The 111,984-nt window shown below is 37.8% G+C and overlaps 1 protein-coding gene across 2 annotated transcripts; it reads left to right on the top strand.

Annotated features, from left to right (window-relative positions):
* The first annotated feature begins 10,557 nt into the window (after window positions 1-10,557).
* Window positions 10,558-103,097, top strand: SCML2 (Scm polycomb group protein like 2). 2 transcript variants are annotated; one of them, XM_023633243.2, is made up of 15 exons: window positions 10,558-10,777; window positions 34,931-34,976; window positions 37,456-37,524; window positions 42,434-42,504; window positions 43,342-43,576; window positions 46,699-46,787; window positions 56,378-56,621; window positions 84,384-84,607; window positions 87,687-87,807; window positions 89,607-89,810; window positions 90,537-90,719; window positions 95,730-95,843; window positions 96,511-96,750; window positions 100,081-100,232; window positions 101,344-103,097. In XM_023633243.2, exons 2-15 carry the CDS (start codon window positions 34,955-34,957, stop codon window positions 101,470-101,472), a joined length of 2,097 nt encoding a protein of 698 aa, XP_023489011.1. In that variant the 5' UTR covers window positions 10,558-10,777; window positions 34,931-34,954; the 3' UTR covers window positions 101,473-103,097. The 2 variants fall into 2 exon arrangements, with proteins under 2 accessions (XP_023489011.1, XP_023489012.1); XM_023633244.2 differs by lacking the exon at window positions 10,558-10,777 and adding an exon at window positions 15,135-15,215.
* Window positions 103,098-111,984: the final 8,887 nt, after the last annotated feature.

The raw sequence follows: 111,984 nt of genomic DNA, 5'->3' as shown, positions 1-111,984 counted from the left end.
CTTCACCCTTTGTGCCCACCCCTCAACCCCTCTTTCCCCTGGTAACCACTAATCTGTTCTCTTTGTCCATGTGTTTGTTTATCTTCCACATATGAGTGGAGTCATACAGAGATTGTCTTTCTCTGTCTGGCTTATTTTGTTTAACATAATATCCTCAAGGATATTATCACATCCATGCTGTGAATGGGACGATTTTATCATTTTTTATGGCTGAGTAATATTCCATTGCATATATATACCATATCTTCTTTATCCCTTCATCAGTCGATGGGCAGTTAGGTTGCTTCCACATCTTGCCTATTGTAAATAATGCTGCGATGAACATAGGGGTGCATGGGTCTCTTTGAATTGCTGATTTCAAGTTCTTTGGATAGATACCCAGTAGTGGGATGGTTGGGTCATATGGTATTTCTATTTTTAATTTTTTGAGAAATCTCCATACTGTTTTCCATAGTGGCTGCACCAGTTTGCATTCCCACCAGCAGTGTATGAGGGTTCCTTTTTCTCCACAACCTCTCCAACATTTGTTATTTTTTGTTTTGGTTATTTTAGCCAATCTAACGGGTGTAAGGTGATATCTTAGTGTAGTTTTGATTTGCATTTCCCTGATGATCAGTGATGGTGAGCATCTTTTCATGTGCCTATTGGCCATCCATATACCTTCTTTGGAGAAATGTCTGTTCATATCCCCTGCCCATTTTTTGACTGGGTTTTTCGAGTTTTTGTTGTCGAGTTGTGTGAGTTCTTTATATATTATGGAGATTAACCCTTTGTCAGATATATGATTTGCAAATATTTTTTCCCAGTTGGTGGGTTGTGTTTTTGTTTCAATCCTGTTTTCCCTTGCCGTGTAGAAGCTCTTTAGTCTGATGAAGTCCCATTTGTTTATTCTTTCTGTTGTTCTTCATTTTTTAAATTCTTCCTAAATCTTGATGAGACATTGTGTGGATTCTAAAGCATTCTTAACTTGCCCTGTTATTTCAAAGAAGTAATTTAAAATATTTTAGGGGCTGGCCCCATGGCCGAGTGGTTAAGTTCGCGTGCTCCACTGCAGGCGGCCCAGTGTTTCGTTGGTTCGAATCCTGGGCGCGGACATGGCACTGCTCATCAAACCACGCTGAGGCAGCGTCCCACATACCACAACTAGAGGGACCCACAATGAAGAATATACAACTATGTACTGGGGGCCTTTGGGGAGAAAAAGGAAAAAAATAAAAAAAATCTTTAAAAGAAAATAATCAAGCCAAAAATACACATTAAAAAAAATATTTTAAAAGGGTAAGTCTTTGTCTTGTTTTGTTTTTGGTGACGAAGATTGGCCCTGAGCTAACAGATTGTTGCCAATCTTTCTCTTTTATTTTTCTCTCCAAAGCCCCAGAACATAGCTCTATATCCTAGTTGTAGGTCATTCATAGTTCTTCTATGTGGGATGCTGCCACAGCATGGCTTGACGAGCAGTGCATAGGTCTGTGCCCAGGATCCAAACTGGAGAACCCTGGGCCGCCAAAGTGAAGCACTCGAACCTAACCACTCAGCCTCGGGGCTGGCCCCAGTCTTTATTTTTGAGTTTCTCTAATGTGTGTTTTGTTTTGTTTTGTTTTTTAGAGGGTTTAAACCAGTGTTTCTCAGTCGTCTTTCTCCTTTTTTTAAATTGAGGTATAATTGACATATAACATTATATTAGTTTCAGGTGTACAACATAATGATTCTATATTTGTATGTATTACAAAATGATCAGCACAGTAAGTCCAGTTAACATCCATCACCACACAGCTACAAACTTTTTTCTTGTGATGAGAACTTTTAAGATCTACTCTCTTAGCAACTTTCAAATATACAATATATTATTAACTATAGTCACCATGCTGTACATTACATTCCCAGGACTTCTTTGTTTTATAACTGGAAGTTTGTACTTTTTGACCACCTTCACCCATTCTTTCCCCCCGCCCTGCACCTCTGGCAACAACCAATCTGTTCTCTGTATCTATGAGCTTGGTTTTTCTAATGTGTGCTTTTCAATGAAGCAGTGTTGATTCCATATTTACACCTTTTCAATTCCCCACTTAAAGATACATTTGCTCCTCTAGTTGCCTCTTTTGAGCGTGTTCTTTATTTTGGAGGCCTTTCTTACTTTATTTTGCTTAAATTAATTGAAGTTAATGTCAGTCTTAAATATCAGCACCAGACAATCCTTGATGAATTAATAATGGAGCTTCTTAAACTCTAACCTGCATCAGAATCCCCTAGAGGACTCGTTAAAACTCAGATTGCCAGGCCTCCCCTCAGTGTTTCTGGTTCAATGGGTCTGTGGTGGGCCCAAGACTTTGCATTTCTGACAAGTTCCAAGATGAGGCAAATATTGCTGGTCTGGGGACCACACTTTGAGAACTGCTGACCTAACGAATCTAGGCATTGTACATCAACATTCTACAGCTGCTGACAGCATAAAATGAGAGACAACCAGGCATTATATGCCTCCTGATGGAAGAACACACTATCTACTATCAAGGAAGCAATTTTGCAGGAAAAAAAAAAATAGAACTTGAATCTTGCCAAGCTCTAAATTACCAATTTATAGGAAATATAGGGGACAGAGTAACATATTAAACCATGGGGATGCAATTAGCAAAATCCAGACCATGGGAAACCAGGATTCTTCAACTAACAAATTGCAAGGGGAAAAAAAGAGAGAGCTGGAAGAGGCACCTATAGATCTAAAGAGACTTCAAAAGCTATCATCCAATTGCAATGTATGGACCTTATTTGCATCCTTTTTTTCCTAAAGCTGTAAAAAAAAAAGTATGATTTTTTTATGAGACAGTTGGAAATTTGAATAGCAAATGGATATTTGATGATATTAAGAAATTATTTCTAGTTATTTAGGTGGTGTTATGGTTATGTTATGGTAGACAGGATAATGCCTTTCCCCAAAGATGTCCACATCCTAATCCCCAGAACCTGTGCATATGTGGCAAAAGGGACTTTGCAGATGTGATTAATTTAAGGATCTTATATGGAGAAATTGTTTTGGATTATGTGAGTGTGCCCAATGTAATCACAGGGTCCTTATGAAGGAAAGAGGGGGGCAGGAGAGTGAGAGTCAGAGGAGATGTGATGATGGATGCAAAGGTCGGAGTGAGAGAGAGAGAGATTTGAAGATATTATACTTCTGGCTTTGAAGATGGAGGAAGTGGCCACAAGCCAAAGAATGCAGGTGGTGTCTGGAAGCTGAAAACGGCAAGGAAACTGATTCTCCTCTAGAGCCTTCAAAAGGAACACAGCCCTGCCTACCCATTTTGGACTTCTGACATCCGGAACTGTAAGATAATAAAATTCCGTTGTTTTAAGCTGCTAGGTTTGTGGTAATTTGTTATAGCAGTGATAGAACACTAATACGGTTATGTTATGTTATAAAAAGAGTCATCTTTTAGAGATACATAATGAAATATTTACAAAATAAATGATATGATGTCTAGAATTTGTTTCAAAATAATAGGGGATGGAGAGATTGGAGAGGGGTATGGATGAGGCAACATTGGTCATAATCATTGGGGCTGTCTGATAGGTGCATAGGGTCCATTATGCTATTCAACTTTTGTGTGTTTTAAAAATTAAACATACACACGCACACACAAGAAAAAAATAATTGTCTAAGTGTTATGACCTAAAATACTTCTAAAGACGTAGGTTGGTGAAATCCAAGCTGGACTCACTTAGGGGTGGTAGCACAGCCACTTTCACAGCTTTATCGGGACCGGAAGTGAGACGGGCCATTTGTCAAGCTGGTGCTGGGACTTGACAAGATCTAAGGAGGCCAGCCCAGGAAAGACAGGGGCTGGAAGGGAAATGAATGGTGTGAGACCCCAGGGAAGTGGAAGAGGTAAACCAGCAAAGATATTGATATGCACAAAGGAACAGACAGACAGTGAATTGAACCAATCAAGAAGCAAAGAACATTCATGCTCAACAGGGCAAAAAAATGCTGTGTGCTATCTTAGGCTCCCAGTCACGCTGGCCCTCTAGGGTAAGCAGGTGACCACTTCTATCCACCACTTTCCCAGTTTTATTTATTTTTTCTTTTTCTCCCCAAAGCCCCCTGGTACATAGTTGTGTATATAAGTTGTGTGTGTGTGTGTGTGTGTGTGTGTGTGTGTGTGTGTGTGTGTATATAGTTGTTGTTGTGGGTCCTTCTAGTTGTGGCATGTGGGATGCTGCCTCAGCATGGCCTGACGAGCCGTGCCATGTCCGCGCCCAGGATCCGAACCGGCGAAACCCTGGGCCGCCAAAGCGGAGCACACAAACTTAACCACTCGGCTACGGGCCGGCCCCCTTCCCAGTTTTCTTGAACCCACACTCCCCTAACTATATTCTTTCTTTTGTCAGATACCATTGCCTGCTATTTCCATTTCCATTATTGCCTTTATGAGTTTGCCTTTCTCCCTTTCCAATCAATTTCTTTTGGTTGTTTGCTTTATTTTTTATTTGTTTGTTTTTGGCAAGGCGGAGGCAAACAACAAACAAAACCCAACTGCCCAAATCTATGGAATACGTGTAATGCAGAGGGCCTCTAAATGTTTGTCTTTCCAACTACCTGTTGGTTTAGAAATCTGTATTCAGACAGAGGACCCAACAGGGAAGAAGGGTCAATAGTTTCCCTACACAGTGCCCCGCACAGGTATGAAGAGAAAGGAGAAGGAGAACATAATTGGAAGACAAATTACAATAGCTTTAATCAAAAAGAACAGCTTGTGGGCAAGAGGGGGACAGCGAAGTTGTCTGCAACACTTCCTAAGACTGAGGTGATGAATCTTGGGGATATAATGTTAAGTGAAAGAAGCAGGACACAAAAGGGGACATACTGTAGAAGTCCATTGATAAGATACCCAAGAACAGGCAAAACTAATTTATAGCGATAGAAGTCAGAATAATGGTTAGTTAGGGGGGATTGTTCTTAACTGGGAGGAGTCATAAGATTTTCTGGAGTGCTGGAAATGTCTATACCTTGATATCAGTGTAAGTATATAGATGCATTTGTTGTTAGTGCCGTCGATTCTGACTCCTAGCGACCCTGTGCACAGCAGAGCAGAACCCTTTCCGGTCTTTTTGCGCCATCCTCTCACCTTCCAGTGCTCTATCAGACAATGCTCCACTGCTATACACAGGGTTTTCATGGCCAGTTTTTTCAGAAGTGGTTGGCCAGGTCCTTCTTCCTAGTCTGTCTTAGTCTGGAAGCTCCACTGAAACCTGTCCCCCATGGGTGACCCTGCTGGTATTTGAAATACTGGTGGCATAGCTTTCAGCATCACAGCAACATACAGCTGCCACAAAATGACAACTGACAGACGGGTGGTGTGGTTCCCTGACTGGGAAATGAACCTGGGCTGCGGGAGTGAGAGCACCAAATCTTAACCACTAGAGCACCAGGGCTGGCTACATATGTGCTTACATATGTAAAAAGTAATTGAGCTGTACATTTATGATGTGTGCACTTGATTGCGTGCGGGTGAAAGCTCAATTCAAGAACATTTGTTGAAGTGGCCTTGTGAGGTTGTCAATCCAGCTGGCCCGCTGCCCACTCTGGTCCCCATCTCCCTCCCTGTGACTGTCAAACCTAACAGCTGTGACCGTTCCCAGCCTCTGCCCACTCCAGCCCACGCTTTCCAGGGCTGCTGCTGGACAACCAGTGGCCTCTTGCCAGTGCCCACCTCACCTCAGGCTGCTGTCGCAGAGGTCAGGCTTCTGTCAGCAGAGGTGAGCAGAGCCCTTGGAGCTGTGGCACCAGCTAGAGGGGTTGTGGGGATCTGTGACTCTACTATGTCTGTGCTTAATAACCATCAATGGCTTCCCGTCATCCAGTGAATAAGGTTCAAACACCTTAGCATGACACTCAAAGTCCTCTCCAAATTGACCCCTTCTTATTTTGTTTGGCACAATGAACCTTTCACTGTTCGAAGACCGTGCAGTGACTTTTCACTACTTTTGCACATGCTTTTCCCTGTGAGCTTCCACGTCGTTTGGCAAACTGCATTCTTCCCCTCTCCGTTCAAATGTCACCTCTTTTATCCTCTTAAGAAATAGGCACATGGGGAACTAATAATTGTGCAATGATTATTATCAATAAACAGACAGCATTTAGGTGCTTTTCACACATTATCTTCTTTAAGCTTTACTCTAAGACAATATCTCCAAGTTGATTTTATCACCCTTAGCTCACAGTATCATAGTGACTCATTTACACATAACAAAAACCCTTCAGTGCTATCGGCACAGTGCCTCGGGTCTATAGGGGCTTACAGAAATATTTGAAACCCCTCCCCCACCCTGTCAATTGGTAGGCTTGAAATATGAAAAGAAAACTATTTGAATAATGGTCCCAGCAGGAGCAGAAGGTACAGTCATGTGTGATTTTGAAGAGAACTGAATGAATGATTTACCGAGGTGTGGGTAGGTTCAAGGGAGCTAACAAGGGAGGCTGAAGTTGCACGGGGATTAGGAAAAACGGGAAGCTGGAAGCTGTACCCACTCCTCCCCCTTCCTGAAGACCCAGTGAGAACCAGTCCCTGAAAGGGGAGCCCCTGCCAGAAGCTGTTATTGTGGAGCCACTGCCACTGCCGACTGACGTTCTAGGCAGGAAGGGAATGGGGAAGAAATCTCTTTCTCTCTCCTCCCTCCCCACCCCCCTTACGTGGCTGCAGTCAATCCTGATGGTATCTGCCATTGGCCAAACCAGCTGACAAAGAGCCAGACTGATGCACTACTGAAGGTAAGTCCCTGGGGCACAGAGTAAGGCAAAGAAGGGTGAAAATGCAAGGGGTAGTGGGAATGGCTCAAATGGCGAATAACCAGCACAAAAAGTGTAAAGTCAAAATTAATAAAGGGTTTAGTTAAATGTCCAAAGGTCATTATATCGACTGGTCAGCTACAATTCCATTCATCTGGTTATACAATATTATGTAGGTACATCTAAAAATGTTTCATATGATGAAGGGTGTGATAAGAGATCTTAGTTCTTTTGAATATCTTAAAAACCTTTCTCTCTCTCTCTGTCTGTCGCTGCCTTTCTCCCTCCTCTTTGGACTGGGTGTAAACTCCTGGACTGTTCAATTTGTCTTTTTCATCCTGGTGTCCCCATCTCTAGCACAGCCACATACAACAAGCATTCAATAAATGTTTGGTGTTTGAATGAAGGACTGAGTGAATGTAATAATAGCCAAGTGTAGTGTATAATGTTCATTGAGGTTATGTCAGTTTTCACAGCATATAAAATACTTGACTTGGCCAGAGTCAGCTTAGATCTCATACATTTTGTTGGTAAAAGACTAATTTATGTTTAAAAAGAAGTGTGGGGATCCAGCAAGACCATGTGATTTTCTGATGGATTTGAGTAGCACTTTCTCATCTGTTAAGTAAGTGTGGCAGATTTTATTATCCGCATTTTTAAAATGAAAAAAGCTGAGGCATGGAAAGATTCAAAAGAATTCTAGTTAGTTGATAATGGACTTGGGATTAAAGCAAGAGCTCAGACTCCTGATGCAGCCATGTCCTTTGACAACACATAGTCTTCCCGTTAGACCAGCATCTCTCTTCATATCACAGACGTCACCTCTTGATATTTTTCCAAGGAAGTTACTATTTTGAAGTTGGGAAAAGAGGTTTATTGTAACCAACAATAACAATACTAAGAACGATTTATATCTTACTGATATGGGCTCCTGGTTTAATGGGGGAAAAAGGCGCAATTTGTTAGAAACAAGGATCTGAAGGTGTTTGTAGACTTAGTTACTATTTTAATTAATTTATTAGTTATTTAATACCCACTGTATGGATTTTTTTCTGTAAGGTGAAAATATGAATGGTGAGTTTACCAGGAATACCTTGGATCCGTAGTGTCTGCCAGGCTTAGTTAGGCTTCTGTGTTTTAGGGAGAAAGGAGTGCACGAAGTGGGAAAACTAGAGGGAGTCTTTGCTAATCATCTGAAAACGTTAACTTTACCCATGCAAATATCATTTCAATCTAAGCATGTATGCTGATGGAAATCTAGATTAAACTTGCTTATCTAGGAAAGAAGAGCATCTTTTCATTAGGATGGACTAATATTAAGTTCTAGAGAAAGGTACAAAAGGAAGTCATCAAGCATATTTGAGACACGGAAGTATCTTGCGCTGGATTTGGGCTGGGCGAGGATGACGTATCTTCCTTAAGGTCGTCACAGGTTTTGGGCTGAGACAGAGAACTGTATGAGCAAACTGACAGAAGCAAATCTGAGTCGTGAAAAATAATCATGAAAATTTCGATTTGACCAGCCTTAGTTGTTATTCTTTCAGTTCAATAGTCTCCTTATTTTCATGTTTTCTAGGCAATTTTAATTGAACATCAGAATAGTAGAACATCATCCATTCATTCATTCAATAAACATTTACCAAATTCCTACTTGTGCAAGACACTTCCATATAGTGTAAAAGAAAGTGATGTTCTGACCTACACTTACATTACAAAGTAGTCTCAAGTTTATTTTGGCAAAGGGTGAAAAGCAGGGTATAAGTAATTATTATTGAATGTTTATATACATAGTTTATAATAAAACCATATAATTGATGACAAAGGTGGAAGGGATAGTTAGGAAAGGCCCAGTGTTCGGAAGCTGACTCTGCCACTTATTCACTATGTAATATTCAATTTCCTCATCTGTAAAATGGGAATAAGGGTACCTACCTTATAAGAACTTCGTGAAAGAACATTGTGAATATTGGAAATTATGTATCTGAAGAAGCTAGCATGCTTTTCAGCACAGAGTAGGTGCTCAATAGATAGTAGCTATTGTTATCATTATCAATAAGTCATATTTAATATAACAATCACACTTCCACAAATCCTTTGGTGAACAAAGTCATTGAGAAGATGTCCTAATATAGATGATGCGAATTACATTTTTAGAGTAAGGGCTTCAGTAATCTCATGTTCAAAGCAGAAATATGGGAAGTAGATGAGGTGTCTGTGAGACAGGTAATTTAACAATTAGAGTAGTATTCCTACAATTTAATAAAGGGCCCATAAATGTAAAAGAGGTATAAATGACAACCCAAATCTTCCACATATAGAATGTTGGGATGAATTTCAAATATTTCCATTGCATCAGGATTAGACAGATAGTGGCCACTAATTAAGAATTTAAATCCCCCCGGCCCTGCTGTAGCCCATACTAAGAGTTTGCTTAGATTAAACCTCTTTAATTTCTTTCTGTTAAAGATACTTTTCTGGCTTTTAAAAACACTTTTGAACCTTCATTTTAGACCATTTCAACATTCCCTCCTATGCGATATATGTTATACAATTGATAGACCAAATCTCTCTAATATTTGCATATCGATGGCCTAGTTTTTCTATTTTCGCCTTAAAGTTTTCTTTGTGAATTAATGAATTTTGCATTAACATTTATTTATTCATTTTTAAAGGATCCAAGAAGAATCAGAGCAATTTGATTTTGTGCCATTCGCTAATGTTGATACAATAAAAAGCACTTTAATTTGGCCCTTGTTTAATATTGCAAAAATTGCACATGAAAAATAATTTTATCCTGCACTGTAGAAAATGAATATATTCCCGTTTTTTCTTCTTTTTAAGTTTTAGGTTCCGATCTCCGAATTATGATTTAAAACGTACGTCATGCCCTATATACTAAGTTAACGCCATCATGAATGCAAAACTACATCCAGCTTTTGAAAGAGTTGTAGAGAGAGAGAAGGCCTGCCAATGGTTTACTTTTGGCTAACACAGCACATTGCATTATTTTTCAAACAAAAGTTTTAAATCTGCTTCTACCCAACCTCACAACTAGAGATGGGATGTTTTTCTCCCGTTTTCTGCTTGCTACAGTTTGTGCGGTGACCTTCTTGGGCCATTTCAGGGCTATTTTCACGCCCGCCCCTTCCTCCTGGGTGGGACCTCCACCTGCGTAACCCCCCACCCCCAGCCCGGGGCGAGGGGGATCCAGCAGAAGCGACCCCAAAACGCACTCTCGAGGACCCTCCTGAGCACCCTTAAACCAGTGAGCAAAATTTTTCCCCTCTGGGTTAATCTAGTTCCCATTAGCTCAAGTCTGGGTTTAGAGGAACAACTAAATTCAAAATGTGGAGCTGGAAGGGAATGCGTGGCAAAAACCCATGGAAAAAAAATAAAAAAGCTGTTTCAAGGAGTATGCTGCAACCCGCGAAGGAGTGGCTTCGCTCAGGCTGCTGTAACGAGCTGCTTTTTCCTTGCTCATCGAACTTGCTTGAGTTCCTAGGGAATCGCCTGCCTTTTCGGTGCGTGGCCAGGGTGGGTGGTGGCCGGGAGTCGAAGGCGACGGCCAAGGGGAGCGAGTTCCCGGGATGGAACTTGACGCGGACCCCGGGGTCCCAGTTGGGGGCCCAGCACGGTCTTGGGTGCACGGGCTGCGACTGGCTTTTTTTGGCGGGAGGGCAGATGGAGGGGGGAGGATGAGGGAAAACTGCCAAGGGCTTTCCTGGGCTCGCAGTGTCTCATCTCCCGCCACCTCTCGCGCGAGCTTCCGGCCGGGCCCCGAGCTCGGGCTCCGCACGCGGCGGCGGTCAAAGGGCGTGCTTGCGGCGACCGCAGGGCACGCGGGCTGACGGGGGCGGGGCGGCGGTGGCGGTTGCGGGGCATGCGCGGCTCCGAGCGCGGCTTCTCAAATATGGCGGCGGCGGTGTGAAGACCGGTACCGGCTCGCGGGACCAGAGTGACAGGATTTCGTTCCTTTCGCCGACGAGAGCCGAGGTGCGTGGCGACTCCGGGCCCCGTGAGGACCAGAGAGGCGGAGCCGTGGCGTCCGGGCTCTGGCCGTTGTCCGCGGGCGGGCGGGTGGCCGGGAGCCTTCGGCGGCGCGTCCCGCGCGGGGAACGCCCCCTCACCGCCCCGCGGGTCCGGCCTCGGCTGGGCCCCGCAGCCCCGTCCGCCACCCTCGGTGGCCTCACCCCCGAGGCCAGGGCTTCCCTGCCCCGCAGAGCGCCCTCCGCGAAGCCCCCCAACCACTCTCGCGCCGCCCCTCACACTCCTCCGGGGCCCCGTCGCCAGGCGCGGGCCCTTCCCGCCCGCGGCGTTTGGGCGCCGGGCCGCTCTCCTCCAACCGCCCCCGGCCCGAAGCGCGGACAGCGCCCTCCCGAGCATCCTCCCGCCGGGGTGTGGCCCCGGGGCCGCGCGGATGGGCCGCGGGGCGGACTTGGCGCGGTTTGGGCTGAAACGTGCCCGGGGGCCTGCCGGGGACTTGTGAGGTAACTTTTGGAGTTTGGGAGGGAAACGGCAGCCCGGAAGGATGCGCCTGTGGCGGAGCGCGGGCTCGGGCCCCGGTGCCAGGTGCCCGTCGGGCTCGCGCCCCGGGGCTCCGGGTGGTTGGAGGGGGTGGGGGTGCGCCGGTGGCTGGCCCTCGGGGCAGAAGCGGGGCGGGAGGGCGCGGCCCGCGGCGGGGCGGAGAGCGGGGCTCCAGCTGTCCCGAGGAGCCGCGAGGCGGCCGCCGTGCTCTCGCGGCATGACTGGGTCTAGGGACCGTTGCTGCCTGCGTTTCGAGACAGCGTTCTCGTGTTTTCTACCTGGATAGTGGTTGTGCTACATCCTAGTGTGAATCGCGCGAGGGAGAGCGAGTAGGAGAACGTAATAGATTTGCACCTTGAGGTTGTACATAGCTTTTCATTCGGCTCCCCACCCCGCCCCCCAAATGTTTGGGCGGCGCAGGTATTTACTTAGAAGTTCCAATTTAAGACTATTGATTTTTTTAAAAGGTTGTAAAACATTTGTCATTCGTTGCAAAATGTGATTGCAGTTTGAAATTAGTCTTTACTTTGAAGAATTAGAAGATTGGCATTTGTGACTTACCTGTAGGGTGACTTTAGGACATCTCTAGAAAATGAATAGATCGGTTCGTAGGGGAAACTGAGGCAGGGAAAATGAGTGCTTCCTTATGATCGTATGATTTACAAAATTATTGGAGATAGTTTTCTTTTCCAAAAGAACTGCAGATGCTGCTGCATTTTTAATGTTCCCAGAGTTCTTCATATTTCTGTTTTGGGGAAAGAGTATTTAAGACGTTTAACGTTTATGAAGTACAACTTCTGTGACAAGCAGTTGCGTTGTCACTAACAATAGTTCATAGGTGCATATTTAATTGTTTTCAATAACAGTGCTTAGGAATGTTCTTAGTAATGACAATTTTGCCTTTCTTGCCATTCTTTTTCTTAATTATTTATAAAATAACGTATTTCCAAGGATGAATGGTCTTTCATTCTGTTTGTGGTTTTGCATATTTAATGGGAGGCCTGTGAAAATAAGCTTTTGGAAATGAGTCCAGTTGGGATTTTGAGAAAGGAGTGAGTTTATGGGCGCTCACCTGATGCCTTGTATTTGTTTGGCTGTAGCTTTATCCATAGGCTTCAAAACAGCCTAATAGGATTTTTTCAAAAACTTGGTCAAACACCATTTAAAAAATGGCTTTGAAATTTTTGAGTAAATTTCATGTATATCGCGCATCCTTATAAGTTTCTTAATGGTGTATACCTGTTTCCCCCAGAAAACCTGATTTATTTTGAAATTGATAGTTTGGAAAAAAAGGTTAATGTAACTGAACTACATTATGTATGAGAATGCTTTAAAGCTGATGATGTCATAATATGTACAGAAAACATTGTACGTTCATTAAGAAAACAGTCTTAACGAGGTGCCATCAGTTTTATCATGAGGCAGTTGGTCAGTCCTTTTGATTTATGCTTCAATCAGAACATCTTTATTAAGTGCCTGTGTTGTTTGTATTATGGAGTTCAGTTCAGTGTACATTTATTCAGAGGCTGCTATCTGTGCAGGTTTCTGAGTGTTTAAGGCTTCTCATCAGTAGTTTATTCCTGAAAATTTCAAGGTTATAGGTAAGAAAATCAAAATGAATGTAGAACAAGTAGACCTTTTATTTCAAGGGCAAATTCAGGGAGTTGGTATTTTGGTCATAATTCTCTAAACACAGTTCTGGGTGTAACTGCGAATTGTTTCTGACTTGTGTGATATTACCTTTGTGCCTCTTTTATTATGATTATATAAAGCTGTACATTTTTATGAGAGATTATTTTCTGGGTCAAACAGATAACATTGGTTAGGCTTGAGGGCAAAAAGGAATTACTGGTATCAATTGAAATCAGTGTGTGCTCTGGAGATTGGGTATTTTTAATGCTAAATAACTTCACTTCTATGAGCAAGTAGTTTAGGCTGTAACTAGATATTAACTGACTGGTGATTTAGAGCACTTTCTTTTTTCAAAATGTTTCAGAAATCTGTCTGAGCTCAAAAATAACAAATAAGGGTTATGATGGTCAGCTATAAGCCAGATGTGACTCTCATTTTCTTTTGGGTTTGTTCCTTTTTAGCTGCTTGCCTGTTTCTCCCAGATGCTTCCTATCGCCCCTCTTCCTGCCCCTGTTCCCTTTGCTGTTGGTGTCTGTTTCCGCATCAGTGTAATGGTCAGGGTAATCCTGCTCTGCCTTACTTAGAAATAATTGATAGTAAAGTGCCTTGAAAAGTCTGAGTAAATACCAAGTCTTTTGAATGAAAATGGCATAGCCTCTTGTTCCATTTAAGGAAGGTCCAAATTTGTCCAATTTTATTTTGAGCTTTGGGGGGTGGGGAGAAAGGGGGGGGGACATTTCACTTGAATGTTGTATTGCCCCTCTCTGGGTTAATAGAAATAACTGTTGTAACTTTAGTCACTGGAACACTGGCGGATGCAAGGGATCCTCTACTATTTGAGTTATTAGCCCCTTCTAGTCCTTTTTTTGCCAGGTTACCCTGTCTGCTGCTTTTTTCGCCTTTATGCCAGCTCTATTCTCATTGCAGTTGTGAATGGAAGTCTGAGGTCATCTTCTCTAGTAGCTCCCCTCCCTGGGAGTCTCATTGTCTCCCCATAGTCATATTCCTGGTTTTTAGGATATACAAGATAGGAACAAAGTGAGCTCTGTCAACCATCAACATTAGAGCCATGAGGCTGTGGTTTGAATATTGGTCTGGCATTGCCAGGAGATGTTTTGTAGTTTGGAGTGAGCAAATGACGCAGCCCTAAGAATTTTAGCAACATTATTAATGTCTGAAAATTACTGCATAATATCTTAGAATTTGAAGCAATTGTTGATTTCAGGAACCAAAAACCTGGAAATTTTGAAAATGGCAATTTTGGTGATTTTGAAAGAAAAAGTTTATCCTTCCCTGGCTTGGAGTCTTAATATTTATGATCCTTTTGTCTTGGGGAAATAGATGAAAGAAACCACTGATGTTTATCTTAGGTTAAAATGGGTTTGTATAATTTAGTGGTGAGTAAATTTTCCAGGCTCTAACTGGTTTGGGCTTTGGTTATTCTAAGCGTAGAAGTACCTTTATTGTAGTGAAAACATCTCATTTTTAAAAAGATAGCAGAGGTGTTGGTTCCTAAAGCAGGAGAACTTGAGCACATTTCAGAAACCATTTAAGATTTGAAATGTGTGTATGTTCTTTGGTTTTCTTGAGTAAGGCATTTTTGCTTGCTTTATGTTGTCTAATGTAAGTAAACCTTGGCCACCTTAGAAATAATACTACTATTGATTGTTATGCTAAGTGATTTCTACTAAACATATTCCTAAACCTTTCTCTTTCATTTCTTTGGCGTGTGATGAAAACGTTTTAACATAAGAAATGAGAATATCTTATCGTGTGAAAAGTGAAAGATTTGAGCCTCCTATAAGCATTTATATGATGGTGCTGTTCAACTTAGTTTCGTACTCATCTGACCTAGGTGAGGCTAGATGAATTCTGTATTTAACCAACGAGTGGGGGAAGAAAAAGGAAGAATAAGCTTTGTATCAGTAAAGAGCTGGGAAACATTTGAAGATAGAGAGCATTTAACTACCTACTACTTGTGACCTGTGTTTATGGCTGTGGCTCTGCCCCTTCCTAAGTTTATAGGAGCAAATTGTTGTAAGAGCGGAAAGAGAGTGCCCACCTTTTGTAGTAATGTGCCATTGTAAACTTCAGAAGGGACAGATATATTGCAATCTAGGGCATACCTTGAGGATGCTTTCTTTTCTCAGGGAAAAGTTGATGGAACTCTCTTTGCTTTTTGTCTTTAGACTACATATTTGACTTTTCTTGACCTCTGCTTCTCATAAGGATTAACTGGTGCTGAATTTCAGACATAAACAGCTCCATTTGCTTGGTATGTACCTTGTAGCCTTGACATAGTCTTTTAAGCTCATGTGTTGATGAAGTTTTTTTTTTTTTTTGACATTTGGTCACTTTTCCCACCTTTCCTCATTTTTAGCTGGTTTAAGATTTTGATTATATATTTAGTTTTAAATTAAGCAGTGAGTGAATCAAATGTATTTCTTCAGTTCTCTTGCCTCTTTGAATACAGTTGTAAACATGTGCCCTTTGCTGTGAAACTGTTGTGTCTTTTATTTTCTTTTGAAAGGTTTAAAGTCTTATTTGGAGTATTTTTCAGTATACTGTAAAGTTGTTTGAAAAGTAATGGCCAGTGTTTTTATTTTTTATTAACTTGGTAGAGTTTCATAAATCTGTTTAAGTGAAACACGTTCTTTGATGGTTATTAAAAGAATTAAAATATAGTACTCAATAATGATAAGTACATTTATATATCGCTTGGTTTTAGATTAGAAACTCTGAAATGAAATTTTTGTGTTGAGATTTTAAGAGGTTGTAGAAATATTTAAATGAGTAATTTACTGACACCTGCCTCATGTTTGAAGTATTGTAGGGATGTTTAGCTTTCTGGTCACTTCAGATTGTGGTTTATTGCATGCTTTTCTGTAGTCTGTTGTCTAGCAGGGATTGTTGTTGTCATCATTTCCATTATTTCTTGTAGGGCTGGTGTTAGAAACCATAAATCTAGACTGCCATGATAATAGGAATAGGCTGTAACCTGACCCCGTTCTTTTGTCAAAATGTCGCATAGAGAGCTGCCTGTAGTAAATTGACATGCCCTGCTATTAACTCCAGTCCTCCGCAAATGTCGGTGGGCAGCAGGTCTTTGGACAGTTAGCCTATGGCTGTGCTTCAAAACCTTAGGAATTTACAACTATAAATTGGGATTTTGGCAACACTTTACATGTCTTTGATTTATCAGTTTTCTGACATAACGTGCTTCTTAACTAAATGCATAGCTTTCACATAAATTATTTTAAAATTGCAAGTGATTAGTTATTTTAATGTGTAGGCTATAATTTTTTAGATAATTTGAATTAAAAATTCTTGGAAATAGTTCTTTTCTTCTTGGGTTTGTTTTGACACAAAAAAAGATTAATTTCTAATTTGTTTGGGTAGACTTTACTAAAGCATAATTAAAATTGCTTCTCTAGAAACCTTAATTTCTTCCAGAAGTCTTGATTTGATAAATCCTTGCCTCTAAAAATGGTCATTCATATTGATTATTCACAATTCAGAGATACAATTTTATTTTTAAAGGTAATTACAACATTAGAATTTAGGGGTTTTTTTCTGATTCCTTTTGTAGATAGATCAGAAAATGGGAAATTTGATTATTTACTTGAGTGAATTGAGTAGATACTTGTGAGATCTTAAAGTGATGAATCATGTCCGATTCAACAGTAGCCAATAGCTATATACACTTTTTCTGTCCTGTATTAGGATAATCACCTAAATCACCTACTCAAGCAAAATTTTAGTTAAAAGAGCCAGCTTCTCTCTGTCAAAGGAAAATATATAGCTATAATGTATTCAAATTAAATCAATATATATTTTTGCATTTAGGTATACATATGAAGTACTTCTTGAAACCAAAGTAATAAACTATTTTCAAGTCAAAATGAAAAACTTAAAGGTGTTATTTTATACAGTTAACTCAGACTTCCCTATTATCTGCTCTTGCATATTGACTGGGCAATAAAGAAGAGCTTTTTTGGTTGTTATTCAAGTGTGAAAACAGTGTCTATAACAAGATAGACTAAAAAAGAAAAAAAGTTCTACTTGAGCTATTTCATTCATAATCCCTGGTGAATTGTGCATATGCATAACTTCTATCACTTATTCCACTTTCTTTAAAACTACCAGGAAACATATTTGTGAACCTCTCTTAGCCCTGAAACTTCTTATACTATTGATATATTTAACGGGATATAATGAAATACTTTTGCAATTAGATTATGTTGTGTGTTGGGACTGTGCCTCTTCTCTTTTTTTGTGAATATTAAAGTACATGTTTTGGTTCCAACTGTTATGTAATTGGAATTTATAAACTGAATTCTGGTACAGCATATATTCCTGGTTGTTCTTCCTGAAAAAAAATACCGATAATAGTAATGCATTTATACTGGGGCCTGTCTTTTTGAGACCTCAAACATCCTAGAAATAAAATTCAGAATAAAAAATAAAGGTCTGTCAAATGTTGGGAAAGGAGACATGGGGAGTGGGGGGACTGTCTCAGATCTCACAGAATTTTCTCCTTGGCCCATTGACCTAGACTTGTATGTAAAGTAAGACAGCAGAGTAGACATTAAAGAAAGGAACAAAGAACAATAATGACAGCCACAAGAAAAATCTCACCCCAATATTTTTAAAACCACAGTGTTCTCGGACTGTATGTTTTAGGTATATATAGCCTGTGGTGCAGCAGATTTTGTTTACTCATTTAGCTTTTATTTACTCATTACTATGTGATAGACACTGTGGATAGACACTGCAGAATACAAAGATTAACTAGACATGATACTGCCCCCCAAAACTTACCATTTAGCTGGGGAGATAAGTCGTACACAAACACAACAGAAGCAGTTTTAGAGAAATGGTTGAGCATTCATGGACCTGGGTTTAAATCTATCTGAGTGATCTTGTGCAGGTCTTTGAGCCTCAATATCCTTAACTTTCAAATGGACATTAATAGCAGTATCAACCCAACCGGATTGTAATAAGCCTTAGATAAGAAAAGTGTATATAGAGGCCCTATTAAGGTACCAGACATTTAGCAAGAGATCAGTAAGTGACAGCTGTTAGTATTTATTATTACCACTGCCAGCAACACCGTCATTAGACCCTAGGGACCATAATCTTTATTTTCTCCTGCCCTCATGGATCCATTCTGTGTAGGGTGCATGGTGTGTCTCCTTACTTCTCCCTTTCAAAGCATGTACAGTGTATTGGAGCTGTCTTTTGGTGTCTGACAAACGTAGTTTTGAATCATTTTCCTTTAGCTACCAGCTTTCTGATCTTCAAGAATCAGCAGAACTTGGTAACTGATAAGATATTGGACAAAGGAGGAGGGGAGTCAAAGATGGCTTCTAGTTCAGAATTGGGAGTTTGTAATGTGTATTAAAATAGGAAGCAGAGGAAGATGAGCTCATTTTGGAGGGCAGATGAGTTTGAATTTTGAAATATGTAGTGTTTGAGGTGATTGTGAGACATTCAGATTGATGTTCAATTGGCTAGACTAGAAATTTTGGAGACAGATTGGGACTAGAGATGGTGATATAGGAGTCATTCACATATGGGTATTGCATCAGCCATGGAAGAGAATGAGATTCTAGACTCTAAAATTTCTAGAATCTAGAGGAAGACACTTAGTGATTAGAGAAGATCAATGGCTAGGACAGAGGGAGGAAGTAGACGCAGAGGGATAATAGAGGTAGGACAACCAGGGGATAACATAAGTGCCTGAGGCTCAGAGAGGAAAGGTGTCTAGAATGACGGGTGACCTATCACAGAGGGCTCCTGAAGTGTCAAGGAGAATGAAGACTTAAACACTGAAGTGGGATTTGATGTCTGGGAGGTAATTGGGGCCTTGGAAAGCAGTTATAGAAGAGGGAGGTAGGGGCCAGATTACAGAAAGTGAGGTATCTCAGCAACTCTTTGTATTATTGGTGTTATCATTATGTTTATTACCAAAACCCTGGTCATCAGGAAAAGGTAAGTCTGGTAAATATATAATATAGTTGAGAATCTTTTCTACACGATAAAAATTTGATGCTGTCTCAATTTAAGGTCACTTTACTTTTTCAGAAAATGTGGATTTTAATATCTGTCAAATGGGGAGGTTCAGTGAACAAGTCTAATAATCAATGCTTAAGTTTAGACATTATTCCCACCTGTGGGACTTGTGTCTGGGAAATATGGCAGCAAACCCTGCTGTTGCTTTGGGAACAAATTTATGTTTTTCAGCTTAACATCTGTACTTTGTTTATTTTTATACTCTCAGGTTGATATTCCATAATTCCATGCGTTTTATAACGTCTGACCCATGGCCTAAAGTGGAAAAGGGCCCAGGGAGATTTCTTGCTTGTTAGACTTGTTTAGTTCCTGTCTTTGTCAAAATGTTTACCCTTATTGACTCTTCAGGTAGTGGTCTCTAATTAGAGACCCAAGTTGTATTACCTTATGTTCAAAACAAAACAGAAAAACGGAAGGGCAAAAAAACCAAACCCAAACAAATAATGGAAGGGCCCTATAATCTTAGAATTATAGACCCATTAACTTGCTGAATAGTCCTTTAAAACTGTCTTTCTCAAAAAACTGTAGAATTTTCTCCAGAATCAGATAAGAACAATGGGGGTTTTAGGTTTAGTACTTCCACTATTAATCACTGCTCACATTGTTTAATCATATTGAGAGAATGGTTTAAAACAATGTAAGACTTTTCAAAGCTTTTGTTGATCTCTTATCAGCTCTTAATTCTATAACAAGATACAATCTGCAAAACAAAAAATGGTTTTGTAAAAGATCCTAGACTATCGATGATTTTTCAAAGCCTACTAGAAAAACTGCTAGATTTAGTGTAACTGTGGTCTTTTGGTAAGGGAAATGTTGGTGTCAGACAGTACAAAATAGTACCAATCTAATACCTTTTTTTGGGCTTATTTATACTTGAATTTTTTTTTTTATGCAGTGGAGTTGCTCTTTATATGCATTTAGTGAAGCACCTTCTTTTTATGCTGGCAAAACTAAAACAAAGCTTTTAATTTTTTTTTCTTACCAAAATTTTCTCTCTCATGTAACATGGAGAACTACTTTGGGGGTCCTATTTGAGTCTTTTTTAAAGTGCTGGGGCCAGCCTGGTGGTGCAGCGGTTAAGTTTGCACATTCTGCTTTGGCAGCCTGGGGTTTGCCAGTTTGGATCCCAGGTGCAGACATGGCACTGCTTAGCAAGCCATGCTGTGGCAGGCGTCCCACATATAAAGTAGAGGAAGATGGGCACGGATGTTAGCTCAGGGCCAGCCTTCCTCAGCAAAAAGAGGAGGATTGGCAGCAGATGTTAGCTCAGGGCTAATCTTCCTCAAAAAAAATTTAAAAATATAAAAAAATAAAGTGCTGAAGCAGTTCAAAGTATATTGAGAACAAAGTTAAGCTTCTCTAGTTTCCTCTGCAGACTACCTCTGTGGAAGTGAGGTATGTCTTTATTTCTAAAAGAATGTCAGGCTCCTAGTTTTTTCCAGAAATACAGCAGCTGTGCTGTCTGCATATCTGGTATGTAAGTCATATAGACATGGCTTTTATTTTTGCTCTCTATTTATTTATTTTTGCTATTTTCATCCTTTTTTAAAAAATTATTGAGGCTGTAATGGTTTATAACATTGTGTAATTTCAGGTGTACATTATTATTTGTCAGTTTCTGTATAGACAGCATCGTGCTCACCACCAGTAGTCTTAATTTTTATCTGTCACCATATATATGTGCCCCTTTACCCCTTTTGCCCACCCCCCCAACCCCCTTCCCCTCTGGTAACCCTGTTCTCTTGATCCATGTGTTTATCCACATATGAGTGAAATCATGAGGTGATTGTCTTTCTCTGTCTGACTTATTTCACTTAACATAATACCCTCAAAGTCCATCCATGTTGTTGCAAACGGGATGATTTTGTCTTTTTTATGGCTGAATAATATTCCATTGTATATGTATACCACATCTTCTGTATCCATTCATCAGTTCCTGGGCACTTGGGTTGCTTCCACGTCTTGGCTATTGTGAATAATGCTGCAGTGAACATAGGGATGCATAAATCTCTTTGAATTGTTGATTTCAAGTTCTTTGGATAAATACCCAATAGTGAGGTAGCTGGATTGTATGGTGTTTCTATTTTTAGTTTTTTGAGAAATTTTCATACTGTTTTCCATAGTGGCTGTACCAGTTTGCATTCCCACCAGCAGTGTATGAGGGTTCCCTTTTCTCCACATCCTCTCTGATATTTGTTATTTTTTGTCTTGTTAATTATAGCCTTTCTGACAGGTGTAAGGTGATATCTCATTGTAGTTTTGATTTGTATTTCCCTAATGATTAGTGATGTTGAACATCTTTTCGTGTGCCTGTTAGCTATCTGTATATCTTCTTTGGAAAAATGTCTGTATCCTCTGCCCATTTTTTGATCAAGTTGTTTTATTTTTCTGTTGTTGTATGAATTCTTTATATATTTTGGAAATTAACCCCTTGTCAGATAGATGATTTGCAGATATTTTCTCCCAGTTGGTGGGTTTGTCTTTTTGTTTTGATCCTGGTTTCCTTTGCCTTGCAGAAGCTCTTTAGTCTGATGAAGTCCCACTTGTTTATTTTTTATTTCCCTTGTCCAAGAAGACATGGTATTCAAGAAGATCCTTTTAAGATCGATGTCAGAGAGTGTACTATCTATATTTTCTTCCAGAAGTTTTGTGGTTTCAGGTCTTACCTTCAAGTCTTTGATCTATTCTGAGTCTATTTTTGTGTATGGCGTAAGATAGTGGTCTGCTTTCATTCTTTTGTATGTGGCTGCCCAGTTTTCCCATCACCATTTATTGAAGAGACTGTCTTTTCTCCATCATAAGATCTTAGCACCTTTGTCGAAGATTAGCTGTCTGTAGATATGTGGTTTTATTTCTGGGCTTTCAATTCTTTTCCATTCATCTCTGTGCCTGTTTTTATACCAGTACCATGCTGTTTTGATTACTGTAGTTTTGTAGTATGTAGTCAGGGATTGTGATGTCTCCAGCTTTGTTCTTTTTTCTCAGGATTGCTTTAACTATTCTGAATCTTTTCTTGTCCCATGTGAATTTTAGGATTCTTTGTTCTCTTTCCGTGAAGAATGTTATTAGGATTCTGATTGGGATTGCATTGAATCTGTAGATTGATTTGGGTAGTATGGACATTTTAACTATGTTTATTCTTCTGATCCATGTGCATGGAATATCTTTCCATTTCTTTGTGTCATCATCAATTTCTTTGAGTAATGTCTTATAGTTTTCCTTGTATAGGTCTTTCACCTCCTTGGTTAAATTTATTCCTAGATATTTTATTCTTTTTGTTGCGATTGTAAATGGGATTGTGTTCTTGAGTTCTCTTTCTGTTAGTTCGTTATTAGTGTATAGAAATGCAACTGATTTTTGTAAGTTTATTTTGTACCCTGAAGCTTTACTCTAGTTGTTGATTAATTCTAATAGTTTTCCAATGGATTCTTTAGGGTTTTCGATATATAAGATCGTGTCGTCTGCAAACAGCAAGAGTTTCACTTCCTTCATTTCCTGTTTGGATTCCTTTTATTCCTTTTTCTTGGCCTAATTGCTCTGGCCAAAACCTCCAGTACAATGTTGAATAAGAGTGGTAAGAGTGGGCACCCTTGTCTTGTTCTTGTTCTCAGAGGGATGGCTTTCAGTTTTTCCCTGTTGAGTATGATATTGGCTGTGGGTTTGCCATATATATGGCCTTTATTATGTTGAGGTAGTTTCCTTCTATCCCCATTTTGTTAACCGTTTTTATCATGAATGGCTCTTGGATCTTGTCAGATGCTTTCTCTGCATCTATTGAGATGATCATGTGGTTTTTATTCCTCATTTTGTTAATGTGGTGTATCATATTGATTGATTTGCAGATGTTGAACCATCCCTGTGTCCACGGTATAAATCCTACTTGATCATGGTATATGATCTTTTTAATGTATTGCTGTATTCAAGTTGCCAATATTTTGTTGAGGATTTTTGCATCTATGTTCATCAGTGATATTGGCCCATAGTTTTCCCTTTTTGTGTTGTCCTTGTCAGGCTTTGGTATCAGGGTGATGTTGCCCTTGTAGAATGTGTTGGGAAGTGTTCCATCTTCCCTAATTTTTTGGAATAGTTTGAGAAGGATAGATATTAAAACTTCTTTGAACATTTGGTAGAATTTACCAGGGAAGCCACCTGATCCTGGACTTTTATTTTTGGGGATGTTTTTGATTACTGTTTCAATCTGTTTACTTGTGATTGGTCTGTTCAGATTATCGATTTCTTTTTCATTCAGCTTTGGGAGGTTGTACGAGTCCAAGAATTTACCAATTTCTTCTAGAATGTCCAATTTGTTGGCATATAGATTTTCATAGTATTCTCTTATAATCATTTGTATTTCTCTGGTATCCATTGTAATTTCTTCTCTTTCATTTCTGATTTTATTTATCTGAGCTTTCTCTCTTTTTTCTTTGTAAGTCTGGCTAGGGGTTTGTCAATTTTGTTTATCTTCTCAAAGAACCACCTCTTTGTTTCATTAATCCTTTCTACTGTATTTTTTGTTTCAGTTGCATTTATTTCTGCTCTGATTTATTATTTTCCTCCTTATGCTGACTTTGGACTTTGTTTGTTCTTCTTTTTCTAATTCAGTTAGGTATAGTTTGAGATTGCTTATTTGCGATTTTTTTTTAAAGATTTTATTTTTTTCCTTTTTCTCCCCAAAGCCCCCCGGTACATAGTTGTATATTCTTTGTTGTGGGTCCTTCTAGTTGTGGTATGTGGGATGCTGCCTCAGTGTGGTTTAATGAGCAGTGCCATGTCTGTGCCCAGGATTCGAACCAACGAAACACTGGGCTGCCTGCAGCGGGTGCGTGAACTTAACCACTCGGCCATGGGGCCAGCCCCATATTTGGGATTTTTCTTATTTGTTAAGGTGAGCCTGTATTGTGATGAACTTCCCTATTAGTACCCCTTTTGCTGCATCCCATATGAGTTGGTATGGGATGTTTTCATTCTCATTTGTCTCCAGATGTTTTTTGATTTCTCTTTTAGTTTCTTCAGTAATCCATTTGTTGTTCAGGAGCATGTTGTTTAGTCTCCACATCTTTGTCCCTTTCTCAGCTTTTTTCTTGTAGTTGATTTCTAGTTTCATAGCATTGTGGTCAGAAAAGATGCTTATTCTTTCACTCTTCTTAAATTTATTGAGGCTTGCCTTATTTCCTAACATATGGTCTATCCTTGAGAATGTTCTGTGTGCACTTGAGAAGACTGTGTATTCTGCTGTTTGGGGATGGAGTGTTCTATTTATATCTATTAAGTCCATCTGGTCTAGCTTTTCATTTAATTCCACTGTTTCCTTGTTGATTTTCTGTCTGGATGATCTATCCATTGATGTGAGTGGAGTGTTGAGGTCCCCTACTATTATTGTGTTGTTGTTAATATCTCCTTTTAAGTTTGTTAATAGTTACATTATGTACTTTGGTGCTCCTCTTTGGTGCATAGACATTTATAAGTGTGATGTCTCGTTGGTGGAGTGTCCCTTTGATCATTATATACTCCCCCTCTTTGTCTCTCTTTACCTGTCTTATCTTGAAGTCTACTTTGTCTGATATAAGTATTGCAACCCCTGCTTTCTTTTGTTTGCCGTTAGCTTGGAGTATCATCCTCTATCCCTTCACTCTGAGCCTGTCTGTCATTGGAGCTGAGATGTGTTTCCTAGAGGCAGCATATTGTTAGGTCTTGTTCTTTAATCCATCTTGCCACTCTGTGTGCGTCTTTTTATTGGAGAATTCAATCCATTTACATTTAGAGTGATTATTGCTATATGAAGACTTAATGCTGCAATTTTATCATTTGTTTTCTGGTTCTCCTGCATTTTCTTTGTTTCTTGTCTCATGTATTTCACACTACCAATTTGGTTAGGTAGTTTTTCATGCTGGATTTCTTAGTTTTCTCCTTCTTTGTTATTTGTGACTCTGATCTGCTTTTTTGTTTAGTGGTTACCCTGAGGTTTGTATGCAAAATCTAGTAGATGAGATAGTTCATTTTCTGATGACCTCTTATTTCCTTAGACTAAGCTGATTCAGTCCTTTCCTCTTCCCCTCCTAAGTTGTTTTTGCCACATCTTATTCCATCTTGTGTTCTGAGTGTGTGGTTAAAATGACAGGATTATCTTTGTTTTTGGTATTTTCCTTCCCTTTATCTGTAATGTTTTATCTGTGTATTTACTAACCTGTTCTGCTGGATAGCTCCAATTTTCTGGTTTTGTTTACCTATTCATCTCCTTACTCAGGGCTTTGTAACCCCTTTCTTCTTTTCTTTTTCAGGTATGAGGGCCTCCTTGAGGATCTCTTGTAACTGGGGTCTCATGGCTATGAACTCCCTTAGCTTTTATTTATCTGGGAAAGTTTTTATTTCTCCATCATATCTGAAGAATATTTTTGCTGGATAGAGTATTCTTGGCTGAAAGTTTTTATCTTTCAAAGATTTGAAGATATCATTCCACTCTCTCCTAGCTTGTAAGATTTCTGCTGAGAAATCTGCTGAAAGCCTGATAGTTGTTCCTTTGTAAGTTACTTTCTTCTGCTTTGCTGCCTTTAGTATTTTTTCTTTGTCATTGACTTTTGCCAGCTTCACTACTATATGTCTTTCAGTTGGTCTTTTTTTTTCCTTTCATATGTTTAAAAGAGATTTATTGATGTATAGTTGACAAACAATTAACTCCACATATTGAAAGTATACAAGTTGATGTTTTGACTTATATATACATTGACAAAACCATCACCACAATCAAGATAATGACCGTATCCATCACTCATAGTGTCCTTATGCCCTTTTGTAATTCCTCTCCCCTACCCTTCTCTGTACCTCTACCCACTAGTAACCTTGCAGTCAGTCTTTTTACATTGACATAGTTAGGAGTTCTGGTGACTTCTCTCACGTGGGTTTTCATCTCCTTACCCAGGTTTGGAAAGTTCTCTGCTATTATTTCTTTGAACACACTTTCTGCTCCATCCTCCTTCTCTTCTCCCTCTGGAATACCTATAATTTTCTGACCTTGTCTGTCCGTTTATCTGCTTGCTCAAGGCTTTGTAAACCTTTGCCTTTTTATTTCAGGTGTGAGGGCATTCTTTATTATTTCTTATAAGGGAGGTTTAGTGGCGATGAACTCCCTCAGCTTTTGTGTATCTGGGAAAGCTTTTATTTCTCCATCATATCTGAAGGATAGTCTTGCTAGATAGAGTATTCTTGGATGAAAGTTTTTGTCTTTTGATATTTTGAATATATGATTCCAATCTCTCCTAGCTTGTGAGGTACTGCTGAGAAGTCCATTGAAAGCCTGATAGGGGTTCCTTTGTAGATTGTTCTCTTCTGCCTTGCTCCCCTTAATATTTTTTCTTTGTCATTGACTTTTGCCAGTTTTACTATTATGTGCCTTGGAGAAGATCTTTTTGCATTGATATAATTAGGAGTTATATTGGCTTCGTATACTTGTAAGTCCAGTTTCTTCCCCAGGTTTGGAAAGTTCTCATCTATTATTTCTTTGAGCAAGGTCTCTGTTCCTTTCTCCCTCCCTTCTCGCTCTGGAAGAGCTATAATCCTTATGTTGCATTTCCTAATTGAGTAGGATATTTCTTGAAGAGTTTCTTCATTCTTTTATGTCTTAGTTCTCTCTCCTCCTCCGCCTGAAGCATTTCTATATTTTTGTTTTCTAAATTACTAATTCTGTCCTCCATAATGTCAGCTCTGTTTTTTAAGGTTTCTAGATTGTTTTTTAATCATTCATTGTGTTCTTCATCTCCAGAATTTTCTGGGTTTTCTTTTAGAGTTTCAATCTCTTTAGTGAAGAATTCCTTCTGCTCTTTAATTTTATTCCTGAGTTCATTGAAGTATCTTTCTGAGTTTTCTTGTAACTCACTGAGTTTCTTTATGACAGCTATTTTGAATTCTCTGTCATTTAGGTTGTAAAGTTATGTGGGTTCAGGATGAGTTCTGGGGACTTGTCATTTTCCTTCTGCTCTGGAGTGCTAATATAGTTCTTCGTGATGTTTGATGAAGTGATCCTTTCCTGGCACATAGTGGTAGTATTCCACCTGCCACCTCTGGGGGGAGGCTGGAGCTGTGTTTTCTGAATCTGCCACGCCTACTGAAAGTTGTTCCAATAAGGCTTGTCTATGTTTGCCTGCTGGCTGCAGCCACTTGGCTGGTCACACACACATGTGCAGGTGCTCTGGTGTGGAACCCACTGTCTTGGCCAGGGACTGGCTGAGCTGGTGCCTAGGCAGGGCGAGGGGCACTTTGTTTCGCTTGCATGGGCCCTCTCTGTGCTCACGGGCGGTTTGCCTGGGCTGCTGTGCTTGGTGGGGGTGCTCATGCGGTGCCTGAGCAGTGCCCCTTGGTGTGGACTGGGCCGGGCTGCACTCTTGAGAGTGAAAGCGTTCACGTGCGAGCCTGCCTACTCCTTTGCCTACTCTTACCGTCTAGCCCCAGCTGCTCTGCGAAGACCCACAACCTAGATCACTGCTGCTGGGGAGGGAGTTGGGGATCTACTTACCTCATTCCACTGCTTCCCAGGGATCCAGTACCCCCACCTTCAGATGTATGGTTGTGTGGATCCCTCAGACATCTCTTGTGCTTTGTAGGGAATTCTCTGTTGGTTAATGAATGTCCCTTTGGTTGTAACTTAGGGGAAAGAGACTAAAGGAACAGCTCACTCCACCATGGTGCTGATGTCACTCTAGACATGTTCTTAACTCTACAGGATATCTTTATTTGAGGCATTCTGAGGATTCACCTATGAGTTGATGCTGTCTAGCACTTATCAATAGATCATGGTCTATTCCTTCAGCTTCTGTAATCTCTACCATTATATTGTGACTGAAAGACTTAGGTGAATTACAGTGTAATTCTGGGGCATTTTAAGAGGGACAATAGAACTTTTATTTCTTTTCAAAGTATAGTCAAAGATAGTTTCTATTAAATTAGCCAGTATTCCTTTATATAGGGACCTGCACAAATTCCTCCTAGTATTCAGTCCCAGGAAAATGTTTATTTTTCTCATTGAATTTGTATGTACTTTTATCTCATAGTGAAACTTATATAGACCAGAGAAAAATTAATCGTTCAGGTTGAATACTAAATTTTTTCCAACAAATACATTTTTACTCATTCTTTTTAGTAATAATAGTACTAATTTTAAAAAGCCCCACCCTGTTATGAGTGTATTTTTATATTGTAACTGCTAATCCTTTTTAAAAATAGCATAGTATGAGACAGAACAATTATATAGAAAATGGTGAGAAGTTTTGGTGATCAAAAATTATTAAAAAAATAATGTTTAATAAATATAGTCATCAACTTAAAAATTACCCCCAAATCCTAGAAAATGGATTTTCATCTACCTTGGTGTTTACCACTTTTTAGATTGCAAAATAAGCAATAAATTTTATCCTGTTTTGAGTGTTAATCTTGAGAATAGTGGAGTTTTTCCTTAAGGCACGAACTTTTAAAAGGCATTTGTTATTGTCCAGTTTTCATTTTAGCTAGAAATGTTGGCTTGATGAACTTATAATACGGGCAGAATTTCATTTGAAGATAATTAATATATGGAATTTAGAAAGTGTACATTTAAAAGTGGTTCAAATTTGTATTGTATATGGATTTACTTATGTGATTTTTAAAAATTGAAAGGATATACACCAGATGGTTAACAGCAGGTATTGTTTGATGGTGGGATTGTAGGTGATTTTTTTCCTTTTTACTTACCTGTATTCTAATTTTTGAGGGGATGATGAACGTGTAAAAGAGAAGAAAAAGAATTCTAGTTTCTAGGAGTCCACAAAAACCACATTGGTTCACGAAGGGCCAAAAGCTGTTTTCAAACCAACCCTAAAGGAAGTAATATATTCATGAGTAATTATACCTTAAAGTCACCCGACATGGGGTGACATCAAGTTTCTTTTGGCTTTAGCTGGAATTTATATGTTTTCTGAAAATGCTGGTGGCTGCTGTCTTTGGTAATTTTGTGTTTGGGCCTTAAAAATATATATATATATATATATATATATGTATGTATACGTATATATTTTTTAAATTTATCACTGCCTAATTTGTTTCTGTTTCTTTAAACACCTTTTTGATCTTTACTTTGGAAGAGAATAAGTAATGCTCAGGAATCAAAGTAGGAACATAGTTTCATTTTACAACATAATTAATGTTGTGTTAACTGCTGAAACTCACTCATGTCAGGGAGTTTTAATTAGATAGATGGGGTGGGATAGAAAAAGGTCTTTGAGCTTCTACTTGTTCTTGATACTATACTAGATGCTCTACCTACGCTATCTCATTTTCATTTTCATGACTACACTATGAAGTGTAGATGGTATTAGCCGTAGTTTACACATGGGAAAACAAAGACTTAGGGAGATGAAGTAAATTGTAATGGCTTTAAGCACTTGAAGTAATATTTCTATGTAATTGATATGGCTTCCAGTAACCATCACAGTATAAATTATTCCTTTAAGAATATATTTGTTAAACTTAGGTGATAGATCAGCATTGCCTATATAGAATTTCTTAATAATATAATAACATTTAAGGATTATTAAAAATCAGGGCACATCCTCTCCTGTGAAAATAACTCTTTGATTATTTAATACATACCATTGTAAAGAATTCAAATAATACATAAAAATATAAGGAAGAAAATAGAAGTCACTTGAAATCTTACCACCCTGTGATGCAAAAAAGGAGGATCACCAAAATATTTTTGCGTTACTTTATGCAAACTTACAATTTTATCCAAATAGGATTATATCACACAGGATATATTTATAAAATACAACCCCACTCCCCACCCCCAATCAGCACACACCATCATCTTTACCCTCCCAGCTAAACCTCTTAACAATCTAGTATGTGTCCTATGTTTCTTTTCATGCTTAAATAATCTTTTACTCATATAATCCTATATATATATATATATAGACCTATATATACACTTATAATGAAATTTTAGTCATGATTTAGTCATTGTCAGTGAACATTTTAATACTTTTTTAAGTGCAAGGCTCTGTGCTAGCTGTGGGATAGCTACAAGGAAGAGTAATGTATGGCATGTGTTCACAGTCACTTTACAATCTGTGAGAAGAGGGAAGCAGGTAAACAACTTGTATTATACGAGACTTGCTGTGATATCTGCTAAATGTTGGGTGGAAACACAGCCTGGGAACCCTGCAGGGGTGCTACCAGAGGGCAGAGGCCTTGCCTTGTTGATTCTTGAGGGCATAAACTCCTGACACATGAGATTATGCCCACGTGTCTGTAAATAAATGTCTGTAAATAAAATCATGTGTTCAAGTGGAACAAAAAAGATTATTCTGTTGACTGGTTTAAGTGGATTAGCTCTTGTAGTTTGAGAGCCCAGTGGAGAAACAGTTTGTATGTTTGCTTTGTTTCTTTGGAATGGAATTATCCATTCTCCCATTTAACTTTTTTCTTCCTTTAAGGTTTATGCATTTTTGTAATAAGGAGGAGGCTGTAATATTTTGCTCTACAGTTTTGTCTGTATAGTACATGGCAGTTTGAAGTTTAAGATAGTTTTAAGTAGTTAGTGATACTTTCTGACACAGAAATCATTTGCTCAAAAGTAAGCTTAAACATTCACTTTGATCTTACATCGAGTCCCTAGATTGAATGAGAATTTACAGATTTGCATGTGCCAAATATAAAACTTGGATAGAGGGATATTGCAGATGGGGGGGAAACAGATCCACAACGAAATGTATGAATTTCAGAATATTTGAAAAGAAATAGTGTTTCATTAAAGATTGGTGAATATTCACTCAGGTGTTCAGTTTGAATCTACCTTGTACTTAGCACTGTTCTAGGTGCTGTGGAATATATGTTAAGGAAATAAAACAGAGCTAGGATCATATTCTCTTAAAGGAAAAACTAGGGGCCATCCCCATAGCCAAGTGGTTAAGTTTGCACCCTCTGATTCCGCGGCCCAGGGTTTCGCCAGTTCGAATCCTGGGCGCAGACATGCCACCGCTCATCAAGCCATGCTGAGGCAGCATCCCACATGCCACAGCTAGAAGGACCCACAACTAAAAATACACAACTATGTACTGGGGGGCTTTGGGGAGAGAAAGGAAAAATAAAATCTTTAAAAAAATGAAAAACTATTTCATTTAACATTGAAATGATTGGTGTGGTGAAACATGGAAGCTGCATGCCTCAAGAGGGAAAACAGTAAAGGCTGTCTACTTTATAGTGAAAGAAAAGTGTTTAGGGCAAATAATTTTGATTTTATTGTGACCTTGAAAGAATACTTAAATGACCACAGTGGGCACCTCACTTTTGATGGTGTCTTCAAACCACTCACTGTACTTGAACACGGTGATGACTGAAAAGGAAGGCTTATTGAATCACTGACTCATTTCCTAAACAGTTGGAGTTCTTTTTGTATATCAAAGTCTTTATTTGGTGTGACTTTAGACTTCACAAGAGGATATGTCTGCTCAGTAGTGCTGAATGACTATGATAATTGGATTCCAAAGCATTGGTTTTAAAGTTAAGAATACTTGCTTTGTGTTTAACTCTAAGAAAGTTATGGTTTCATAGAAATACTTGTTTTATATTTCCACCAGCAATATATGAGAGTTCCAGTTGTTCCACATCCTCACCAGCATTTGGTCTTGTCAGTCTTTTAAGTTTTAGCCATTTATGTAGTGGTATCTCATTGTCTGAATTTGTGCTTCCCTGAATAATACTTTTGATGTTGAACATCTTTTCATATGCTTGTTGATCATTTGTATATATTCTTTAGCGAAGTGATTGTCTAAATCTTTTGCCAGTTATGTTTTTATTGGGCTTTTGCCTTTTTAAAATTGAATTATAAGAGTTCTTTATGTATTCTGGATACAAATCTTTTTACCAGATACATGTTTTGCACATATTTTCTTCCATTCTGTGGTTTATCCTTTTATTTTCTTAACAGTGTCATTTGAAGAGCAATTGTTAGTTTTGGTGAAGTCTAATTTATCAATTTTTTCTTTTATGCATTGTGCTTTTTTGTGTCATATTTAAGAAATCATTGCCTAGCTCAAAGTTACAAGGTCTCTGTTCTCCTCTAGAAATTTTATAGTTTTAGGCTTTACATTTAGACTTATGATCTATTAAGGTAATTTTTGTGTATTAACTTGTGAGGTAAGTGTTGTTCATTTTTTTGTACACAGATGTGTTTCAGCACCGTTTGTGGGGGGAAAAACTCAAAGATATCCTTTCTCCATTGAATTACCTTGGCATTTTGGTTGAAAATCTGTTGACTATCCTGTGTGGATCTTTCAGGATTCTCTGTTCCATTGATCTGTATGTCTTTGCTTATGCCAGTACCACTGTGTCTTGATTAAATAGTGCCTTTGGATAAACAGAAAATTTAATCATGATTAAATCCAGTTTATCAATATTTTCTTTTATGGTCAGTGCATTTTTACTCCTGTCCAAGAAATCTTCCAACTTGTGAACATGGTGCATGGATTTATTTATTTAGGTCTGCAAAGATTTTCTTTTAATCATCTCTGTATGTACATGTGTCTTAACCTTCTAGGATTACAATATCACTTACTCACCTAATAGGAGCAGTTGATACCACTTGAGATTAAGAAATTTGAGCAAAGGACGTAGGAACTTGGGTATACTTTCTATGTGTGACTCATCCCTCAGTTTTTTGGACCAAACCCCTTTGTATAGTGGTGGGACTTACTTTAATGTAACTCACAACTTTTTGCCCTCTGATTAGAGTTGGTAAGTGCCTTCGCTCCCTCCCTGGATTACAGCTTGTCTCCCTTTACTATCTGCTTGGATTCAGCACCCTCTATGTATTTCACTTTGTCTTTTTCTTTAACCACTAGGCTATAATCCTTAGTTGACAGAACCCTAGCAGTGATATTGAATATACAATCCTTTTGATTATTCCAATCTGACTTTCAGAGGAGAGATCTGGGAAGGGGAGGTAATGCTTTGTGAGTCTTCTGTGTATGGGTGGCTCCTGAAGCCATGGGCCCTGAGAGACTCTAGAGGAAGATGAGAGCCCAGAAGGAAGCTGAGCAATTCCAGTACTTCATAATCAAGTAAAGGAGGCAGGAGCCTCTTTAGTTTCCACTCATTTTGTCTTCAGTCTGAAATTCCTCCCTCTTGTCTTCTCTGATCATTGAAATGTCCATCTTTAAAGGACTAGTTCAAGTGCCACTTCCTTTGAGAAGTCTTCTTTTATATTTCCAGTTAATTGTGCCTTCTATCTTCCCAGAGAGCACCGCTTTTACCTCTCTTAATAAAGCCTATATTTTATTCTGCTTTGTTCGATAATTGTTTGTTAATATGTCTCTCCCACTAGATTTCCATTTCTTTTGTAGTAGATTGTGTATCTTCTGTCCACACAGCACCAAGCACATAACAAGAATTCTGTAAATATTTTTTAAATAAATGCCTAGATCTCACCTGGAAACAGATGGTGGTGATGTAGAAAGGAACAAGAAAGGCTTCAAGAAGGAGATTGCATTTATGTTAGGCCTTAAAGGATGGATAGAATTTCAAGAAGCAGAAGAGGAGGAAAAGGTATTCCATGCAGATAGAACAACATGATGAGTTTTGGGCTGGTCCACAGGGTAGCTGTAGACAATAGATGTCAGATGGCTCTGAAATTGTGAGGGGCCTTAAATATGCTCCACAGAAGATTTTTTGTTCAATTCAGAGGTCAATGAGATTATTGAAGCAGGAATGTGATTTGGGCAGAAAACAGCTTAGACTATATATCTGACATTATGTATTGGGTAGGTTGGGGTGGAGAAAGACCCTTGTGGCGATATGAGTTAGCAGCTATGGTATTAGATCAAGCAGGAGCTAATAAGGGTGTAAACCAGTTAGTGGCAGAGGAAAAGGAAGTTAGTGCATGTTGGCCACTGATGGAATGTGTGAGTGAAAGAAGAAAATCTCACACATTCAATCATACCTGGGGTTTTAATAAAAGCCAAGTACCTGGAAAAGTAGAGGTGTTAGTAAGAGAAACAAACAAAAATGTCAGAAGGAGCAAGTTTGGGAGAGGCGATGCTTGAGTGTAAGTTTGTTGAGTCAGGTGTAGAAGACCTTCTGGGTGGCTTAATGAATGTATTCTCCATAGGCTTCCTTTAAATAACAGATTACTCTCCGTTATACACATCATTGTGTTCTGATTACAGGGACACAGAGTAATGGGAGGTAGATATCCTTTTACCATATTAAGTATTTCTGTGTACATACCTCTTTTATAGCACTCATGTTGTGTTTTGTTCATATGCCTGTTTCTAACTAGGTGGAGTTGTTGAAGGGCAAGGATGGTGTATTATTTTTCTTTGTTGTGGAGTGCCTGGCATATCGAGAACATGCAGGAAAAGTTTGAATGAATGAATGAATTAGTGGTTCAAAATACAGACACCTTCTAACAAGTAATTATCTTGTTAGAAGACTTGACTTGCAGTTCTTAAAAGTTTCACCAACACAGTCATGATTCTTTACTTCTTGGTAACATGGGCTTAAGTGGGCTTTTGAGATAGGCTTCAGTTTGAATCCCAACTCTGCCACCTTTCCATCTGCTCTTTTTTATTCATTTAACCATAAAATTCACCCTTTTAAAGTGTACGATATAGTGTTTTTTAATGTACTCACAAGGTTGTACAACAGTACTAATTCTGGAACATTTTCATCACCCCCAAAAAGAAACCCCTTACCCATACCCATACCCATTAGCAGTTACTCCCCAGTCCCTCTTCCCCCAAACTCTTGCAACTACTAATCTATTGAATTTACCATTTTTATTCATGGGAAAGAGATTAAAATGATCTAACTCTATAGCTGATTTCTAGTAATACTACCCTTCAGAGATGTATTGTGCTAAAAGGAAGCATTAATTAATTTTTCTCCTTGTAGGAAAGAATACCAGAAAAGGATACCATGGGACAAACAGCAAATGAAGGTAAGATTTGCTTGTCTAAAGATGATAATGTTTTTAGTTATTTATTTGGAATGAGTATCTTCTGGTAGACTGAACTTTTGAAAAAAAGCCTTTTTAAAAATAAAATTATAGGAGATGTTAGGTGCTTAGAATTAGAATTTTAAAACTGAGTAGCTATTGAAAGTAATCTTGGGCCAACCCTGGTGGCCTAGTGGTTAAGTTTGGCATGCTCCACTTTGGCGACCTGGATTTGGTTCCTGGGTGTGGACCTACACTGCTCTGTTAGCAAGTGGTGGTGTGCTGTGCTGTGCTGTGCTGGTGGCCCACATACTAAAAATAGAGGAAGATTGGCACAGATACTCCCTCAGGGTGAATCTTCCTCAGCAAAAAGAAAAGTAATCTTATCTTCCCTTTCTAGTTTTATAAGTGAGAAAACTGACACTCAGGGAGGTTAAGTGAACAGGTCATACAACAATCTATGACAAAGCCAAAATCAGAATCCACATCTTCTAACTCTAATATGAGTGATTAAAAAATGCTTCATTCTGTCTTGTTCTAGTGAAAGTCTGCTCACTGTCCCATGAATATGCCACACTCATTTGCACCCTCTGTTTTGAGTTATATTTTCTTTTCCATAATACATTCTTCACACCTTTGCCATCCTAAATCCTGTTCTTCCTTTGAGACTGGGTTCAAGTCCTGTGGCTCTCATGACTTTTTCTCTGGCTGATTGGGGAATTCTGTCCTCTGCTGTTCCCAGTTTTGTCAAGTGATTAGTTTAGTGTAGTCTCTGTAACTAGATTCTTAGCTTCTCTAGAGCAGGAACCATGCCTTTACAGTTTCTTTCCTATTAGAAAATCTTACTGTAGAACCATTTAGTAAATATAAATGTATACTTTCTTTGTACTAGTCAAATCATTTAAATGGAAAGCAACCTGTATATCCCCCTCAAGTGTTCATATATCTTGAAGACTTGCTCAGTCATAACCAAAAAGTAGATCTATTGCCTTAAATGGTATACCTGGCATCACTCATAGATCCTTCTTTAAGAAGCTCATCACTTGACAATTCAAGCATCAGTAAGGGTAAAACAGCAATAGATGGAAACACATCAAGTATGGTTAAATCCATGAGTTCATAATGCCACTAAAAAACAAAACAAAAGTTATCAGTCATTTGTGGAGAATGCTAGGGATCCAACTCATTAATTTTGAAAACTAGAAAATAAAGGAAAAGAATAAAGTGTTGATTGTGACTTCCCTATGTGATCTGTACCTCAGGTTAACTAAGTGGTTGAAGAGGGGAGGATTTTCTCTATAGAAGTTTTCTGGCTAATAAAGACAAGGTGATAAAATTAGAATACCTTCAATTTGCAACCTCTGATGAACTAATGGAACTAGGCTATAGCTATCCGTGGCTGCTCATCATATCTATCACAAAAAGAGAATTAGATATTAGGAGCCTCCTGTGAGAAGTACACACCACCACCAATGAAGTCGTCTTTTCCTCTTCTCCCCCCCTCCCCAAAAACCAAACCTGAATCTGATTACACTGTTCTGGATGGGAATACCAATACCAATTTAGAGAAAATCTAAGGATCAGAAGAAACTAGCACCACGAGGAGGCAGTCAGCAAAATCCAGACTAGAAAACTCTAAACTGGTATCATCAGCAAAAAAAAATTGCTAGGAGAAGGGAAAAAAAAGAGGAGGAGGTGGGGGAGCCTATAGATCAAAAGAGACTTAAGACGTCTATCGACCATTGATATGTATAGTCTTTATTTGGGTCCTGATTCAGACAGACACACTTAAAATAGTTAAGACAGGTGGAAAAATATGAACACTGACTGCTTATTTGATGATTTGCGGGCATTATGGTTAATTTTTTTCAGCATAATACCAGTATTCATGATTAATTTTTAAAAAATGGGTCCTTTAAGAGATACATACTGTAATATATGTGGGCGAAATAATATCGTATCTTAGATTTGGTGAAGTTACAAGCTCCAGTGCTGTTTGATCTCCTTAGCTTGGGCACAGAGAAAACCTTGCTTAGTCCATTGGTTTACATTGTATTCTGGCTTCCCTGTTATGTTTTAAACTCTCGAAAGCATCCACTTTATTTCTAGGGCTCGTTTTGGTTTGTTCATTCATTCATCTAACGAAAATGCTTGAGGGTGTTCTACATGCCAGGTCTGCTCTAGGCACTGAGGATACAGCGGTGAATAAAACAGACAAAATAAAATAAGTAAATCCCTGCCCTTTTGGAGCTTACATTTGAGTGGAGTGAGACATAACATAAACAAAATAAAGGAGCAAATTATAAAGTACATAGTATATTAAAAAGTGAAGTCCTATGCAGAAAATGAGGATATTAATTATAAAATTAAAACTGATTCCTATTATAAAATAGTTTTAGTTTGTAGTTTTTCTAAGTGCTCTTTCAGACTATCACTATGGCCTTTCAGTATTGCTCACTATTTTCTTTTCTCCTTTTTTTAGATTCAATGGATGTCAAGAAGGAGAATCAAGAGAAGGCTCCTCACTCAGGCACATCTTCTGTGCAAAATGGTAGGTTTTAAAGTAGTTCAATACAGCATATTTCTTTTCCTCACTCAGTGTTAATATGAACTCTTAGTGCTTTTGGTATAGTCTATGTACAGTAAACTCCTGTAAATATAAAATCTAAACAATAGGAAAGGTCAAAAAATAGTATTTTACTTTGAAAAATTTTCTTTGGTTTTACTTAGAGATAAATTGGTATGGGATTAAGTAAAAAAATAAGCATGTATTTCAGTGCCAAGTTTGCCAAATTAAAGATATCTAGTTATTAATTACCATGTATTACCAATTTAAAATAATTTGATTGTTAATGAAAACCCTTCCTCTAACAGAGTCAATGTGAAAGTCCTTTTCTGATAGTCAAAAGACAGTTCAGCAGATAAAAGCTTAAGCATTGAGAGGTTTGACTCACCTGTTCTAGAATCCTGGTCTGATTCTTCACTGGCCTTGTGAACCTACTGGCAAATTACTCAGTGTTCTTGGTCTCTCTTTTGTTCTCTGTAGCTCAGGGATAATACTACTTACCTCATAGGACTGTTTGGAATTAAATAAAATAAAGAAAATGAATGTAAAGCACCTAATATAATACCTAGGCATATAGTAAAGTTTCAGTAAATGTTAACTTTATTTATTAACCCTGAGTTATTAATTCATGGTGTGTTTTTCTTTTAAAGATTTTGTTTTTCCTTTTTCTCCCCAAAGCCCCCCAGTACATAGTTGCATATTTTAGTTGTGGGTCCTTCTAGTTGTGGCATGTGGGATGCCGCCTCACCACGGCTTGATGAGTGGTGCATGTCCATGCCCAGGATCTGAACCAGTGAAACCCTGGGCCACTGAAGTGGAGCTTGTGAACTTAACCACTTGGCCATGGGGCCGGCTCTAATTCATGTTTTAAGTTCCTTATTGTGAACAGCATATGTATAGCGCTGCATCAGAGACTCGGGAGATAGACTCTAACCTATTGCACCTGCTCCTAAGGAAAATGAGAAAATAAGTCATATGCATGCAAAAGGTTGAATAAAAAAATATTATAGCAAACTTACTGTGTTTACTAGAGATTTCCAGACAAACCTCTTGCTCCTTGTCTTTCTCTTGTACCTGCCCTGCCAGCCCCACTCTTGAGGTAGTTCACCCATGACTTTCTGTTCTACAGGGAATTTTCCTACAGAGGTAATCCCCATGGAATCATTCTCTCTCACTTTAGCTAGATCCTCAGTGCTTCCTTTGCTTTCTTTCCCATTGGCCTTATTTGTTCTTCAGCTCTTCCCTCCAACCCCAACAACCCTCCAAGGAAATGGAGGCCACTAGGTTCATTAGGTTAGAACGTTCTGCCTTGTCCCTACAAATTCCTCTCCATATTTTTAATATAACAGTTTTATTAAGATATAATTCACATAGCGTACAATTCATCCATTTAAAGTATACATTTCAGTAGTTCTCACTATATTCACAGAGTTGTGCAACCATCACCACAATCAATTTTAGAACATTTTCATCACCTTAAAAAGAAATCCTGTACCCAGTTAGCAGTCACTCCCCATTTTACCCCCAGTGCCTCTCCCCTCCGCTAGCTCTAAGCAACCACTTACCTACTTTCTGTCTCTATAGATTTACCTATTCTGGAAATTTCATAAAAATAGATTTAAAAAATATGTTCTTAAAGGTTGAAACTAGAGTAACTTTTCAAAATTTTCAAACTTTTGATTGAAAAAATGACATTACTTAATCCAGATTACTTAATCCAGTTGACAGACATCTGAAAATATTTCTCAGGGCCTTGACCCTAACATCTCATCTTAGAAGTCAGTGAGTGACTGCTAGAAGGTAAGCTCCAAGAGAGCCAGAATTTTTGTGTATTTTATTAACTGCTGCATCTGTAGTACCTAGGACAGTGCCTGGCACATATTCATGACCTTCTATAGGAATCCAGTGATGACTAGGACAAACATGATTCCTGCCATCTTTGAGCTTAGGGGCAAGAAAGACGTTAAACAGAGCCATCTCTGATGGCCTTGTGGTTAGTTTGGCGCACTCTACTTCAGTGGCCCAGGTTCGGTTCCTGGGTGTAGGACCACACGACTTGTCTGTCAGTAGCCATCCTGTGGTGGTGGCTCACATAGAACTAGATGGACTTAAACTGGAATATACAGCTATGTACTGGGGCTTTGGGGAAGGGGAAAAAAAGAGAGAGAGAGGAAGATTGGCAACAGATATTAGCTCAGGGTGAATATTTCCCAGCCAAAAAAAAAAAAAGACATTAAATAAATGCTCAATTACAGTTGTGATATATGCTATGAAGTAGTGGATGCTGATCATTCAGCTGAGAACCTTCCACGTCTAGATATTTTGCCCGTCTTCTTTACATAGCCTCTGAACCCAAGCCTAGTACTGGTGGAAGACATTATGATTCTGATTTGCTCTAGAGAAGACCAGAGGGGCTCATATAGGTTATGTTCAGTTTGCCAAAAGGTGTTTGGGGTAATGTATGGACTAGAATAGAGTACAAGTCAAACGAGAAGGACTATGGACATGTGCAAATAACAATCAGATCACAAACCTATCAGTTCCCAGGCCTCTTTTCTGAGAGAGAATACCCCACCCCCCCATCTGTCAATGAGGATAAGATGCAGAGGCAGACTCAGACCTCAGGCTTGGCCAAGACTTTCTGACTATTTTGGCTCCTGGTCAGGAATTCCAGCTGTGGTGGTGGTGTAGACGTGTCAAATCTAAATTAGTAAAGCCTGTTGCTGTGTGTTTCCCCTACGTTATTGATAGGGTCTCAGCACATAGGCAGCCAAGCTGAACAATTTTACAGCCTAAAAATTTTGCCTTATGAATAAAGAAAAAGAATTAAGGCTCCAATGGTTAAATGCTGCATGTGGTCATTAGCCAGCAATGTGATAGAAAATGATATTACAGAGCACCAATATAAAGGATTTGCTAGCTCAAATTATAGCCCATTCAAGCACAAATGATGATAGAATATTAAAAAAATTGTGTTAGAGAGATGGATTAAGTATTTTCCATTGTCATTGAAAATTTTACAAACGTAACTAGTTTATGGAAGAGTCTTAGTTCTTTGAGGTATAATTGTGAAACGGCTTTAGTTTTCCAGTCATTATTTTCAAGTTACACTCCTTTCTCCCTGGAATATTGGCTCCTTCACGACATCCTAGTCAGATTTTTCCCTCCATTCGTGTTTTGTGTTCTTTTTTTTTTTTTTTTTTTTTTAAACGCTCTCCAAGATCACGTGGTGGTAGAGCTTTAGTTAGAACCTTGAGTCTCCTGATTGTCAGGTTAGTGCTTAGGTCACCGAAATATCCTGGTCAGTTTGATTTTAGAGCCATGGATCTCAGTTTTCCTTTTTACAAAGCTATTCAGTATTCATAAATTTAGTCACAACTATGACCTTTAGTTTTATAATAACACATACCATTTATTGAGAAACTTATATGTATGCTACTTCACTTAATTCTCAGAATACCTTTCACTGTATGTATTACTTTCCCCACTCTATAGGTGAAGGAACTGAGGCTGAGAAAGTGAAATGACTTGCTCTCAGGGTTACATTGCTAGTAAGAGGCAGAGCTGGACTGGAAGAAGGCAGGTTCAACTCCAGAGCCCATATTCTTGACATTCTGCTCCATGCCTTTCAGCACTCTGGTAGTTTTTGCTTCACATCCTCCGGAAGTGGAATTAAACCCAGTATTTTTCAGTGGAATGACCTCTTAGGTTTATTAAGTTTGAAAAAAGTAGGGTGTACAGCATTATGTACGACACACTTAATACCATATATAACACGTTTATATATACATATAAATGCATACACACATAATATGGTATGCTGAAGCTGGCTCACACTGGCTTGGGAGAGCCAGTTGTGCATGTGTCTTCCCAGCTTTGTGGTTGGTGACTTCACCTTGGCACCTTGAAATCACCATATTGGTAGTATTTACACCACAGAAGTCTGCAAACACTACCAATCAGGCTTTTTATTTGTTTGTGTTTTCTGGAAAGCTGGTTGTTAAACATTTATCAGCACTCTGTGTTTGTGTGTATGTAAGTGTTATATCCTTTGAAGGATATATAAGAGGGCGGTAAGCGCAGATTCCCCCAGGAAGGGAAACTGTCAAACCCAATATTTTTATAGTGAAGAAATTAACCAAAGTATAGAAAAACCTCATGATTGATGAGAATTAAACTTTGTATGAACCAGTAGTACCTTTAATAACTGCTATCAAATCTTTCTCTCAGTGTCTTGGCAGTCTGATGGGCACAGTGAATTGAAGTGTTTAAGCAAGGCAAAGTACACTGCTTTCTGATCTTTTCCTCTAGCATTATAAAATAACCGTGAAGACTAAGTGAGCGAAAGGACAGCAAGAGTTTGTAGAAAATGTAGATCATTAAAATGATCCATATCAGCGACTGCATCGATGACTGGTTTACTGCTTTGTTCTGCCACCGTATTTTTAACACCCTGGATGGTAAAATTCTGTTAGACCACATGCCTAAACACCTTTAGCTCCCCGTGGAAAACGAAGTACCTTCGCATTAATAGGATGAAATGGTAGAAGCACATGTCTTGAGTAAATTTATATTAGAGACAGATGAGTAGAATTTGCTATACTCTCTAAAAAGTCCTTTAGTTGTTTCTAGAGTTCACATTTTTAGAGTCCCTGTGTTGTAGTCATTACATTGAGAGGATCTGGATTGCAATTTATCTCAGAGCCATTATTATCAGGAAGTTTGTCTTATTTTTGTTTTCCATGCTGGTAATCAAATATAGATCAGGAAGTTTGAATCTGCTCTTTAGGAAGTAATATTTTTAAGAAGTAGGGAACTAAAACCCATTTTATTCCTGGAAGTTAGTATACAAATTATATATACTAAAAACTATGTTGTGCATGTTTTTTTCCAGATGATTTCCACTGGGACAAGTACTTGAAAGAGACTGGATGTTTAAGTGCTCCTTCAGAGTGTTTCAGACAGGTATGCCAAAATTCTGTGGATGTTATATATATTAATGTAAACTATTAACTTGTCAAAGGGTGTCTGTGTGATTGTTAGGTTGTGGTAGTGTGAGGAGATAGTGGGATTGTTGGTAGTGCCACTTAAGAGCCAAAAAGATGGTCTCTTTGCATTCATTCATTAAGACTTTACTCTGTCAGGTAAACTAAGCCCTTATGACTGCCTATCTGGAGGAAGAGACAGGCATGTAAATAATTAGTTATGAGAAGTGTGATAACTCTGTACTGGGAGGGCTCACAGAAGAGGTGCTATCTGAGATGGTTGCAATGAAGGGCGGGATATTCCAGGCAGAGAGACTATCCAAAACAAAGACACATGGGCATACAAGAACCTGAGTGTTGAGGGGTGGCATTGAGTGGTTGGAGCACAAAGTGGGTAGAGGCAATAGTGTGGGAATGATGTTAAAGTTACGTGGGCTTCTAAACTGTACTCAAGACTTGGACTTTATCTGAACAGTGGTGAGCTGCTGGTTGGTTTATTTCAAGGGGGATAGCCTAATCAGATTCTTATTTTAGAAAGCCACTCAGTGCATTTTAGAGGCTGTATTTGGGTTGCCTGGAAGTGGACAGATGAGTAAGACCAGCAATGGGCAGTGGTTTTATGCTGCATGTCAAGCCAAGGAGAGGGTTTGGAGATCTTTGTCTTGACCCTTATATATAGCTCGCTCTTTGCTCATCATCTTCTGTGACTGTTACTTAAAACGTTCCTCAAGTATTTTGGTCACATAACTGACCGTTTGTTTTTCTTGTAGTTGATGCATCTTAACAAAATTTTATTTATATGTATGTATATATATAGTCCAAGATTCCACCGGCTAATGACTTCAAAGTTGGTATGAAATTGGAAGCCCGTGACCCTCGCAATATGACTTCAGTATGTATTGCCACAGTCGTAGGAATTACTGGTGCCAGGCTGCGTTTAAGACTGGATGGTAGTGACAACAGAAATGATTTTTGGAGACTTGTTGATTCTCCAGACATACAGCCCGTTGGGACATGTGAAAAGGAAGGGGACTTACTTCAGCCTCCACTGGGTAAGGATACATAGTTTTAAAAATGACGTATTCTTACTACTGTAATATTCAGTAGAAATAGTTTTAAGTGATCCTTTAAAAACCTCTTCTCTTAGGCATTCTTGCAAATAGATGGTCAGGTGGTTACTGTGGAGAACGTATGAGAGGAACTCAGTACCATATGTTATAGAGTTTCACTTGAGTACACATTTGGCATATGTGTGCTGAAGGTTCCCCACTCTAGGGCAAGACTCATGCTGTCTTCAAACTTGAAATGTCAGAAGCACTTCTACTAGATTACACTTGCAGATTCAGAAACCCTTCTGAGGTGAAGTTCATAGCATTTTGATACAAGTCACTTACTCCATCTATATTGTCCACTGAGCCATTCAGCACTTTTGGTATGGGGGTGAGTGCAGGGGAGGGGTATGATTCCATATCCAAACTCTGGTTTGAAACTTGGGAATTTCATTACACCTATAATGGGAAGAAATCATACAGACAGGTGGGAGTCAGTACCTTTAGGTCTTTGAAAAGAAGGAGATGGATGGAACTTTTCAGCAAAGGTATTTAAGCACAAAGCTCTCAATTTTGACCAAGTTTTTAAAAGGTAAAAAATATTTGACTCTAATTTTGGGCGAAACTTTTCTTTTTAAATAGTTAGGTATAACATGATATTCTGTAGAAAATAAGTGATTTGGTTTATTTTATCACCTCTACATTCTGAGTGAATGGTGGGTATTGGTTTTTGTTTCTTCTTTATAATATTGAAAATGAGAGCTCTCTATTATAAAGCACAATGAGAGAATGGATTTTTTTGTCTCCTACTGGTGAAAAATTCCCTGCGAACCAAAAATTTAAGATAGTAATAATAACCACTCTTTCAGCAATATCTTTTTATACTGTCGTTGCTCTAATTGTTAATTATTCCTGTTTGGCTTAAAATATTTTAAAAAACTAATTGGAGATGTGTTATTCCAAGAAGATGGTTTAGGATGTGTGTGTTTTCTGCTTATTGTTGTCTTTTCTTTCTTCATATCATTCACATTTTTTGTTGTTTATTTTTATAATATTTCCTAAATCATATAGAATTCTATAAGAGATATAAGTGTAAACCTGAAACTTAGTACTTCTCTGTTTGTATTTTATTTCTCTGTTTGCAAGATGATACTATGTTTTTGTATTTTGTTTAAAGGAAATGCAGCTATTGTGGTTGTCGGTATTTCAAACACTAGCCAAATTTATGATCATTGTTTTTTCAGATTACTTTGAATTTACTTTATTAGTTAAAAATATGAGGTACATAGCAATATGTGCTGATTGGTATATATTTTGACAGTACATATAAAAAATACATAATTTTTGCCAATTTGCTTATTAGGTGCTTTTGAATAGTTCTATTTTCCATTTTAGTATAACGCAATTTGTTTAGTTTTCCTTTTTGAAAGGTTTAGTTTATTTAAACCTCAAGGGTTATTATTTTAAAGATTTTTTAAAGTTTTAACATACAAATAGAAAAGTGTACAGCTTATAAATGAAGACACTTGTATAACCACCACCCAAATCAAGACATAGAACATTATCAGCACCCTGGAAGCCCCAGTCCTGTTAATTCCAGTCATAACCTCCCTCTTCTCAAAGGTAACCACTGTCAAGACTTCCTAACATCATAGATTAGTTTTATCTTTTTATTTTTTATATAAACTTTCATCTATTTTTGGCTCTTTAATTTATGTTTGACTTTAGGCAATTATAGAATTAAGAAAAATGTTAAATTAAGAAAAATTATGGTACATGATGTAATAGGATAAAATGGAGGTTAAGAGAAAGACATAAATAAAGACCAGAGAATGATTCTTATGCAATATTCTAACCACAGTGAGGAAAATTCATGCTGTGGATAACTATTTATTAGATATCGCTAATAATATTGATTTACTACAAGAGAGTATATAACAAAACCCCTTCCCCCATTTTTCCTAGCAAAAATTATTTCCCTAGTCAGATTAAGGGGGTTTTGGTATAAGATTATTATAGGATGACTTTCTATCTGAACTTTTTGCATGTTTTGTCCTATTGATGGACCTATTGTCAGTGATTCATATTCCTCCCTATCTTAATGCATGTATTCATCAGGGATACGTGCCAAGTTCTCTCCAATTCTGGCATCAAGGCAAGCAAGTATTGCATGAAACAGATTGCCCCCAGAAAACAGTAAAAAGAGCAGACTGCTGTTCCCTGCTGCATGTGCCAGATGCTGTGATATTCACCATTAATTGATGAGATCTCCAGAAAAGATACCTATTGAGTCTATTTTGATTGCATCTGATACAAGTTCTAGAAGATGATCATGTTTAGTGTGCGTAAAGATTGCTAAAGTGAGAGCTGTCTTTTTTCCTAACATATTGTATGAAAAATTTCAAACATATGGAAAAAGTAAAAGAATTTTACAGTGAACACCCACATACCCACTACCTTATCATTTTACTGTACTTGCTTTATTACTTATTCATCTGTCCTTCTATCGATTTATCAATCTATCTTATCTTTAAATGCATCTCAGAGTAAGTTATTGACATCAGTACATTTTCTCTAAATACTTTATCATGCATATTATTAACTAGAATTCAGTGTTTATTTACAGTTTTTTTCTTTTGAGGTGAAATTTACATATAATGAAATACATCATCGGAATTGTACATTTGCTGAGTTTGAAAACTGTCTTTTTCTGAAAGGAAATAAAGCAGGGACTTTGAGGAAAAAGAGGGGCTGAAAGTCTCTTGCAGTCTTTGCCCTGCTTATGTGTCTGTTGGTGTGGAAAGAAGCTCTTTTGGGCTCTGGCTTGGATCACCTCTAGTATTATGGCCCATTCCCAATATATACATGTGTGCTGGTGAACCTTAGCTAATGGCTTCTCTAAAATGAGAGTTTCTACCCCCCACTGTAGCATTGTTGCCGGAGAGTATAGTGGGTACAGTAGCACTGATTGGAGGGTGCATCTGCTCCTCTTCCCCATTTCCTGAGTTCCTCAATAAGAAAATCATTCTCTGGAGAAGAATGGTAAAGGAAACCTATTTTTATACTAACTTGCTGTAATATTACAGGGAGGCTTTTTCATGATACTGATTTATTTTATAAAATAGGGTACCAGATGAATACGTCATCTTGGCCGATGTTCCTCTTACGAACATTGAATGGATCTGAAATGGCACCTGCGACATTCTTTAAGAAGGTAACAAAGATGTTATAAAAAGCTTCCATCAACTGGGCTGTGGTTTATTGTTTTAATGGGGGTGCTTATTAAATGCTTTGTCTCCTCTGATATGGAAAAGCAAAAATGCTTTTTAAAATTACTGGATTGCAAGTGTATTAGTCTCCTAGAGTTGCCATAACAAAGTATCACAGACTGGGTGGCTTAAACAACAGAAATCTATTTTTCATAGTTCTGGAAGCTGGAAGTCCAAGATCAAGGTGCCATCAAGGTTGGTTTCTGGTGAGGCCTGTCTCCTCAGCTTATAGATGGCTGCCTTTTTGCTGTGTCCTCACATGGCCTCTTCTCTGTGCATGCAGGGAAGGAGAGGGATCTCTGGTGTTTCCCTTCCTCTTATAAGTACACCAGATTAGAGCCCCATCCTTATGACCTCATTTAACCTTAGTTACCTCCTTAAAGGTCCTATCTCTAAATACCATCACTTTGGGAGTTAGGGCTTCAATTTATGAATTTTGGGAGGACACTATTCAGTGTGTAACAGTGGCTGAAACAGCAGAAATTTATTTTCTCACAGCTCTGGAGGCTAGAAGACTGAGACCAAGGTTTTGGCAGGTTTGGTTTGTTTTGAGGCCTCTCTCCTTGGCTTGTAGATGACTGTTTCTCCTCTTTGTATTTTCTCATGTTCTGTGTTCCTGTGTCCTAATTTCCTTCTCTTATGAGGACACCAGTCATATTGGATTAGGGCCTACCCTAATGGCCTCATTTTAACTTAATTACCTCTTTAAAGAAATACAGTCATATTCTGAGGTACTGGGGGGTAGAACTTAAACATATGAATTTTGAGGGTAGGACAATTCAGCTCATAACAGCAAGTCATAAAAAGGGCTCAATTATAATCACCCACTAGTCAAAATGAGTTAGTACCCTCTTTCTTGACATTAGATATAAAAGGGGTGCTCTACTAGAAGCAAATATTCATTACTGTTTTTTATTTACCTTCAGAAGTGAAGCTTCCCTTCACTTTGCTATGTTAGTCATCCTTTTGATATTGGAGAAAATGATGATGGGCCAAAAAAACCGCTTGAAAGTTACTTGGAGAAATTTGGTTTCAGAAGTAAAAGAATGTTAAAAACAGTCATCAGAAAGAATTTGTTATAAGGAAATACTTATTATATAACAAAGAGGGAAAATTCCAAAAATTCTTTATGCTCTTGAGAGAATGTTGAAGAGAGTACACTGTGTTAAGAAACAATGAATAAAAGCCAAGTTTTAGTTAAATTGTGGGTCAAAATAGTCTTACCCTCTTTCCTGATTGTTTTCTCAATCACTTTAAATTTTGTTACAACTATTCATATCAGGAATGGTAAACATTGTAGTTTTAAAAAACTTTTGAAGAAGATTAAAGACAAAAGGATATGAAACATCAACTAATGTGACTTGCATTGCAAAGAAGAATTTGAGTGCAGCTGAAAGTGGGCTTGCCTTACCAGCACAGGGCACACGCAGATCCGAGCCCTTTGGGCAGTGTGTAAAGCACATGTGAGAATAGCTAATAACAAAAGAGATGTTTAGCAGTAGTCTTTATTAAACACCTGTTAGCTTAGGCTGTGACTTTAGAAAAGCCATTGGATCTGTTTTACTTAGCACATTGCTTTATCAGCTAGTTACATGCCACATGTCACACACATTATGTTTTTCATTTTTAAAATTATAAAAGTAATTAATGTTTGTGTTGGGGGGAAAAATCAAACTACACGCTTAGCTAGAGTGAAAAATGAGTGTCCCTTTATCCCATCCATTCCGCTCTTCTCTCTAAATAGAAGTTTTATTTGTGTTCTTCCAGGCATTTTTCTGTGCATTTATAAACACATATGGGCTTTTATTTTTTTAAAGATAGTTTGGAATATTTTGTTCTGTGATTGTTTTTCCTCTAAAATTGCACATTTTGGGAATCTTTCCATTTCATTTCATATATATTACAGGTTATATTGTGCTCTTCTGTGGTATGGATTACCATACTTGATTTAACCTCTCCCCAGGGTTGGATGTTTAGGTTGTCTCCATATTCTTGTTTAAATCATCTCCCGTGAGCATTCTTGTATCCAGTTTTTGTATAAGTGTGAATGGTTACATCCATAGAAGTAGAATTGCTGGTTCAAAGGGAATGTATGTTTTAAGTGTTGATGTATGTTGTTAAATTACATCCCAAAAGGGTGTTCCAAGCTATGCTCCACTATTAGTGTAAGATATGTTTGTGTTCCCACACCTTCCCTAACAGTGAATATTATCAATCTTTTAAAATTTTGTGAATCTTTTTTTGGGAGGTGGGGATGAGGATGGTATCCCCTTGGTGCAATTTGCATTGAACTGATTACCAGTGAAATTAAGCTTTTAAAATGTGTTTAATGGCCTTCTATTTTTCTGTGAATTGCCTGATTATAGCCTTTGCCTGTTTTGTGTTGGATTTCTTTTCTTACGCTTATTGATTTGTAAGTGCCCTTTTCAGCAAATCTTGAAAGTTGGCCAGGAGCCATCTTAAATGCCCACTTCTTGACTCGAGCCTCTGGATAGCCAATTAGTTAGGAAGGTCCACCCACTTAGCTTCCTAATAATTTCTTTGTTGTGTCTCTTCTTTCTAACCTTACCACCACTGCCTCCCGTGCAGGCTTTCCTCTTGCCTGGACTGTTCAACCAGCCTTATAACTGCCTCTCATCTTCTCACCCTTCCGTACAACTGCTAGAAATATCTGACACAAAAGCCTTACCACATCATTGCCTCATTTAAAAGTTTTTTGAAGTTCCCAGTTGCACTCAGGATGAAGTATAAGTTTGTTAATATGACCTTTAAGGTGCTGAATGATCTGGTTTATGGCTGCCACTCCTTGCTTTGGATTTTATGTTCTACATTGCTTGTAATAGCCTGTTGATACCATGTTTGTTTTTAGAGCTGGTTATCTTTGGTTAACTCTTATTTTTCTTTTAAGATTCAAGCCAGGCATTAAATCCTCCAAGATACCTTCCCTAACTTCCCCTTTCCTTTCTTATAATTCTCTAGCGCCTTGTGCATATCTCAGTCTTTGTAGGTATTGGATTATATTCTTATTTTCACGGTCTCTTGCCTCCTAGACTAGAGTTCCTTTTGAGCAGTTAACATGTCTTTGTATTCTCATTGCCTATCATAGGTCCTGGTACATACTTGTTTATTGAATGAATGAAGAAAGGATGAGTAGAGAAAGGTGAATATGTATAGAAGAAGAAGATAGGTTTAGTTTTGGACGTGTCGAGGTGCCTTTGGGAAATTTGAGGAGGGATGACTACCACCAGACTTTTGGAAGTAAAGTGTTTAGCACTTAGAAACGAGGTTTGGCTTGGGTACGTGGATTTGGGAGTTTTTAGCTTAAACGGTAGTGATGGAAGCCTTGAGCATGAATGAGCTAGTCCAGAGAGAATATATGGAAGGAGAAGAGAGGAGTGTCAAGGTTAGAACCTTAAGAAATGCCCCTTCACCTCTAATATGTATAAGTACCCATATCAGGTACTTAATAAAAGTCAGTTAAGAGGAAGGCTGATTCTTGACTATTTCGTGGATAGGAAGTTCATCAGTTACATTAGCAAGAACTAAAAGCCAGGTGAAAAGTGTCCTCAGATTGGGTTAAATATGTAATTGTGGGGGCAGAATATTGATAGAGTTCATTCCTGATGGCCTCGTTTTACCCTGTGAAATAGAAAACTGAAATAGAAAAGGCTGGAGGGGTGGATTCATACATAGATTGAATTTCTGCTATGTTCCAACACTAAGGCAGAGAGCTTACTCTGGTTAGGGAGAAAATCAGCTAACAAATAAAATAATAAACATGTAATGAGAATACATTATTAGTCTTAAGACAAATGGGAAAGGTTTGGACTGCTGTATAGGACTGGAGATGGAATGGCCTTGGGGCACATGACAGTATTTTGGAGGGTTCAGCTAAGGATGAAGATTAAATGTGTGTGTAGCACTACATGTAATAAGCATGTGGGACTTTTCACCAGCAGGGCTCAGCAACTAAGTCTAAATAGGTTAAGCGGATGGTGATTTTGAACTAATGTTTGGAGAAAACAGAACAAAGACAAGGGGGTAAGTTGGTTTGCGGTGCTGGAAAGAAAGTGGTGACATGATACTCTGTAACCTGGGCATGAAAGGGTGTGATAGAATGTTAGAATGTTTGTTTCTCTTCTCTTTTTTATCTATATCAGTGGTTCTCAACCTGGAAGGGGGGTGATTTGCCCCCTAGGGGACATTTGGCAATGTCTAGGGACATTTTTGGTTGTCATAACTGTGTCTTGGGGGGGGCTGCTACTTACATTTAGTGGGTAAAGACCAGAGACACTGCTAAACATCCTACGATGCACAGAACAGCTCCCACAACAGAATATTCTGGCCCCAAATGGCAATAGTGCCAAGGTTGAGAAACTCCAATGTGTATTAATTCCTTGGTGATCTCCTCTAATTCCTGGCTTTAAATACAGTTTATATTCATATGACTTTCAAATTTCTATTTCCTATCCAGACCTTTTTCTCCCAACTCAGACTTGTATATCCAGCCTACCTACTCAGTATCCCCACTTGGATGTCTAATAGACATCTCAAACTGCTCCACCTGCGTGCAGCCTTTCGAACCTCAGGGAGTGGGAACTATCCTTCCAGTTTCTCATTTCTCAGGCCAAAAACCTTGGTGATTATTTCTTTCGCACACTACATCTAGTCCATGAGGAAATCCTGTTGGCTCTACCGTCAGAATATATTCAAAATTCAGCTACTTCTTGCCATCTCAATTGCTATCAGACTAGTACAAGCTGCCTCTATCTCTCACCTGGATTACTGTAGTAGCCTCCTCATTAGTCTCTTTATTTATAAATCTTAACAGTCCATAGTCAGCACAGCAACCAGAGTGTTCCTTTTAAAAAAATAAGTGGGATTATGTCACTCCTCTGCTTAAAACCATCCAGGGGCTCCCCATTTTACTGAGAGTAAAAGCCACAGTCCTTACAGTGGCCTGCACACCTCTACATAGTATGATCCCTCATCATCTCTCTGACCTCGTTTCCTATTGCTCTCCCACTTGTATACTATATTTTAGCCACGCTCGCTTCGTTGTTCTTTGAACATTTCAGACACATCTCCTGCTTTAGAGCCTTGGCCCTGGCTGTTCTCTCTGACTTGAACACTCTTCCTCTAGATAACTGCACGGTTAATAATCACCTCCTTCAGGTTTCTGCTCACATATCACCTTCCATATGAGGCTTGTCCTGATTATGCTGTTTAAAATCGCACAACTCCTCTCCTACATTACTCTCTGGATCTCCCTTACTCTCTCTATTCTCTTTTTTGCATAGCACTTATCATTTCTAACATAGAATATATTTTACTTATTTTATTATGTTTCTCATCTTTACTAGCATGTGAGCACCACAAGGGGGAGATTTTTGTCTGTTTTGCTAGTTAATATATGTCGAAAACCTTCAGTAGTACCTGGCGTGTAGTAGGCACTCAGCAAATATTTGTAAGTGAATAAATGAAGGTTAAAGGACTAGAATTCTTTCTCTCTCCCCCTTTATTTTTTTATGAGATCACATTGGTTTATAACATTATATAAATTTCAGGCATACATCATTATATTTCAACTTCCATGTAGATGGCATTGTGTTTACCACCAAAAGTCCAGTTGCCATCCATCACTGTATACATGTGCCCCTTTGCCCCTTTCACCCTCCCCCTGCCCCCTTCCCCTCTGGTAACCACCAGTCTAGTCTCTGTGTCTATGTGTGTGTGTTTGTGTATCTTAGTGAAACCGTACCATATTTGTCTTTCTCTGTCTGACTTATTTTGCTTAGCATACTACCTTCAAGGTCCATCCATGTTGTCACAAGTGACAAGATTTCATCTTTTTTTATGACTAATATTCCATTGTGTGGAATATACACACACAGTCCCCCCCCCCCCCATATCTTCTTTATCCATTCAGCTGTTGATGGGCACTTAGGTTGCTTCCAAGGCTTAGTTATTGTGAATAATGCTGTAATGAACATAGAGGTGCATATATCTTTTTGGTTAGTGTTTTTGTGTTCTTTGGATAAGTACCCAAAAGTGGAACAGCTGGATCACATGGTAGTTCTGTTTTTAATTTCTTTGAGGACTCTCCATACTGTTTTTCATAGTGGCTGTACCAATTTAGATTCCTCTCGCAGTGTATGAGGGTTCCTTTTTCTCCACATATTCTCCAATACTTGTTATTTCTTTTTAATAATAGCCATTCTTGATGAGGTCAAAGAAGTAGTTGATTAAAAGTAAGGAAGTAGAAGTTAAGGACAAGAGTTTGTGGTCAGAGGTAGACTCTGGGAATATAGCCATACGCAAAGCAGTAAAAACTACCCTTATGGAGCTTACCTTCTACTGGGGAAATGAATAATAAACCACGTTAGGGGCTGGCCCCATGGCGGAGTGGTTAAGTTTGCGTGCTCTGCTTCCGTGGCCCAGAGTTTTCGCTGATTCGGATCCTGGGCACGGACCTACCACCACTCATCAAGCCATGCTGCAGCAGCATCCCACATGCCACAACTAGAAGGACCCACAACTAAAATATGCAACCACGTACTGGGGGGCTTTGGGGAGAAGAAGGAAAAATAAAAAATAAAAAAAATAAAATCTTCAAAAAAACATTTAAAAAAACATGTTAAATGAATAAAATATATATTATGTTTGATAGTTGTACGTGCTAAGGAGAAGGGAGGGTGACATTTTAGATACGTTGGTCAAGAAGGTCTTGCCAAGAAGGTGCCATTTGAGTGAAGATCCTGAAGAAAGGGAGAGAGTGAACCATGAGACCACAAGGGTAATGCAGATAATGCTGTGACTGGCTTTGGAGTTGGTGGGATGTGGGAAGAAATAGCCTTTAAGGAGAACCCATATTGTATGTAAGCAAGGAGGGAGGTTAAAACAGAATTCTTTACTAGCCACCTTCTGGAACAGAATCATTTTTTTTCCCACAATAAAAGAAAAGAGAATGATCCCTTGTTTATTTTAGCTATTGCTTTTGCAAATTATATCTGTGTGTTTAGGAAGTCATTCAAGAACTGATGATGCCAGGGGCCAGCCCCATGGCCAAGTGGTTAAGTGGGCGTGCTCCGCTTCAGCATACTGGGGTTTTGCTGGTCTGGATCCTGGGTGCGGACATGGCACTGCTCATCAAGCCATGCTGAGGCACAAGCAGAAGGACCTACAACTAGAATATACAACTATGTAATGGGGGGCTTTGGGGAGAAGGAGAAGAAAGCAAAAAGAAGATTGGCAACAGGTGTTAGCTCAGGTGCCAATCTTTAAAAAAAAAAGTATTGATGATGACAAATCCTGTTCTTCAAAAACATATTTAAAAGCAACTTTGTATCATCATCTTTCAGGGACAGCAGAGGAAACCATTTTGCCAATTATCTAAATCTGGAGGTAGCTTGTTTTGAGATAAAGCCCTTTCATTTACTATGTTATGGAAAAAGAGCAGTTCCTTTTTTTTTGAGGAAGATTAGCCCTGAGCTAACATCTGCCACCAATCCTCCTCTTTTTGCTACAGAAAGTCTTATTCTTACTCTGTTATGTGACAGTGTAAGGTCCTGGGATCCTTATGTGCACCTTGAATATTTTCTATGTTCTGTGAATGTCCAGCACAAATTTATCAACTGCCAAGGTTATCCTTTGTTAAATCCACCCCTCCCCGCTTTTTTTCTTTCCATATGTAGTAACAATTAACCTTTAGCCCCTTCATGAAGTGGCGGTATGTAACTCTGCTTCTTACTTACCAGCTATTTATTTATCAGATACTTTGATGTTTGATCAAGCTAACTTTTGCCCTGCTGACTTTCAGGGTGGTTTTTAAGAATCAAATTAAGAATATGTAATTAAAAGGACTTTGAAGGCTAATAATTAAGGAACTTTCAGATTTCCAGTGTGTAAAGTATGACAGTGGAAAAGTACGGGATGATGAGATGGGTTTAAAGGGGGCATTAAAAAAGGAACCAACCTACAAGATATGTTTTTTAAATTATATCTTGGTGAAAGAATTAGTTGAGACTTTGTTTACTGTTCTTCAGGTAATTCTTTAGTTCATTCATTTTTTTGAAAAAAATGCTTGCTGTTGGGTACTGTGCTGGAAGTAACAATGTGAATAAGATATGGTACCTGCTTTTGAGAATCCCTTAGTTTCGCAGAGGAGTAAACACATTTCAACAGTAGTTTCACAATTGAAGGAAGGCAAGAGCACCTCTATTTGAAGTGGGCCTAGGGATGGGCAGGAGTTGGTCAGGGAAGCCTTAAAGAGCTGAGCTTTTAGATGGATGAGTTGGAGTTGGCCAGGCAGATGATGGCGTGGGTGTTCCAAGGAGTTGGCTGCCTAGGTTTAAAATCTAGCTCTGATACTTATAATGTATTCTTAGGCAATTATGCATCGATTTCATCATCTGTAAAATGGGGATAATGATTGCACTGACTTCATAGGGTTGTTGTGAGAATTAAATGAATATATATAGAAACATTTAAAACAGTACCTGGCATATACTAAACAATTGAAGGTTAACTTTTAATGTTATTCTAGAGATCTAGGGGGTAGGATTGGTAGGTTGTGGTCTTTGAATGTGAGTGTTAAGGGAAAAGGATGCATCTAGGGCAGTGGTTCTCAGCCTTGGATGCACATTAGAATCACCTGGGGAATTAAAATGTGCTGATGCCTGGGTCCCACCCCAGATCAGTTTAATCAGTATCACTGGCAGTGGCCCCAGGTGATTCTAATATTCAGTCGGGCTGGGAACCACTGGTCTAGGACTATTTCCAGGCTTCTGGCTTGGGTAACTGGATTGCTGATGGTGCCATTTACTAGGATAAAAAGGAAATTGAAAGAAAAGGTGTTGCTTTTAACATAGCACTTGGGCTTTCTAAGAATCTTGTTAGCATTTGCATGCTTTAACTTTTTGTAAGTAAGGAATACTTTTTTAAATATTGGTTTCTGGATTGGATATCATAAATGACCCCAGACTATATGACTTTCATGGTCTTGTGTCTGTATTTTATACTTTGAGTTTCTTTTTGGGTATTATCTGCTGCTCTTCCTTCTCTTTGGACTTAACCACCTTTCACCATACCCTATAATTTACATATTTATTAGGGTTGTTTGACTCCCTCTTTTAAAATTTCTTGTTGATTTTTCCACCCCTTTCCCCCACCCAGCCCCCAACCACCAGTGCCACTACCACTAGAATGTAAGTTCCACCAGAGCAGGGATCTTTGATATTTTGGTTCACCAACGAATCCTAAATTCTTGGTACATAATATATAATGCATATTTCTTGAATGAATGAATGAATACTATCAGGCTGATTTTGTTTTCTTCCAGGTTCTCGGCTCTGCTCCAGAGTGAGATGTTATAGAGCAGGGTTTTAGAGAGATCTGTGAGAACTGTTTTCTTCCTGTATTTAATTGATAAACATGGAGCTTAATTTTTGGTTGCTATAGGTTATAAGAATACACTTGAGCAAATGTTTCTTAATATACCTTAACAATGAAAACTTTTTTTAAAATGTTTTCATAGGAACCGCCAAAGCCACCTCTAAATAATTTTAAAGTGGGAATGAAACTTGAAGCTATAGACAAAAAGAACCCTTATCTGATCTGTCCTGCAACTGTTGGAGATGTTAAAGGAGATGAAGTTTATATCACATTCGATGGCTGGAGTGGAGCTTTTGATTATTGGTGCAAGTACGATTGCCGAGATATTTTCCCAATTGGGTGGTGTCAGCTGACAGGAGATGTTTTACAACCACCAGGAACTCATGGTAAGAATAAGTAATGACACGTTCTTTTGTTTTATTGAAGTTAGATCTAACTGCTATTAGCATTGAGGTTAGGACTAAATGCTCCACTGGAGCATCAGGCAGAACAGCGAGGGCACTATACAGGCCAGAGAACCCAAGTTAAAGAAGGCTATGATTAGAATTCTTGAGGGCCAACCCAGCATCATAGTCTCAATTGACAGTCCACACTGGAGAAGATGGGCAAAGCTACAAGTCGCACTTGGACCATTGAAGGCTTGCTAGTATCAGCATTTTGGGGTGCTCAGCTACCTTTGTAGTTGATATTCAATTTAAAATTACACATGGTATTCCATTGTTTGTATCTCAATGATAGTTTTTAAAAGTTTGGGCATAACAACTGTTACGTACGTGTTTTACATGATTTTGGTAGTATTCTCAAGTTAAATTGATACTTTGATAGTCTTAAGTAAAATCTACACATCAGTGAATATTTTCGACTCTATAGAAGCCATCATAGCTTAGTATGTTATTTTAGTCGTGTGTTTATCAGCTGTAATGCCGTGCTTCCTAAGTTGAATACTATGATCATCTAGATATTTTCTTTCAGAGGAAAGTCATCAATATATTGAAGCTCCTTGGTGACTCTTCCAAGGACTCAGTCATTCCTAACCTGGTCTTCTGTGATGGAATAACTGCTGAGGTTTAAGTGGGGTCTAAGCACGGAACCCAATCATTGGCCTAAGTTAAATATAAACTTATTAGTGGAATCAAATGTTAACATACTTAAAACTTACCCAACTAAATTTATTTATTTATACCAGAATAAAAGAAAGATGGGTATAGAAAATGAGTAGGTAGGATGTGTGGAGGAGGGCAGTAGCTAGGTAAGAGCATATAGCCATATTATTCTTATAACTGCTCTTAGAATCTTCTATAATTTGGGACTTTAACAAATCCCGTTATACTACAATACATACTGTGATGTTCTTTTTATTACATACTACTTTTATTAGTTCCCTGTTGCCATAATTTTAAGAGACAGATATTAATGGTTGACTTTTGTAAAATTTAGTATGATAACAGATCTATGTGCATATGATACTAAGATAAATAAGGCATAGTCTCTGCCCTCAAGAAGTTTACCTGCTAGTAGGAGAGGGATGAATGGAGGGGGTAGACTTTAAAAAAAATACAATGCAAAATTAGCAATGCAAAAATAGGTATGTATGGTAGATATGAAGATGGTCCAAAGACATCCACTCTGTTTAGGCTAGATGGAAAGGTGTTTGGGTAAAGGAAAGCTTCACAGAAAGACACATTATCTGAATCTTAAGAGAGGAGAAGGAGTTTGCCATGCAGAATGGAAATAGAAGTGGGGTGGACACATCACAGAGGTGTAAAATCGCACAGTTTATCCTGAAAACTCATGAATTCAGTTTGGGACATGGTGACTTTGGAGTATGTGACCAGGAATGCTGTTGTCCTCCAGTATTTGGTCTCCCTTTTTTTTTTCTTAGTAGCATAATTTGGCTGCCTAACATAAAGACTATGTTACCAGCCTTCCTAGCAGTTAGATATAGCCATGAGACTAAGCCTGGTCACTGGGATAAAAGTACAGGTAGTGTGTTCTACTTTCAGGGAGTATGTTACAGAGATATGAATGTACTCTTCTCTGTTTCTTCTTTTGCTTCTATCCTGCTGCTTGGAATGTGGTTATTTTGGGTGGCTCTCCATCTTGGACCATGAAATGGGGACCATATTCTAGGCATAGTGGGGTGGAAAGCAGAAAGGAGCCAGAGTCCCTGAGAACTTTGTGGAGCAGCATTTTCATACTAGCCTGTTCCAGACTGTCATTTGAGAGAAATAAACTTCTATGTTATATAAACCACTACTCTTTTGGGCTTTTCTGTTGCTGTTAGTTGAACTTAATTCTAACTGATTCAGGGTAGCTTTAGGACATCCAGGTGGACATGTCCATTGGATAGCTGCACATGCAAGTGTGGAGCCTAAAAGAGATAATTCTTGGTTGACAAAGTAGTTTTGAGGGTCATTATGTTCATTCAAACAAATATTTTTTGTGTCAGGTGGGATTATATGTTCTGGCGGGGGAGGGGTGGGCAGTTTACACATCCTATTGATAGCAGTAAATGGTGGAAGTTCTGGGTGTGGTTTTGATTGTTCTTGTGTAACAAGTAGAGGTAGAAGAGGACCAATGACAGAACCTTGTGGATCAACATTTAAAACGATAATTCTCACACTTGAATTACCTGGGGAGCTTGTTAAAAGGCTGATGCTCTGGAACTCACATCCAGGGGTTCTGAATCAGTAGGTCCAGAGTGGGGCTCAGGTGTTTCCATTGCACGTGATTTGAGGCCCAAACCTTGAGAAACACAAAAATCGGGGATAGGTAGAAGATAGAAGTCAATTTAGGATACTGAGAAAAAGTATATATAAATGTAGGAGAGCCACTAGGTTGTTTGCCCCAACAACAGGAGAGGAAAGATTTTAAGGAGTATTCAGCACTATCAAATGCAGCACAAAAGTCCAGAGGAGAGCTCATTAGTGGTTTTAAGTAAAAGCGTGGTTACTAGATTTCTTTGAAAACCCAGATTTAGAGAGTTGAAGAGTAAACAGGAGATGCAAAGCATTTAAAAAAAAATGTGGCTTCACCAATGCTTTCTGAGATTTGCCTCCTCTGTCCTTTACCCCACTAGACATTTCACCAAAGTGAAGTTTAGAAACCTTACCTTGATGATGTTCCTTTACCCTCCACCATTTACAATATAATTGTCTTAAATATTTCCTCTATACTCATTGAGAATGGCATTAGACAGTGTTAAAATTTTTGCTTCAACCATTAAACATAATTTAGAGAACTCAAGAAGAGAAGGAAAGTCTATTGGATTTACCCACATTTTTGCCCTTTCAATTGTTCTTTCTCCCTTCCTGATTTTCAGAGATTCCTTCTTTTATCATTTTCTTTGTTTAAAGAACTTCTTTTAGTCATTCTTTTAAAGTGGGTCAGCTGGCAACAAGTTGTTAGTTTTCCTTCATCCAAGAATGTCTTTCTTTCTTTTTCATTCTTGAAGGATAATGCTGGATATAGAATTGACAGTTCTTTTCTCTCAGCACTTCAAAAATGTTTTGCAACTTCCTTCTGGCTTCCATGGTTTGTGATGAGAAGTTTGCTGTCACTCGAATTGTCTTTCCCCATAGGTTCCATTATGATTATGAGTCTATTTTTCTTTGTAGTTCTTCCAGTGTTTACTTCATGCTTTATCTGTTTTGTGACTACATTATCAGGCGTGTACAAATTTTGAACTGTTGTAACTTCCTGGCCAGTTGACCTTCTGTAGTAACCTTCTTTATGGTAATTTTTTTTTTTTTACCTTAAAATCTACTTTATCTATTAATGTAGCTATACCAGCTTTTGTTTGGTTGGTGTTCTTGTTCTCTCTCTCTCTGTCTGTCTAATGTTCATCCTTTATCTAATCCTTATCTAAAAGGATGCCTTTCTTGCAAATATTTGGATTTGAACTTTTTGGCCAGTCAGCCAGTCTGTCTTGTAACTGGGGCTTTTAATCTATTTATATTTATTGTAATTACAAATATACTTGGTTTTCAATATGCCACCTTATTTTGTGCTTTTTATTTGTCCTGCCTTTTCTATGTTTTATTTTCCTTCTTTGTCGTTTTTTTGGATTATTTTTTCCCCTTATTTGGAAGTTATATTCTGTATTTTCTGTTCTTTTAATACTCTAGGAATTTTAACATGCTTTCTTTTTGAAGATTGGCACCTCAGTTAACAACTGTTGCCAATCTTTTTTTTTTTCCTGCTTTTTCTCCCCAAATACCCCCAGTACATAGTTGTATATTTTAGTTATGGGTCCTAGTTGTGGCATGTGGGACACCACCTCACTGTGGCCTGATGAGCGGTGCCATGTCTATGCCCACGATCCGAACCAGTGAAACCCTGGGCCGCCAAAGCAGAGCACACAAACTAAACCACTCGGCCACAGGGCCAGCCCCTTAACATGCTTTCTTAACTTAATGGAAATCTGACATTAATCAATATCTTTATTCTGCACTAAGACAATAAAAGGAACTTAGAATACCCATTTACCCCTTTCAAATTCAATAGGGAAATGTTGGAATAAGTTATGGTATGTTTATTCTTTATAGTAATATAGAACAATTTAGAAGAATGAGAGTGTTTCTCTTTACTAAGAAAGAAAGCTCTCCAAGTTGTATTAAATAAAAAAAGCAATCCCTCAAAATACACACAGTATAATACCATTAAGTCCAAACAAAGCAAATATGTATTTCTATACGTAACTATAGATGTATGTATATAAATACATAGAAAGGATCTGAAAGGCTATATATCAAATCTGTAATAGTGATTAGTTTTGGAAAGTGGCGTAGAGTGATAAAGGAAGTAGTAATGGGAACTTTTGCTTTTATCTGTGGCATTCTTTTAGACAAAAATGTATGTTGAATTTGCACTTTAAAATAAATTAACAATATTAGTTTGAAAAGGGATTATCCTGCATGTTCTACCTTCTTGCGTACCTTTTTATAATATACTGTGACTATATTCACATGTAAAATATATCCCTACAAATTCAATTTTATTTCTATGTTGTATTCTATCATATGGCTATATCATAATTTATTTAACCAAACTTCTATTTTGTTTGATATTTAGAATGTCTCAAGATTTATGTTATTAAACTAGATGATCTGATGAATATGTCTTTGCATGCTTCTCTAATTATTTCCATAGGTTGAGTTTGCTGGGTCAGGGGCTATGTTTCTAAGGCTGACAGATTGTCTTTCAGATAGGTATACCCATTTCCACTCCTCCTTCTCTAGTGAGTTTTGGGTGTTATCTTGTAAAAATAACAAGCTAAAAATTACCTTTTCATGCTTTTTTCTTAGAATGTTCCTTTTCTTGTTGATTTGTTTGAGTGCTTCATTTATTACACATATCAACCCTTTGTCGTAAAGGTTAAAACTTCTTTTTTAGTCATTTTCTTTTTAATGTTATTATGGTCTTTTTAAAAATGTACAGAAATATCAAATTTATTGACTTGAATATTAAATAATTTAAGGACCTTAGAGTTAAATAACTTCAAAAGGCACAAATAATATTAAATTAATTGAATTTCGTAAATTTTTAAAAATCTCGTTTTTGTTTATGTTGAATATTTCTTAAATACATTGGAAATGTTTGTTTTTCAATCTTTATATAATTGCTTTTCCAACATATTTTTAAGATATACACATAAAACTTTTTCAAATAGTTAATGACTAAGGACAATTCACTTGCATAGTTTCTTAAAGAAATATAGTGAGGCATCCATGAATGCTACTTGATTTGATTTTAGATTAAAAGACTGTTTAATTAAGCTTTACTGGTTTTCTTTTCAAGAATAAAGTTTAAATTACTCAAGCTTTTTCTAACAAATTTTTTTTCTCCCTTTGTTAACACTTCTATAATCAGAAACAGCCAAGTTCTTACCAGGTCTATCATTGGTAGAAAAATCCACTGAGAAACATACCTGGGATAGAAAACTCAGCAAGCTGTGTGGCTTTTTTTCTCTTGTTTATTTAGGTTTTCCTTTCTTGGCTCTTGTTATGACCCTACAATCTTTCAAAGCCCTTTGCTTTTGGTTGATGCTGTCACAGCTCATCAGATTTGTTCTGGAGACCTGTACAGGGTGTCTGGTGAGAAACAGGAAAGAAATATGTGTGCTGCTGTGTGTCCTTCGCCACTTAAAGAAGGCCAAGGCAAGTAAACTAAAACAAGGCCCATTGTAGATTTTCTTCTTGCAGAATTTATTTGATCTTGATATTTTCTATTTCAAGTTGTTCCCACGGCTCCATTGTATCTTATATCTTAGTTCTCTCTAAAAAAATGATTAAAATTTAGGAATGCCCTGTAAGCTACTGGTTTCCTCTCATATTGCCCTTCCTTGTTCTCTGGCATATACAGTTATAGGAATTTATAGCCAATCATCTCATTAAAGTCCAAATATTTAATACATGAAGGAGCAAGTCTTAGAATCAAGCAACTTAGAATCAGAACTGAGGCTACCGCTGTTTTAAAGGCTATTATTTATTTATTTATTTTTAAATCTTGTTCCTGTCTTTATTTGGGAAAGTTTGTAAATAAATAGGTTACTGTTTTGTTTCTATAATTTTATTTATGAACACAGTCTAGGTTTTTAGTCTTTTGAGAAATTGGAGAAACTCAGAAGCAGAGGGTTCTTTTAAGAAATTTGCCCCAATGAACATTTTTTCCCTAATATTGTGGGATATTCGAAAATTTTTTCTTAATATAAACTGCTACATTGTAAACTAGTCTACCTGGCTTTAAAGGTAGTTAATACTTCTAAAGTTAACTATATAAATTAAATTTTGAATTTAAATAGTTTCTAAAACGTTAGTGAATTACTTTTATGTAGCTTAACTTCATACTTATGCATCATTGATTGTAAATTAATGACCGACACTGGTCTGAAGTGTCATCTTGTAGCCTAATTCTTTAAGCAATTGTAGCTATACAGGAGGGCAGCAAGCTTCCAGATGCTTTGAGTATAAAGTTGCAGGATCCCAAGGGTATAGAGGAATTCCTCTGGTCCAAAGGGAACTGTGGAGGAGGGGAAAACCTAGAATCAGGAAGGTGTAGCCAAGCATTCCTGTCTAGTGGCACCATAGGCTATCAGTGACCATCTTAACTCTTTTCTTGATAAAATCCTTCAGTTTATTGGGTTTCCTCAGACATAAATTATATGAATAGAAACTTTCTTCTTAAAATTAAAGTAAAAATATTTAAATAGATTTTAAATGTAATTATGTTGGACACTGTTAGCTTCTTTGAATGCTGGTTTATTTTATGTTTTGTGTGCCTGGGCGCGCACACACGCTTGAGTAGTTTTTTCTTAATTAGAATTTTAAGAGAGTGGGTTTTACAATCTAAACTTGATCTTCTTAAAATATGTAACTAGTCATTTTTTATAGTCGTCTGATTTTGTAAAGTCCTTCCTATGTAACGTTTTCCTTCTGAACTGTTTCAAAGTTAGTCTTTTGAGAAGTATTTCAAAGCTTCTATTGAGCAAACAAGAAGTAGCTCTACTCCCCACCCCCACCTCATTCTCATTAAAAACAAAACCAGAAATTATGGCTGCTTTTGCTCTTTGTTCAGACGTGTGCAGAGGAGTATGTGGTTTCTGTAATTTGTGCTTCACCTCTCTCTAAATTTTAAAATGAAGATTTTGTAGTTTTTAGGGCATATCTTTACCAACTATTTTCCTCTTTTTATACGACTTTCTGTGTTCGGTAAAAACCACATAAAGTAGCACTTTTCGTTTCTCTTCTATAGCGGATCAGAAGTAACAGAGGGACATGTAATTAAGGTTGTAAAAAGTTAAAGGTGTGTCAGTTCCACCAGAAAGCTTCTGAATAGACACTTGAGTGTTTACATTTTTGCCTTTAATGTAACTTATAATAAAATACGGACTAATATACTTAGAATATTCAGTACGCTTGTTGTTTGGTATAAATGAAATAGTTAGAAATGCTGTCAACCCAAACTATTCACTCAAAAGCCATGAAATTTAAAACAGCTGATATTTTCTTTTTCATACAAACAACTTGGAACAAATGTTTTGCTTGTGCAAATGAGATGGCTATTATGATGTAAAGAAGTATCTTGAAAAAAAGCAAGTGTCCTTTCTCTGTTTTAAGTTTTTCAGCTAAATACTACAATAATTACAAGCAGAGCCTGGAGCTTCTTTTTTGTTTCTCTTCTATGATATATTTTAACAAGTCCTCTTGAGACTATTAAAATGTCTTGGTTTTTAGGACATGTGGTCCAGCGGGGATAACTTTGTCTACAGACGCAATGGGTTGGCAGTTAGGTTTTGCATGTCTTCTCATTTCTTTCTAGCTTCTCTGACCCAGGGTAACCTTTGGTTGTTCTCTAAAGGCAGGAGTGAAGGAAGTTTGAACAGGTGACTGATGATCACTGTCTATACAGCCCACAGACAATATGCGAATTACTTTAGCAGTCTTCTTAGTCTCCTCCTCCCACTATCCCCCCCCCACTCCCCCTTAAACCAACAAATGCAAATAGCTTCATCCTCATTTGCTGGAAATTCAGGCTTGCTCGGGCAACATGGGCTTTGTTGTTGACTCGCTTTCTCCAGAAAGGCATTTTTATTCCTGGTAAAGGAGAAAGGGTATCAAGTGGAACCTAAATCACCTTAATGGTAAATACAGCAACAACTTGTTTCTCTGGAATATTTCTAAAGGTAGGAATTACCCCCAAAGTTTCTTTTTATTGTAGTTGAAGTATGGTTATAAAGAAATTCATTGTCTGCTTTGTTAGCTTTTGTATACTAAATATCCCAGTCATTTCTCTTATCTCAAAAAATCCTCTATTTTGTTCTAAATATAACTTATTGAATTATTGGCACTATTATTTGATTAGTCACTTCTAAAAATTGTTGTATGGTACAAGGGAAAGGTCAATCTTTGGTTATTTCCACCATAAAAATGGTTTAAAATAAAGGAGGAACAGCCCTATTATAAGTCAAATTTGATCATTTAAATCTCCAGTTTGTAATGAAAAGTGTTGCCAGATTTTTTTCTGTAGCTTTGAGGAATATGGCATGATTTTTCACTGATATTACATGGAACTTATTAAAAGTATTTTTATGATATATAAATGTGGATCATATTTTACTAATTAAATATAGTGTCAATACATTTAATGTGTTTTGTGGAAATTATAGCGGTGACTCCTGTGATTTTCTTTTTGAACAGCATAGTAGAAGTCACTCTGTAGAAGTCTTCAATAAGAGAAAAGATGCTATGGTTTAAAAATTGAGTGACTTTTAAAATCTCAGTATTGTTAGATGAATTATGAATTGACCTGAAACAACTAAAGTTGCTTCTTTTCTTGTGAACTCTGTTTTGAAAATATTAAAGGTTTTGGAAATTGTCATCTTTTTGAATAATGTCATTGTGACCAAAATCTTGGTTTCTTTTGAAATGAGCAGATACGAGTAGTGATTGTGAAATAAAATGGTCTTCCTGGAAAGCACTCCCCATGAAGCTGAAGGGAGTAGTTTACAAAGCATCTATGATTGGCAAGTAGAAAACAAATATATTTTTTAAACGACACTCTTAAAGCCCTTTTAAATTGTAATCCTGATTTCTAGCTTGTTCTTGCATTTTTATGATTTCCTTTCTAGGCTGAATATTTAAGAGATATAATTATATAACAGAGTAGGAAAACCATGTAAATTCTACTAAATTAGATTTTCTTATTTTAATTTAGCATGTATGCCAAGAAAAAAGGCCCTGTCATTTAGGTATGGAGATAACTTTAACTGGACTTTTGTATTTTCTTTAAGTTAGAGAGCTGTCCTTTAACCTTTCAATTGTGTTTGGTAAATTTTTCCCAGTCACATTTTTATAAGTTTTCAATAACCTCAAGATAGAATATTCTGTGTTTTATAAGGTGTATGAAGAGTTTCTTCTCCCTTTTTAAATCTGTTTATCTTAGGCCTCCAACCCCTGTTTTGAAATGGGGGAATGAATCAAAACTACAGATCCTTTCACTGTATTTGGTTTTAGTTTAATTGTCCGGACATAATTTTTAAAAGTTGCTGGAAAAGACATAGCACCACTTCCCAAATGAGGATGCTCTGTCAGACCCCAAAAGCAAGCTCTTTTAAATGAGATCTGTACTTTTCTGAGTGCATGATTTATTTCTTTTTGTGGGAGTTACTTTTTATTGTATGTTTAAGGTATTTTTAATACTGCAAAACTGTGATTCTTGGTGTTAAGAGGAAAACCTACATGGGTCATCAAGAAGACTCAGGAAGGCCGATGGAGGAGCTAAGGCAACAGGGCTGGGCTTGTTTATGCTACTGGACTCTGACCATGCCAGCCAAACCATCCCTGCTTGGTAAATGAGCAGGGAACCCGGCCGAGCCCTCAGGTTAGAATAGGTAACTTGGTGCAAGGTCCAACAAAGGGTAAAATATGAAAGGACAGGTTCCATTCCATAAAAACTGAGACAGCTACCACTAAAAATTAAAGACTTCATTTTCCTTTGTAACTTCTCTAGTGTTTGCCATCCGTTTTCATTGTAGTGGTTAGTTGTAAAACGAATAAGCCTTTTAAAATGAAGGGGAAGGAGACTCGACAAGGACTTTTATGCTTGTTTTGGGTACAGTAGGAAAGTGAGAGAGAGAGTGAAAAAACAGTATCGTAGAGAAGTGTTTGATGATACAAGAGTGATAAGCAGAACCCTGTAGGAGGCAGGATTGACGAGACGGGAGGGGGTGGGTTCTGACCAGGACAGAGAGTGCCCCTGCTCCCGTGTGTCTCTGCAGCTCAACTACTAGAGATGCTTTTACCATTATGTTTGGCTGAGACAGCTTCTCTGAAAGATTTCTGTCTGTGCTACTGAGAGAATTTACTCTTTGATTCTGAAATTACTGGAGACTGAGCTATAGATTCTCAAGGTCACTGCCAGTATGCAGTCAGCCTGCATGGGTATTTCTAATGTTTGTCTATGCTAGTCTTAAAAGTTTATGGCTTTTTATCAAAATAGAATATTATAATGCTTATGTTGAATAATTGTTTTCTTTAGAGACATCTAAATGTTCAGAATGGCTGGTTCTGTTGGTCAAAAAGGTGGCTAGGTTGTTTATCTTTGTTGAGGCATTTTATATTTTTTAATGACAAAATTGGTATTTATTGTAGAACGTTTAGGAAACAAAGATAAGTGATAAGAGTAAAATCTAGAAATTGCTTGTATTCCTGCCATCTGGATATAGTCACTGCTAATATTTTGGAATATAAGCCTTAGGATATTTTAATTAAAAAATTGGACATGTTAATAACCAATAGTCATTGAGACCAACTGAGGACTTCTTCAAAAGCCTATGTTGTGTTCTGTTCTGTGTACACAGAATTGTATTGGTTTGGTCCCGTCTATTTAGGTATTCTTACTCTGTTATTATAGTAATTAATAGACATGAAATGTGTTTTGATTGTAAATATTTCAATTAGAGAAAATCCACAAGAAAATTTGGAGAATAAACAAAGACTGTCGGAAGGTACTCCTCCAATATTTATGCAATTTTTTTTCTCTTTCTTTATTTTTTATTTTGGGGAAGATTAGCCCTATAAGTTAACATCTGCTGCTAATCCTCTTTTTTTGCTGAGGAAGATGGGCCCAGAGACTCTGGGCCCATCTTCCTCTACTTTAGATGTGGGACACCTGCCACAGCATAGCTTCATAAGCAGTGCGTAGGTCTACAGCCAGGGTCTGAACTGGTGGACCCTGGGCTGCTGAAGGGGAGCATGCAAACTTAACCGCTGCGCCACTGGGCCCACCCCAATTTTTCTTAAGGGTGTCTTTGGCCAAGAGAGTTGAAAAAACTAAAGTACCTACACACTAGATTATTAAGAGCATGTTGATAATTTGTTTTTTTTTCTTTTTTTTTTTATTAATGTTATGATAGATTACAACCTTGTGAGATTTCAGTTGTACATTTTTGTTAGTCATGTTGTGGGTACACCACTTCCCCCCTTGTGCCCTCCCCCCACCCCCCCTTTTCCCTGGTAACCACCGATCAGATCTCCTTGTCAATATACTAACTTCCACCTATGAGTGGAGTCATATAGAGTTCGTCTTTCTTTGACTGGCTTATTTCGCTTAACATAATACCCTCGAGGTGATAATTTGTTTTTAGTGCTACTTTAAATATTTTTCTTTGTGGTTTATGTGTAAGCTCCCTCAAATTTGAACCTGAAAAAAATGTTTAACCAAACCATTTAATTCTGCATTTTGTTTAAAAGAAAATATTTTAGTTAAAAGATTATGTTTTTTTTCAGTTTTTCCCCTTACTACTTAAAAATAGTATTCAGTTTCAGCAAAGAGGGTGGGGTTGGGGGGTGGTTGGGTGAGAGAGTCCTGAATTTGAATCCCAGTTGTACCACTTCTAGACTAGATGTGTAATCCTGGATTGGATATTACTTATCTCACTGTGCCTCTATTTCTTTATATGAAAAATGGAGATAATAATACTTGCTTTACAAAAGTGTAAAGACAAATTTTAATAATATATGTAAAGTCTCTGGCCCATTGAAGTATACAAATTTCTGTTCCTTTTTTTCCCTCAGTGTTTTTTTCTTAATGAGGTGAAATTCACATACCATAAAATTAACTATTTTAAAATGCACAATTCAGGGGCACTTAGTACATTCACAGTGTTGTGCAGCTACCACTTCTATCTAGTTCTGAAACATTTTCATCACCCTAAAAGGAAATCCCATGCTCATTAAGCGGTTGCTCTCCATTCCCTCCTCCTCCTTTCCCCTGCTAACCACCAATTTGTATTCTGTTTCTGTGGACTTACCTCTTCTAGATAGTTCATGTAAATGGAATCATAAAATATGTGATTTTGCGTCTGGCTTCTTTCACTTAGCATAATGTCCTCAAGGTATACCCATGCCATGGCATATATCAGTATTTCATTCGTTTTTATGGCTGAATAATATTCCATTGCATGTATACGGCATACATTTGTTTATCCATTTATCCATTGATGAACATTTGAGCTGTTTTCACCTTTTGGCTACTGTGAATATTGCTGCTAGGAACATGGCCATACATGTACTTGTTTGAATCCTGTTTTCATTTCTTTTGCGTATATACCTCTGGGTGGAATTGCTGGTCCTTATGTTAATTCTGTGTTTAATTTTTCTGGAACTGCCAAACTGTTTTCCACAGCAGCTATACCACTTTGCATTCCCACCAGCAATGTATGAGGGTTGTAATTTCTCCACATCCTTGCTAAGTACAGATGCTATAAGATCTGTGCTGGTTGAGATAAATGCAGTATGTGCACTATATGAGCATTAAGGTCCTATGGTTTGCCTAGGAGCTTAGTGCTAGAATTTTATACAGCTGGTAATTGAGCAGAGTTTCAAATAATGTATAGTAGTTTAGTCATTGACAAGGGAGGAAAGGCCTTTCTTGAATCACCCTCTGCAAAGGCAGTAAGGGTTAGAGTGTTTGGAGACTTGAAACAGATGATTATGGCTGAATCTATAATGATAGTTGGGGAGCAGAGGAGATGAGGCCGTGAAGATATGTAGAGGGCCTTGGACACTAGGCCAAGGAGTTCAGATTTTAGCATATGGGCAATGTGGCATCGCTGAAGATTTGTAGCTTATGTGAGAAGTCATAAGGTCTTGAACCAAGTTATTGACGGGCATAAAAAAGAACACAACTGGGAAATACTTAGGTAGGCTTGGTTAGACATGTAGAAGGAGGGAGGAAGAGTACAAAGATGACTTTAAGATTTTTGGCTTCTGATAATTGGGTGGGAAAAGGTAATGTCATTCATCAAGTAGAGCATATAGGATAAGCATAATGAATTCCACTTTTGGACATGTTGAATTTGAGATGCTTAGTTTAGATTATCTAGTTGATTATTGAAGACATAGCTCTAGAACTTGAGACAGGTGAATGCTGGGGTGGATGTAGGCACATGAATGCTTGAGTGAGCAAGAGAACGTGAGACAAGCAATTTGGGAATCATTTTATGTAAGCAGTAGCTGAAATCAAAGGAGTAAACTAAAGCACTCAAAACTGAGGTGAGGGTAGGGAAAAGATAGCTAATCCTGGGGAACACTACAGGAAAAGTGACAGAGGTAGGAGAACCAGGAGGAAGTGGCTGTGTGAGACCCAAAAAAGAATTTTAAAAGACAGACATTATCAAAGGTGTTTAGTGCTGGAAGCCAAATAAGATCAGGAAGAAGCATCCTTTGTCAATGGCTGTTAGGAGGTTGTGGGTGATCTTAGCACCCAGAGGTTCCCTAAAAAGACGTTTCTGGAAGTGTAATTGCAAAGAGTTGAAAAATGAGAAACTGGCAATAATAATGAACATGGGCTAGTCTTTCAAGAAGTTTGGTCATAAAAGGAAGGAGTGAAATGAAGGTATTAGCTAGAGAGAATGTAGATAAATAGGAGTTCCTTTTTTGGAGGAAACTTTTTTCTTCCGTTTGTTAGGCATTGGCAACAAGGTTTCCCCAATATCCAGTTCATTGATGGAAGAGGGCAAGGAGTACCCTCAGGGCCTGGGAAGGGAGGGTTAGAGTAGAGACAGGGATGGTGATGGTAGTGATGCTGCTGCTGCTGCTGATAATAACAGCTAACATTTATTGAGTGTATACCACGTGCTACATGGAGAACTTAAATAATTTGCCCAAGATCTCATAGCTATTATGTGGTAAAGCTGAATTTGAACCTAATTACTCTGGAACTAGTGTCCCTGCATTAGATCGTAAGAAGTAGGGGAGAGAATAGGTATAAAGAGCAGTTGGTACCAGAGTCCCATGTCCATATGATCTCTACCCTGTCTCTTCCAAGAAAATTCATAGTCCTCATCTGGCTTCTGGCTTCCAAATGCCTGCTGTGATAAGTGTCAGGAACATGCTTCCTTATTTCCCTTTCCACCAGTAACTACCCTTGTAGTTTCCTTCGAGAATTTTTCTTAGCTTATTTGAAGTTGTTTTAAAAGGATTTTTTTATTGCTGAAAATAAGGAAATAAACATGTGTTTAAAAGACTTTCAGTATGCTTATGGAAAGGTAATGTCACTCATGTGACAGTAACAGTCCTTGGGTATTCAAAAAGTCTTGTTTCAGAGAAAAAGCAGACTCTTGCTGTTATGAACATTTAATTCTTGAAGCAAGGTTGGGCTTCTGGGATGGGATGGGTGGCTCCTCTGATAACAGCTATGAGGAGGAGAGAGAACAAATGGAGCAGTATCTGAAGACACCAGTCAAGGAAGCCAATGCTATGGCATGGGATGGCAGCAGGAGTGAAGGAAGTAAGCTCGGGGGGTTTACACGTGGCTCTACCTCCCTTTGCTTTTGTTGCAGCCCATGACCAATCAGTTTGTGGCAATGTGGGCTCTATGGGACAGGGAGCAAAGTTGCAGGTAGAGGCATTGGGCACTGTGACTGAATTTCTGTATATACTAGGCCTCAAGGTTGCATAGTTTAGGTGTAACCATCTCTTATCAATATCACCATATTTTTCAAAATTACCATCTGTATCAATATCTCCATGTCTTTCAAAATTGAGGTTTATATTGTTTCTTTAGTTTTATAGTTATCAGTATCAAAGCTCCTTAGTATAAATGATAGTTCCACTTTACATGCAGTTTTAAGAACAAGGAAGATGACTTGCAAAGAATTTCTAAATCTGAAAAAGGTTCCACAGTAAAATGTTTTACTCAGTTTTGGTTTCTCCAAAGTGTATCTTGCTTTTTTGCTTTTGGCTATTCAAATTTTGATTTCATTATTTCTAGCCTCAAATTCAGAGCGTCTGTTTATTTATTTTTTTGTTAATTAAGATTATGATAGTTTACAACCTTGTTGTGAAATTTCAGTTGTACATTATTATTAGTCATGTTGTGGGTATACCACTTCACCCTTTGTGCCCTACCCCCCCACCCCACCCCCATTTCCCCTGAAACCACCGATCAGTTCTCCATGTCTATATGTTAACTTCCACCTATGAGTGGAATCTTACAGAGTACGTCTTTGTCTGTCTGGCTTATTTCACTTAACATAATACCCTCAAGGTCCATCCATGTTGTTGTGAATGGGATGATTTTGTCCTTTTTATGGCTGAGTAGTATTCCATTGTATATATATATATATATATATATACACCATATCTTCTTTATCCAGTCATCACTTGCCGGGCACTTAGGTTGGTTCCACGTCTTGGCTATTGTAAAAAATGCTGCGATGAACATAGGGGTGCACAGGACTCTTGGAATTGATGATTTCAGGTTCTTAGGATAGATACCCAGTAGTGGGATGGCTGGGTCATAAGGTGTTTCTATTTTTAACTTTTTGAGAAATCTCCATCCTGTTTTCCATAGTGGCTGCACCAGTTTGCATTCCCACCAACAGTGTATGAGGGTTCCCTTTTCTCAACAACCTCTCCAACATTTGTCACTCTTGATTTTGGATATTTTTGCCATTCTAACAGGTGTAAGGTGATATCTTAGTGTAGTTTTGATTTGCATTTCCCTGATGATTAGTGATGATGAGCATCTTTTCATGTGTCTATTAGCCATCCTTATATCTTCTTTGGAGAAATGTCTGTTCATGTCCCCTGCCCATCTTTTGATCGGGTTGTTTGATTTTTTGTTGTTGAGCTGTGTGAGTTCTTTATATATTATGGAGATTAACCCCTTGTCAGATAAGTAACTTGTAAATATTTTTTCCCAATTAGTGGGCTGTTTTTTTATTTCAATCCTGTTTTCCCTTGCCTTGAAGAAGCTCTTTAGTCTGATGAAGTCCCATTTGTTTATTCTTTCTATTGTTTCCCTCGTCTGAGGAGTTATGGTGTCCGAAAAGATTCTTTTGAAACTGATGTCAAAGAGTGTACTGCCTATATTCTCTTCTAGAAGACTTATTGTTTCAGGCGTAATCTTTAGGTCTTTGATCCATTTTGAGTTTATTTTGGTGAATGGTGAAAAAGAATGGTCAATTTTCATTCTTTTACATGTGGCTGTCCAGTTTTCCCAGAACCATTTGTTGAAGAGACTTTCTTTTCTCCATTGTAGGCCCTCGGCTCCTTTGTCGAAGATTAGCTGTCAATAGATATGTGGTTTTATTTCTGGGCTTTCTATTCTGTTCCATTGATCTGTGCACCTGTTTTTGTACCAGTACCATGCTGTTTTGATTTCTGTAGCTTTGTAGTGTGTTTTGAAGTCAGGGATTGTGATGCCTCCTGCTTTGTTCTTCTTTCTCAGGATTGCTTTAGCAGTTCAGGGTCTTTTGTTGCCCCATATGAATTTTAGGATTCTTTGTTCAATTTCTGTAAAGAATGACATTGGAATTCTGATTGGGATAGTGTTGAATCTGTAGATTGCTTTAGGTAGTATGGACATTTTAACTATGTTTATTCCAATCCATGTGCATGGAATGTCTTTCCATCTCTTTATGTCGTCATTAATTTCTTTCAAGAACGTCTTGTAGTTTTCGTTGTATAGATCTTTCACTTCCTTGGTTAAATTTACCCCAAGGTATTTTATTCTTTTTGTTGTGATCGTGAATGGGATTGAGTTTTTGAGTTCTTTTTCTATTAGTTCATTGTTAGCGTATAGAAGTGCTACTGATTTATGTATGTTGATTTTATACCCTGCAACTTTGCTGTAGCTGTTGATTGTTTCTAATAGTTTTCCTATGGATTCTTGGGGTTTTCTATATATAAGATCATGTCATCTGCAAACAGCGAGACTTTTACTTCTTCATTGCCTATTTGGATTCCTTTTATTTCTTTTTCCTGCCAAATTGCTCTGGCCAACACCTCCAGTACTGTGTTGAATAGGAGTGGTGAAAGTGGGCACCCTTGTCTTGTTCCTGTTCTGAGAGGGATGGCTTTCAGTTTTTGTCCGTTGAGTATGATATTGGCTGTGGGTTTGTCATATATGGCCTTTATTATGTTGAGGTACTTTCCTTCTATACCCATTTTATTGAGGGTTTTAATCATAAATGGATGTTGGATCTTGTCGAAGGCTTTCTCTGCATCTATTGAGATGATCATGTGGTTTTTGTTTCTCATTTTGTTAATGTAGTATATCACATTGATTGACTTGCTGATGTTGAACCATCCCTGTGTCCCTGGTATAAATCCCACTTGATCATGGTGTATAATCTTTTTGATGTATTGCTGTATTCGGTTTGCCAGAATTTTGTTGAGGATTTTTGTATCTATGTTCATCAGTCATATTGGCCTGTAGTTTTCCTTCTTTGTGTTGTCCTTGTCAGGTTTGGGGATCAGAGTGATGTTGGCTTCATAGAATGTGTTAGGGAGTGCTCCATCTTCCTCAATTTTCTGGAATAGTTTGGGAAGGATAGGTATTAAATCTTCTTTGAATGTTTAGTAGAATTCTCCAGAGAAGCCATCTGGTCCTGGACTCTTATTTTTGGGGAGGTTTTTGATTACTGTTTCTATTTCTTTAGTTGTGATTGGTCTATTCAGATTCTCTATTTCTTCCTGATTCAGTTCGGGTAGGTTGTAAGAGTCTAGGAATTTATCCATTTCTTCTAGGTTGTTCAATTTGTTGGCATATAGTTTTTCATAGTATTCTCTTATGATCCCATGTATTTCTTTGGTATCCGTTGTGATTTCTCCTCTCTCATTTTTAATTTTATTTATTTGAGACTTCTCTTTTTTCTTAGTGAGTCTGGCTAAGGGTTTGTCGATTTTGTTAATTTTTTCAAAGAACCAACTCTTTGTTTTATTGATCCTTTCTACTGTCTTTTGTTTCAATATCGTTTATTTCTGCTCTAATTTTTATTATTTCCCTCCTTCTACTGACTTTGGGCTTTGTTTGTTCTTCCTTTTCTAATTCTATTAGGTGTTGTTTGAGGTTGCTTATGTGAGATTGTTCTTATTTATTGAGGTGAGCCTGTATTGCAATGAATTTCCCTCTTAGGACTGCTTTTGCTGCATCCCAAATGAGTTGGTATGGCGTGTTTTCATTTTCATTTGTCTCCAGATAATATTTGATTTCTTCTTTAATTTCTTCAATAATCCATTGTTTGTTCAGTAGCATGTTGTTTAGTCTCCACATTTTTGCCCCTTTACCAGCTTTATTCTTGTAGTTGATTTCTAGTTTCATAGCATTATGATCCGAAAAGATGCTCAATATTATTTCAACCCTCTTGAACTTATTGATGCTTGCTTTGTTTCCCAAGGTATGGTCTATCCTTGAGAATGTTCCATGCGTGCTTGAGAAGAATGTGTAACCTGCTGTTTTTGGATGAAGTGTTCTATATATATCTATTAAGTTCATCTGGTCTAATTTTTCATTTAATTCTATAATTTCTTTGTTGATTTTGTGTCTGGATGATCTATCCATTGGTGTTAATGGGGTGTTGAGGTCCCCTACTATTATTGTATTGTTGTTGATCTCTTGTTTTAGCTTTGTTAAAAGTTTCTTTACAAATTTTGGTGCTCCTGTGTTGGGTGCATATATATTTATAAGTGTTATGTCATCTTGGTGGAGTGTTCCTTTTATCATTATATACTGCCCCTCTTTGTCTTTCTTTATCTGTTTTGCTTTGAAGTCTACTTTGTCTGATATAAGTATGGCAACACCTGCTTTCTTTTGTTCATTATTACCTTCGAGTATTGTCTTCCATCCCTTTACTCTGAGTCTGTATTTGTCTTTGGGCCTGAGCTGTGTTTCCTGGAGGCAGCATATTGTTGGATCTTGTTCTTTGATCCATCCTGCTACTCTGTGTCTTTTGATTGGAGAGTTCAATCCATTTACATTTAGAGTGATTATTGATACCTGTGGCCCTACTGCTGCCATTTTATCACTTGTCCTCTGGTTCTTTTGCATTTCCTTTGTTTCTCATCCCATGGTTTTTGGATTCCTAATTCAAATAGGTAAATTTCTGTATTGGCTTTCTTCTTATTTGTAATGTGTGTCTTTATTCTTGTTATTTGTTTAGCGGTTACCAGGTGGTTTGTATAAAACATCTCATAGATGAGATGGTCCATTTTCTGAAAGCCTCTTATTTCCTTGAATTAAAACGTTCTATCCCTTTTCTCTTCCCCTTCTAGGTTGTTATTGTCAGATTTTTTTTATCTCTTCTTTCTTGTGTTGTGACGTTGTGGTTAAAATGATAGGATTATGTTTATTCTTGGTGTTTCCCTTCCTTTTATCTTTAATGTTTTATTTAACTTTTGCTAACCTGTTCTGATGGAGAGCTGCTACTTTCTGTTATTGTCCTTCTACTTATCTCCTTTGCTCTTGGTTTTGTAACCCCTTTCGTTTTTTTGATTTTTCAAGTATGAGGGTTTTCCTGAGCATTTCTTGAAGAGGAGGTCTTGTGACAATGAACTCCCTTAACTTTTGTTTATCTGGGAAAGTTTTTATTTCTACATCATATTTGAAGGATATTTTCGCTGGGTAGAGTATTCTTGGCTGCAGGTTTTTGTCTTTCAGAGTTTTGAATATATCATTCCACTCTCTTCTAGCCTGTAAGGTATCTGCTGAGAAATCTGCTGATAGCCTTATGGGGGTTCCTTTGTAGGTTATTTTCTTCTGCCTGGCTGCCCTTAGTATTTTCTCTTTGTTGTTGACTTTTGCTAGCTTCACTACTATATGCCTTGGGGTTGGTCTTCTTACATTGATAAAGTTTGGAGATTATTGGCTTCTGTCACATGAAGTTCCATCTCTCTCCCCAGGTTTGGAAAGTTCTCAGGCATTATTTCTTTGAACAGGCTTTCTGCCCCCTTCTCCTCTTCTCCCTCTGGTATGCCTATAATCCTTATGTTGCATCTCCTAATTGAGTTGGATAATTCTCGGAGAGTTTCTTCATGTCTTTTTAGTCTTAGTTCTCTTTCCTCCTCTGCCTGCGGCATTCATATATTCCTGTCCTCCAAATTGCTAATTCTGTCCTCCATATTATCGACCCTACTGTTCAGAGAGTCCAGATTTTTCTTAATCTCCTCCATTGTATTCTTCATTTCCAGTATTTCTGATTGATTCTTGTTTATAGTATCAAGCTCTTTTGTGACGTACCTCCTGAACTCGTTGAGTTGTGTATCTGTATTCTCTTTTAACTCGTTTGAGTTTTTTAATAATGGCTGTTTTGAAGTCATCGCCATTTAGGTTATAGATTCCATTGTCTTTGGGATTGTTTTCTGGGTATTTGTCATTTTCCTTCTGTTCTGGAGATTTAATATATTTTTTCATACTGCTTTATGGCGTAGATTTGTGCCTCCGCATAGAGATATAGTTTAGTTACTGCTTCCACTTGTTTCTACTGGTGTGGGGGCGGGGAGAAGCTGTTTAGACTGCGCCAACCAGGAACCCTGTCAGCTGTTGCTAACTGGACCTGGGCCTCTCCTCGTCATAGTGGTCTTGTGGGGTCCCTCGTCAGCTGTGGGGGCAGTCGCAACGGGGCTTCAGGCTGCTGGTGCCTGCTGTTGCAGACCACCTAGACGTGCTCCCTCCTTAGGGTCTGCAGCGATGATATGGGCTTTCCCAGCAGCCTGGAGCAGGATTACCTATATTTGCAGCTCTGTCACTGTCGGAGCCCACAAAATCTCACTTGTCCACTATAGGTCACAGCAGAGCTATGGGTATCTTCTGCAGTCTGTTGTTAGCTCACGTAGCTATGCTACTTTTGCCTCAGGGCCTTCCAGCCTTGTGATTGCCGGGTGGGGCCTTTCCACTAGTGCTGTGCAGAGGCTTTCGCTGAGGCTGCTCTGAGACTGTAGAGTTTCCCCCTGGGCCACAGAGCTGGGCCGCTGGAACTCCACCCAGCCGCAGTCCTCTTCCCCAGGATCTCCGGGAGCCCCTTGCCCTGTCTGGGGGACAGCCAGAGTCCGTGAGTTGGGTGGCGGCTGGCTGGCTGCTGCCCTGCCTGGGATTCTCCTCTTCCGGAGCCTCCCGGCGTTCTGAATGCTGGGTGGGGCCTCTCCACTAATGGCGAGTAGAGGCTTTCCCTGCTGCCGGTGCAGGACCCTGGAGTTTCCTCCTGGGCTTAGACGTAATCATGGGTGGTTTAGGTAGGGCTGTAGTCACCTGTTTCCACCGTCGCTCCTCCGCTGTGCACACACTCCTTCCCTTGGTGCCTGGAGACGCTATGGGGGAGTCTGCTGGAAGAAAGCTGCTTGCAGGTACTAGAGTGTTCGTGGGTCAGGGGTCGGAGAGTTTTCACCTATCTCCACCTCCTCCCAGACGGAATTCCGTCTGCCTTCTGATGTATAGCAGCATAGGTCTCTCAGGCATCCTGAGATGCTACATGGATATACTTTGTTAACCGATGAATGTCCAATTAGTTGTAGATTCGAACGGGGAGAGACAAAGAAGACTACTCTCTCCGCCGTCTTGGTGACGTCATCTCCAGAACATCTATTTTTATATTAATTTCTGCCCTTGTTATCATATGGTTACATATATAGCATTGTCTATTTGAGGAGAAGGAAAACATCGATCTATCTACTTAAGGAGGTAGGAATTTTATGTATACACAAATACTCACATGAAATAGGAACTATATGACTGGGACCATATTTATTTCTTCTGGATTTCCTAAATTGCCTAGACTCGTAAAAAGGGCACACTCGGTATTAAGTAAATAATGGATGGAAAATCTGGAGAACAGTAAGCAACCATATCTCTATTAAGTCTTTTTAGATCAAAAGCAAAATATGTATTAATTTGTATATCTTATCCATTTTAGTCCCCGTTTAAATCAGCCATGTGTAAGCTAAACCAGCACATGTGTGACAATAACTGGAAATAGGGAGTTGCTGTTCATTTCTAAGTGTATTTCCTTTTCCCTGGTAATTGTGTGTGCTGAACTGCCTTCACAGTTCAGAGAAGGCAAGCACTATCTTTCAATAATAAAGCATCTTCATGTGTCAACAAGAAAGTATTTTTAAGAAGTACTATTTGAAAATATTAAATAAGATTAAATCCCCAGGCATGGAAAGTTTTACCAGAGTGTTTTTGTCTATACTTGTCAATGTTTTATCCTTATAACTATGCCTCCACATCTAGTTTTTAAAAAACCCAAGGCTCCTCTGTCAGAGAGCACCCATTGACTATCTGGTGAAATATCATCTAGGAATTCACAAGATTGTCTTTTGGGCCTTTTTAATAAATAAATAAATAAATAAATAAAACACATGCACTTTGACTCAGGGGAATGAATTTAATAGCCTTTTTTGTTAGAGGAGAGAAAGCAAGGTGGCATATTACAAAAAGTATACACTTAGGAGGTAAAACTCACTTAGCCAAATGGGTAATTTTGGCTCAGTTACTTAACCTCACAGAGCCTAAATTTCCTCATGTATGAAGTGGGGAAACAATACCTACCTCATAGGACACTTGGGGGATTACATGTGATAATGGATATTGAAGTGCCCAGTGTCTAATGGGTAGACAGTAACTATTGGCATCTATCTTCTTTCTTTCTTCAATTCCTCCTGTTCCAGGTTTCCAGGCCTCCTCTTGATTTTATTTCCTGCCTTCTGATTGTTTCCCATTAATTTCTTTTGCATTTCCACAATTCAGTAATTTCTCATCACCTGGACATTTTTCTTGTCTGAATGTTGTCAGTTCTATCTGAAGATAAGCTGAAGAACCAGATAAGTTTTGTGTTAGGTATTCACGTAAAAATTTTGTTGAAGATGATTAGCATATCCTTCTATATATTTCAAAGTGTGCTTTCTTCAAAAAGATTTTTACTCACTTTGTGACCACTGTGAACACATGGTTATAATGCTAATATATAGTTTTAACCTTATCATTTAAACAAATCTATTTTCTATTTGAAATAGTTTAATTAATACTGAATAGAATTTCAGCATATATGGTGTATATATGTTATATGATTGTTCTTTGGAGGAGAGATAATAAATACATGTAATGTATAATGTAAGCCAGCCTTGGTGGTCTAATGGCTGAGATTAGGTGCTCTCACTGCTGAGGTCTGGGTTTGTTTCCTGGTCAGGGAACCACACTACCCATCTGTTGGTTGTCAAACAGTGGTGGCTGCATGTTGCTGTGATGCTGAAAGCTATGCCACTAGTATTTCAAATACCAGCAGGGTCATGCATGGGGGACAGGTTTCAGTGGGGCCTCCAGACTAAGACACACTAGGAAGAAGGACCTAGCTACACACTTTTGAAAAAATTGGCCATGAAAACCCTATTAAGAGCGGTGGAGCATTGTCTCGTAGAGTGCTGGAAGGTGAGAGGATGGCGCAAAAAGACTGGACAGGGTTCTGCTCCGCTGTGCACAGTGTCACTAAGAATTGGAATTGACTCGACAGAACTAGCAACAAATATATAATGTATATAGTTTAATTTTGATGTCTAATATATTTGAATGATTACTCTTTCCTCTTTAGTTAAATTAGTTTAAAAAGCATTTTGTTCTAGGAGCTGGGGATATGGAAGTAAACAAAACTGAGTCTTTGCCTTTGAAAAGCTTGCTTTCATGATGAAGTGTATTCAGAAATTGATAAACAATAATGTACACCCAAAATTACACAATGCTATAAACCATTATAATCCCAATGAAATTACTTGAAAAGAAATTTAAAAAATAAAAAAAGCTTGCTTTCTAAAGTGAAAAAATGTTTTTATATGTAAAATTTTTTATAATGCATTTTTCTTACTTTGCTTATACATATGTGTATACCATGCATCAAAGAGTTTTTATTGTAATAGAATATTTCAGGGGAATATTTGAAGCTATAACTCAAATACTTGTTTCCCAGGATTTATTAATTTCAAGTGTGAAATTTTCAAATGCCAAAGTTCTTAGATTAGATACTGATTTTATTACATTTGCCATGTTCTGAGAAGTTACTATTTTATTTGTTATAAGTTAATTATTGTGTATAGAATATACTCATTTTGGAGGTATAACATTGGCTTACAGATTGAAAAAATTTTTCATTCATTTAGTAAATATTTTTTTGAGGACCTTCTATGACTCCTAGGTTTTGTTTTAAAGCAATCTGGCACAAGAATTTAAACTTAGGTCCAGAGCCCAATCTATTTCCTTTTCTTCATGCCATGTATTCAGAGGTGGGGACCAGACCTGTGGAGATAAACAGATTTGTCAACAGAATGGGGATTTATTTGGATTTAGTAACAAGGAAGAGCTGATTAGTGACCTAAGAAAGAATTTCGTTAAAATATGTTTGGGAGAAGAAAAGCTTATTACAGGGGGCTAAGGAAACATGGAATAAAGAAATTGAAGAATCAAGTATAGATGGTGATTCTTGGTATTTTGGTAGTGAGTAGAAGGATTAATGCAAGGGTTTGAAAGTATGCCAGAAACTAGGGGAGGTAACTTCAAAATGAGGGCTATTTGAGGCTTGTAAGAGAGACCAAGGAGCTGCGGATCAAGTGATTAAGTACCATGAAGAGAGAGGAGATCACTGAAACTGTAATGTCCCAGAAGAACCAAAAAAGATAGTTATTAGGACATAAGTAAAAGAGGATTAGACTTAGAAGAGTAGAGAGAAAAGTTCATTTGTTACAAAAGGAAGAGATGAGAATGAATGAAAATAAAAGTATTTTAAGATGGAGAAATGGGATGGTTATGGTCACTCCCAAAAGATAGCCTTTAATCTTCTTATAACATAGAAGGTAGGGTCATTTGCTGAATGAATAGAGTGAGAGGGAGATGGGAACTTAAGCAGGGGAAAATGTTCTGCCATGGAGGCATACTTTGGAAATCAGTGAGTTGCAGTAATGACACCCCAGTTGAGGTTAGTGTAGATTTTATAGCGATCAGTAATAGCCTAGGGGGCCAACTCCGTGGCCGGGTGGTTAAGTTCGCGTGCTCCGCTGTGGCCGCCCAGGGTTTCACCAGTTCGAATCCTGGGCGCAGACATGGCACCGCTCATCAAGCTGTGCTGAGGCGGCATCCCACATGCCACAACTAGACGGACCCACAACTAAAAATACACAACTATGTACCGGGGGGGCTTTGGGGAGAAAAAGGAAAAACAAATAAATAAAATCTTTAAAAAAATTTAAAAAGTTAAAAAAAAATAGCGTAATGTTCTATAGCAGGAGTTGGCAAACTACAACCTGAGGGCCACATCCAGCCCATGTAGCCTGGGAGCTAAGAATGGTTTTCATATTCATAAAGAGTTTTAAAAAACACAAAGACGAATGTGTGACAGAGACCATGTGTGGCCTTCAAAGCTTAAAATTTTTCTTCTCTGGCCCCTTACAGAAAAAAATTGCTGACCCTTGTTCTATGGCTCAGGACCAGAGAAAGCAAATGATAGTGTACTCACAGGTGGGAGCTTATATGCTGGACATGATCAAAGATCAAGAGGTGATATAGTAAGGGATACTAGTTAGAGAAGTGTTGAAGGTGGACAGTTGGGTGCAGGTTGATAGGAGTAAAGCCAGAAGAAGGCTAATAAATTGGATGAAAATGGAGAAGGCTTGTGGATAGATCTCATAATAAGAATGAAAAGCATAGTTAGTTGGTATGAAGCAAGGAAGTGGAGATAGAGAAAGGGGGCACAGTTGGTTATCTTGGAGATAGAAGAATTTCAGAAATTGCTAAGTATAACTATTTTAGAGAGGAGCTGAAGATGAGGTCAGGATGATGAAGCATCAGAAGTATGATAGTTAAATTTCTGAAGATGATGACAGGTAGACTGTGTAAGAAGAAATAATGTGAATTAGGTTACTGGAGTTATTGAAGAAAGTGGAAGTGAGTGTGGAGTATGAGATAGATGATGATAAAGAGATAGGAAGAGACTGGTGTAAGTAGGTGAATTATTATAAATAAGGGGGGAAAGTGATGGTGGCAATTCAGTGGTCTTCCGTTTGCCCTGGCAGCTGAGAGAAGGCTGTTCCCTCCTCTTGGGTTGGTAAGTGATAGAAGGTAGATGAAAAGGCTTCGGGGAAGATGTGGTATTTTCCATCAAAGGTCAGATTTCTACCTAGTCTTTGAGTATAGGGGGAGTGAAGCAGTAGATTGGTTTCAAGTTGTAAAATGAAGTCCTCAAAGTAAAAGCTGATTTTTGCATAGATGTATAAATGTTTTCCTTATACAGCTCTTCCTGTAAGGACTTTTTGTTTGACATTAGTACTTCTTACTGTGCGAATTTCACTATTTTATAATAATAAAACTATTAAGGGATTAATACTAAAAATCTCTCTTTTTTTACTTAACTGTGACAGGTAAACCTTCATTTGAAATATTAATACTGTCTAGATTGGGCTACCAAGTAACTAGTAAATACAAATCACTTAGGCGTGATAGTGGTCCTTCCATGACAACATTATTGTAGAGTCTATATTGTAGTATATGAACCTTTATTATTAGACATACATATAGGAACTTAATATGCTTTAGCCGTTAAAGATCAAGTGCAGCATAGGGAGGCCGGCCCTGTGGCCAAGTGGTTAAGTTTGCAGGCTCCACTTCAGCGCCAAGGGTTTCTCTGGTTCGGATCCTGGGCGCGCACGTGGCACAGCTCATCAGGCCATGCTGAGGCAGTGTCCCACATAGCATGACCAGAAGGACTTACAGCTAGAATATACAAGTATGTACTGGGGGGCGGGGCTTTGGGGAGAAGAAGAAGAAAAAAAAGAAGATTGGCAACAGCTGTTAGCTCAGGTGCCAATCTTAAAAAAAAAATTCTTAAAAAAGCACAACTTGAAAATATTTTAAAAAAAAAACAAAAATCAAGTGCAGCGGATTTCACTGGCCTCTGAAAAATGAAGCAGGAGCCGTCAGTATCTGCTTTGCTATGTTTTCCTATATTAATGGTCAAAATGATTCCTGCATATGGCACAATTAGTATTTTCTGAAGGAAAAACTGTTTTCTGTGCTAAGGACTAAACATGTGAGAAGCAGACAAAAGGTAAATTGCTAGAAATTTTCACTATGCTAAGTGTGAAGTTACTGGTTCCTCATTAAAAAAAAAGCCTCTCTATTTTTTCTGGAGAATTACACTATTTCCCGATAATCTGAAATCTTAAATACCTAAAACTTCATTTTAAATGCTACCTTTATTGTAAGTGGTTTTCAATGAGTAGGCTTTGGAATGTTTTTAAAGATTGAGTTAAATTTCTTTTGAGTCATAAGACAATACCTTAATTATGTGATTTACTTAATTTTATTTTTGTTGTTTTTTTTTTTCTCAGTTCCCATTACAAAGAATATAGCAAAACCAAAAACACAGCCTTCCCCTTCTGAAGCAGCCCAGAGTTCAATGCAGTCTCCACAGAAAACTGCTGTAATCTTACCAACACAGCAGATCAAGAAATCAGGTCGTACTAAACCACCTGGACATACTTCAGTCCCCAAGAAGGGAAGTTCTGTTAAAAATCTCACACCAAGGAAAAAAGGCCCAAATTCAGGAAGAAAGGTTAGTTGTATCTCCTACTGATTTGTATTATAGGTCTCTGTAGTGCCTTATTATTTATAACATACAGCTTAGGATTTACTAAGAGTATGATGAGGCCTTTTAGGAATGTACTAAGAAGAGTATATTAGGCTCTTTAAAGCCTACATAGCCATCGAAATTGGTATTTCTTTTCTTGGGTAAACTTAAAACTCTGAATAGTGTTTAGCGTCGTCAGAACCACATTGGAAGTAGTACTGTGTGGGTGTATTTATGTTCAGGCCAGTTTATTTAAAACTCAGTAGACTTTAAAAATCAATGCGAAATGAATTTTTCTGTACATAAATTATACCTCAATAAACTTGGGAGAAAGGGGAATCAGTGTGAAAATTCAGTGATGCTAGAGTCACATCCTACCTAACTGACTTCCCCAAAGAAAACAACTCTAAAACCTGGAAACTATAGAAAAAGTAGCTACCTGAAGACACTGGAGAGTGAATGGAAGCAGGCAGACTCTGGTGGTGGGGAGTGCACCAGGAGGGAGGGGTGTTATACAAAATTCTATATCTGGCAAAAATACTCCTCAAGAATGAAGGTGAACATTTTCAGATAAAAGCATACTAAGAGAATTCGTCACTGGCAGACAAGCACTATAAGAAATGCTGAAGGAAGTTTATCTCTGGGTAAATGCAAGTGACTTTTTTTTTTTGCCTTTTTCCTCTTAATTTCTTTATAATAATGTGACTATTTAAAGCAATAATTATAGTCTTGGGGAGTTTATAACATATGTAGATGTAATACCTAAAACAGTTATAAAGGCTTGGGTGGGGATATGGATTTGTATCATTGCAAGGGTTCAACATTTTATGTTAAGTAGTACAATATTAACTTTATGTGGATTGTACATTGTAATCCCCAGGGCATAACGTAAAAACACAACTGCAAGGAAGTATAGCTAAAAAGCCAGTAGGAAAATTAAAATGGAATTCTAAGGGATATTCAGGTAGTCCAAAAAATAGACAGGAAAGGAGGAAGAGAAGAACAAAATACAGAGGAGACAAACAGAAAGTAAATAATAAAATGGTAGACCCAGGCCCAAACATATTAATAATTACTTTAAAAGTTAGTGGACTAAACTCTCCAATTACAAGACAGATTATTAAAATGGATTTTTAAAAAGACTCAAATATATCCTGTCTACAAGAGATACGCTCTACATTTAAAGACACAGAGTCTTCCTAGATCTATTAGAACTGAATTAAATTTCAGCAGTATTACTTTAAACATTTCTGCGTTCAGCCATCTGATATCAATATATGAAACACTTCTGTTTTGTTTCAACTAATGTTTGCAATATGGAGCAAAATGACAGTACCCTTTGATTTAAAAATACTTATATTAATACTGATATTTTTATTAAAAAGCATTCAAAATTTATAAAATAAAAATCAAAAGTCAATAAAACTGAATATATTTCAAATATAAAATCATAAACATTGAAAAAATAAAATATGCACATTATTCTAATGTGAATCGTTAGCAGATGGAATTTTTCAAATTAAAAATAAATTACCTAAAATTAAGAAAAGTTAATGAAATTTAAAGGAGAATAATATTTTAAATACATTTTAAAAATTAAAATGTATCGAGGGTGTCATTGATGTACATGTTTAATGCATATTTTCCAGCTACTGAAAAAAGTCTTTGTGATAAGTTGGTATAATGGTGAAGATATAAGATAACTCCAAAAAGTTTCTCTTGATTCTTTTATTTTCAAATAATTCCAATGCTAACTTGACAATTTTGAAGAGATTGTTTTGAAAATGATGTTTATATGGTGGTAAGGAGGGGCAAGGGGCAGATACTGTAATTTTTTTGTAAGAAACTATTTTTTGTTTCAAAGGAAGCATTTTAATTCACCTTTATCTTCTCCAGCTTCCTTATTTCATCATGAAAAGATGAAGATTCTCATGCAGTTACCTATATCCCTGTTTCAATACTGCCATGTCATAGTTTAGTTATTGAGAAAGTCTTTGAAGTAGAGTAAGAATTATTCTTGCAATAGACTCTTTCTTCTGTCAACTATTTTCTTCCTCCCCTTAAGGATTCTAGAGGTATAGGAGCACATTTTCCAAATAAATGTACCTTTATTCAATTTACAATGTTAATGCAAACATACTATCTTGGTATGTCTTAAGTCAAAGGATTTGGATTTCAGATTTTTTAACTACTGAAAGAATGAGAACATATCAACACAGTGTTTGTAATTCAGTACTTTAAAAAAATATGATTTACTAGAATACTATGAACTCAAATAACAGTCATTAATTTAAACTAATAAAGAAAAACCCAACAATGTTGAATGTTATCTTATTTTTTCTTCCTTTGTCCCTGCCTTTTAAATATCCTCTGTTATTACCTTTTCTAGGCGCAAGAGCCCCTTCTCTGATATTTGCGAGCTGTGTTTGCACGTTACTCCAAGAAAACCCCAAGAGTTGACCTAAAATAAACAAAATATTAGTGATGGTTAACAATGTCCAGAAGACATTTGGTTCTTATATACAATAAGCATAATTTTGTATGGACTTTAGCAAGCTACTTGTAATTTGGTCAAAAATATCATATGTAATGTGGAGAAATGCTGGTTAGATACAGTAAAAACCGGATGAGTGACTGCTTTCTAAAGACCAACTCTGTCCTCTGCCTTTTTGAGGTTGCCTACCCCAATTTGATGTGTTGCTCGATTAGGTTTACAGACTTTTCTTTAGCGATGTGAAAACACTTGTCTTACAGGGAACCTCAAAAAAATAAAACAAGTTTTATGGAGTGAACTATTTTGGCTAAGGTGTGACCAATTGGAGCAGGGCTAGTGCTGGGAATCCCAGCCTCTTGGTCTCTTCCTCTCCCACTTGTCCCCTCATGGGCCCCTCTGAGGAGCACAGTTTGGAAAGTACTGTAGTTCATGACAGACACAGGGTTTCCACTCCTGAGGATTTCTGACAACTGATCATTTGTGAACCAGTGATGCCAATAATTTTCTGACCTCCTCATCTAGGAATTTTTTTAAAGGGTAATGTGTACTTGTGTTCTTTTTTTTTAACAGGAAAAATGTTTTCCTGTGGTGTGTTCCACATCTTCAGCTTCTATAAGTTTTTTGACCAGAAACCGTGGCCTTTCATATAAGGATACCACTCCTGGGACATCTAAAATAGTGATGTCTACAGGTAAATTAGTACTTTTAAAAGAGTATAAAATTACTAATCTTTTATTCTGTATTATTTTCAGTGACTTTGAAGTCCTGAAAATAAAATAAGAGAAAAAAGATCGTTATAAACATTTAGTATTTTTTATATTAAAGTATTTTGAAATTCTGGTTGTTCATTTTGATGTTAAGGAAAAATAGTCTGTTTAAATACATGAATCACTTGAAAATTCAGTACCCTTAAAGTATTTTATTCATCTTAGTAAGATTTATAAAATTTACATTATTGTCAAATCTATTCATGTTTTCCTTTTATCTCATTTTACAGTTTGTCTCTTTGTCATGTATATATTTTTAGAGCTACCTCAAACCTTTTTTTAATGCCTTTTTAAAGCCTTGACAAATTCTTGCCTCTCAAGGGGCATGATAACTTTAAATTGTTCTCTGCTATGTGAAGAGTATGAAATGACACAGACCCAGACTAATCAATCCATTTTGTCATCTCCTGCACATTTCCTCATTCCTTTTCTATTTTTTAAACAATGTTCTATTACTTCCTCTTCTAGATCCTTAGTTATCTCCCTTATACTCTTCTGTTTCCTGGACTTCTTCCCCTAGTTGTTCTTCCCCGACTAAAAAGAAATTTTAATTTAGTTTTTTGAAATAGAAATCACTTTAAATGATTACTGTAACATACCTCATTTTGTCAGTTTATTATTTCTGATTTTTAGTCCATTAGCAGGAGAAACTAGCTAAATGAATATAAGGCTAAGGAGGTATAACATTGAAATCCTTGTTTAGCTTCATTTGTGTTCAGTACAACTTTGTCCATGCTGTCAGCACCATAGGGTTAAGTTTTTAATAGCCGTTTCATTTCTGTGACAGAGTCCACCCTTCCTCTGGCTCTTACCACAAAGTTGAATATCATATATTTTAACATAATGAAAGTGAGAATAGTGAGTTTTTATTGTCCTAAATATAGATTGTGAATATATGAAAATTTTCCAATATAAATTAAATAATGGATAAAAATAATGTATTTGTTGATTTGGGGGGCAGTATATTTTATGTTTGGTAATAATGTACCCTCATATGTTACATTGTATGTTGATTTGTATTTGTTGATTCTCAATGAAGAAGTCTTATGGAAACTTGACATTTGTGTGATTATAGATGATTTTCTTCTAAGTCATATGCTCTTATACTAAGGAAAGTGTTGATTTTTAAATTTTCAGGGAACCTTGGCATGTATATAAAGAACATTTTTATTTTCTTAAAATTATTGGAAAAATTTCTCTAGATTGTGAGAACTTACTGTGACATATATCTTAAATTATTTGGTTACCTTAGAAAATATAGTGAAGGTGCAATATTGGTGATTTAAAATAAATTCAATCCATAAAGGAGTGTAGTAGCATGACCAGTTTTGAAAGAAAGTTCTTATACTATTTATATAGTTAAAAAGCAAGAATATTTACTTATCTTTATATCATTTTGTCTAATGTGGGAATGTGGGAAAGAATTGTTTTGTGATGCTACTAAAACTTCTATAGTTTTATTATAGTCAGTTTGGGCAAAATTCTAGAAAACTGAATAAGCATTTGTATTATTTCTTTCCAGGTTTAATATCTTTACACAAATGTGAAAATATATTTACACACCTATTTTTAGGTAGCAGAAATGATTATTGGTATTAACTATATTTAGATTCTCTTTGAGTGAAGTGTGGGTAGTGGGATATAATAATTGATTGTGTAATGTTTGTGTTTCTTTTAACCGATCTCATTGTTTGTTATATCTGTGTACACATTTTTCTTCAAGTGTGTGTCTATGTAAACAAACATGGAAACTCTGGCCCTCACCTGGATCAAAAGAAAATCCAGCAGCTGCCTGACCACTTTGGCCCGGGCCCTGTGAATGTGGTGCTCCGGCGGACCGTGCAGGCCTGTGTGGATTGTGCCTTTCAAAGTAAGACTGTTTTTGGATTCCTTAAGCCAGATCATCGTGGAGGAGAAGTGATAACTGGTATGCTCATCTAATCCTTTATTCAGCTTTCTTTCCAAATTTGATTTTAGGTTTTGAGAACTCGGCAAGGATTTTATATAATACAGATTATTTTGTAATATTTAATCCTTTATTATATTAAAAGATTTATAATATTGCTATAATAGAATATTTTTAATTATTATGTATTTATAGACTTTTATCCCTGGTTTGGAAAGTTTAACTTAGTTTCAAAATAGATAAATAATGTCAGAGTAATACTGTAAATTGAGGTAAAATGTACAGCTCTTTCCTTTTACATGCTCTATTAAGCTTACTATAGACAAAGTACCTTGGTTGATAATATATTTTAATTTTTTTAGAAAACAGACTGATGTTCTAAATAAAAGTATGACTCAAGAAGTGATTAAGAGATAAGATACAGCTGGCTTTCATGATTATATGATCAGATACTACAACATTTGTACCCATGAAATGTTTGGAATAGCAGGAAGTGTTACTGATCAGTGGGTTTCTGTTGTTGTTGTTGTTTACTTTATGAATATTTTTAAATGAGAATGCTTTTATCAGTACAAGCTATTGTGTTTGAATGAGAGGAATTTTTATAATTTAAGATTGTTTCTTTATAAATTACAAAAACCGCAAATCAGACTTATGATACATTTCCTAAATTGATGGCTTTTTTGTTGATGTTGTAGTTCCCATCTTTCTATGATGTGACTTTGGCATCTTTTTCTCCCCCAATAGCCTCCTTTGATGGGGAAACTCATTCCATCCAGCTCCCTCCAGTGAACAGTGCATCATTTGCTCTTCGCTTTCTGGAGACCTTGTGCCACAGCCTGCAGTGTGAGAATCTTTTGAGTAGCCAGCCTTTTAGCTCTTACAGAGGTAATACTAGTACTCCTGCAGAGGGTGATAAAAATAAATCAGGTGAGAGAAAATATAAAATTCTATACCATGCTTCTATTTTATATTACATTTTATAATTAACTTGAGAATCTTGTGTAATTCAGTTTTTCCTTGTGTCTTCCTCAAAGTAAACTTATTAGCCCCAGTGAACTAATTAGACATGTATAATATATAGTTTTTGTGCATTTAAAGTGGGAAAGTAATTTCTTGTTGTATTCATAATGATCTTGAGGGTCAAAACCTGAAAGATATCTCATTGTGGTTTGATTTGCATTTCCCTAATAGCTGATGTTGTTGAGCATCTTTTCATGTGCTTATTGGTTATTTGTATATCCTCTTTGGAGGAATGTCTGTTCAAATCCTTTGCCCATTTTTAACCAGATTCTTTATCCTTTGATTATATAGAAATATATATTTATTATACACATATGTATTTGTATTTGTTATATATAAAGAGTTCTTTATACATTCTAGATACAAGTTCTACATCAGATATATGCTTTGCATATATTTCCCCAGTTCTGTAGTTTGTCTTTTTACTTTCTTGATCGTGTTCTTTGAAGCACAAAAATTTTTAATTTTGATGGAATTCAATTTATCTGTTTTTTCTTTTATTTCTTGTACTTTTGGTGTCATATCTAAGAAAACATTGCTTAATACAAATTCACAAAGATTTACTCCTATGTTTTCTCCTAAGAATTTTATAGTTTCAGCTATTATATTTAGGTCGTTGATCTATTTTGAATTAATTTTTCTGTATGTTGTGAGGTAGGGGTCCAATTTCATTCTTTCACATGTGGATATCTAGTTGTCCCAGCACCATTTGTTGAAAAGACTGCTCTTTTCCTATTGACTTGTCTTGGTACCCTTGTCAAAAATCAGTTGACTATGAATATATGGGTTTATTTCTGGACTTTTCAATTCTATTTCATTGATCTATATGTCTATCTTCATGGCAGTACCACACTATCTTGAGTCCCGTAGCTTTTTGTAGTAAGTTTTGAAGTTGGGAAGTATGAGTTTTCCAACTTTGTTCTCCTTTTTCAAGATTGTTTTGGCTATTCTGGTTCCCCTGCATTTGCACATAAACTTTTAGGATCAGTTCGTCAGTTTCTGCAAAGAAGCCAGCTGAGATTTTAATAGGGATTGTGTTGAATCTGTCGATCAGTTTGGGGATTTATTGCCATCTTAACAATATTGAGGCTTCCAGCCCATTAACATGGGATGTTTTTCCATTTATTAAGGTCTTCTTTAATTTATTTCACAATGTTTTGTAGTTTTCAGAGAACACATCTGGCGCTTCCTTTAATAAATTCATCCCTAAACATTTCATTCTTCTTAATGCTATTGTAAATGGAATCATTTTAATTTAGTTTTTGGATTGTTCATTGCAAGTATATAGAAATACAATTAATTTTTGTATATTAATCTCGTATTCTATAATCTTGCTGAATTCATTTATTAGTTCTTAGTGGGATTTTTGTATGTGTGTGCATTCCTTAGGATTTTCTTAAAGTCTATTTTGTCTGATATTAGTATAGCTATTGTAGTTCTCTTATAAGTAGTGTTTGTATGGTATATTTTTTTCCATCTGTTTACTTTCAACCTATTTGTGTATTTGAATTTAAAGTGTGTCTTTTGTGGTAAGTATGTAATTGGAAATTTTTTTTCAGTCCATCATTCTGCCAATCTGATGTTTTACTGGAGTATTTATTTCATGTACATTTAATATAATTGCTGATAAGGTAGGATTTATATCTATCATTTTGCTATTTTCTGTATCTTACATTTTTTTGTCTTCTTTTCCTCTATTGCTGCCTTCTTTTGTTTTAAACAGATCTTTTCTTGTATACCATTCTGATTCCCTTGTTGTTCCTTTTACTATGGTTTTTGAGTTGTTTTCGTAGTATTTACCTTGGGGATTACAATTTACATCTTAATTTAAAACATTCCAGTTTGAATTAATACCAGCTTAATTTTTTTTTTTTTTTGAGGAAGATAAGCCCTGAGCTAACATCTGCTGCCAATCCTCTTTTTGCTGAGGAAGACTGGCCCTAAGCTAACACCTGTGCCCATCTTCCTCTAGTTTATATGTGGGACGCCTACCATAGCATGACTTGCCAAGTGGTGCCATGTCCGCATCCGGGATCTGAACCGGTGAACCCCGGGCCACTGAAGCAGAACGTGTGCACTTAACTGCTGTGCCACCAGGCTGGCCCCCCAGCTTAATTTTAATGTTATACAAAAGCTTTGCTCTAGTATAGTTCTGTTCCCTGCCCCCTTCTTTGTGTTATTATTGTCATACATATTATATTTTATATATTTTAAGCCCCTAAATACAATTTTATAATTATTACTTTATGTAGTTGTCTTTTAAATGAGAAAGGAGAAGAAAAGAATTATAAACACAAATATATTTACTGGTACTGTTTTTTTTTTATGTGGATTTGAGTAACTGTTTAGTGTCCTTTCATTTCAACTTGAAGGAGTTCCCTTAGTATTTCTTGTAGGATAGCTCTGGAAGTGAGGAATTCTCTGTTTTTGCTTATGGAGAATTTGTTATTTTCTACTTCATTTTTTAAAGGTTAGTTTTGCTAACTTGTTCTACCATATTTTTGTTTCAGCAGTTTGAATATATCATCTCACTTCTAGCCTCTAGTTTCTGATGAGAAGTCAGTTGCTAATCTAACTGAGGATCTCTTGTATGTAATGATTTGCTTTTCTCTTGCTGATTTCAAGATTGTCTTTGTCTTTTGCTTTTGACAGTTTGACTGTTTTTCCTAGGTGTAGAAATCTTTGAGTTTATCCTCATTGGAGATTGTTGAGCTTTTCAGATATGCAGATTAACATTTTTCATCAGATTTGGGAAGCTTTAGCCATTATTTCTTCCAATATTCTTTCTACCCCTTTCTCTGTTTCCTCTCCTTCTGGTACTCTCCCATTTATGTGTATTTTGGTATGTTTGATGTTGTCCCACAGGTCTCTGAGGTCTGTTCATTTTTCCTCATTCTTTTTTCTTTCTGTTCCTCAGACTATATAATCTCAGTTGACTTTCTTTAAATTTGATTCTTTCTTCTGCTAGTTCAAATCTGTTGAGCCCCTCTGGTGAATTTTTCATTTCATTTATTATACTTTTCAAGTCTTGAATTTATATTTGATTCTTTTTTGTAATTTTTATCACTTTATTGATAGTCTCTATTTGCTGTGACATTGTTCTCATCCTTGCCTTTAGTTCTTTAGACATAGTGTCTCCTAATTTTTTAATTGAAAACTGGGCATCTTAAAATAATATAATACAGCAGCTCTGGAAATCAGATTCTCTCCTCCTCCCTAGGGTTTATTGTTGTTGCTGTTGCTGTTTGTTTATTTAGTGATTTTTCTGGACTAATTTAATGACTTTTCCTGGGCTGGTTTTGTCATATATGGCCACTGAAGTCTCCTCAGTTAGCTTAGTGGTCAGCTAATGATTGGACAGGGATTCCATTAAATGCCTGGAACCAGTATGTCCCCGTGCCTTTGCCACGGATTTCTCTGTGTGTTGGAACCTCACCTTGAACACTCCAGGAGGCAGATTACAAGTCTACTTTGTGCATAGCCTTAAGGTCAGCAGGAAGTGAAAGATTAGAGACAATATTAGGGAAGCTAAAATGCCATAGAATTTGCTGTTCTTTCTGAGATTCAGCCATTTTTCTTGAATAACACTTCTTGGATTGTTGTAAGCCTTTAGTTAATGTCCAGAGTCTTGAAAAAGTTAATTTTGCCAGTGTTTTCATTTTTTTTTAATGGAGGAGTGGATTTTTGGAGGTCCTTAATCAGTCATCCTGGAAGTGCCTCTCTATAATGACTTTTAAAATACTTTGTAAATTACCTGGGTTTTTCTAGTTATCTCTGCAGGAAAAGTTTCATGCCTGAGCTTACTACGATACCTAGACGCAGAAGTCAAGAGTCAATTTTATGTTTGTATCAGCCCCAGATAGTAGACCATACACCAGCTTCATAAACTTTTCGTAAAGAAAGCATTAGACTATTACAAGTAAAAGATAAGTAAAGACTTTTCTGATCTTGCTAAGATTTTGAGGTAAACAAATATCTATGGAAAACTGTACTTTAGTATTCGAATTTTCTGTATCATTAAATGGATATAAAAAAAGTTAATTATTTCTTTCCTTAGAGTTTAAATATCCTAAATGTAGCAATATTTGTCATTCACTGAAATATGTTTTGCCTGTTGGTTTTGTAGTCCATGATTAAAAATAAATCAAGTGGTAAGAGCTCTCTTAGACTCATTCGTAATCATTCAGTAACTCGGTGGCTGAAGATTGCTCATCAGGTGATTTTGAGAGGCATGCCTGGCCCCTAGCCATTTTGAACCAGATGAGTTTGACTTTGGTACTTTCTCATTGCAGTCTTTCTTCTTTCTAGAGGTCTATTATGAGACTTTTTAGGTTGCTATTATACTTTATTTTTTCTTTTATTTGGAGGTTAAATGAAGATATTGATTGATATTTAGAGTGTAATTGATAATTTGAGATGTCTTTACTTTCAGGATCATGTCTTAAAGAGTGATCCTTTAGGTAGAAATGCATTTGGTTAAATGATAAGTGGTAGAGTTGTTGTAAGGGTAGCCCTAGGCCAAGATTGTGGCCTATAAAATGGAGTGTTTATTGTACCCTATCTTCTCCTCAAGTTCTCTGAATTCGTAACTTTTCTTGCTCATGGAAGCAATTTTTCCACGCCTTTTTAGACACATTATAATAGGTTGCCTGACTGCTTCCTGAGATATTTAGAGAAATGTGATGGCCCTAGAGTAAATGAAGCCTAGATATAATGCATTTAACTCTTGAATGTGATGTCACTGAATTGTTTAATAGGATGAAGTGAACACGTTGTTCATAAACAATCAGTTGATAAATTTTTGACAAAGTTATAGTAGGCAAATGATTTAGAAACAAGTCTTTTTCCTGATGATATGAAAATGCTTGAGCATATTAATTAGTTATGACAGCCACCTTTGTTGTTTTTTGAACACAGTGGAAGAAGACATAACAGAAAAGCAAAGCACCAAACGACCTTCTCAGGAACTTCTACCTTATGTAGTTCCTCTCTCTCCTAAGTTGCCCAAAACAATTGTGCATGCCTCTAAAGGTAAATAGTATTTACACATCCCGGGATTGGGAAGAAAAGTAACTCTGCTACGATTTATGTATGCTCTTGAGTGCTGGGGGTGTGGATAGAGGGAGTGTATTTGCCCAAATGAGTTTGGCAATTAGTCTACTATTTTGGCAGCTTTGTTGAGCACTTCATTCTCTTCAGAAGTGCAAAGTTGTCCTTTCTCCTTAGATTAAAAAGAAACAATTATAGTAACATTTTCTATTCAGCTTTGTATTGCTAAAAGCTGATAGAGGAATAGAAAAACTTAGTACCTTTCTCTAGTGTAAGTTTTAAGTGCCCAAGTAGTAAGCAAATGTTAGAAACCAACTGTGTGATCGTATTATAACAAATAGTTGTAAAGAACTACATTCCTAAAAATGAATGCTTTAGTGAGGTGTTCACAGCCTTGGTGGCAAGACTGGCAAGGGATAGTTGCCATGAGAAATATAGGTGATGGTATAGAATCAGTTTGGATTTCAGGACAGTGTCCATTACTATAAACGCCAAGAAGGGGATGGCCATATACTTTGTGTTAGAGGTTTGTGGTTCAGTATAGCATGGCTTAAATGAACTGTTGTTGGAGATTAGAGATTTTTGACCTTTTGTAGTATTTGAGCTATAAGTCTGTTGAGGATAATTGTCTTTGTCTTTTTTCTTGTAGAAGAGGGAGATGGCATGCCCCAAGAGGAGAAGCTTCCTGAAGATTCCAAGAATTCATCACCTAATCCAGCAAGTTCTTTGAGTCCTGCCAGCGGAAATCCTATAAGCCCTCATACCACAGTCACCAGGAATTTTTCTCAAAGTGTGCCAGGCACCTCAAGTTCAGCATTCATAGGGACCAAATCACCTCCCAAGAGCAGTCCCCCTGAAGTTACATTCCAAATGGAGAAGAAAAGTGAAGGTATATACAAAAGCAGTGATTCTCAACCAATGTGTTTGTCTTTCCCCTTAAGGTTTCCATGCCCAACAACATCCCCTGAGAGTGTATCACATTGGAGAGAGTGCCAAAATTGAGGAGGTCAAGTCCTCCCCTTCACGTCACTGTCAGGGCCAAGCCGCTACAGATGCTCCAATCCTCATGGCATCATAGAACTCTCTCTGGGGATCTGGATCACTGACCATGTGTCTGATAGAGACTTCTCAGATTAGTGGTTCTTGATCCATTATAATTTTCATTTCCTTGGGTACTGTCTGGACCCACAAATCTCTCTTGATTCTGAGGCCTGGAAAGATGCACTCCTGCTCCTTTCTGATGTACTCTCTTCCTTGTCTCTTTCGAGACCTTTCCTGGCCCCAGCCTGTGTGTGGCTCCAAGATCTGGGCTCTGGCATCCTGTTGCTACATCCATTTCCCCATTCTCCATACCCTCAATCATTCCCTCAGACCCACCAGGAGGACATGACGTGTAAACAGGACAACATCCTGTTGCCATTTGGAAAGAGCCAGAATGGCCTTCCATGTGCAAAGATAGCTACTACCCTATACCCTTTTAAGGATTAAGGGTGTCGGGGGAGGGAGGAGCAAGGTGAGGGTAGGAATAAGTATTTGTCCTTTTTCTCTAGGTAGGCATCTAGGCAAGGTTGAGAAGTCATGGAAGTAGGAACCAACTAACTCCTTTGCCTTTCATCGTGGGTATTATCTACGGGCAACTGCACTACACACAGGCTGTGACACATTTAATGCCATTACCCCCATCTCCCACCCTGTGTAGATTGTCTGCTTTTAGAGTGACATTGTTTGCAGAGAGTCTGAAATAGTTGCTTATGCCATAACGGGGTAGTGTACCCTGAAGTTTTAGGTATTTTCACAAAATATGAGCTTTTGACGACAGGCCTTCTCAGTAAGAGGCTCTAAAAGGTTACCTCCAATGCTGAATGTCTCACTTCCAAATGTATGGTTAACACTACCATACCAAAGTAGCCTGTATTTGGGCTTGAGAAGGCTAGCTTCTCGTCTTCCTAGGAGCAGAAAGACTAATAGTAATAGAAATCGTCATCATCTTCATCACTATTTGATATTACATGCCAGGCACGTAATATTTTACATCACCTTATATATTATATCTTTACAAGAATTCCTTGAGATGTCCGTGCTGGTAAACATTTCCAGGTGAGAAATCTGAGAAGCCGTTTGACTAAGGTCCCCCAGCTAGAAAGTGACTGGGCCAGTCCTTGAAGCCAGGTATTCTGGCTCCAGGGCTGTACTCTTAACCCCTGTGCTGCCTGCATCTCCAGAGAATAGGTAAGCATTTCACTTGGAAACTGTCTAGAGATGTCATTACTATTATTTTCTTTAAGGTATTGGAACTCTTACTTAAAGGTGAGTCCATCCCTGATTGCTAGTGATGCTCACACAACCTCCTGCCCTGCCCCATTATTTGAATGAAACAAATTATGATTTTTATTACAGGAAAGAAATCTAATAATCCCATTAGGGATAAAGTCAAATTATTTCAGAAATATTTATTGATATCCTAGCATGTATAAGACAAAGTCATTCAGGAAAAAAGCATGCCTGGACTTTATTTTTCACGTAATTAGTTTTTTCATGTAATTATTTGAATAACACTAATGTAGTGTTTGCAACCTTCTCTGATTGTTTTGACGATATGGGCCCAATTAAATTATTTTTCCATAGGAGATTAAAAATAGATTATATTATGATTGTTTTATTTTTAATATAAAATTATAGTTTCATATCAGAAATCATATCTTTAAATACAGTTTATCTGTAAAACTAGTTACGTGTTATTCAAGATATAGCTATACCAGATTCTGATGGCAAAAGCCAGAAATCCTACAAAAACATAATTTAGAAGTATGATTAACCTTGCCAATAATTTAAGGTTAAATTGAGTCTTTCTTGGGTTAAAGGAGAAGACTTTTCTGTGTAAATTGTCTAAATTAGAATGCCTTGAGCATGGCAGGGTCTACATCACCGTCACTTTTACTTGGGGTAAAAGTCTTTACTTGATACAGCAGCATTTCTTGGTAGATGTGACCAACATTTTTATCTCAGACAACTGGAAAGGAGGCTGTATTTTAGTAAATACTTCTTATTTCACATCAAAGTTGCAATATTAGAAAAGAAAATAAAATTCTGATCTACACACAAAAAATTGACCATTGTGAGTTCTTTTATCTTCTGTTTTACTTTACCCTTTCCCTGGGTAAATACTCACAATGCCCCTAAAATGGCCAGAGCCCAGATGATAGGAAAGAAAAAGTACACCTTTGGCTGATTCACACACAAAAAGATCAAATGTGTTGATGGTCCTTGGCTAGAGAAACAGATCTTCCTAGCAAATCACGAAACTCACTTCTGTTATTACACACTAACTTTAGAGAGTCGAGCGCTCTGGTTGAATAAATGAATACTTGTCTGGACACAAAGAAATTTCAGCACAACTTAGTGAACAGTACAGATAAAACTTTTGAAGTCTGGGCACTTAAACTGTTTCATGTCTCGGTTATTTCTTTTTTAAACTTACAAACCTTCAACCAAAATATCTATTACTGTGCAATTAAATTTGAAAAAGTATTCGGTATAATGTTAAAGTTACTTCTAACCTAGCTAAGCAGAAAATAATCTTGTTTTCTTCAAAATGCAGATAAGCATCTAAGCCTGAGAGGAATTTAAAGAATAAAATAATGCTAAAAATATCCATATTGAATATAGGAGAGAGATTCGGGAAAGGGACTAATTTGGTTCTCTAAGATGAGGGGGTTATTGAAATTCGTTGGTTAAAGTGAGTAAATTTAAGCAATTATAAAACTGTAAACACTTTTCATTGTGTTTAGCTAATGAAATAAGTAGACAGACCAAGAGTAGAGAGATTGAGAGAAATTCATTGAAATACTTAAAGTAAGAGAGTAATAGGTTAGTGTAGATTAACTTAATGTAACCCAGGTAATGGATCTTTTTCTGCATTTGCCTGTGGACAAAGAGGCCTGCAGTTGCTCAGTCTGTTGTGTGATCTTTGAAGCTTTATGATGACTTCTGAAACTGCTTTTGTTGTTTGGGGGAGGTCAGATGGGATGCTCTTGGGTAGCCATCCTCAAGTCATCTTCATCTAGGCTTTCACTGGATTTTACACTTGGAGTCCTGGGTCCTTGCCGGGGTACTTAACGGAAGGTTCCAGGAATGAGACCATTACTCCCTACCTAACATCTCTTCTTTCAGGATAATGATCAGGTCAAGTATGATTTGTCTTTTTTCCCCCCCATTGAAGCTCCAAGTTATATAGCTGTACCTGACCCCAGTGTCCTGAAACAAGGCTTCTCTAAGGACCCTTCAACCTGGTCTGTGGATGAAGTGATACAGTTTATGAAGCATAAAGATCCTCACATATCAAGCCCCCTCGCCGACCTCTTCAGGCAACATGTAATGTATCTTTTGATCCAGTTTTCCTGCCGTAATGCCTTTGAATGACCTCTGTGCAGGCCCTTCAGATGGATACTGATTAGTGTGGATGGTGGGGGAACCCTATCAACTGATTTTTCCCTATGTGAGAAAGGTTACTTACTTTGCTCAAAATTAGATCCTTAGATGGTAGAGGGTGGATCTGTGCTTTAAATGGGTACCCAGGTACCTAGAATGCTACAGATCTTCAAGTTCTCAAGAGAAGATGATTCGGCATGGCCAGTCTCAGGTGTCTTCTCCTTTGTAAGGACAGGGACAAGGATCCTCCTCCCCACCTGCTCCCTGCTCGACCCCAGGACCGCGAGTAGGAGGGGATGACCACAAGCTGTGACAGGGTGTCTTCCTTGTTATGATGCCCAATGAATCCAGCAACTGTATAAGATTAAGTGCAGCTGTATTTTGAATAGGAACTGATGAATGTCAAATAATATGCTTCCACAACATAAATTGGTTGATTAAGGAAATAAAGAATTTTAGGAGGATGCCTTGTGTCTATTAAGTAATATATTTATACTCTTTTCTAGTAAATCAGATTAATGACCAAATACCTGATGATACTTTTCAATATTGTAAGAAAATCAGTAATTAGTTTTAGCATCTCATTAGCTTCAGACAACTAACTGATGAGCTTTCAACATCAAGACCACACTGTATAGCACATTTATAGTTTGCACTGATGCTGACATAATCATATTCCCAGCCTTTCTGAGAACGTTAATGACCATCTGAAATTCATTTCTACCATTCATAATTTTCCACCCTTTTTCATAATTATGTAGTATTTTATTCAACACACAGTATTTACAATCAGATAGTTTGATGCTTAGGCCATTTTTCAAAGATAATGCATTAAATTTCCTTATTCTCAAAATTTGAAGTGAATTTAGAAATTATCAGATGATGTTTCACTGTACAAATTGTATTTTTAATAGTTTTCAGGAAGTCATGCATATTCAGAGAATATATATCAAGAATGTACAGCTGCTCTCTATTTTAAATGTTCTTATATATAAATAACTTCTGGCAAAATATGAAAGCATTATGAATTATTATAATTTCTTTCTCTCTGTAGGAGATTGATGGGAAGGCTCTTCTACTACTCAAAAGTGATGTGATGATGAAGTATATGGGGCTGAAGCTGGGGCCAGCATTAAAGTTATGTTACTACATTGAAAAACTTAAAGAAGGAAAATATAGTTAAAAAAATGTGTAAGTTTAGATTGGTCATAATTCTCAGTTGTCCTGATAACTTTTTAATTTAAAAGTATTCTTACTCTCTCAGCAGTTTTTATTTTGTAGACACTTCCTCTAAAAATGTGTTCTATCCGCAATTGCAGAACTACATTACAGTCCATTTACTTCCTTAAAGACCATTTAATGTGTTAGTATTAGCTTATTCAAATTGACAGTTGTTTGTCTTATTATCTTACATTTACAGTTTATTATTTTATTGTACATTCTACAAATATACTTCATGTAGGAAACAGAGAAACGCCTTTAATTTTGGTTAATGTTTATATATATAGAACCAAAACAGCTAAATCCCAAAGGGGCAAGTATCAGGGACTGACAGGTTCTCTAATGAAATCCAGGAGAAATTTTCCTTAGAAGAGACTTTAAAGATGCAACTATAGATATCATCTTTCTCAAATATTTTATGTCTGTTACTGCAATGTTCTATTCATGTTCTACCAATTTCCAGAAAGGGAATAGCCATATAAATTATTTTCCTTTCGTTATTATTTCTCTGTATGTTGTATTTGTTCATATTTAAAGAAAAAAAAGCAAGCTTATAAACTTTCATAAAATGTTCTTATCAGTTTTTGATAAATTTCAAACAATTATAGGATAGATAGAATAGTTGTTTTATGCAGGAAATATTATACTACAAGGGTGGTTTGGATGGAGGCTGATTAAAGTTTTTTCAATAAAATACATATTATTTTAAAACTTTACATATTTTCACTAAGCTTAGACATTTAATGAGGCATTCATTTCTTACATCTCTATATGAAGACACCTGTGCCCAAATTTTTAAAAGATATATATTTTATTGTCTGTGTTTATTCCTCATATGGATACTATACCATATTTATATATTATTCTATACCTGTAGGTATACAAACAAGTAAATCTGTTCTTTTTGAATTTAATATGGCACTTTGCACCACCACAGAGGTAATAATGAACTATTTATATAGTTAGATGTTTTTATTCTGTAAAAAATAAGTGCATCATTTGGTATCACTAGTACCTCTCAGCTTAGTCTTCAGGGGATAAGAAACAATCCATAGATTGGTTTCCATACAGGGAAGAGCTCTGTCCTATGCAATGTTTGTAGTTAATTTGATTAGTTCTGAGCCATTTATTCTGCTAAATTTTGGAAGATGCATTAATTCCAACTTAATCATTTTGGGCTTTATTTTTAAAGTTAGAACTTTCAAGGGGAAATGGTGCTATATGTTTATTGTTATTACTTTGTATAACTTTGGTGTAATGTTTATAAGCTATGAGAATCTGCTAAAAGTATTAGCCATTTGCTGTAAATGCCAATAAAATATACACCAGGGGCAAGAATGTACATTTTTTTTAGAAAACCAAATGTACTTTATACAATAATTCAACTATTTAAAGGGTGGTTTCATTTATGTTACTCCTTTTGTGTTATAAGACAAAATTCTAATTTAAACTTGGTCTTCTTTCAAATTGTTTGTGTGAAGATGCTGTGCCCAATTGAACAGTCCTCAGGTGTTTGTATGAATACTATGTTCTACATAAGTTCTCAGATTTTAAACTATAATAAAGTTAAATAACCGCAACAATTAATGTCAAAGCCTCAGATTTGATTTTACTTGATTTTATTGTTACACGAGAAGCTAGACTGGGTTTTGGAACTGGATCTTTTGTGCAACACCCTCTCTCCCAGTTTTCCTCTTGTTGAAGTGCTGCAGATAAAGTATCTGCAAGGTCAGGGTGTTTGGGGAGGCTCCATGATGTCTTAGGACACCCTAGGCTGTTGGCACTAATAGACCCAAAATATATTGTGTCTCAAATACAGTAGAAGGGTATTTCTTGCTCACAATCCAAAGCAGATGTCCCACTTCCCTGTGGTGATCTGGGGACCCAGGCTCCTTCCATCTTGTCCCTCCACCTTCCTCTAGGGCCTTGGGATCCTCTGATTCCAGGTGGCAGGGGAAATGGCACACATCACTTCTGTTCCCATTCCATTGACTGAGGCTCAGTCACGTGGCCACACCAGACTGTAATGGTGACCAGAAAAGTAGTCTGTGGGTCCAGGAAGACAAGAAAATGGCTCTTTGGGAAACAGCAGTCTTGATCATACATGGTGATCCTAATAGCAAAACATAGCACGTTAATACCTCCTTGAAATGTCGATTTCCCTTTTATTCTCCATCCCCCCATTACATTCAACACACGTGGCTGCTCTAATCCTCCCTCCCTGCTTTATTTCTCCACAGCACTTAAACTTGGGGTTGGTTGTATTATTGTTCCCAATCCTTGACTCTTCTCTTCCCTTCCGTGTCAAAGCATCTTGCGTCCCCTCCATTCCCAAGGGACTTGCAGTTCCTCCTTGAAGGCAAAATCTACTGCCCACCCCTTTTTGGCCCTGAACCCTGCTTGGGCCAACAGGACGTAAGAGGACCTGGAACACATCACATGCCAGCAGAAGCTTTACAGTGGCTTCTTGAGCATCTCTCTCTCATTTGTTCCCCTCTGCTATGAGCACGGAGTGTACCACATAGGGGCTGCTCCTTCAGACTGGGTTCTGGAGCGAGAAGGCCTGTGAGGCTGGGCCAAGCCATCTCACCGCTTTCTACAGTGTATGTGAGGAGGAAGTCGATGTGTGTGGTTGTAAAGGACTGGGTTTTGGTGACTTAGGACCACAGCTCAAAAATATGGCACAGCGTAGCGTATGCACTTCCTGACATTGTTTATTTGTACGTTGGATGCTTCCCCACTGGAATGAACCCTTCATAAGGGCAGTGAGTCTCACTAGCTTGTTTCCTACTATCCTCAGTGTCTAGATGGGCACCCAGCACAGAGTAGGGCTCAAATATTTGTTGACTGAATCATACTCCTGGGAATCAAATTTAGCTTGATGTTTTTTGGTATCAAATTCATCCTGAGCCTTTCCACAAGTATGAGAGTTAATGCCATAAATTGCCATTTGGCCTTTAGATTATTTTCCGGTTGGTTTTACATACACACCCCAAGCATTGAAACTAGAGAAAGAAAGAGTGAATTATTAGAGAACAGTGTGGCTCTGATGAGAATTAAAAACTGTAAAATTCCCAACCTGTCATCTGTTTTAACATGACATCTTGCTAGTAGCCATTGAATCGCTCATTCTTGGCTTCTCACTATTTACCTGTAAGAAAATGAAAGTGATGAAGGTGCCTGGTACCTCAGAAAACTAAGATGGGCAGGCTAGCTTTTGCTAGAGGTTTGGGAAATATTCCTCCTAACTCTAAGGTCCCTGAAGTTGGAGTGAGAAATACCCATGCCGTCAATTTTAAGATGTACTTTTCCCCCATGCATGAACATATCTGCTTTCTGGGGGGGTTTACAGTCCAGGGCGTCTTCAGATTCTGTGCAGTACGGTCACACTGGGCTTGGCCGTGCCCCACCTCTTGCTTTTTCATCCAGCCTACGTCAATTCCAAATCACGCAGCAAACCGTAGGGAAGGGGGCAGAGGAGACAGATGCTGTTCTTGGAGGTGGGTTTGTGCGTCTCGCACCTGGATCCCACAGGCCCAGCACTATAGGTGGGAGCTGAAACAAGAAGGGCCCTGTAGGAGCACATTGCTGGGAATAGTATTTGTTTTTTAATGTATTTTAAAAAGTGGAGGTAGGAGAAAGTGCCCCAGAAAAGTACAAAATAATTGGCAGGCAACCGAGTATATATGAGTAAACCAGACAGGCGAGATCCCTGATCTTAGGCAGCTTACTATCTATCTGGGAATGTGGCACATGTCAAGTAGCCACACAGGTACACCGGATGACCTTTACCTGGTGGAGAGCATCATGAGCAACTTGCCTCAGGAAGTGTCATTTCAGCCAAGACCAGAAGGATGATGCAGGCCAGGGATGAAGGGAGGTGTGTATAGTTGAAGGCCGAGGACACTGAGCGGGGGTGAGCATCTATGAGTACATGCCAGTGGCTCTTCTAGAAGAATTGTCGGTTTCTTTTTAAGATGTCATAAATATATCTGGCCGTCATTTTATTGAAAACCTTAATCTTTTTCCCTTGTGGTAAATCAGTTGTTCCCACATCATTTACTGAACAATCCGTCTTTTCCCAAATAGAAAAAAAAAAGAAATCACTTTTATCATATGTTATATCCTTAAAGATAAATGTTAAGAAAACATGAAAATGTTCAACTTGACTGGTAATTAAACAAGTACAAATCAAAACAGGATGCATGTTATCCTTCACCTTTTATCAAATTAGCAAAGGTCAAAAACAATAGTAAGTATTCATGGTGATGAGAAGTAAATTTGCTACAAACTGTCCAGAGGGCAGCTTGAAAACATGTCTAAGGCCTGAACAGGTCCACAAGAAGGGAACTTTCAAAATTAAGTGGAGGAGATTTATTTACACGGAAAGACATTCATGATATGTTGCTCAAAGTCAGTCACAGAAGCAGATGTGTAGCATGACTTCTCTAGAGGATTCTATTGTGTTTGTGCATTTGTGTATGCATTTACATGTCTAGGAGCTGGTTTGGAAGATAATATACAAACGTTTACAGTGGGCATCTCTGGATGGGTGGGCTTCTGGATATGTTTCACTTCATTTTGCTTATCTTATTTTCTGCCATGTATTGCTTTTATAATAATTGTTTAATTACAAAAACACAGGCCATATCATGTTCAAATCACTGCTCAAGATAAAAGGAAAACACATTGCCATTTAGTGGGTGGTAGAAACAGCAAAAACATAAAAAGTGCATAACATACGTCAGAAGACCAAGTTAACTTGATAACTATGTGTAAATATATCGAACAGATTCAAGGATTTATTTGAAAAACAATCATATGCTTTTGCCTACCTTTAAACATTAAAACTGAAGTACTGGACAGGAATTGCTCTGCAAATAAAAAGTAGGCCACGGTGATAATACTGATCCTAGCAAGGTACAATCACAGGCAAGAAGCAGTCAGTGCATCAGGAGTCGTCACGTTGGTAAGAGGGACAAGTACAGGGAAGACAGTGTGTGCACTAGTGTATGATCAATTACACAGAATCACAAAGTAGAAGCAAAACCAGATAGACCATATGAATAGTTTAATAGAAATGCAGTAGAAAAAAAGACTTGTGCTTTTCAGCTTTCGGCCTAAGCAAAATTAAAGGGCAGATATTGACCTTATTGATAGACATTGGATTCAAAAAGAGAATACACTGTTTTTAGGAATCCGTGGAACTTTTACAAAATTGAGTACGTACTAAGCTACATAGAACACTTTGAATTACAGAAAACAGTACAGGCTACAGTCTGGGACATAAAATTGGAAGTTAATGTGATACTTCTGACACTAACAACAAAAACAATAACCACTCGTACCTTTGTAGCCACAACTTCTTTCCTGAACTTTCTCCTTGAGTTCTAGGCCTGTATATCCAGATGTCCTCTGATGTCTCCTACCTCCAAGCCCATAGGCATTTCATACTCATCACACCTAAATCTTTTCTCATCTTCTCTTGGCCAATCTACTGCTCTCAAATCCTTGCGTTCTTAACAGCGCCCTCGCCTGCCCACGCATCCAGGCACCTGGCAGAGTGACTGCCAGTGTCAGCTTCAGCTCATCATTTTCCACAGACCCTGCAGCCCTGAGGTCACCAGGTCCCATGCATCCTACCTCTCACAGCTCTCGCGGGTCATCTGGGCTCCCCAGTCTGTTGTTTCCCTGTTTGCTGCCAGATGCCATTTTGCAAATGCTAAATTTCTTCCCTATGAGCACTTCCAGGGCTGGTACTTTATTTTTGTATTCCCAGGATAGCATAGTGTCTTCTACATAATAGAAACTTAGATGTTGGTTGAATAAAGAAAATAACATAAAAGTAAAATTCCTTCTTAACAACATGGCCATTTAGAGTACATCTCCCAGTTTAAAATAAACTAATTTTTACTGAGGTTTGTACTTCACTAACCCAGTGTGGCTCCCCACCATTGTTATGGAGCATCTCAGATATGTTTGAACAGTAATGGAGGACAGGTGATCCAGAGGACTCTCATGGTAAAGAGAGACAGGCTCAGAAATTTTGACCTTTTCGTAGAAGAATTGAAAAAGCTTAATCTTTATGAATATACTGAATGATTTGTCAAGGACACAAACCACGTTCTTTAAATAAATCTGTCAGTGTTTTGCGTGTGTGCCTGTGTGTTTAACTTGGATCTGAAGATCTAAGTATGAGCTGTAAACATATAAAACAAGTTTTAATAAAGCTGTCCTATGTCCTGCAGATGATTTGTATCGTATGTCTCCAAACCAATTGCTGGGTGGTTCCATTTTTATGGAGCCAGGCTAATATTTTTCTTTCCAATTTAGAGGCCACCTTTTTAATGCTTTGGAATTGGAATTTAAAAATAAAAATATAGAAGGTCAAAGTTTTGCTCGTTCTTTGTTCTCCCATAAAACACTTGATTCCATGAGCAAATATTAGCTCTATCAACTATTCCCTTCTTTTTTTAAAAAAAACCTTAATTGTAGTACATTTCAAGTACATGTAAAAACAGAATAGTAAACCCCTCATCACCCAGCTTCAATAATTATCAGCACACGACCTATCTTGTTTCATCCACACTAGCACCCACATCTCATCTCCCATTTCCTTGTTTTGAAGCAAATCTGATACATCACTTAATCTATAAATAGATCATTTCGTATATCTAAAAGATAAAAGAATCTTTTAAAAAAAGTAACCATACCATTATCACACTTTAAAAATTAATAGTTCATTTCTAACAGCATTCTCTAATAAAAGGAACCAGAGCTCCTTGGAGAAATGACTGATTCTAGGACTGGGACAGGGAAGAAACATGAGTATGGAGTATCTTGTAGTGTCAGAAGGGTATCTTCAGAAAAGCACAATGATGAGCTATGTCAAAGGGACGTAGGAGCCAACTGAAAAAGCTCCCAATGGCCAAATCTGGAACGATTTGAGCAACAAAATAAAGTAGGACTGGATTATAACCCAAAGCATAAAATAGATATCCTTGAGTCCATTACTGCTGTCAACAAATGATTAAGTGAACAAATGGGGAGAATGGACAAATCTGTGCAGAAGAATCCCAAATGATGTAGCTACTCACCCTCGAGGAGGGGGCGCATTACTCCAGTCCTCAGGTGTGGGCCGTGCATACAGACTTCCTCCCAAAGAGGACAGTGTGGAAAGGGGGGAAAGGGGCTTTGCAGTGGAGAGACCTGACAAACACTACCTCAGCCAGGTGACCAAGGTCAACAGCAACAGTGAGAAGTCATGTTGACAGCACGTGTCATTGACAGCATGCGATGAGAAGGGCACTTCGCCTCTGTGGTCTTCCTCCCCAAAACCCATAACCCCAGTCTCATCATGAGGAAAATCATCAGAAAAATCCCAATTGTGGAACAGTCTACAAAATACTGACCAGTACTCCTCAAAACTGCCAAGGTCATCAAATACAAGGAAAGTCTGAGAAACTGTCACCGACTAGAGAAGCCCAAGGAGACGTGATGACTGAACATAATAGGGGATCCTGGAGCAGAAAAAGGTAAAAAGTAAGGAAATCTGAATACAGTATGGGCTTTAGTTAATAATAATGTGTCAGCATTGATCCATTAGCTGCTGCAAATGTACCATAATATAAGATACTAACAATAGGGGGAATAATCTCTCTACTATCTTAGCAACTTTTCTGTAAATCTAAAACTATTCTAAAATTAAAAATTTATTAAAACATAATTCCTTAATATCATCATACATTCATGCAGCATTCAAATTTCTAATCTCAAGTATTAAACTTCTTTTTTACAGTTTGATATCTTCTTTTAATTGTCTGTTACAAAGCTGTCCAGTAGAAATACAATTCAAGCCATACATGTAATTTTAAATTTCCCAGTAGCCACATTAAAAAATAGAAATGAACAGGTGATATCAATTTCAATAATAATATTTAACCTAATATATCCAAACTATTATCATTTTACCATGTAATTCATATGAAATTAGTAGAGAGAGAGTTTACATTCTTTTTGTGTGATGTCTTTAAAGTCCAATGTGTATTTTGCACCTAGAGCACATCTCGTTTCAGCCTGGCCTCATCCAAGTGCTCAACAGCCATGTGTGGCTGCAGTATTGAAAGGCCCAGTCCGACAGATCAAAGGTGGGTCTCCAAGTGGGTCCCCTGACCAGCAGCATCAGCCTCACCTGGGAACTTGTTAGAAATGCAAATTCTCAGGCCCACCCCAGACCTGCTGAATCAGAAAGTGGGAGTGGGAGTGGGGCCCCACAATCTGTGTTTTAACAAGCTCTCCAGGTGGTTCTGGTGCACTCTGAAGTTTGAGAACCATCACTGGGTGTTAGAAGACAAACTATTTAAATGCCGGTCTGAAGCAACCAATGAGTTACTAGAGATGAAAGGACATGTCTCTATCTTCTAGAAGAAGGGCCACATGGAATAGAGAGGCAGAGAGGATGCTTTTTTACGGAGGAAGTAGGCTTTGGCCTAGTGGGGATGGGAGAAGGCTTTGTAATCATCACAAAAATGAATGTGAACGAGAAAGGAAACAGGAGCCACATAGGAAGTGGCGCGGGTGCGGAAAGATCCATCCTCCTCAGCCCCTTGTCCGGGAGCCCAGAGAGTGGCATGGGCTTGGAGGAGGGACGGGGAGGGGGCCTGGAGGACCAGGAGGAGGAGCTGGTCGGCCCAGAGGCTGCAGAACAGGCGTGTGGCCCTTCCAGAGAGCTGCAAGGAAGCCAGGTCCCCGAGTGGGAGAAGTCTTGTCAGGAGAGTGGATTTTCCATCCACTGCCGCCTGTGGCACACCCACAATCCATCAGGACACACTCACCTGAGCCCCAAGCTGCCCGTGTTAACCCTCCCACTTTCTCAATGGCCCAGGACGCTAAACAAATCAACAGGCAAACAGCCTGGAGGGGATAGGGTGGCGTGCAGAGGAAAGCAAGGAGTGGTGAAATGCCTTCCTCCTCTCCTTCAGTTGTTATTGTAGTGGGTCAGGATACGGGCTCGGGTACTTTAACAGAAAGACCTCAAAGCCCAGGAGCTTCAGAAAGATAGAAATTTAGTTCTCATTTACTCTCATGTTGGAAGTTTGAAGGTGCTCCATATATATCAGACATCCATACTCCTTCCATCTTGTTCTGCTTTCCTCAGCATGTGCCTTCCACCTCGTCACCTGATGTGGCTGCTCTAGCTCCTGCCTTCACATTCAGCCACTCTGGGGAGTCTTTTAATAGGTGGCCACACGCCCAGCCATAAGGCTCTTAATCTAAGAACAGGAGAACTGATTTTTTAAACAACTAGCATTCTCTGTCTTATACATATATTTGATCATCATTCACATAGAGATGAAAGTCAAATTTTATGTGTCAGTAAGATAGCAAATGTGACAGGAACAAAGTCTATGACTGAGTCTGTGGCATAGCAGGCTGTGGGCAGATGTGGGGCAGTGAGAGCTGGAAAGAACAAGGGAATTTTAGAGGAGGTACAATTTATGATTGGTGGCTCCTTCGATGATAACGTAAAAACAAGTGAATATTAGAATTTGTTTTCAACTATTTTTGGTTACTGACCTGTTTATTTGAAAGCCTCACCAGGCTAAGACTGGACATAATTTGGGGTTAAAATTGAAATGAGAGGAGCAGAGTGAAAGGGAGCAAATCTTGGGGAAATTTTGATACTCCAGGAGTGCCTCTGGCAGTGGTATGAGTGGAGTACAGAAGGGATGAGAGATGCCTCAGAATCACAGTCACATCTTCCTTCTCCCATTCCCCTGCTGCCCGAGCCCTGGACCACAGCAGCACCCCTCAATGGTCTCCGTTCGTTCTTAAACATTGCAGTCCAATCTCCATACAGCAGCCCAAGTGATTTAAATATATATATATATAAAATATCATCTCAAAACTCTGTCTTCCAGTGGCTTCGTTTTGTGCTTAGAGTAAAATTCCAGATCCCTCCCCATGGCCTACAAGACTCTGCATGATCTGACCCTGCCCACAACTTTCTTCTTACTGTGATCTATCTATAGCACCCGATCTGATCCTTTGTATCTCTCTCTGTCTTACTGTGATCCATACCCACGCATGATCTGGCCACTGTCTATTTCTTGCTGTCTTCTTAGGATCCATACCCACACATGGTCTGTTCCTGCCCACTTCTTCCTCTCCTGTTATAATCCATACTCACACATGATCTGGCACATCTCTCCCTGTCTTATGAGCCATACCCACACATGGTCTGTTCTTGCCCATCTCTTTCTGTCTTCTATGATCCCAAACCACACATAATATGGCCCCTGACCATCACTTTATGTCTACTATGATCTGTACCTATGCAAGATATGTCCCTGGTCATCTCTATCTTCCTGTTACCCACACCTAACCTCCTCAGGTCCTGCCCGTGAACCCAAACATGGTCCCAGTCATGATCTGGTCCTCTTTTGTCTGTGATCCATATCCAGACATGATATGG

Source organism: Equus caballus, chromosome X (assembly GCF_041296265.1).
Source record: "Equus caballus isolate H_3958 breed thoroughbred chromosome X, TB-T2T, whole genome shotgun sequence".
Classification (NCBI taxonomy): domain Eukaryota; kingdom Metazoa; phylum Chordata; class Mammalia; order Perissodactyla; family Equidae; genus Equus; species Equus caballus.
Note: the sequence above shows the minus strand (reverse complement) of the source record. Positions and strands in the feature narration are given on the sequence as shown.

Coding starts and splice junctions, on each gene's coding strand:
- SCML2 (XM_023633243.2), top strand. CDS start 34,955: ATGGGACAAACAGCAAATGAAG. Junction 43,577..46,698: donor CTTACTTCAGCCTCCACTGG/GTAAGGATACAT, acceptor TTTATAAAATAG/GGTACCAGATGAATACGTCA. Junction 95,844..96,510: donor AATTGTGCATGCCTCTAAAG/GTAAATAGTATT, acceptor TTTTTCTTGTAG/AAGAGGGAGATGGCATGCCC.